The sequence below is a fragment of the Bactrocera tryoni genome, chromosome 1 (assembly GCF_016617805.1).
Source record: "Bactrocera tryoni isolate S06 chromosome 1, CSIRO_BtryS06_freeze2, whole genome shotgun sequence".
NCBI classification, from domain to species: Eukaryota; Metazoa; Arthropoda; class Insecta; order Diptera; family Tephritidae; genus Bactrocera; species Bactrocera tryoni.
In genome coordinates this window covers 28,831,638-28,953,533 of record NC_052499.1, presented here as the reverse complement: position 1 = coordinate 28,953,533, position 121,896 = coordinate 28,831,638, and the positions used below count along the sequence as shown (strand labels likewise).

Here is a 121,896-nt window from a genome sequence, read left to right as displayed (position 1 = left end):
CCCTATTTACTCTCTCCGATTTGCGTAGCAGCTCCTTTATGGTATGAAACCAACCGCTTTAGAGGGTTTCGTTCCCCCCATCCTGGAAGCAGTTGCAGAACGCACAAGCTCATCGGTAAGTTCATTCCCGGCACCCGCTTGTGACCTGGTATCCAGGTGAGGTGCATTTGATGGCTATTCATCCGTTCAATGCACTCCTGCCCAATAGCGATGTAATGTCGTAAGATGAAATTGCTTTAAGTACAACGATTGCTGAGTATGACAATAATCTCATTGTGATAGTTGAGTTAGAGATTAATCTAAAAAAACTGAGAACTGCAGGAAAATGCTCGAAATAAGTTCCAAAGGTATGGACATTTTGATCATCTGCCTTTCGATGTTTTCAAGTCGAGCACGAAAAAAGCTTGTCACATAGAAATACGCACAGCTTAGAAATTTCTAACGGTAAAATCAAAATTCAAATTTACACGCAACGTTTACTACATTATTTACATAACTGCATTATTTTTTTTACAAAAATATGGTTAGTATAAAATTTGTCAGCAATGAATATACACGTGTGCAAATCGGTTTTGCGCAAAAAGCTGGAAAATCCAGGCATGTCTCACAGCGACTTCGCCAAAAAATTAAAAATTGCAAAATTTTCGGAATCTTTCGTTCTTAAGAAATACAGTGACTCCTTATCATTGAATAGATAGGCCGGTAGTGGTAGAAAACAAGGGTTCGAATCTCCACTTATAGCAACCTATTTGAAACGAACTCCTGAACTTTCAGTACGAAATGTCGTCAAAAAAGTGCAAATATCACCTTCATATGTACAGAAAGTACGCAAACGAAATGGATTACGTTCCTTCAAAGTGATTGCAGCACCAAAGCGCAATGATAACCAACATGTTTTGGCAAAACGAAGTGCTCGACAATTGTATGAAAAGTGCATGCCTAAGTTTAACTGCGTTGTAATGGACGATGAATCCTATGTAGAAGCGGACTTTAAACAAATTCAAGGCCAACAATTTTACACAACAAACAAAAAGTGAAGTGTTTCTGATAAATTTAAAAATAAAAAGCTTGACAAATTCCCAAAAAAAATTTTAGTATGGCAGGCCATTTGCCAGTGTGGCCTTAAAAGTGCACCTTTTATAGGATATGGAACAATAAATCAAGAAGTTTATGTTAATGAGTGCTTACAAAGACGTCTTTTGTCTTTAATTAAGCTTCAGAAGGATCCAGTACTCTTTTGGCCTAATCTTGCGACATGTTATTACGGAAAAACCGCTTTAAAGTGGTACCAAGACAATAGAGTGGTTGTTGTTTCCAAAGAGGTGAACCCTCCAAATTGCCCAGAGTTTAGGCCGATTGAGACTTATTGGGCCCTTGTAAAAGACGCAACATACAGTGAAAAATGAGAGGCAATTTAGGAATAAGTGGCGAAACGTCACTAAGGACTTCAATAAGGATTGTGTGCAAGCGCTTATGAAGGATGTTTTGTATAAATTACGATTATCCGCTTATAAAAAATATCTTATCGCTTATATAAACTATAACTTGTATAGATATTTCTGAAATTGAATAATACAAATAAGTTTTATAACGTTATACATTCAACCAATTTTTTCGTGCACATACTTTAATAATGCTATCGCTTAGTAGAAGGTCAAGCATGGAGTTACTTCATTCGTCAGCCGTACTGCCGAGGGTAACTTTAAACTTCTTTGTGCAGTTTGCCCTTTCGGTATTGCTGCCGCTGGGAGAGAGCCGTTATTTCATCCCAGTATTTACTTGCCAAGCGACTATCATATCAAACTCTGCCGCCAAAAGTTAAAGTATTAAGTGCCCACAAAAACCTTCTTTTGGTAAACGTGAAAATAGTCGTTTACGGCGGGTTGATATTCACTCCAAACATACTCCAACATTCCTTTGCCCGAACTGATCCCCATGACAACGGATCCAATTATTGATTAGCAGCTTATGAAGCTCACCCACGACAGTGCTACATAATTAGAAGGCAATACTCCACTCTGCGGGCAACGTGTTGTCATTTCGAGACGAATCTTAGTATCCTCTATAATGATCTCAGTTATCCTAGTGCGCAGTACGGCTTCTAACCACTGGTTCTATAACATTTCTTTTCTGACGTGCTTTTGTTACACTTGCGTGAGACGCATTGTCAAAAGCATCTTCGATGTCTGAGATTTTGATTTCCTCGGTCGCGTGCAGATGCGCAAATAAGGGTTCGGTCTTCAGCGCTTTCGACCTTACATCATGTTCTATACTATTTTCCACGCGTTTTAGTAGAAAGAAAGTGAGACTAACTGGCTTAAACGATTCTGACAAGTAAATAGTCCTTATTTCCTACTTTAATTCTAAAGATTCACCAGGGTTCAGGGATATATGACATCGCTAGGCTATCTCTCATAAGCCGAACAAAGTGGGGCAGTTAGATTTACCTTCCCTGTTGCAGAAGTACAAATTTGGTCGTTACAAACTGTCTCCGGGAAGTGTGCAAGCAATAGTGCATTCCTTTTTCTTCTGGGCTGGTCGTATTGGACCCATCAGATCTTCTCATAGCTAATACTGTGTCAGTTTTATCTCTGACCAAAACCCTGTGCAGTCTGGCTACTTCCATGTTTGAGGAGACGTTTTTATATAAATCTCTATAACTGTGTTGTTTCGCAGGCCTAATCTCTTCATTGTAAAAACTTAAATTCCTCCCAGTTCCGATATTTTGCAAATTTTGTACTAAAACTAAGTGCTATTTAAAATTTACTTCTTTAGTGATACAAATATAAACAAAACATTGATACTTTTTACCGATAATATTTTGTCGATTTTTGTTGTTGTTAACTTTTCTAAAACTATTTCTTTATTCTCAAAAAAGAAATTTATACGTTTGAACTTTTATTTACCAATGTTTTGACTTTTAAACCAACAAAAAATGTTATTTTAAAATTTTCTTCCTTTGCTGAAAGAAATAATCGATATACAAACATACATTAAAATATTTTTAAATTATCTTCATCATTTTATCGATATTTTCATTCTTGTATTTTCTTTATTTCTTTCTTACAGTTTTCTTTTTTACATTTTATTATCCGTAACAATCGAGATACTTTAGCAATATCTTCAGAGTTTAATATTTGCGATTATAACTCATGTGTACCATAAATCATATTATTCGACGTTGATAAAAAATCCAGAAAACTTAAATTTTTTTAACAAAACTATATATTACATTCCCTAATTACTTTATTTAGTGAGTACCAATACTTTACAATTACAATTTTCGTTATCGATAAAAACCGATATTTGGTTTTAGAAAGCTTTTTTCCGAATTGATATTTCTAACTATAGAACAATGGAACTAGTATATATTTATGTGAGCCTTATTTAAATAGTTTTAACAGTCGAGTTGTGAAATATCTGTATGTATATGTGTATAATACTCCAACTTGTATCCTCCTACGTTTCCCAGTCTATAAAAAGCTTCATACAGAGTTATTTAAAAGTGCACGCATGTAAATGTTTGTACCAAACGATAGCAAAGTTTGTAGGCAAAATCGAAAATTTCCGCGCAGGTGCATACACGCACACCCACACACAATACTTATACAACTCATAGAAACGCCGTTACTTCCTTGCGAGTTGAAGCGCGTCGTGCAACCAATGAAATGTGAACTTTGCCAACTTTGATCAGAAGAGAAAAGAACAAAAGCCAAAAACAAAAAGTTAAAGGGATGTAGTAAAAAATAAATTTTTTTGTATTTTTCATATCGCATTTGTCTGTAAGTAAGTGCGTTTGGATGTAACTTGCTAACACAAGGCAATCAAACGGTTTCGTACTCGTAGAAATCGCATGAAATATTCATTATTCTATCTCTATGAGTGGAGTGTTGGCATTGCTGGCAGCTAGCGTGCTTGAGTCCAAGCTTTAGATCCTGTAGAAAGCGACTTTGTGTTGTTTTTTTAGCCAGTTTGGCTTAACTCAACGCTATGCAGCCAACAATCTGGCAAGTCTGCGAGCCTACAGTCCACATATGTAATTTCTATATTAAAACATGGACACATACGTACATACTCAAACATATGTAAATACACATATATGCATAAATATAACATATGTAGTGACGCAAATGTTAATGTGCTATGTAAATGAGTGAAGAGTTAGCTGGCTGGTTAGCAGCTTTAAAAAGTTGCCAGCGTCATTTCTATTTTGTTTTTGTTGGATTTTCGTATTATTTCAGCTGATGCTGCGGACACTTACACGGTTGCTAAAAGCCCTTTTGAGAGTGTTAGTGGGCATTAACTATTACTATTTTTATTTTGAGTAGACTAAATTATATTTATAACAAATAAGAAAGGCTAAGTTCGAGAGCAACCGAACATTTTATACTCCTGCAACTTGCAACAATCAAAGAAAGGAAATACCTTAAGGTCCAAAATGTCAACCAGATGATCAGAATCCAAGCAATTTAAATAAACATACTCTATATATAACTCATACACTAAAGAATGAAAATCGTTATATGTATTTTATGGGAGCAAAGTCAGCCGGATGTTCGAAAATCCTGGTAATAGATATATGGGGGCTAAGTCAAATTTATGCCCAATTGTATGTATTTCGCGCACAAAGATGTATTGTTTTGAGTAAAACATGTAATTTTCATTGCGATAACTCGCAAATTGGCCGATATATGCGGTACAAAGTCATCCTGAAGTTCGAAAATCTTTATATTAAGTATTAAGTATATGGTGGCGCAGAGATAATATTGATATGAAAGGATTCACTCTGAATCCAATTATATATCTCATACATTAATTTTACTCAAGTTATAGCTTGCACGGATGGACGGACGGACAGAGAGACAGTTACCTGAATTTCAACTTTTCTCATCATCCTGATCATTTAGATATACCGATAAAGTCAGTAAGTGTCAGTGAATTTTACCTGGTAATATATTTAAGAATTTGCGCGATGTATTATATCTATATTCTTAACATATAGTAGTTTAGTAAATTTGTAATTAAAAGGCGATGAACTCATTGGCCGACCAAAAGATTTCTGTTACAGATTAATATTTAAAACACTTCACATATTGATTTTGGATGACCTTAAAATGAAGTTAATCGCGGTAGCTAACACTGTAAAGATATGAAAAGATCGTGTTGGACCATTAATGAAATTCAAGGGAGTCCACAGTCTGCGAATCTGACTTTTAATGACTATTTTCTTGTTTTCAGACCCCGAGAAAATACTTGTTGAAAAGATATTAGGCAACAATGAAAAGGTATAAGACTCTTTGAAGCAAATAAATATGTTAACCTCCAAGTTTATTATTTTTCGTACTGGAATAAAAAGATGCTGAGGATATCTCATCAAATCGATGTTTTGAGTACTCAAAAATGTATTTGTTTCAGTCGATGTGTGAGATTTTTCAATGTCGCGGTGAAGAGTGATTTGTCTTTGGTTAGTTTATCTGATCTTTTGAAAGACTACTAGCAAAAAAATGATTGCGAACCACTCAGAATTTACTGTTCTACGCTGTTCCAGTGGTATGGTTGCGGCAAATCTAGTTTTTGCCAAAAAAACGCGTAAGCGTTTCCTTGGAAGTGCTTCGTGCGCGAACAATTTATGTTGGATTCGGCTTATCTGGAAACACCTATACAGTCGCTTGCTGTTTACTTTCGAGCTCATATGTATGTGTAAAATCACGATTTTGCCGCTGTCACGCTGTCATAGACGTGTTTCGAAGAACCGCTGTCGTATTTTTTAACATTTATCTCAATCTTTTTTGAGCGACCGACAAATTGTGTGTCATCCAACGGGAACAAATTTTTTTGCTGTAAAACGTTCATACTCACGATAAGTCACATGACGATCTTGCAATATTATTTTGCGAAAAACATCATCCACTAATTTTGGACAACCTTTACGAAATTTGATCTACAACCTCGATTGAATTCACGATATTATCGATAAACTCGGGTTCTTGATGGAGCTTCAACTACAAAATTAAATTAAGTTCATCGATGTACTGTTGCTGAATTGTGAAAAATAATCACGCTAAAATGCTTGCGATTTCATTCCATTTTTTGGCCGAGATGAATATTTTAAGTTACTGTGAACAGCACAAGAGATCAAACTTTACTAAAAAGTTATGAGTTGTCAGATTCCAACACTAAGGTTCCCGAAATATATAAGACAACCTACGTATACTTATAATACTTAATTATATAATTCAAGACTATACAGGAAAGTTTTGCTACGAAAAATTAAATATTTACCGCAATATCCCTTCACTGCTGGTGGGATTCCAGCCTTCCCCACTAATGAAACCTAAAACATCATTCCCTACTAGAAGACTTTGTCCATACTATTCTTAAAAAGAGAAATTTTGCTCAAAATTTTGGTCGTTTTTGGTCTGCCGAAATTTGATTTTTGTTGAGATCGAAAAACTGATAGGCCATTGTATGGAGAACTATGTATAGAAGCTGCAGGAAATTTAAAATATGGAAAAACGAAATATGAATATATTTTTTTAATTTCGCACTGGGTGTTTCCCTTAAAACCTAATACATAAACATATGTGTAGCATATGTATATGTATAGAAAAAGCTTAGAGTTAAGAACACTTATTCGAATATAAATATTATTTTTTTATTTTAAATCTCAAATATCTAATATCCCACAATACTATGTAGGCATTGAATGCTATCGCGCATGCTCATGGAAATTCATTCATAGTTTCAAAAGCACAAAGCAACAACTAAACATTGTCATTTAACAGTTTGAAATATGTAGTAACTCAGACTCCATCGGCAACTACCAATTCGTTGTAACTTTTACTTTTTTATTTGTATGTAATTTTCCTTTTCAACAGGTGCCAACAGCCACGTATGCACGCATACACACACTTTTGAGCATCGAATGTAAACGCTAGATACCTAGCATGCGAAAGTTGCTGACAATGTTGCATGGTTTTAGGCGTTAGTGGTTTGTTTAATGCAGGGTTTTATGCCACATGAAGCCAATTGTTGATGCTACAACAACAATACCAACAAATGGCCCCATAAAACAGCTGCACCGCAGTTAAAGAAGTCATTACAATGGCGCAGTATATTAAATATGGTGTTGTTGTAACTTCTGTACGTTATTCCATACGTACATATATATATATGTACACACATCGGCATATCTATCGTATCACTATTCGTACATCCGTCGTTGTCTCTTTAAACGCCGATTCATCGGTGTCCATTCGCGTTTGTGCGCGCCAACGCGACCGTCTAGCGGCGAACGCGCGCATACACAAACACAACAACAGCAACGCATTACCACCATTTGGCCACCACTCACAAGTCGCACAATCCACGCATTCAGTGCATTCGACGCGTCTTCGTTGCCAGCTCGGCTACCGCGGCCGCCATCGCTGTCGTTGGCGCTCTGTGTGGCTCGCTGATTTGCCTCATTCGCCGCAGATATTTAACATCCTGTTCCGTTTGATCTGGCATTCAGTTGTTGCATACTCGTCAGCGGGTTCATATTAGCGCTGCCAAAAAAGCGGGCGGATACAAAATTTTAAATAAAAGCTATTGTGGCAAAAGAACAAGCAGCACAGTTAAAAAGTCAGTCACACGGTTTTAAGAGTCGTGATTTTTGAATTTGAATTTTGCTTTAAAGTGCGATAATCAAATTACTGTAGTTTTGTGTATGTGCAAATTAGAAAGGTTAATAATTTGAGTAAAGTCAAAACTGTGAAGAATTCAAAACTGAACTTTTTAATATATTTTAAGTGCGCACAATAAAACTTTCAAAAAATTCTTGAAAACTGTCGCAATTTATTCTCAGGTACGTGCTCAAGAGTTTTTAGTTGATTTGGGCATTTCAAAATTTACAAGGTTTTATTTTATTTAATTTTAATAAATGTTTAATAAGGATTAATTTTGGTATTTTTTTTATATATTTCTAATCAAACTTCAACCAATTTTTTTATATGTATAATAAATTTTAATGAACCAAATATGTATCATTTTGGTAGATCCCTCTTGCCATTTTTGCGATGGAGACATTATTCCATCAGTGTAAAACTTTTCTGGTTTCTCAGCGAAAAACTGCGACAAGTAATTTTCACAGGCTTCTCTTAGAGCCAACTTTTCTCCATTAAGGGAGTTATGCATTGATCGAAACAAATGATAGTCCGACGGTGCAAGGTCAAAGCTATTTGGTAGATGCATCAAAACATCCCAGCCAAGCTCTCCCAGTTTTTGCCGAGCCATAAAGATGTGTGTGGTATAGTGTTGTCCTGATGGAAGTCGAAGCCCTTTATGTTGATCAGTTCTGGCCGTTTTTTTCGATTGTTTGCTTCAATCTCATCATTTGTTGACAGTAAAATGCAGAATCAATCGTTCAACCAGGCTGAAACAGCTCATAGTGGATGAAACATTTCGAGGCGTCGATCCTGGCTTTGCGACAATTTGTTGAAGCTCATGCCCACGCTTGGACCATGATCTTCTTCGCCCATTATTATCGTATTTGATTCACTTTTTATCTCCTGTTACTATACGCTTCAGAAATGGTTCGATTTCATTTTGTTTCAGCAATGAATCGCAGATGATAATTTAGTCAATTAAATTTTTCACAGACATTTCATGTGGTTCAAAACCGTTTGATGATGAATGTTAAGTTCCTTAGCAATGTCATGGCTGCTTATGTGACGGTCCTGGTCAATCTTTTCCATAATTTCATCGACTTTTTCAACGATAGGTCGACCAGAGCGAAGAGCATCTTTCACATCAAAATTTCCAGAGCGGAAGCGAGCGAACCATTGTTGTGCTGCACGAACTGATACAGCATCGTCGCCGTAAACTTCACAGATCTCACGGCTTGCGTGGTATTCTTCCCTTTTTTATGAAAAAATTTCAAAATATAGCGGATTTATTCATTATTTTTACCCATTTTTGAACAACTGTTACCAACTAGTGTGACACAATGTGATTGGTAGCAATTAAGATATACTCGTACGACTGAAACATCTATTGATAAAATACGAAAATACTTTTTCGACTACCAATTTTTTTATTCAAAACCAAAAAAAAAGACAGCCTATAAAGAAAAAATTTTACCTTTAAAACTTTTGAAACAATTTAAAATCGTATAAATAGAAAAATATAACAATTAACTCTGTGATTAGCTTCTTTATATTTTTTTAAACTATCTCGCTGAACTTAGTTTAAGGAAGAGGACTTCCGTCATTTTTGACGACAGAAAAAATTTAATTTTATTTTAAAGGACCAGTGTGATAAAAAAGTGAATAAAAAGTCAATTTTTGGGATTAAAAGAAACACTGCTTTGTTTTGAAATTTTCCGGGTATAAATACATTTTTTAAGAAATACCTTTTTGGAAAAAAAAAAATTTTTTTTGAGCTATATAGATCGTCAGCGCTAAAAACGGCGAAATCTAAAAAAATTTACTCGAAATTTTGGAGTTTTAGAATTACTATATACGGAGCAGGCAGAAAAAATTTCAGGATGATCGGCTCATTTGTCTTCAAGTTATCACTGCAACAAATTCGAAAAACCTTGTTTCGAGAAAACGTGTTCAAAGATAAACTGTTAGAGCTGATTGAACTGAGAGGCTATACTTTGGAAGGCTGTAACTTCAAAACGAATAAATTCGCATAAAGTTTTATTATGCTATTTTTATGGACTATCGGAATATGCAAAAATTAGGACTTTTTTCATACTTTCACACTAGCTTTGCCCCCTAATACCGATTTCTTGTCAGTGAAATAGTGAGAAACTTAAAAAAAACTATTTAAACAAATTGTTATACTCTTGCAACCTGTAATAGTTTGTTATAGTTTTGTTCACCTAACGGTTGTACGTATCACCCAAAACTAAGCCACATAGATATAGGGTTATCTATATATAAATGATAAGGATGACGAGAAAAGTTGAAATCCGGTTGGCTGTCTGACTGTCCGTCCGTCCGTCCGTGCAATTGTTACTTGAGTAAAAACTGATATATGGCGATGTGGGTTCCTTAGAACAAAGAAAAGTTCGAGTTCGTAGATGGGCGTAATCGGAACACTGCCTCGCCCACAAATCGCTATTAACCGAAAACATATAAAGTGCCACAACTAAGCAATAAATTAATAGAGAAAACTGTCATTTAGTACAAAGGATTGCAGTAACAAGGGACACCAGGAGCGTGGCCCCGTCCTCTAACAAGTTTACTATATATATCTCCTAAACGACTTAAGCTACAATAAAAAAATTTGCTGAGTACAAATCTTATAAGAACCTCTACCGACAGTGTGAAAAATGGATGAAATCGGAATATCCCGCTCACTCCCCATATAACGATACTGTTAAAAACTACTGAAAGCGCAATAAATCAATAACTAAATACGTCAGAGACATTAAATTTTACCTACGAGATGGTATGAGTAGGTATTATAGGAGTCCATATCTAGGGACCCGACCAACCGATTTCAACAAAATTTAGTATGTGGCATTTTTCTTACATTCTTATGTCACATTGTGAAAATGGACGAATGGACAACAACCACGGCTACTCCCCATGTAGCATAATTTTAAATACCAGTTGATTCGTTCAGTTTCCAATACATAAATCAAGAAGCAGTTAATATAACTGCATAAAACTTTGCATGAATATTGTCTTTATTGTGTGCCACCAATGCTTTCCTCAACCCCCATATACTTAATATAAATATTTTCCAACTTTCGACTTTGTACCGCATATATTGGTCAATATTTGAGTTATCACAATGAAAATAAAAGAGCGTGTTCTACTCATAACAGTGTATCTCTGTGCCAAAAATGGGTAAATTTGAGTGACAATGTGGGCTAGCCCCGTGTAACTAATAACAGGATTTTCGAACATCCGGTTGACTTTTCTTTATATGATTGGTTTTACACCTTAATGTATGTATTTCCCTGGCTTTGATTATTGCAAGTTGCACGAGTATAAAATGTTCGGTTGCACCCGATTTTGGACCTTCTTTACTTGTTTAATTTCTGTCTTTTTTTCGGTTCAACAGCAGTTTAATTAAAAACGATTGTGTTTTTAGGAAATGTTTAATAAAAAAGTAGGTCTAATATCGTTTCTCTTTGTTGTAAAATATTTATCATTATTCAATGAAACTGAAAATATGGTATTCGACTAAAAATATAGGAAAAATTTCACCTTAAAAACTTATAAAACAATAAAGAAGATTATATATTTTTTAAGCAATAAAAAGCAAAACTCCTGCAGTGATTACGGCCTTCTCCTTGGACGAAATCTATAAAAATATACCCCAAATTTTGGAGTTTTTGGCCTGCCAAAATTCGATTGCTGATCATATAAAAAACCGATATGTCATTGTATGTTGAGTTATACACAAAGCATGCAGTAAAAAATTGAAAGGTTGTAAAGTTTTGTTTCAAATATTCATATAAAATTGTAGTATGGTACTTTTATAGACTATCGAAATATGAAACAGTGAGAAACTTTCTTTTCAAAATTTTCCACCAGCTGTGCCCCTTATTATCATTTTTTGTTAATTATTTAAAATATATGATGCTTAAAAAATAGTAAAAATTAATTAAACAAAATGTTTAATTACAAAAATACTAAAAAATGCTGTAACTTTAGAATAATTTGAATTCCAAATATGAGAAAAAAATCCTTGACTAGAATTCCTGTTTAAGGGATCGTCTCAAGAAAACCCTCCGAAAAATCACTGGTTTTCGCGATTTTTTTAATGTTGAAATTAATTAACTAATTGTTCTGTTTTTTTATAAATAAGTACATTTCAAAATTGACAAAATGGCAGTGGTTTGAACAAAAAGTATCGCATTTAGCCCGTTTATCGTAGAAAAAATAGGAAGATTTCAAAAAACTAAAAGCTTCCATATTGCGATAGAAAATTATGTTAAAATGTTTTCTCCAAATTGGAAGCATATACTCTTCCTTTGAGAGTGGAAAATGTTTTGAAAAACACTATTCTGAGAAATATGCGTTTAAAGATTGTATCGTTCCGTTCCCTTTCTATAAAAAATGTTGTAGCGAATTAATAATTTCAATTTCGATTTCAAAAATTGAGAGAATGTTTATTACAGTATATCCAATAATGAGAAAAAAATCGAAAAAAAGAGAAATGTTTTCGCTTTTAAAATTATCGCTTAGTAATTTAAATTTATTTACTCTGCTTACGATTCTGTGGGTGGATGCCTTAAGCTAGGCTTTTGAAATAATATAAAAGGCATATAATTGAATGTTATCGATAAGAATTTAGGTTTATAAAAAAGAAAAAGGTTTGCAAATATGTTTTAAAAATGATTTCGGGCAAGTGAGCGCCGCGGCTGGCTCAAATAAATACCAAGCGCTATTCGCTTGATGGTCGTTCGGCTTCAATTCTTACACAAGCTGGATTTTGTACGTTCACTCCCAATATACTTCGTCAAAGCCTTTGATAAAGTGATGGGCACAGGTCCATTTGTTGCGCGCGATAGCTAATGGATTCACAAGGGTCTTCTTGAATACTCTATTTCAAAGCAGCAGTCAAAGATACTATCAGCGCGCACTGGACGGAGACTCTTAAGATGTGATCCATTGTAACTCGAATTACTGACTCTAATCGGCGACTATATCGACAGAACATTGGGCGATTATTATCGTAACAAATTTACACACACATAGTATAAATCAAGTAACAGCTTTCAAAAAAACAATTCTTTTTTTATTTGACAAGAAACATACACACATATGTTTACGAAACTAGACACAGATCATTTTTCAAAGCAAACCTATATAATCTGCGAACATATTGTTCACTCAGAACCACTAAAGCATAGTGTCCAATCACAATCAAGATAAAGATCTGCTTATTATGTGAAGAGTATTTTAGTTTCTGTGCAGCTCGGCTTAATAAAAGAACACTCCAAAAAAATGGTCAAAAATGCAATACTTTACAACCGAATGCGCTGAGCTTTTTCAATGGTAAGGAGATCACCCAGTAATTAGATTTCCAAAATTGCTTTACAACTGTACTTCCGAATTCTTATGATTCCGGCATAATAATGGTTTATTACATTCTAGTTCATAATTTTTAATAAGATACATGTCTATATTATGTGTGAGTACTTTTAATCATTTTAATGAACAACAAAACAAATAATTATGGTTACTGAAATAATCGCATGGTTTAAATAATCGACAGTTAAAAATATTAAAATAAATGGCAGCAGATAAACCAGAACTAATTAAATAGCAATTATATTTTGGAATATCACTGGAACGCCTGGCAAGTTTACAAATAAATAAAAACTCATTGTGGGTTGGCTTAATATCGCTTTCAAACCGCATTTTTAACCAGCAGCTATTAAATAATTCCAGCTGCACATTAGCGGTAAAACAGTTGTATTTAAATGCCCACCGATTACCAAGTAAACAAGCATATATTTGCATACATACATATCTAACTGCGAGCAAATATATTTTCTTCTTAAAATAAATCATGAGTTGTACCTTAGAATTGTTTTTCTTTGATATGCAACAAATATCTGCATGTATTGGTTTCTATGTATATTAACATTACTTTTAATTGAAACACAATTTAAAACAAGAAAAAACGTTAACTTCGGCTGCACTGAAGCTAATACACCCTTCACAGCTGCATTTCTTTTAGTAACTATGTGTTCAGTTTGTATGGAAGCTATATGCTATAGTTAACCGATCTGAACGATTCCTTCGGAGATTACATTGTTGCCTTAGAAAATAATCTATACCAATTTTGGTGAAGATACATTGTCAAAACTTAATATACCCTGTTCAGGGTATAAAGAACAATGGAATACATGAAAAATCGTTTGCTTACATATCACTTTAGTCGGATTATTGTAAATCAGCGGGTTTAATGTATATATCTCCTAGACCTCTATAGCTAGGACAATTCTTCTACTTAGGAACTCTTACCGACAGTGTGAAATTGGATGAAATCGGATGATAACCCCGCCCACTCCCAATATAACGGTATTGTTAAAAACTACTAAAAGCGCTATAAATCGATAACTAAATACGCCAGAGTAAAAATTTGACGTTGGGCGTGGCACCGCCAATTATAGGTAAATGCCAAAATGGACGAAATCGGACTGTAACCACACCTGCTTCCCATATAACATAATTTTAAATTCCATCTGAGCCTTTCCCTTCCAGTGTACAAATCAGGAAGCAATAAATATATCCGGATAAAACTTTGAAAAATGCCTTTAGCGTATGCCACCTTAGGACCATATATTGTATTAATCCAACAAAAAATGTTCATGCCACTAGGTATCGAAAATTTGGGGGTCAGAAGTTGACATTTTTCTGCAAATTTCGGTCAATGTGGGAGATATTTAATTGAAATTTAGGGTAGCCCTTTCCTGACAATGTTATGTTTGTACATCAAAAATGGGTTGAACCGGCTAAATACTTAGCTCCCATATACCTAATACACAGATTTTTGAATTCCATGTGAGTTATCTCAATGAAAATGAGAGAGCGTGTTTCACTAATAACAGTGTAGCTTCGTGCCTAAAATAGATAAAACCTAGCACCCATATAACTAATAGCAAATTTTCGAACATTCGGCTGACTTTACTCCATATGATTGGTAGTGCTATGTGAGTTACCTTATTAAATAGATAAAATCGGGTCGATACTACACCCAACTTCCATTTACCACTTAAAAAGTTGTTCATTATTCCAGCAAGTTTTATGGCGAATATGTCGGTTAGTGTATAAGTTATGTATATATACTATATATGTACATATATAATAGGTTGTCAAAAAAGTCTTGCGGTATTTTCGCTAGTCGGCGCTGAAAGCGCGTAGTTCTAGTTTTATTCGTCGCATCGGGTCATGCTGTACCTTTTTGGAAAGCCCATTTCACGCGCTAACACGTTACGTGTTTGATGGATTGTCGTTTCTTTTAAGTCGTTCGTGAGTTATAGCGTCGCAAACATGGAGCAAAATAAAGAGAAAATACGGCATATTTTACAGTACTACTACGATAAAGGCAAAAATACATCTCAAGCCGCCAATAAAATTTGTGCAGTTTATGGACCCGATACAGTTTCCATTTGGTCGAAGATACGCCACGCTCCGGAAGACCTGTCGTCGAAAATTGCGATAAAAACGCTGAATTGGTCGAAAGAGACCGGCATAGTAGCAGCCGTAGCATCGGTCAAGAGCTAGGCATGAGTCATCAAAAACTCATTTCAATTTCAATAAAAAAACAAAATCAATAAATATACCGCAAGACTTTTTTGACAACCCATTATATATAACTGCTTGGATTCTGATTCACTGGTTGACGTTTTGCACCTTAAGGTTTTTCCCTGGCAAGGTGAAGGGTAAAAAAAATTCGGTTGCACCCGAATTTAGCCCTTTTTCCTTGTTTTACTTAACTTTCCTAAAAATCGAAATTCATGAATAAAAAAAATAATAATTCACAATATTAACACTATGTTCATAAAGATCAATTAGCTGAGACAATTAAGTATGGATTTCAAGCTACTCCTAGATTAAGATAACATGCAAGGTCTAACACAAAATTAGCGACGATCATTATTAAGAAAACATTTTCAAGAAACTTTTTCATCTGTTCCATTCAACAGCGGCAAACTTTTAAATCATAATACATACTATATAAGACTTTGCTAAAATAACCGCCACTTGGTAATCAAACATAGAGTCTAGCCTCCAGTGTTGATGAAAGTTTCATCAGAAATTCAGATGTGCTTAAAAGTTTTTGTAAATTGGTGTGGTATACGAAAAGATCACGGTAAAAATTGAAGTCATACCGAACTTCTCCGATATTTGGTTCGGACATATGAGCAAGAGTATAGAATAGAGTATATTTTTTAGTCTGACATTTCTTTCTGCGTTTGACATTACCAGCACGAAAGCTCGAAAATTCCATAAAATTCATAAACTGAGTTTTCAACGCATAATCAAAGTATGAACTGGGTTATTGTATCAATTCATTATGATCTATCAATTACTTATTGAAAAATTAATATGTAAATTCATTGTGCCCTACTTTCTTTTATAATATTTTTACGTATATTTTTGTTGAATAAAAAATTTAACATAACTGTTAGATAATAATAATAATTCTTGTAAGGCGTTAAAGATGCTGACGTAAGCAAATTTACACTTATTAAATGCATTTAGAAGTGTAAGTGGTGTGTGTGGGAGCACTTGTGTGTGCTAAAGCATCATTACTTATGCGATTATATGAACTATGAGTACATTATTACAATTTCATTTGCTCTAAAAGCAAAGGCGAAGATGAAGTAACCGAAATGAATCTCCTGACACTGAATAAAAGTCAGGTGTGAATGCTTTTAACCTGCTAAGAGGGTTCAAGTCAACAAAGCACGTTCATTGAGGGTCTGTTGGTGCTCATTTTGAAATCATAAATGAGCCAATGGAGAAATTGTTAAGGATTATATGGTATATAGTCTTGAAGCACGTTTTAAATGTGTGAATATGGCTGTATGTGTCTATTTAAACTTCTATGTCTGAATTTATCTACAATGTTTATTCTACATATGTATATGTCGATAGCCTGCTGAAAAACCAAAATTTGGGAGTATTGCCGACTTTTCCGACAACATATAATCTCAATAGCACAATATATTTCAGTCAGAGAGGGCTCAACTTTAACGGCCGTTCTCCAGTTCTGCCTTGTCGTCGGTGGATGTGTGAGACGGTGAGTAACTGCAAGAGTATTTTTTCTTTCGCTGCATTGGGCCATTTTTCAAAATCCGCATCGAATCGGATCAATAATGGAGCTTAGTAGACTAGATTGTATCTCGTGAAGACCTTAGAACGGCCATAGTTTTTCCGGTTGATAGGAAAAATTTCACTTTCTTCGTTGCAGGTTCCCCGAGTGAAGCTTGCTTCTGCAAAGTTATATCACTGTTACGCTTGATGTCCGGAATGTCGATATTTGATATATTATAACATTCTCGTTGTCTTTTGAGACGATTATCCAGCTAGCTTGTGCACATGTAATTCGCGGTCCATACAAGATAGGGAACTTTCGACACGCAGTCTTCTTTTAGAGTTCCAGCATCACAAGCCTAATTCGTTAAACTAAATTTGCTCAAAATTCATGTAATAATCATGTGAGAATTTTAGTAATTCAAAAATAGAAAGAAATAAGTAAAAATTTGCATATCCATCCATACATGCTTATAATATGAGTTATACTGATTTTGCTCCTGAACTAGGCAGTTTTTTTTAGGACGAACCCATCAGATATATTTAATATCACAACAAAAAATGACATTGACATTTTCGTCGTCAAAGTATTGCGGATACTTTGCCAGATTATGGGCAAAGGACGCAAATGCATTCATAACAAACCAAACGCGAGATTTAGTATAAAAATTTAGCGGAATAATTGGAGTGTTGATATTAAGGTCTATTATAATTTGAGCTATATTGAAATATTTTCGAACCATTGCACAGAGCAATAAAATGTTTAAACGAAAACGATGGAGTATACTCGTATGCGTACAATTTCAAACTAATTCTTACTGAAAAATAATAATAATATAAAATAGAACTGCAACCAAATACACAGTACAATAAATTAAAAATTGCGTCGTAATCATTTCATGAATAATAACCAAGTGCATCTCAAAAACCTTGCCAGTCGAGTTTTTTGTCTTTCCACGCTTGAGAACCATTTCATAATATGCAGTCCACTAGGCTGAGTATCGATTGGAGTTGGTTGATTTCACTGGTGCACAGCCCAAATTCAACAGTATTTTCCCCCCAAAAACCAATGCTTTATTAACGCACGAAATTCTTTTTGATTCATTTTTTTGTAAACTAACACAAGTTGGTTCACCAACAATGCTATATCTTCTTAACTAATAGTCAGAATCTAAATAATGGAAATCATATAGATGGTACATATTAGTAGTACTAACTATGTATCACCAACAGTAAAACGTGGACGGGTCCTCTAGTTACTAATACACTAGAAAGAAAAATACTAAATAAAATTCATGTAATTTAAACATCAACAAAAATAAATCATAAAAGTAAAACATTTTAGATTTTTAATAAACACGAGAGAATTCCAGCAGTAAACGCAGCTCTGTTGGCTAAAGATGTCAAAACTAAGCCGCAAGCTGTGGCTCTGAACGCTTAATTGGTTTAAAAGTGAGCGGTCTAGATGATCTTAGACCAATGCTTAAGCGGCCTCACATACGTACATACATTTATAGATAAATTGAAGCACATGTGGCCACGTGTATTACTCACATACATACTTTGGTCAGTAACAGAATGCGACTGCGTACAACAGTATAGCCTAAGGAAAATTGCCTGTGTTTCCCACTTATTCATTAAACACCGTCACACATAACATACTCACTTACCTGTATATACCTACAAACATTCATACTTGGTTGCCGTTATATTTTTTTCGCCGACACGAATACTTCTTCCCACCTCTGCTTATTTCTGTCGCCTTCTACTCCTGCGTGCTACTTAAAAAATCCAAATCAAATCTTTTAACAAAGTAATTGTGCCGTTTCTTTTCTTGTGCGCTTCGTGCAACAGAAACTGTTATAAAATGCCCCCAGTCGGTGTGGCAATGTGTATTTAAAATTTCCTGTAAAGTCATTTAGCGGCTTATGCCTTTAAATAACGATTTACTGTCCTTTTACAAATATTTAAACTTAATAAAAAGAAAACATTTTTAAGCCACGGTTGTTCTGTTTTACCTTTAAGACATAATAAGTAACTGAAATATAGAGAGATTTTCTTCTCTGAGTGTTTTTGAGGGGGCCAATAGAAGGCACTTTTCGAAACATTAAATAATACAATCACGGATAAACGAAAATTACCAAAAACCTTTATTAAACTCTATTCGGAGTGTTTTTGAGGTTAGGGAGATCTAAAAGTCACCAAAAGAGTGAACTGATATTACGTTATGTTACAGTAAAAACTCTATTCTAGTTATCATTTAAACAAACTATTCATTCCAGAAATTGGAGTGTACAAACTAGGGTGGTATGTAGAACTGTGACTTTATATCTAAAATATTAGACATTGAGGTGCGGCGAACTGCTACGATTATTAATGACTATGATAATTAGTCAAAGCATTCGAGCTTTGCCCTCCAAATAGCTGTCTGTAAGCCTTATTACAAAGCTTTAGACAAAACCTTTTGTATTAGTAGCAATATCACCAAAGAAAAGTTGTTTAAAAGACAACCACTTTAGATAAAGATTCAACAAATGCAGTTTTGGAGAAATAACGCATACTAAGGAACTATGATTTATACGAACTTCATATATATTAAGTCCTTTGACTTGATAAAGACTCTCTAGCTAAATATATTGCGAAGTACCAGCTGTTGTCAATAAAAGAGAGAGGAGATAAAATAAAACAATTCTTCTTTTTCGCCAAATGAAAGTTATAAAAGTTGTAAGCAAGTTAACAAGTTAAGGTTTGTCATTACTACCGGAGGACAGATTGCTGATATAGAACTTGAGTTGTTGCACCACGGTGGAAACTATAATGTGATAAAGATTAATAAATTGGAGTTCCGCTTTCTGTGTTAAGATGAACTTGCTGGTAGCAGTGATAAGCAAAAATCACTTGTTTTTTGTGACATGAATAGAACAAAGTGTTTATTATGTAAAAATTGCCATAAATGCAGAAAATAGCTACAGATTTCTTCTATCGTCTATAGTTTTTTTGCTTTGATGGTTTTTGTTAAAAAAAAAACAGTGATAAATATATTACTATTATATACATATATAACAATATATGTACATATATATACATATATTAGGGTGTTTTTTTTAACTATCAATTTTTTTCAGTCCCATGATGAAGTTTCCTTGGTTACCCTGAAAATTTTAGCCCTTAATATTAACATTAAGGACTGGACCAAGGCATGTAAAAATTTTCCATTGAAAATACACGACAATCGTGATTTTTTATCTTTAAATTTCTATAGCTCAGAGGCATTTTATGGCATCGATTTGACTTTAGACACATATTCCTCAGAGTTGAACACTCTATAAAAGTGCCCCTTGCGACAAAGTCGAAACTCACACCGGCGAGATAGTAAGGGGCTCTAAACCTGATTTTTCCACGAAATTCGTATTTTTATACCCTGAACAGGGTATATTAAGTTTGTCACGAAGTTTGTAACACCCAGAAGGAAGCATCGGAGATCATATAAAGTATACCTATATATAAATGATCAGTATGTTGAGCTGAGTCGATTTAGCCATGTCCGTCTGTCCGTATATATACGAACTAGTCCCTCAGTTTTTAAGATATCCTTTTGAAATTTTACCTACGTCATTTTCTCTTCAAGAAGCTGCTCATTTGTCGGAACGGCCGATATCGGACCACTATAACATATAACTGCCATATAAAGTGAACGATCGGAATCAAGTTCTTGTATGGAAAACTTTCACATTTGACAATGTATCTTCACCAAATTTGGTATAGATTATTTTTTAAGCCAACAATGTAATCACCGAAGAAATTGGTCAGATCGGTTAACTATAGCATATAGCTGCCATACAAACTGAATGATCAAATGCTGGTATGGAAAACTTTTGCATTTGACAAGATATATTTACGAAATTTGGTATAATTTTTTTCTAAGGCACCAATGTAATCTGTGAAGGGTATATTAGCTTCAGTGCAGCCGAAGTTAACGATTTTTCTTGTTTTGTATATATCTCGTAAATGGCAAGAGCTATATAAAAAATGTACACGACAAATTTGTAGGAAATTTTATTTGTGACAAAATAGGTCCGAGGTCAAAATCGCTATCAATAATCCTTCTCGAGATATTCGTAGTTCAAAAAAAAACACCCTAATATACTCTTCATTATTCATAATAATTTTTATTCATTGAGTTATAAAATTCATAAGAAATAAAAAATTTTCCCAAAAATAATCAAATTTTAACTGTTAATATCTTTTAAACGGTTGGGTTTACGAAAAAATCGTGGAGAGCTTTTTTGTAGAGCATTCAATTTCCTACAAAATCTAAGGAACAAGATATTTTTTCAAGTAGTTGAAAGCGAGATATAAATTTTTCTATCTGATAATAATAAAAAATAGAAAACTGTTTGTAGGAGGACCTACCCGTTATAATTAAAAACTCATGTTTGGAGAGGCTTTCTTAGAGGCGTCTATGAACCTATTTTTCCGAGTACCAAACGAAAAAAAAATTTTTTTTTTGAATCACCTTAATATACATACATATGTATATACATATTAACCAAAGAGTACCTTAAAATGTTAATGTCGATGTTTTTCGGCGATATTTTGCTTTTGGAGTATCCCTTAACCATGCCCAGCAGTAATCGGCAAGCAAATTGGCACTCCGCTTACCTTAGTACCGTTTCTCCATAGCAGAAATGTTTTGGTGGAAGAATTTCTTCACTTACGGCCCTTAAATTTTCGGGGAAAAAATCCAGTTGGAAGTCCAGAAAGTGAATTTTAAGGGACATGTTGCAACCCATTTTTTTGTAGGCAGTAAGTAGGCCCGTATTTCAGTTTCATTGAGCACTTCCTCAAATGTTTTATTTTTCATTAGTTCTCTTATTTGCAGACCCACAAATATGCCCTCCTTAATTTTTGCTTCACTGACTCTTGGACATTTCTGTTTCAGATACAAGAACCCTCTTCCATTTCTGTCCATTGCCTTGACAAAACTCTTCATTAAGCCCAATTTAATATGTAAAGGTGGTAGTAATACCTTTTTGGGTTCACTGGTAAAGTTTTTTTGTCTCGGAGTGAGGGCCTGACGTACTAGCCACTGCTCGGAATAGTCATGTAAATGCTACGAATGCGATATTAGTTGAAAATGTGGCGAAATGATCACGATTAATCAATGCAGTATGAGATGGTGCATTATCACACTTCTTTGATCAATAAATTCAGACATAGTAAAAATCGAAGAAATCACTTTTAGAGCCTCATAAAGCGACGCGTATCTCAAATTCTAATGTCACTAACAGTACTACCAACTTACACAAAAAAAATTTACCCATTCGAAAAACAGGCGAAGTATAAATTAAAAATACACCTTTCAATTTGATCACAATAGTATTGTAAAATATAAACCGCAGGTTACAGAATATCTGTGGGTGATGGAAAATTTTCGTTTTCAGATTTGACTACAGGGTATCAAACTGCATTGGAAGCACCAAAGAATTTTCATGTCACAAATTATGTGTCTACCAGTGTAATGAGTATTTTTGCTTCCAATAGAGCACCATTTTTGCTTTAGTATTTCCACCCTTTAAAAATTGTATAATCGAATGTACTTTCTAAACGTATGAGAAGTCCACTATGAAACATAAGCTGAACCATAACCACATGGTTATTGTTATTTCATAGTGTCCTATATCATCTTGATTATCTCTAGCTGACAAACGGACAGCGGCTAAAGGCATCTTCTACAAGGCTCGGGTACCCAAGGTTTAGTACCAAAATAAAATCCTTTCCCGCTTTTTTTTAAAGTCCTTTATTGCCATCGATTAAAAGTAAAGTTATATAATCTACTAATATAGATAAAAAAATCACCACTTTACGTTCTGAGTAACTATTTAATGACCATCCAAATTTGGTGTGTCAGTGAAGGTTATCTCATTGGCTGGAGCTGTACGTTGATATTCGATGAGCACAATGCGATTGTCGCCGCTCTTAAGTACTTCCTGGGGCACGTAGAGAGTCACCTGTGGACCTGCCACCGGCCAATAGCGACCCAAGTTTTCGCCATTAATAAACACCAATCCTTTACCCCAACCTTTCGTATCTAAGTACGTATCGGCTACTTGCCCGTCAGGAATGGTTAACTGTCCATAGTAAATAGTTGGACCACTAGGTAAGATGTTACCGCCCTTTTCTTCGTGAAAGCGACGTATAACATTGACGTCGTCAGCATTTACCAAGGCTATCAGCGTTTCAATATCCTCAACCGATTCCAGTGGATACTTGGTCATGGTCCAGTTGGTCAATATGTCTTTGTCGAGCATAACATTACTGGTGATACCCTTAAAGTCCGTTACCGGCCCAAAATTAATGCGTCCCTGATTCTCCACCAATAATTGCAAACGCCTGCCGTAGGTTGGACTGATGGGAAGCTCATAGATGGGTGTCTCACGTGAAAGTATGCCCACCAATTGATCGTCGATAAACACATACGCGCGATCATGTACGCCACTAGCGCGTAAGATGGTAGGATCACGTTTGAACGTGGGTAGCACAGTTTCATAGAGCACAAAACCCGAATACTGATCGAGCGCTTCAAAAGTTTTCGGCTTTGTATCGACGACAACACCAGTCGAAAGTATTTCCCGCCCCTTCGCTGAAAGCATCGAACAGCAGGCATTCAAACGTATAGTACCGTAATTTTTCTTTGCGGTCGGCGGTGGTATCGGTATATTCGGTAGCGGTAAATAACGTCCGATAATTTCACGTAATTTATGATATTTTTCCGTGGCATCGCCTGCCTCGCTCATTGGCGCATCATAATCATATGAAGTGATATCGGGTTGATAACGACCGGGACCACCGTCATTAGCGCCTGCGGTAAAGCCAAAATTAGTTCCACCGAACATCATGTAAAAATTAACGCTGGCACCAACATCCAACATCTCACTACAGTCACGGGAAGAGAGATAAATGAATAACTTATCAAAATAGCCCATAAAAATACATTTATACAAACATGAATGATTTTGAAATCGCCTCAGTACGCACACGCGCCATTGGTTCTGACCAATGCGTGAGCCAACCTGGATAGAATTCCGCATTAACCAACGGTCCTTTTGGTTGTATCTGTCGCAATCGTGCCCAATAACTACTTATCTGATTTGTTGCACCAAAGTCCATGGTTGCTAACACACCTTCTATGTGACCGCAACTCAGTACGCTCGGACCGTCATTAGTAAAGAGCACGGCATTGTCCTGCACATGTACGAGTGTTTCATCACGCAACCAAGTGCGGTATTTTTTATCACAAGCATAATAGGAACCATACTCATTTTCCACTTGGACCATAATAATTGGACCACCATTTCCGTAGAGGTATGGCTTGAGTTTATTGAAGAGCGCATTGTACCAAGTACGCACCTCAAACAAGTAGTCTATAGAACGAACAATTGTTATTTCTTAATAATGTTAAAAGACCTTGGACCACTTACTGACATCAGATGTACGCAGTTTTATATTGGGATACTTAGTGAGCAGCCAATAAGGGAAGCCCCCCTGAAATGAAAAAGATTTAAAAACTTTAAGTTTGATTATTTCTTTGTCGCGATAATTTTTGGGCCAGAAAAACAACTACAAAGCTTTCCATCTATGGTATAACAAAGGGAGTATCTCTTATGGAATCTTGAATGTAAGAGAATATTGATATACGAGTGGTTAGATAAGCGACGGCCAGGAAGTCGCTAGAATCGGATGTATATTGTATTACATGTTTTCGGCTTTCCCTAACTTAGTTATACTAGGTGGAACACGGCCGGAAGAAATTCAGATAGGTGAGCCTCACTAGGCGAAAGTTAAAACTACTTATACTGATATATATTTGGCGGTTCCGCAAATTTTTCGGAGGAAACACTTCATACAAGTATGTTCTTAAGCTTTCGTATTAGGGTGGGACTAAATAATCTAAGTGAAGGTCCCAGCGCATAGTTTTTCATCTACGCAACTAATAGCCTTTTGCACTGGAGTTAATTGATCAATTAACCGGCCTTTGGTCGTTAAAACGCTGATTTAGATCGATTTACCAAACAAAATAAAACTTTTATTTTACTACGTTAATTCTTAGTCAAATTGAAATCAAGTTTAAATTGGGATGCAACTCTACGGGTTGTTGTCCACACTGTAAAATTGGCTGTGTTTAAGTCTGAATGTTTTTGTCTAGGCTATAAACTCGGCTGTGTGCATTGATAAAATAGCAATTAGCTGATTATCATTAGAAAAAATACAAAATGAAGAACACCAGCAAATATAACAGCTGATCGTTAATCAAGCCTATGGTTAATCGAGTAGCCGGCTTTGCGAAAGGCAAAAACTGGTTCTCAACTAAAATCTTAATGTTCTAAATTAATTTGGCTGTGGGAATAAGCTATAAGAGATGAATGAAACTAACCCACAAATGCTTTTATGATAAGTGCCAACATCACTTGATTGAAACGGGGCTTATTAGCATAAATAGTTAATTGGGAAGATGCTTCATCTGTTGGCGAACTGATGTCGGTCGAATCACTTTTTATCTATATAGTACCGTAGTAGGTAAACTAACTATCACATCTACGAAATTGTGACGACGATTTTGTTAGATGACCGTCACTCTCGCTTCAAGCCAACGAAAGCGGAGTCTAGCTTCCTAATGCTTATACGAGCAATACTGGAACATCATGAATTGTATATTTTTCTTTATTGGACGGACAAGAATTGACATGTCTTTAGCGGTTTCGGAGAGCCACTGGGCAATTACATTCCCTCTCCAATGTGAAAGAAGTGAAAATTTTGCGTTTGGCATCCTAAGACTTTCTAAAAATTTTAGACAACCTTAAAGGAAAAAACAACATTATTTCAACACTATAAATGTTAACCCCTTACTCATTGTGATGAAAACATCTTATTTTATATTTATAGTTGTAGCCTTTGTCCGAATTTGAAACCATAACCCTCGATGTGGTAGTCACTCTGAACTCACTTAGCTCAAGAATTTGAAGCCATGTGGAATATTCTCCACAGCCATAAATAAAATAACAACAAAAACTATTTTCTGAATACTTACAAAATCTCGTTCAGCGCAAATATAAGGGCCCGGACGTAATATCACAAGTAGGCCCAACTCATCGGCCACTTTGATGAATCTCTCCAAGTCGGCAATGCCATTCCAGACGTATGTGCCATCTTTCGGATTATGCAGTGACCATTCGACATAACTGTATAATTATATGGAAAATTTTGAAATTTTTCAACGGCATGCATAAATATGTAGCGCTCACGTGGTCACCGCATTCAAGCCGGAAGCGCGCAATGTCTGCAACTTGCGTTGCCAACTATCAGGATGTGCGCGAAAGTAATGAAACGAGCCGGCTATAAAGCGAAATGACTTGCCATCCTTCAGGAAACGATCATTATCCCAGTCAACGGTAAAGTTTCTAGATCCCGGTGCGCGGTGTGCATAGCATGCATGGACGCCCAGCAGCAGCAGACAACAAGTTAAGCCTAAGAGGTGCATTGTCTGAATGTAGGAATAGAAATAAAGAATTTGGTTATATACGTATAGAGTACATAGGTATATATATATACAGTATATACATATATAGTGGTTTGGAATGTATATACTATACATATATACATACATATATACATATATATATATGTATTACTTGTAAGTATATAGCCCAGCAAGTGCCTAAATAAATAGCAGACGCTAGAAACCAGCAATGTTGACTTGCTACTAAGCAACTATATATGTATATAGATGTATGTGTTTGTGTATAAGAGTATGTAAATATGCAGGAAGTAACTGCATCTGCACTTATAGGTGACCTCAAATAAATATGTTGCTATAAATGTCATATCCACAAGTGTTAATTAAATAATACTCCTGCATTGTTCGAGAGTGTCAAGATCCTCATACGCGTATGACGACATCACAAATTAGATTGAACTGGATTAGATTAGTGGCAGGCTAGTAGGTGCATGCCCCACATACAAATGTATGAATATGTATATGTGCGTGTGTATGTTTTGGTCTTGAACGTGCACGGAAGTCAAATTATAATTTCACTATCAATGCTACAGAACCTGCCTGTCTGTCTGTCCACCAATAGACGCAAACAATAGTCATAATAATTTCTTTACAGCGAATTTCGACAATTCGCCGCGAGGCCAAAATCAGACTTATTTGCATTTCTTAGCTCAGCTAGGGGGCAGTAAACAAATATATAGATGCATATCTAAATAATTGGGCATCGCGGTTAATTAACGCAATATGTACTTATATATAGTGCATACATGTTTGTATGTATGTATGAATATACATATAGTATGTCACTCTGGTGGTCACTGATAGTCGCTCCGTGTTCCACTCTGATAATTTCAGCATAAATTAATTTCGACAGCTCCGATATTTATGCACGGCGGCAGAGCAATGCGCAAAGGCCTGCAAAAATTCGGCAAAAAAAAACTGGAATTGCATTAAATTACACGCATATGCATATGTAGAAATGTTTGTGTGAGCCTGCACAGCTGGGCACTCGCTTTTCATTTTCATTCAAAAGTGAAATTAACAAAAGACTATGACAGATTTATTTAACTCGCATGTTGTAAATGCCACATCTGCTCGAGTTGCAGCAATAGCATTGCTTTCGTTTTTACTAAATGAAATAATTTGATCTCAATCAAAGCCGAATGCAACACTGTATTAATTGCAACAAAGGAAATATTAAATAGCATGGCGATTGGAGTAATTTGAAACAGATTATTAACCCCAACTGACAGTTGTCAATGGACTATTGTCAAATATTTACGAATCTACGACATTTTTGTTGGCAACTTAAAGTTAATTATGACGTAATTGAAAGAAATACTATTTTGGTTACTCAATCCACACAGACACCACCAAAAATGTATAATATTGTATTTATCAAAGGTCGTTTTACTTTTAAAATAGAATTAAAAAACTATCAGTGAGATCTATGATTATTTTGGCACAATTATAACACTGCTGGTCTTCACCAAAGATATAATACCCTTCACAAATGCATTTTTTTTTAGCATAAAAGGGTGTAAAAAGATATTTATTCTGTAATGATCTTTCAATTTGGATGACAGCTATAAGCTATAGTGGTCCGATCCGGAAAAATTCTGCGATGATTGTTAAAAGTAAAAGTTCCCGACCTGACACATACATAGATAAAACGCTACTTGCATTAATCCAATTTTTAGTTAGCCCTAACTGTGAAAAGGCGCCTGTGCAAATTTGACAGCTGACGGATCATTACTTTTTGAATTATATCATTGTTATTTTAATGTTAATAAAATATTGCTTTTTGAAGGGAAGAAATGCAGTTTAGCAAAAAACTAGGCTTGATGACGAATTTCTGGACACTGCCGCAGGAAAATCAACAATCAAGGATTGGTATGATAAGTTTAGACGTGGTGACATAAGTACCGAAGACAGTGAACGCAGTGGAAATAGATTTTTACTGAAGAAAACATTAAAAAGGTGGACAAAAAATGTTGGATGACCATAAAGTGAAGTTGTTCGAGATGGCAGCCACTCTAAAAATATCTACTGAACGTGTACGTCATATCACTCACGACTATTTAGGAATGAGAAACCTTTGTGCAAAGTGGGTGCCGCGCGGTTCACTTTTGATAATGAACAACGAGGAGTTGGTGATTTCGAGATTTGGAGATGGAGTATTTGGAGATGTTCAATCGTAATAAACCCTGGTTTTTGCGTCGATATATGGCAATGAACTAATTACATCATTTCACTCCGACGTCCAATCGACAGCCATCCAAATGAGCTGTACACGATGAACTCGCTCCAAAGCATGGAATATTTTTTATTGGCTACCTTGAAAAAAAGGACTATTAACAGCGACTATTACCGTCACAGACCAGTGAAAATTCATGAATTGAGCTTCGAATTGCTTCCTCATAAACTATCAGAGACCTTATAAAATATATATAGTATAATAAGTAAGGAAGGGCCAAGTTCGAACATTTTATACTCTTGCAACTTGCACTTGCACACTCTATATGTGCAAAACCAATCACATAGAGTAAAGTCACCAGATTATTTGCGAAAATATTATTAGTTATGTAGGGGCTATTTTTAGCTAAAATTTTTCTATTTTAGGCACAAAGGTATACTGTTATGAATAAAACACGCTCTCTTATTTTCATTGGAATAACTCACATATTGGCCGAAATATGCGATACAAAGTCACCCCGAAATTCAAAAATCTTTATGTTACGTATATGGGGGCTTAGGAAAGAATTGGTTCGATTCATCCCATTTTTTGCACAAAGACGTACCAATAAAAGATAAGGAATATCCCTTAATTTCAGTTATCACACATTTTCGATCAAAAGTATGGTACTTTACTATCCTGTACCAAATTGTAATTTTATATCTTAATTTATTGCTTAGTTATGGCACTTTATATGTTTTCGGTTAATGGCGATTTGTGGGCGCGGCAGTGGTCCGATTACCCCCATCTACGAACTCGAAATTTTTTTATACTAAGGAACCCACATACCAAGTCATCAAGATATCTCATTTTTTGGTTAAGTTACAGCTTGCACGGACGGATGGACAGACAGACGGTCAACCGTATCAACTTATCTCGTTTAGTTTTAGGTGATATGTACAACCGTTAGGTGAATTATACTTGTACTTATAATACTCTGTAGCAACTGGTTGCAAGAGTATAAAAATTATCAGCATTACATGCTTGGTCGATATAGCTAAGTTTGCGTGTTTGTATATTTGAGAACTAGTTTCTGAGCTATTGAAATATACATCTGTAATTTTGCACCCATCGTTTTCTCACCAAGAAGCTGCTCAATGGAACGGCCGATATCAGAAAGCTATAGAATATAGTTGGCATGTAAACTGAACGATCGAAGTAAAGTGCTTGTAAAGAAAATACTTCATTTGACGAGACATCTTCAAGAAAATTGACATGGATTATTGCCTAATACAATGGTGCAATCTTCGAAGAAACTGTTCAGATCGTATCAGTTATGTGATAACTGAAACATCAAAGCTCTTATCTTGTATATTTGTGAAAAGTATTCTAGCTTCGGAGCAACTGAAATTAACGTTTTTTCCTGTTTTCTAATAAATTTAATTAATAAATATGACTTTAATTTAATTAATTAATCCTTATTACTTTACTATCGAATCAATATTATGAGATTATTATTATTCCACATGTCAAGAGAATGGCCATGAAACTGCACAATTATTCACATATGTATATCTCATGGTTAGAGCCCGTCCATAGCATCATGGCATAAAAAAAAAACAAATTTCATTCAGTTATAGAAATTCTAAGCACCTTATGGTAATTCAGGGTGTAATTTACAAATAATTAAAACTTCTCAAAGCGTTTACTTATTAAAAATAGCTGTTCTGTGATAAGAATGATATAAGAGCTCAATTATACAATTCATTACAAAACCCAAGCTCTAGTTTGAAAACCTTATGAACTGGTTATTTATAATAGTAAATTGATGTTCAACCCCAGCTCAACTATGATCAGGTTCAATACTCTCTTGGCTGGCAATCTTGTATTATCTTGAGATAATATGAATAAAACATCATAGTTTGGTTTGGTTGCTAAACATATACATATGTATGTATGATTAGTCAGGCTTAGGTAATCAATTAAAGGCATTTTATTTGATTTTAACCAGCTTTTTCATTTACATATCTTTCACACATAGTACATATGTATGTAAATTATTACAGATTTTTTTTTTTGGTTTATACAAGTACTCGTAGAAAGGCCTTAGCATTGAACTTCAAGGCAAGTTCCAAAAAATATTTGCATATAAAATTAATGAAAAGGAATTGCCACGATACGGCAGAAGAATAAATTAGTTTTATTGTATTATTTTAATTGTTAAATACTTTATTTTTCCCTTTTTTTTCTTCTACGCTGCTTTCGTGAGTGTATTAATCATTTGACCCATATTAATTAAGAGCGCTTTGCATACAAAATTTTTAGGCTGATATGTCAAGCCACTTAATCGCGTTTCAAGTAAAAAAAAATTAGAAATAACATACATATGTAAATAAATATTTTGGTCTGTAAAAGTGGTTTTGAAAATTAATGATCTGAAGGGAATATTAAAGACTTGGATATCAAAGACGATAAATAATAATAATTATATAACATAAGAAAAGATCTTCAAATAAATTAAAAAAATGAAATGTAATCCAGAATTTATTCGTCAGAAATTATTCAGTGTTCTTTATGATCAATAGAATTACATTTTTGTGCTAAAGCAGACTTGTGAGATTAAGTACTTCAGGAAAAACTCGTAACAGTCTCTTCTAATCAATGTGCAACTGATAAAATATACCTTGTGTTTGATTATGGCAAATCTACAAACGTTTGTAAATTCGATGCCCGTTGTATATTTATAATATATTATACATAATTATTTAATTATAATAATAATAATTATACAATTATAAAAATATAAGTATGACTTGGTTTACTTCATTCCGTCCGCTCGGGTGACATCGGTAATTTTATGAACAATGCCCCGTTCGATCGTTTTGTAAATCGTATTTTTTGTTACAATATAATATTTGGCAATGCTTTTCTACAGCAAGAATTTTCACTTACTATCCCCCTCGAAGCGTATAAAGTAATAATATTAACAACAGTGTCATTTTCTATACAAAATACGCTTGTCATTAACATAGTTATCAGTTTTTTATTTAACATAATAAACAAAGAGGGGAGTTTCTGATTCGAAAATACTATTTGTGACTCCTAATGACAGCAGAAGACGCATTATAGAGATAACAGAAACAAATATTTGCACAGAATTTACTTAACTGAAATCCCGCAATTTTTATTTTTTAATAACAAAAAATCCCATTGGCTCACAACATTATGGCATTGCTTGTTGTAGATGATAACTCGTAAAGATAAATATTGCATTTTCTTAGGCGTTTATTGACGACCTCTCATCGTTGCTTTATAAGTAATTAATGAATCGGCAACCTATGTACTTGTAAAGATAATGTGGCGGTAAACACAAACAAGAGGTATCGTGAACTTACTTTATTCTCGTACGCCGAACGTTGAAATATTGGATTCATCAGGTCAATCTTTTAAGTTGTAAAATTCAAGTAAACCTTGTCAAGCTTTTATTTACTTAAATAATTTAAATACCAAACCTCTGCATAGTTTCTATAGTTATATAATCGTAACTAGAAATTTACAAAGTCGAGGAAATATATACTTCTCATCACAAAAATATTCTCCCCGAATTTCAATACTAGACCTCACAGATTATATGTAGTTATGTACATACATATATGCATAGCCCGATTTCCACAATTTTTGGACGTAAGATGAAATACCTTAAGGCATTATACTTATGTGCAAAATTTTACTCTAATAACATCATTGATGATTGATTTGTATACTGTAAAATTAAATAATCAAATGGAATTAACAACTTTTTATATGGGAAGTAGGCGTGGTTGCCATCCGATTTTCAAAGTATACCATATGATAGAAATATTTGGATAATCACACATACCAAATTTGGTTGAAGTTGGTCATGTAGTTCCTGAGATACAGGATCTCATCTAAAGGTGGGCGGTGGCCCGCACAATGAGAAATTTTTACAGTCGAACCTATAAAGCCCATCCCCACCATCTTGGCTGTGAAATGTAATGCTTCCGGCACATTTATTCATTGAGTTATCGCACTTGTAGCAGTTTTCAACATAACCGTTATATGAAGGGTTTTACAGTGTATGAAGAGGTGCTAAAAGGGGTTCTTCTCAACAAATTTTGGTTTCTTTGGCTTTCTTCTTCTTCTTAATTGGCGTAGAAACCGCTTACGCGATTATAGCTTTGGCTTTGAGGTTTGGAAAATTTGTACATCAAACCATGTAGGAGGCGTGGTCACCCCAATGTTAAACAATTTCTTATCTTAATTTAGTGCTAGTTAAAGGTTTTCGTCTAATGGCTAGTGGCGTGGCAGTGGTCAGGCAGTGCGATTACGCCTGCAATTTTTTTGGGTCCAAGGAACAAATATCGCAAGTTTCATGAGGATTTTTTAATTTTTACTCAAGTTATCGCTTTCACGGACAGGCAGACAGAGACCAAGATTTCAGACCGTATCGTTATCTTAATCCAATACATTGCCACATCTATCTCGATTAGTTTTAGGTGTTACAAACAACCGTTAGGTGAATAAAACTCTCATGCTTCGTGCAACATGTTGCAAGAGTATATAAAGCAATGCTAACTTTTAAACACATTTTCCTGACTTATTTTTTTGCTTTCTACTCGTAATATTCTATACAAATTTTAAATAACACAATTCCCAGCTATAATTGCCGGTGAAGATATGAACATTTCCCACATATTTCCAGAAACTATTAAACTTGTTTGTATGCAAATATGAGTGTAAATCAATTAAATACATATATTAATTAAAACGATCGTAATTCAATTCAATTAATTGTTACTGATAGCTGACACGATTGTTACTCAAAATATAGGAACAATTACTTACGACACTTTCAGCGAGTTCAAATGAAAACGAAACTGTTTTACGCCGCTTAAAATTTGAAAATCTCGAATAAATAAATAAACAAGTAGTATAAAATTTCCAATAGAAAATATACTTGAGCACTTGATGAACGAATTTGAAATGCGGGTATTTAAACAATCACTTATTTACTTAGGCAAGATCGCCGATCTTGTTGACTTCTGTTTTCGTCTTACGCTTCTTTGGCGTTCTTGTGCGGCTAGAACATTTCGCGTACTCGTATTTGCTTTTCCCGAACTGCGGCACCGTTGCCGTCACTCAACTAATAGTCAACTTGACTTATGCGCTTACAAAACGCAACTGAGCACTCGACTGGCGATCGCACTGGCAGGGAACCATAAATACACGCAAATCGGGAACACTGCGACCGGCTCGCCGTAGTTGAACGCGGCAGGCACGATGCCCACAATACTGTAAAAGTAAATATGTCACAAATGTGTGTCAAGAAACAATAGGGGGATTCTCTTGCTCTTGCAAGATTGCAGATTGACTCAAGTCAAAATATACAAGGGCACGAGAGCACCCATTGCAGAATCTAGTGATATATGAACCAGCCGTTCGGTCAATTTATTGTAAAGGACTATTGTGCATGGCTACTGTGAATTGGCGCACCTTCTGCTTTCATTCTAAACAGAAAAAACTGTAACAAATCTTTATAATTTAAATGGAAATTATAAAATCTATTTAAAATTTACATTTCCTCAACAATTTAACGTCAAAATTTGTATTTAAGTAAAATGACAGCTAGCACAGGGTTGCAATTATTTTTTTACGTGTCATTGGAAAAATCTGCAATTCGTGCACCGTGCAAGGGTTTTGCAAGAGCAAGAGAATACCCCTAATGTGTTGTTGTAAATTCTCAAACATGCTATACATATTTGTACGACTATCTCCACTCACCCGAACACATACATATGTATGACTTAATTTTTATTTGTTCTTTAGCAAAGTAATCGCGTGCGCCGCAAGCACGTTTTCAGCTTTGTCTTGCCCCCTTGCCGACATTCCGCGACTAGCATAACGCTGCTGCGTGAAAATGCATGCGATAGCGTCCGACAGGCATTGCCCCGCTTTAGGCGTTTGTTGACATGCAAAACGTCAGCTCAGCGACGTTTATACTGCCCGGTACACAATTATTTTCACTTTGATAACCTGTGCTCCCAATCCCCGAGCGCAATCGGGTGAGATGCAAATTTTTCTATGCTCAATTTTCGACTTCTCTTCAAGAGCAAGCTGTGGAGCAATGTTCTTTGAACAGTGAAATACTATTAGAGATCACCAATGTATTTTTAACTTTCATTAAATGCGGGCACCTTGGGTTACATTATTGGCGTTTTAGTAAGGATCTCTAACTTTTTTGAAAATATGATATAGCCTATGTTCAACGGAAAGAGTGTAGCTTCCCAAAAGTAAATAAATTTTCAAATCCGTAAAGTAGTTTCGCAGTCTATTCAGTTCAAACAAACAATCAAATATTCCTCTATAAAATAATTAGTATAGACGACAATTATATAAAATTATAGACTCTTAAGATAGTTTTAAGTACAGAGTATTGGCTACAGTTCCCAAAACATCCTGAGAATGCGCATCAGCATAAAAAGTTGCTTCTGAGGTTAAGTCCGCTAAGTGATGAATATAGATAATCTGTGACAAGCAATTATCTCCACAATTAACAGACTAAACATATCAACATTGCTTCAGGAGGATTTAACTCCGATGAGTTACTTCTTAAATATACCTGTTCCCTTTGCTCGACTGACAAGCTCTTAATTAATAATGCGTAAACTTGAGTCATCCTGAGGCCTCAAAACACTTTGCAAGTAATCTTAGCGTATTGAAATATCTACCAAGTTTTGGTAAATGTTACTGAGGATTAGCAGCTAATTGAAGAATAATCTAATCACATCTACAATGAGAATTTAAACTCAAAAAACTGTCGGCAGTTGATTTAGAGCCTCTTAAACATTTTCTATTAGTGCAGATCCTCATAATAGGAAATATCTTTGGCCTCGTGGATAAAGCATTACTGTGTTCTCATATTTATATATTATTTTTTCTGCTTCATTCATTTCTACTGTACTTAACCTAATATGTGATTAAAATGACATAAAAAACTAAGAAAAGGATACGAAATCAAATGATTACCATAGATCCAATAAATTTAACAGCAACCTCTGCTCGCAGCTCTTTTGGAACTGGAATTATTGAATGCTTCAAGCAAGAGTGCTCGGGGACGTCTAAACGAAGTATGCTTGATTTGTTTGTTCGATTCACTTCTCTTATATCTTAATATATGTATGTATATGTGAAATAAAATATACATATGTGACTTAATTATAGCTTTAGTGCTGTCAACTACAGAAATAATTGCTAATATATGTATGTACGTAAAATAAATTATAATTTTTATTAGAATGTACAAAAAAAAATAATGATAAAATCCTTGTTTTTGCCCGCGAAATGAAATTATGCTTTCCGAATATACAGGAGTTTCTGCAAATGTACCGTTGAATTGAATAGAAAACAACATTTCCTGTTATTACTTAAGTCAATTGATTCGTGGCAACTGCTGCAGCAAGTCTTCGTCACTTGTGAGCTGCACATATATACCTATAGATTTGTTGTTGGTATGTAAGAATTGCAATATTCGCGGCTAAGGCAGATATTTTTTGTTTCATTTCCACTTCAACGGATATTGCCACTGCGTTGGTTTTACATAGCAATCTGCATACAGTAACAGTAAATAGCAAACATTCCAAAAGCGCTTGCCGTCTTTGCTGCAGCCGGTGCATTGGTATGAAGCAGCAGAGTAAGTAAAAAGTAAGGAAGCGCTAAGTTCGGGTGTATCCGAACATTTTATACTCTTGCAACTCGCAAGAATCAAATTCCGTGAACGTTTTTAAAGAGCTGGCAAAATTTTGTGTTAAAATATTGCAGTTGTAGGTATCTAGTATCGACCGGATTTTATCTATTTTATATACTATTGCAATGCCACATACTAGTAAAATGCTCTCCTAATAAATGCTTTTATGCCGCGATGTCTGCATTTGGTATCCCCGCAAAACTAATACGGCTGTGTAAACTGACGTTGCGCAACACCAAAAGCTCCGTCAAGATCGGGAAGGACCTCTCCGAGCCGATCGATACCAAACGAGGTTTCAAAAAAGGCGAATCCCTATCGTGCGACTTCTTCAATCTGCTGCTGGAGAAAATAATTCGAGCTGAAGAACTTAATCGAGCGGTACAATCTTTTATAAGAGTGTACAGCTGCTGGCGTATGCCGATGATATCGATATCATCGGCCTCAACAGCCGCGCCGTTAGTTCTGCTTTCTCCAGACTGGACAAGGAAGCAAAGCAAATGCGTCTGGTAGTGAACGAGGGCAAGACGAAATATCTCCTGTCATCAAACAAACAGTCGTCGCACTCGCGACTTGGCTCTCACGTCACTGTTGACAGTCATAACTTTGAAATTCTAGATAGTTTCGTATATTTGGGAACCAGCATAAACACCACCAACAATGTCAGCCTCGAAATCTAACGAAGGATAACTCTTGCCAACAGGTGCTATTTCGGACTGAGTTGCGCATTGGCCACGGCGAATATCGCATTCGATGGAACGATGAGCCGTACGAGATATACGACGACATTAACATGGTTCAGCGAATTTAAAGACACCGGCTACGCTGGCTAGGTCATGTTGTCCGGACGGACGAAAACACTCCAGCTCTGAAAGTATTCGACGCAGTACCCGCAGAGGGAAGCAGAGGAAGAGGAAGACATCCACTCCGTTGGAAGGACCAGGTGGAGAAGGACCTGGCGCTGTTGTTAACTCGGTTGCTTCGATTTGGGCAATTTTTGGTTTTAATGTGGACGGTGCCACGCCCCCATTGTCCAATTTTGACCCAGCTCATTTAAAGCCGTATTTAGTTATTGATTTATCAAGCTTTTAGAAGTTTTCAAAAGTACCGTTATATGGGTTATAAGGATTATCATCCGATTTTATCCATTTTCACACTGTCGGTAGGAGTTCTTATAATATATGGTCCGATTACGCCCATCTACGAACTCCGCCTTACTTTTTTGGAACCAAGGAACACGTGCACCATCATCGAGATATCTTGATTTTTACTCAAGTTACAGTTTGCTCGGACGGAGAGACGGATAATTACCTGGAATTCAATTCACCTCGTATTCTGATCAAATATGTATATATATACTACCATATATCTATCTCGATTAGTTTCAGGTGATACATACAACCGTTAGATGAATAAAACTAGTAACAATGTAGCAATATGCTTCAAGAGTATAAAAATGTGAGACAAAATTAATACGGGAGAAAGCGAATCTCGGTAAACCGCAATTTATGGTTTCTAAAATATTACTTTCTAGCAAGTTATGATTTTTTACGCGAGTGATTGTGAACTGTCTTCGCATAAAGACGGTATAAGCTGTAAATAAACAAATAATTCTTTTACAAGGGCATTTTTCGTTTTCAAAAAGTTCTATTTTGAGTAGACTGCATCAAATTTTATCTTTACATTTAAATACATTTTTAACAAATTTTATAATGAATGTTTTTATGACACATTTTAGCACTCTACTATATCCTCAACATAATGATGTTAAGTTCTTATTTTTTTCGAATAGAAACACTGGGAATAGCTTCTATAAGCGAGAAGCGTATGAATTCTCTTTCCCATAAAATATCCCTGAAAATATGGCATGGAACTGGTAAAATTTCAATTGTCGAAAATATTCTAAATTTTTGTACGGTCACAAGGGAATATCTAGACCATTCGAAAAGTTCCATCCAACCAATGTTAGTTTTGGATATTCGTGTATCTATGTCTGTAATAACAAATCTTATATACTTTTTGCAACAAGTTGCAGTCGGGTATAAAATAGCAATAACGGGGAGAAGCAACAAATTCAATTGACATCAACGGCGACCACAAATGTTATCGCTCATTTGAAATTTCGCTTCGTTTTCATTTACATATATTTTTTTTTGTAAGCTGACACTACAATTTCATTGAATGTCTTCATGCCGTCCTCGAGTTGTTGCTCTAATTGTAGTTGCAATTGTTGTAATTATTGGTGTCAATCAATTCAATTGAATATAATCAACAGGTTGCTGCACGTACTTTATAATGCAGTGTGGCAGAACCAGCAGTCAAAGGTGCACACGCAAACACGAGTGCAACTGTATATGTGTGTTTGTAGTAACTTAAACCACACATACGCCTTTCTTGGAGTACACGCATCTGTGGCAGTAAGCAGCAAAGTGGCAATACTCGTACAAGTCAAAGTAAATATTGAAGACGACTTAGCTGCTCATTGACTGATTGCTCAAGCACTAAGTTCGCAACAAGAAGGCAATGCATGGACACGAAGTGACAGTTATATTTGTACATTTGCATGTTTACTTAAGAGTTAGTAAATTTTGTGCTCAATGAAGTTGCTTGGAGACATTTTTACTGTAGTAACACAGAGGAGAACGAATAGAAAGAAGCTCGAGGAGAAAGTCATAGAAATAAAGAGTTGAAAGAATTTGCGTCAGTTGAGGTTTCATTGGGTTAGTAGAAATACATATATGACACCAGGATAACGTTAAATGTATGTCCTTCAGGAATAGGCGGCAAGTTAGAGAACATGTTTTCCCCAAACGTTTTTGAACTCTGTACTTTTTGGGAACTGAAAAAGTCTACTGCAATCAAAAATTCGATCGATGTTACGTATCTAGCACATCTTTACTAGTTGTTAGACCTAGAGTTTCCTGTATTTATTTATATCCATTATTAAGTGTAGGGTCTTTCAACTGCTGCAGAATTTTTATGAGCGTTACCTCTATGTCTACATTTAACACCACACTTTTAACGATCCCGCTTCTAACCTGCCCATAAGCAATTTGGAATAATCCATGTGTGAAAGTTTTATTGTCTTCAAAGTCATTGAAGACTCAGGGATGCTGGGTGTATTAAAGAGTCCAAACATGGACATTCTGTTACTCTCTCCGTCTTCGACTGCATCCTAGAAAACTTGGATCATTGCGTCGCAGAGTGTACTTCTGGGCGCTTTTCCTCTGCTCACATACGAGGGATATGTGCAAAGCCGATGAGCTCACAAGAGAGCGCAGCCTTGTTCCAATTGCATGGAGCTGGGTTTCCATTGGCCTCTGGGCAATAGGCTCTTGGACTTAGTGTGAGCGTAGCAAGCGTTAGTCAAGTGTTAGCGCTGTGTGACTGAGAGATCCATCTGGTCTAGAGTTGAATGCGGGAGACCTCTTCGCAATGTTCAGATGTCTGCAAAAGTAGGAGCTTTACGGGACATTGTTCAACAGGCATATCTGCGGTAAGGCTAAAACGGAAGCAATTTGTATTGAGAAATGCACTTTCTACTCCATTGTTAAGCTTTTGCAAAAGTGAGGTTTAAACATCTCACAGCCCTACTTTGGATCCTAATGGGATTTCATAGGATCGACTTTTTAACGTAACCTAATTTCGTTCCACCACCTTGCATTAAATTTTCAGTTATCCAAATATTTAGTAACGTTTAATCCAACACGCTAAAATGAAATCTTCAGAGCGTAGGTTATGCACCATCAAATCAAATGCATTTGCGGATTTCTTTTTATACATTTTTCTTTAATTTATTTTCGTCTGTAACAGACTCTTTTAGATGTAATTGTTGTAATGGACCTACCATTGAAATATTTTTGTACTTACCAGCTTGATGTTTGTGTTAAAATATTCTGCTGCTTAGAAAGTAAAGCCTGTGAGAAAATTTCTGAATTTGAATATAATAATAAGTTGGCTGAATTTTGGAGTATTTACATATATGAAAAACACAAACACAAATATAATTTAAATAAACAAAATTGTGGCTTAATATTCCTCCTTTGCATATTAATATGTTTGCTTAGTTTAAATGAGTAGTCTTGGCCAAAATCTAATTATTTAAAACACACTATTTAAATCAAATTAATGAAGTGTTAAATGTCAAGGCAGCGAATATCACTTGATGCTCAGCTGTTGATTCAACAACCCAAATAGAATCTCAAATCAACCAGCATTGAGAGCGCAACCATTAAGAACAAAAGCCGCAAATAAGCTGCCAACACATTCACTAATTACACAACACAAACACACATACAAATTAGCAGACTCAACCACACACACACACACACATTTAAAAATACAGTCAACGAAGAGTCTTTAGCACAAACGCACCGAATCACACATACACACACTAGCGCATTGGGACACATTCGTGTTGTTGCAGAGGCAAATCAGTGATATTTAACGGTGAAATGATGCTGTTAATGCTAAAAGCTTAAAGCTGAAATCTACACGCCAGGGGAACATTGTGTGGCTGAAAATGTGCAGTTAATATCTGCAGCATCGTTGTTATTGTATAGATATGGAAACAATAATGTGGGTGTGTTAATAAGTAAGCAAAAGCATAAATACGTGGCCGAGCGCCTAAAAGCGCGCCACGGCTTTCAACAAGCCAAGTGACATTGCGAGAGATGAATTTAAAATAAATATGTTATGCAATAAAAATTCGCAGCGACACCGAAACGGAGGCATACTTTGCCACGCAAATAAACCCACAAGCAAAGGCGAGCAACAATTTTAAGTAAACAAAAGGACACTGTGTGGCTTTTAGCTGCTTCGTACTCGTGCCTTTAGTTGCTTTGTGGATATTTAAGTGAGTCTGCGAGTTTGCTTGTACATTTGTTAGTTCTTCAAAGCCGAAAAAGGGTGTGGAAAACTTTTTCCTGTGGCCTGCAGTCATGTGATTTTTCGCAGCCACCCACTCTTGTGCCTCTTTGATTGTTATTTGGGTGTTTGTGTGTGTGAACTTAGCGGTGATTGATCAAGTTGACTTGATTTGAATTCCGTTACTGCAGGCATGGTGACCTATTAATACACTTAACAAGCGAGAAGTTCATATGTAATACAAACACTTTTACAGACAGGGTGGTTCATTCAGTTGTTAGTTCCAAAAAATAGCTCACTTTTCCTTAAGCAAGCATTCACTCAGCAAGAACTGCCACCTTCACTATCTCCTAAGGGTGTTCGATTAGAAAGATGATTTTATGATGAGTCTAGGTTCCAAGACTGACTTTTAAATTTTGCACAATTTCTACAGAACGTTTTTTTATTTTATAGGATTTAAAGCCTCGAATTTAGGAATTTCATTGTGTATTGTACTTGTACTATATAAATAAATTATCACCCTTTAACCACAATCAGTTCGACGTTGAGTGGTAAACTAGAGTTGCCCATACAAACGCAAATAACCGCAGGCTGTATGCATTTTCGAGCATATTTATTCAGTCAATATGAACTACTTGTATGACGCCATTCATCAAATTAGAATTGTTGGTTAGTGATCGCTTGCGGACAATCATGAAGAATATTTTACTTTCAAATGACATGCCTCCGCATATTGAGAATACAAATGTTTGTATGTTTAGGAATTTCATTTCATCTTCCTCTAAGTTATGATATGATGTTTGAAGAAGACTTTTAAGTTGTTGCTATTGTTGTAATAACAACATAGTTAGACTCCCAGCTAACTAAACGGTTTTCAGTATTTACGTTTGCTAATAGATGAGTGACTAAGATTTCTGTAAGTTCTCCCACGAGCAATTCAACAGATGGTTCTGTTCGTATGGCCTTAGGTAGGTTGGATGTGAATTGCTGATTTTATGGTATCTGCCGCTGAAACTCTGCAACCTTATCTAATACGATATCTGGCGATTTCCTTTAGTAGTGCTTTGAGTCATCTATGTAGATACATATATGTAAACGGAAGCCATTCAGTGTGTCGTTGTTTCGTTACAGTATCAATTACAGCGAAAGAGCTGTCAAAGCTATTTTCCCGAAAATATCGCAAATATGTTGTGTGAATTCAGGGTTATCAAAAACGAGAAAAAGTGTATATTTTAATTGCACTAAGACTTTGTCGTGAGACCTCCTATACAATGGTTCTCTTATTAAGAAATAATACAAACACGTATTTTCGGAGTAAGAAAACAAGATTTTGAATAAATTGATCTTAATATAAGTTTTCAGTTTTATATTAATTTTTTGAAAACTGGTACTTTGTACGGGCTTTTCCTAGTATCATCGTCGCCTACTTTGCAAAATGATATTTTGAGCAAATCATTTTTCACAATTCCATCAATTGAATCATGGTTTAGAAATCTTCAAAGTGTATTTAAAGACAAAAAAAAATAGATTTTATTTTTAATTAATTATTAAATTGTTAATTAAATTTTTCAAAAATAAAATTAAAATTGTATTTTATGTTAAAGAGCTTTCATCATCTCGTAAACATGCAAGTTTATTGCGTTTGAGAAGAAATGTCTTCATTAGCATAATATTATTATTTCTGCGCTTAAAATGTACGTACACACTTTATGACAGAAAAACACTGTTGTTTTAAAACGCGGTCTACACGCTTTCCGTTACACTTCATTGTGTATGCACCCGAAACCAAATACCATTAATTCAACTTCGCTGCTAGACGGTAAGGAAGCATCAAGACCTCATTGTCCACATCCTTACATCGAGCTGTGGTTATCCATCAATGCATAAACAGGCATGTATGTATGTATATGTACGTACATACATATGTAAATATCTGTATTAAAGGTCAATATATTTTTTATGTAAACTCATTATTGGCCCAAGGCAAGGCATAAATATTCTATTAGACTCCAACGCAAAGAATGAGTGTACCAATACATTTTTAATATTTATTCACGTACACATACGTACAAATCATTATATAAGAAGGAAAATATGGTCATATTTCAGCGCTTGCCTAAAACTTTCCTTTAATAGATGATTTTAACAAAACTTTTGTAGAAACATGAATGAATTAACGGTTATAATTAATAGTACTAGTAATTTACATACATAATATGATATATAACATGGTATGATGTGAATTAAGGGCGGATTATCTTCCACTAGAAACTTCAGATTTACGCAAATATTTCTAATTTCAAAACATTTAATGTTCCAAACATGAGGGTAAAGTCTAAATCGTACGGAACAGAAAAATTTTTATATTTTATTTGAAAGAGATTAGGTAATCAGAGAGTGATTAAAAATGCTACTCGACCTACACGCTTATGTCGAAGAGCTGCAGAAGTTGGACATTAGTAAAACTCTATAACTTATCTTCAGATCTTCACTATATCTCTCACTAAGTTCTGAGCTAACTTGATAAAGTCTTCGGCGTGAAGCACTGAGAATAACCAAATGCCTAGATTTTAGGCATGAAATTTTAACAGTGCGCGGGGCATACCAAATATCCAAAGGTATCAAGTATTTTTAATCAAGTGCTTTGCGATATTTCAATTATTCATAAAATTCATACGGTTTACTTCGCATTCGACTAAAATGGGATCAATCATCCATTACTTAGAACAGTTTTAGACGACCTTAGGGAAATTTGCACTTGTTTATGAATGTTGCCTAAGGGATAGAATCCTCTTTTACTAGGTCTGAAAATGTTTCGCTGTATTCACATCGATAAATCAGCTGCAAAAACTATTATCTTGGCACGCATACTATCGATTTTGACTTAGGCTATGTGACATGGAGAGCCATCTTCTTCACACCAAACAAGTTCATGTTTCCAATTTTCAATCGAACACGCTTTTGGCCAAAATGAAGTTTCTAGACTCAAAATATCACCCATCGAGATAGAACTAGTTTCTTGACGACTCCCTATGTATGGTTTTATATTTAAATAGTCATCAATAAGAAAGACTGGTTCCGTATAAAGGATGATTTATTCATGTTCTAAGTTGTAAGTCTATGTTATTTCGAGTAATGTGAGAACTTGAGTTACTGAGCTCGCTGATGACTCAAGGTTCCCGGACTGATAATCAACTTTTCGAACTTATTGTAAACTTAATCTTTATTCGTCTAAAACCCTATTTTGAGGGATTTAAAGACTGAAAAATTGTTTCCAAAATAAGTATATACCGAGATTTCTTTAACTAACTTTATCGAATGTTGCTTTAATCGAAGTTTTCAAACAATTTCTTTAAATACAACGACAATCCTCAATAAGAATTTCTGATAAAAAAATACTTCTCATTAAATTTGAAGACTATTCCGAGTCCTAATGCATTTCAAACTCTGTTTTTTTATAATACCAGCTACAAAATAAAAAAAAAAAAACGAACTCGACGGGAAAGTGCCCACTTCACATGGTTGTAGCAACTTATCTCACAAAATATTCATGAAATATACATATATGTATAGTATATACAAACTTTACTTAGCTTCGGAAACTTAGCTTTAAGAAACGCCAACTATCCCCCGTCGTGTAACAGTTGCGACTTATCCGGACTAATTATAAGCTGGGTAACACCTGCCGGCAACAGCTCATTAGATGAGTAATAGCGCATTTGCTCACTGAAGTGGAAAGTTCAAGAAACGATAACTTTAGTAAGTTTATATTGCTAATAAATATTTAAATTATTTTTAATCAATTGGCTTGTCATTAACCATTCGTCACATTTCGTCAGAAGATGATTTTATGAAATTTAATTTCATTATGAAGACCGTTCAAAATGAAAAAAGTGAAATTTTAGCACTAATAAAGACAAATAGATGTCGAGCAACTTAATCGAAAAGTGTTTTGAGAGTTGTGTCTGTAAAGAATATTCTCCTTAATACCTTTGATGTACCAATTGAAGTAATATGTTCCTCCACTTTACCTTGATACCTAACAACCTTGCACGCATTTGTTCAGATTTTTCACGATTAGATTTGTTTTCCTTAGTTATATTTATTTTCAAAGAAGTGTTTTACTGATTTGTTTTTCTTTGTAGAGATTTAAATCAAAGTAGCTCAAGTTAAATTAATTTTTAATCTCTTGGTGGATTTTCTGAACGACTCACAAATCCTCTTTCACTCTTTTTTGGTCCAATACGTGAATTCTGTTGTGTAGCGTCTAATGGTGTTCACTAATATTATTTATATATCAGATTCGTTTTTTTTAATAAAAGTGACATCCTAACCGGTAATTTCAAGCCTCGGAATATATTTTTTGTTGTCAGAATGCTTTTGATAGGTATCATTAAAAGATCAGCGTTAGCGTAACGGTTGTAGGTTCCTCCATTTGTCAAGCAATAACAAGTCGCTCAATTAAATAGGAGAACAATCCTACCAACTTTAGACCTATAAGCCTCACAACCTTTATGCTGAAGGTCCTAGAAGGGTATGTAAGAAGAACGATGGCTGGTAAGTTATCGAAATCCCAACATGCGTACATAAAGGGCCGATCAACCGAAACTGCCCTTCACGATGTGATGAGTGGTTACGAAGGTTAAACCTATGGGCTAAGAACAATGTACTCGGTGTTAACCCTAATAAAACAGAATTGCTGCTATTCACAAGCATAACCAAAATCCCCCAGTTTCAACTTCCAGTACTAAACGGTACAACACTCTCTCTATCCCCCACAGCTAAATACTTGGTGGTAGAGTTGGAATCCTGGAAAATAAATATAGAAAAAAGAATAAACAAAACATATATGGCCTACTACACTTGCAAGAGAATCGTCAGCAAGAGTTGGGGCCTTAAACCTGGTATAATCAAGTGGATGTATGCGGCTGTCATAAGGCCTATACTTACATATGGAGCGTTGGTATGATGGTCAGCGCTAAAGAAACAATACAACATTAGGAAATTAAATGGAATTCAAAGAGCAGCATGGGCTGCGGAGTAGGCACGGGAGTGTTTTCCGATGATCTCGACATTTCTCTCTCTATCCGTTTACCGAACTCGGCTAGCATCTTCCAAGCGGAAGTACTGGGGATAGAAAAGGCCTGCGAAAACGAAACGAAAAACCAGTCGAGTTGGCAAAGGCAGGAGCTTTCCTTAACGAATCCGAGGCAGATCTAATATCAAGTCCACTAGGATCGATCAATAGACAATTTCAACAAGCTGCAAATAACAGATGGAAAAACATAACAAAATGCAATATAACCAAACAATTATGGCCAACATATGGCGAGAAAAGAACTAACGACTTATTAAATAGGTCAGGGAAAAGTATCTACAGAGTAACATCTACCACAACAGGGCATTGGACATTTGGAGAACATGCGTCCAAAATGGGTATGCCCCATAACAACATCTGCCGAGGCTGCGAAATAGTAGAGAGCAAGGAAACAACTTTCCACTTTCCCTGTGAATGCCCAGCCCTATCACAGATCCGACACAGAACACTTGGAATCCATTAAGCACCAAACCTTGAATGGATGTCTACAAAAAGCATATCGGACATATGTAAGTAGCTTCATCGAAATCTCAAAATGGTTTGAAAGAGAAGGTGAAACGTGATAGCAAATATAAAAGGTCTACGACTAGTGCATCAAAATAGCACAGTCAGTGCTAATTGAGCCCGAAAGACAACAGGGCTGCACTCCTACCTACCTACCTACCCACCAGGCAGGCATATGCATATATCCAATATGAATCAATAGACTTAATGCAATAGAATATGTAATATGTCGTTACTTGTCATAGTTTCGGGATTAAGTTAAATCTTTAAGTATTATAAAGATACCTAACTAGTTATTATTGTTGCATCTTGTTTCTAGGTATTAAATTTCAATTAGAAACTACGTTGAGCAATCATACGGGTTTTTTACTTCAGCACTACAGAATTCCAAAGCTTTCATCATTGATCTTTGTTTCAGGAACTGGCAAACTGTTTTGTTTCATTGTATTTGTTCGAAAATACTGATCTAATTATATAATAAAGTTCACATGCATATATATATGGTATATATTTTTATTTGCAGCTTTGTCCACTCTTCCCATCAAAATTTAGATCACACTCCACTTGTGTTACGTAAAACTTTAAATGGCCGTGCAAAAACTGAAATGTCTCACTGGGCGTTGTTGTAAGTTGTTGCTTTTGTTTCAACTTTGCAACGCCATTGCAGCAACAAATGGTACAGGAAGCGAGGCGTCGACGCATGAGGGTCATAATTACCCGACGGTAAGTTTACACAACAAACAAAAGACGAAATTCAAGAAGTTTTGCCCAAAATTTAACATAAAACAAAATCACGAACGAAAATAAAGTCAATTTGGCATTTGGCTAAAATGAGTATTTCGAAATGAAGAGGAATCCTGTTGAGACGCTATTCTGCTCTTGAAGCGTGTTTATGGAAAATATATATGAATAGATGTGTACGCTCGTTTATATATACGTATGCACATATATACAATGTATTTTCTCTGCATATACACATTCAGCTTTGTTGTTATCTAAATGGCACTCTCTTATTTGACATATGCCTCAAAATTTAAAAAAATCACTTCTACCCTTTCTTTGTATGTGGCTCATTTACTCAACCATTAAAAGGCCATAAGCGAGCGGACGAGACGTGATGTTTCAACGTCGGCCGACAGCACTACCACGCTCCAACCGTTAGCCTACAACGATGGTAACCTCAATGCGGCCGATAATAAGGACAAACATAATTTGCCATTTAATGTTGTTGGGTAAGTAACAAAAACAATAACGGAAATACTTGAGTGGCAAGCAAATGAGCGGTGAGACTGCGATGGAAGTTGGAGAATTACAAATTTGTTTACTTAATTGAGTTGAAATTGTTTGGAAAACTAATAAATAATATGATTGCGAATGAAATATATAATTAAGCAGCAATAGCGCTTGCCTATAATGTACACATATTTCAGTGGCGTAGCTAGGGGGGGCGATAGGGGCCGTCGCCCCTAGGCGCAACGTTTTTTTTTTTTTTTTTTTTTTAATATTCAGAAAAATACTTCAACAAATTCTAAAGGTAAAGAGTTGTACACTCACAATGTAATAATCTGAATAACAATGAAAAATATTAATTTTTACTCGAATATTCTTCAGTCTTTGAATTTGTCTTATATCTTTCTTAAAATAGGAGGCAAAATAGGCAAAAATTCCTGCAAATTTTGTCAAAATACCTTATGATGAAATCCTTATGAAACTTGTAGGTGGGTAGGTAAAGAGGGGCGGCAGAACATCCTTAGCCCCGGGCGCCCGAAGTTGTAGCTACGCCACTGACATATTTATACTCTATATTTTACATACCAAGGTGTGCCACAAAATCTTTTTAAAAGCTAAATGCGGGCGAAACCACACATTGAATATTTTACGATGTATGTACAGTATTAATAAGTCATCTTTTTCGGTGCATGAAACCCGATTTTAAGTATATTATGCTAAAGGTGAAATACTCGTAGAATGTTAAAGAGGTCATAACATATCTCTAGTACTGACTGAATATGGTATACACTGTAATCTATCAACATGTGGACAATTCTTATACTAATTACTAGCTGACCCCGCAGCCGTTATCCTGCGTGAAATTATGTATTTCGAAATGAAAAGAAAGTTGAACTTATAATTTTTTTTTTCAATGTAACGCAGCTTGATAAACACCATTTTTTGGTTTCTGTTCCGGTGTACAGAAAAGATGGTTTTCCAACTCGTGGGCACACCACGTATATCAGGCCGTGTGAAGAACATAGCGTTTCCAAATTTATGCCACACACTATGCGACTATCCTTGTGTTTTTTTGATTGTCATATCAAATGCAATTTTCACTGGAAACGAAATACGTTTGAACTGAAATGGCAAATCGTTAGAACTCAAAGGAATTTGTAGAATCAAGCATTCTGCCCCCTGTATACGATAGCTGCGTCACAATCAGTCGGACTCCATTACACAGTTTCGGCCCATGAAAATTGCGAAACATAATAACGACAGATCCAACTTTGAGACGTAAATGATGCGGTGGCATACCAAGCCTCTCCAAAGAATTTAGAACACTGGATAATTCACGGCGTCGTCTTCATTGTCAAGACGATCGATCGATTTGTATGAGTGCAAACCTCCCGGAATTTGACTTTGAATCTACCAGTTTAAGTCAACAACATGGGTAGTAGCTAACATTCCGCGTGCACTTAAGGAATCGTAACTACGGTAATTTGGCCAATGTCCAAACATTCATTATGAGTTCATCTTTCGTGAATTGATAAACGGCCGATGGAATTGATATCAAACCTCCGGAAGTATCAACCGGAATTGACCCACTTACAATTCTTAGCGAATACGATGTCAAATGTCTTCGGCAATGTCATTTTTGTTCGTATCCCATAATTGACGCGGATTTGAAGGCTGATATGTCGAAATGATCATCGCGAAAAGTGTACGAACTTCATTTGAATTCGAAGTAGGTATCGCATCGTCCATCGTTTGATTACGCTGATTAACATGTTCCAGCAATTGTAATTGCTGACTTGCTTCTCAAAAAGTTGCACTACGGTACGCATTCACAGTACACAATGACTCAAATGAAGTTGAACCGCGTACATTTATCAATAGCAACCGAAGGTAGAAGCAATCGTCGTTTTTCGGATGGATTGTGTAAATTCGTCCCAATGCATTAGTTGAGAATACACCTGGATGTCCATCTCATGGTTGGCCTTGCTTTCTGCGCAGCTATTTCTTCGACGATGCATTCCATGTATAATATCAAGGCAGTTCGGAATAGAGCAATGTTCCTGCAAACGGATCACTGACGAAAGTTGAGAAAAAACTCGTCAATGTTAATTTTGGTGCTGGTGGTGTTTCCACTGGCTGTACTATATTCTGTGGGTTGAAATACACTCTTTGGCCATTCTGCAAATTAACTGCAAGACGCACAACAGTCGGAAAACATTCATGAATTGCAAAAGTAAATATCCTACAAAGCGCTTTATTGCAGTTCACGTATCAGCCGTATCGTTGAAGACCAATAACCGCCATGTTGCTTCCTTTGGTGACGTACTTACAAACGTATTTTATCGATTTCACCAAACTGCAATACTCACATTGTGGTGACTATGTATAGTATGATCTATGTGTTGTCAACTTCGATAATCGCTAAATTGAATGCTGAATGTTGAATGAAAGCAATTGGATTGTATTTCGTGCATTTATTGTCAGACATACAAACCGAAAAGGGATTTTAGTGTCCACAAGGTCCATGAACCATATTGGTTTTCACCACTTCGTATAATACTGGATCTTTCTTGGATCTGAAATTTCCGCAGAAATGATTTCATCAATTTGATCTGGTGTAACCACCATCCACCATCCAAAGAAGAATGTGTGCGTATGGCAAACCTCTCTTTTTCCACTCAACAGAGTACATCTAGCATCTAACAGCACCATATATACATACATTGCTTCAAGATAAAGTCCATCAAATATCGTAACTGTTGTTTGAAAAGTCGTGCTATGACATCGTGACGATCGCTTGCTGATTGACCGCGATCCATAATTCCGCACGTATGTCATGGCATCCTGGGAGCACTCGGCCAGTGGATGTTGATGCCAAAAAGAACGCCGACCGATATCAGCGCGACCTCTTCGTGGCATCGTAACAAATTTCTATCTGTAATTAATCACTTTGTGTGAAACACACATAGCGTTTCCACTGAATAATTTTCAATAATTTTTTTTTGAACAGCCGGAATAAAGAAAGCAAACGACAAATTTGAACGTTTCAAATAATTGAAAAAAATTAAAAAAAAATGTGTATGAAAAAAGTTATTTTTTTTTGGAATTGTCCAATTTTACGACTTTTCATCACGAAAATCATACGGTGAGCGGCGAGCAACCTCTGAAAATTTCATCAAGATTGGTTTAGCCGTTCTCGAGCATTAGCGATACTATATGTATAACAAACAAACATCAATTCATTTGTATGTGAAAAAGAAAAGTCCGTTTTTAGGAGTTTTCTGGCAATTATTCGAAGTTTTCTCGACATAAAAACCATCTTTGAACCTCAACGAACATTTAAAAAAAGAATTGGTCAAATTGGTCCAGACGTTGTTGAGTTATGCGCTTAGCAACACATTTTGCGATTCATTTTTATACTCTCGCAACAAAGTTGCTAAGGAGAGTATAATAGTTTTGTTCACATAACGGTTGTTTGTATGTTCTAAAACTAAAAGAGTCAGATATAGGGTTATATATACCAAAGTGATCAGGGTGACGAGTAGAGTTGAAATCCGGAAGTCTGCCTGTCCGTCCGTGCAAGCTGTAACTTGAGTAAAAATTGAGATATCATGATGAAACTTGGTACACGTATTTCTTGGCTCTATAAGAAGGTTAAGTTCGAATATGGGAAAAATCGGCCTACTGCCACGCCCACAAAATGGCGAAAACCGTAAACCTATAAAGTGTCATAACTAAGCCACAAATAAAGATATTAAAGTGAAATTTGGCACAAAGGATCGCATTAGGGAGGGGCATATTTGGACGAAATTTTTTTGGAAAAGTGGGCGTGGCCCCGCCCCTACTAAGTTTTTTGTACATATCTCGGAAACTACTATAGCTATGTCAACCAAACTCTATAGAGTCGTTTCCTTCAGGCATTTCCATATACAGTTCAAAAATGGAGAAATCGGATAATAACCACTCCCACCTCCCATACAAAGGTTATGTTGAAAATCACTAAAAGTGCGTTAACCGACTAACGAAAAACGTCAGATACACTAAATTTCACGGAAGAAATGGCAGAAGGAAGCTGCACCCAGGCTTTTTTTAAAAATTGAAAATTGAAATGGGCCTACTTATGGACCAAAAACCATATCTCAGGAACTACTCGACGGATTTCAATGAAATTCTGTATATAATATTTTCTTAACACTCTGATGACATGTACGAAATATGGGTGAAATCGGTTAACAACCACGTCTTCTTCCAATATAACGCTATTTTGAATTCCATCTGATGCCTTCACTGTATAATACTTATATATGTATGTACATTAGGAACCAATGATGATAGCGGAATAAAACTTTACACAAATACGGTATTTGAAAAATATGTAAATGACGGATAATGAAATCTCGATTATCACTTTATCATGCGAGAGTATAAAATGTTCGGTGACACCCGAACTTAGCCCTTCCTTACTTGTTATATACATACATATGTACATACATATGTATAAGATTAAACGAAATGGCATGTAGAATTAGGCGAAACCACGCCCATTGCTGAATTTTCGAAATAAACCAGACGCTACTTCCTCGCCACTTTGGGTTCACCACTCCTCACTTTTTATCGTTGGGAAATTATAGCAAGGATATATAATTTTACTAAAGGTCGGGTAATGGGAAAGTAAGTGGTTATTATTTAATTTCATCCTAATAAAATGACAATTTCCTAATGGATATTACGGCTAGAATAAAATATCCGGTTTGAATATATTCGCTCCATGAGCTTATATTCGTACCGCACCTAATCACCTTAATCCCAGTGAGAGCAGTGAGTCAGTTAGGCTCATTTATAGAGATAACAATACCGATCTTCTAGTAGGAATTGACGGTCATGAACACCTCGGCAGACCAGGCAATTATTAGGATTTTAGATGTTTGTCCACATCTTGTTTGAAAACAGTTCAAAATATCACACAATAATAATTTAGAATTTCTCTTTTAATATCCTCTAACTACAGCAATCCACTGCGTACCTTAAACATTGTCAAGCGCACGCCAAGTGGCTTTATTGGGATGCGCGGTAAAAAGGAATACGAATACACCGATTACAGTAATGCCAACAATCTGGCAATGGATGACGATCGGACAGCCGATTGGGACATCGATCCCATACAACGAGTTGCCTACGAAAATGAGCTAAATGACGTCTACGGTCACTTGTTAGCCTTGGAATCACGCTTCAAGAAAGCACCCAGTACATTCTATGGCGTTCGGGGTAAAAAGTACAGTGACAACGATGTAAATCGTGTTAATTCGTTAATACGGCGTTTAGAAGAGGACCGTTTGCGTCAAGAGTTGACGCAGAATTTCCTCAGAGAATTAGTAAATCGGCAAACAACACCACAGAATGATGTCACAAAGCGTGCACCAACCGGTTTCACAGGAATGCGCGGTAAGCGACCATCGGTGATGGACTATTTGTATTACGACGAAGATGGCATGTTGACGGTGCCCTTCGTGGAGGAGAAGCGCGGTCCAGTCAATGCATTTATGGGTGTACGTGGCAAGAAGGATGCGGATCATCAGACGTTCAAGAGATCTCCATTAGAAGTAAGCTAAAAAATACGCGCTTTATATAATAGTTTATATTTCTTACTAACAAACTTTTGAATGCGTGAGCTACATATATCCTAGAAATCTCAAACGAAATATTAAACATTATTCATTGTGTAATTTGAAAACTGCGTTTTTAAAGATTTGAAAATGTAAAGTTATTTTTCAATAGAAACTCCAGTATTTTATACATTAAGTAGACTTGATCTCGACTAAACTGGTTGATAACTGCTTATTTCCCTGAAAACATTCTACTCTTCAACATTTTCAAATCCGGAAAGATATATCAATCATTTCTGTTTTGTAATTTTATGTTCAAACCTTTCTCCATACAAGATCTTTCCTTTCTTGCACCTCTGTCTTAGATTCTTTTCTTGCCTGGAGTTGTCCTGCCAACTCAAAAATTATCTTTTAAACATTTAGGATAACCTCAAAAGTCCTTGGATCCGAATTGAATTATTCTCTGAGTCTAAGTTAACTATTTTTTTTTTAATTTTCTTATAAACAAAAAAAGTTGCTTGGTTATTTTAATTTTATTTCTCCGAAAATTCTATATTTACTACGAATAAATAATTGAATAACTGCAGTTTTCTTATTTGGACATTTTCAATATTTTCTCTCAGTCTGGCAACCGGCGCAGCAAGTCCCAACGTTTTGTTGATTTCAACAACAAATTCGTGGCGGTGCGAGGCAAGAAAGACGATACCAACGATGACAGCAGCAACACTTTCACCGATGAGACACACCAGGGGTACAACGCCAACAATATGCCGCTACTGGCGCTGCACAGCATGCGCGGCAAACGAGCTGTAGGCACACCAGCGGAAACGGAACACGCGACATACAAATTAGGTATGTACGAACACTTGCAACACATGCTGTTGCAGGCAAAAGTAGTTACACTGAGCCTTTGTGAAGGACACTTCGTGTCGAAGTAAAGAAAAAAAAGTAAATGTCTTCCGGATTTATGCATATAATGAGCAAATACTACACTCTTCCTGCAACAATAAAGACAAGCTCAACGCTAGAAAGCTTAAAATAGTATACAGAGCAGTATTTGTGAGTCCTGCTGCAGATTTTTTTAGAAATGGGTAGGCAGTCTTTGGCGGCAATAAAAAAACAAAGATGTTTAGCTATGTACATGCATTTATGAATCTGCGCAAAGATGTCATGCGTTACGTGGCATGAAAACTGAATAAGAGTGGCAGTGCTGAAGTGTACCCACTTCAGCCGCGTCTTGAATGTGCGAGCCAGTCGTTGTTTCGAGTGGCGCTTAACCTTTTTCATGGATTCATTAGAGTGTCGCACTCGGTCGATTGTCACTAGCGACTTATTTTCTTGAACTGTAATGTTTGAATTATTGTCGCGAACTAGCCGGCAAGAATTTAAAAATATTTTTATAACTAAGATCAAGAGTATTCTAGATTTTTTTGGTTAACAGTTGTGTGCGAAAATGTATTTAGTTGAATAGTTCTTTGAAAAAAATACAAACAATATCCTCTGAAAAACTTAGACACGACACATGAGCGCACCTAGGTAGATGTTGCTAACTAAAATCCCGTTCTTTGAGCGAGTCCAGTTACCATACTATGAAGTTTTTTTCCATTCAAATTCCACAAGAGAGGTCATCTTATTAGCGCGAATAGGAATTATAGCCGGGTAAAACAACACCAACACATCTAGGATGCTATCTCTGAGAAACATTCAATCCAATCGCTTTAATTAACTCTCACTTACGGAATCCACTCCAGCTCTCAAAGTTTTCGATGCAGTACCCGCTGGGGGAAGCCGAGGTAGAGGAAGACTTTCACTCCATTGGAAAGAGCAGGTGAAGAAGGACCTGGCTACACTTGGAATCTCCAATTGGCGCCAAACAGCGAAAAAGAAGAACGAATGGCGGGATGTTGAAAACTCAGAAGATGAGAATAAAATTTTGTCATAGGTTGTCAGGGTCTGCTTTTTTATATAGAGGATTAAAGCATCGAACGAAGTTAAGCAATAAATCATTGTTAAGCTGTTCATAAACCGGTAACTTATTTCTGAAAGGCTATTAAGGCCAACCTTATCTTCGAAATAAATTCCCAACATAGGAATGGTCTAAAGCAAAATTTTCCCTCCAAACTTTTTCCTTCCAAGAATCTTAATTTATGTCAAATCTTTAGCAATTATTTAAAACAACATAGACTCAAAGGTGTAGAATTGATCTAAACATTAAGTCAATGACTCCAAAATATCGAGGCTTACATGACGAAAATACTCGATTTTTCCCGATTCTACATATTGTATATCATAAGCGACCTACTAGTAGATAGAGGAAAAAAAGTTACAGACCAGTCGCAAATCCATTCTACAGAATTGTTTCTAAAAATCAACCCTAAAACTGAAAGTGTACTTAACATTTCTCAGAGTCTTTCTATACGTCACTCCATAACCTGCTGCATAGAACGGTGGCTGGCGATCACTTTTTCACATGTCATTCCAAGGTTTATCTCATTATTCAGATACCATTGATTTAGCAAATGTTAATAGAGACGGGGGTAACAGTATTTGTGTTAGATTCGCTAATATCTGCAAAGTGACGAATAGAACAAACAGCTGATTTAAATAGAGCTAGACATGACATAGTAAAATATAAAAGTTATATCACCGTAAAGAGGTCGTGTACCCTATTGTGTAATGGTCAACTGGCAAACTTTCTGAGCTTTTGATCCAAAATTTCGCACGCATATTTTTCTTCCTGAGAAGCGCTAATTTATCGGATCACTATAGCGTAGCTGCCATACAAACTAGCCGATCAAAATCAAATTCTAGATGTGAACTTTTCGATTTGTGAAGGGTATTATAGCTTTGGTGCAACCAAAGTTACTCGTTTTTCTTGATTTCTACTCTGCTAATGTTCCTTTTGATTTATTTAAATAGTTTCTTTACCTCTTTTTAGCAGTCGACGACTTACACGCGCTCAAGAACTAAACTCGTATCTCCTGGCTTTGGAACGCACATCATACAGCGAGCTACATACTAACGGAAAGCAAGTTTTATTTTACAAAAGTTTTCATGCAAAAACAAAAACGATATAAATAAATTAAATAAAAGTTCCTCTCATCGTCAACATTCAAATTTGCAAACAACTCAAAAATACATACATACAAACACACTATTTACTAACACATATAAGAGGCTAAATTTTCAACTGCGAGTACCTTGCATACACACTAACTTTTGATTCTTAAGTTCAATGGGGTTATTCACTTGTGGCTCTTGGTGGGATTGTAGATAATTTACAAAAACAAAATAAATATTATTATAAGAAATATTGGTTTTTGTTTCTGACTGAAACGCCGTTATTTATTGTTTCTTAACAGTGTTTTTTCTTCTTCAATTATTAGCTTTTTAAGGGGAATGGCTTGAACAATCTTGGGCTGGAATTGTTCAAGCGCAAAAACCTCAAGCGCGCTATGATTGAAGCTTTTATATTGCTTTTCCCTACAAATAAATGCTTTGTCTCCAGCAAAAGACTAGAACTACCTAATAAAAGACCATTATTTAAAAAAGTTCAAAATAAATATAAAATCTCTGCAAATTAATTTAAGTAAGTAAATATGTAAATTATATATATTTTAATTAATAATAACATATAAATTATATGCAGTATAGTAGTAAATCAATAAATCATAATAATATGAAAAAATGGAACTTGAAAATTATATACAAAAAATATTTTGATTTATTGATTATTTCAAATAATTGATGTGTGTGCTTTCTTGTGATTCTTAAGTCAATTTTGCATAATTTAAGCATATAAGAAGAGAAAAATTAAATAAATTCCAAACATTCATTATATGTCCTTGTAAATACCACATACACATAATGAATTGTAACTGTACTTAAACATATACATACATACCTTATAAACGTACAATTATTGTAAATTTATTAATTATTTATTAACAAATTATGGAACGAATAAAGAAATAAATGCATAAATCTACAAAAAAATTTGTATTTATTTTATAAGAATACATAAAATACAATCAAAAGTAAAGCAGCGCTAATTTTGCTGAACCAACTCACATTGTAAGAAGCCTAAGATAACTTTCGAATTTTTATTAAAGCATCCTATAGCCTTTAGTCTGGTCCAGATAACGCGCGACAAACAAGCCTTCATTTATCTATCTCTCTTATGAAGGGTAATGGGGAATGTTTATTATTATTCGAAAGAACATTCTTTGGCATTTATTTTTTGAAGATTATCTTTTTCAAATATTGGTCGCGGCTACGTCCCAGACGGTCCATCCGTAGAGTCCATTTTTCGATGACTCGTTTGAGCATTTCGACTGTTAAATAGTGATGGACACGCGTGATACGTATATTTTGTTCCAAGACCTGAATCGAAGCGGAATTGTCCGCATAGACTTCAGACTTCACATATCCCCACGGGAAAAAGTCTAACGGTGTGATATCATACGTGAAATTATCTGCTCACTTCAATTTCAGGTGTCCAATAGTCGGTTATTATGGTGCAATAATGGTCGCCATTGACGGTGACGTTCTCACCATCCTCGGAAGATTCCATTCGTCCACAAACCACACCAAACCGTTGTTTTTCTGAATGAAATGCCAGTTCTTGAATCTCTTCACGCTTACATACTCATTGATCCAGATATGGGCCTCATCGTTGAAAAATTTGGCTCGAGAACGTCAGATCGTCTTGGAGCCCATTGAACGAAGCGATGCCGCTCGGGAAGGCTGAGCACAAGCAGTATTTTGTACACTTTAAATTTAAGATCTCGACGTAAAATGCGGCAAGTCGTTCCATTGGATCACCCGTTAGTATTAACTTTAACTATAATATTTTCAAAGAGTCATGACATTTCCTCCAATCGTTCTGAAGTTATTGATCTCAAAGTGACGCTGCTGCTACGATTTTTATTATAATGGAAACAATTAATTTCGTGCTGTGATAAAATATAATTTCCTGGTGGAAGAAAGAAATCAATGACAAGCTCTACAAAAACATTTGTTTTTTGCCCTGGATATAGTAAGTTTCCAGATGAAGACCTTGTTCATAAAAATATTAAATGTGCTCTCGCTTTTATTATAACTCTTCTTCTTCCTTTTTACCCCTAGTTAACAACAGCGCGTCAGTCGTTTCTTCTTTTCGCAATTTTTATGATAATTATATATCTAATAATTTGATAATTATAGGCTTGTTAGTAATAAAAATTTAGTTTTCCAGTCATGATTAGCGCATATAAAACAAACATCACGTGGTCATCATCATCGAACATGGAGTTATCTAGGATTACAATTGCATATACCAAATATCCTGTTTTACTCATTGAAAATCTCGTTTTCGTTTCAAAAGTAATTCGCATGATACACAGATATGAATACAGTTTACGAACGGATGTAAATAAGAGGGTGAAACATCTAAAGGAAAGATATTTTCTCAAATTGAACTCAGTGTTTTAATTTGTGATAAATTTAGGAATGACAACGCAATTTGTCAAAGCGTTGGACGTGGAAGGATATTGTTTTATCTTCTTCTTCTTCTTCTTCTTAATTGGCGTAGACACCGCTTACGCGATTATAGCCGAGTTAACAACAGCGCGACAGTCGTTTCTTCCTTTCGCTACGTGGCGGCAATTGGATATTCCAAGAGAAGCCAGGTCCTTCTCCACTTGGTCCTTGGTCCAACGGAGTGGAGGTCTTCCTCTTCCTCTGCTTCCCCCTCGGGTACTGCGTCGAATACTTTCAGAGCTGGAGTGTTTTCGTCCATGCGGACAACATGACCTAGCCAGCGTAGCCGCTGTCTTTTAATTCGCTGAACTATGTCAATGTAGTCGTATGTCTCGTACAGCTCATCGTTCCGTCGAATGCGATATTCGCCGTGGCCAATGCGCAAAGGACCATAAATATTCCGCAGAACCTTTCTCACGAAAACTAGTAACGTCGACACATCGGTTGCTGTCATCGTCCAAGCCTCTGCACCTTATAGCAGGACGGGAATTATGAGCGACTTATAGAGTTTGGCTTTTGTTCGTCGAGAGAGGACTTTACTTTTCAATTGCCTACTCAGTCCGAAGTAGCACCTGTTGGCAAGAGCAATCCTGCGTTGGATTTCCAGGCTGACATTGTTGGTGGTGTCAATTCTGGTTCCTAAATAGGCAAAATTATCTACAACTTCAAAGTTATGACTATCAACAGTCACGTGAGAGCCAAGTCGCGAGTGCGACGACTGTTTGTTTGATGACAGGAGATATTTCGTCTTGCCCTCGTTCACTGTCAGACCCATTTTCTGTGCTTCCTTGTCCCGCCTGGAGAAAGCAGAACTAACGGCGCGGGTGTTGAGGCCGATGATATCAATATCGTCGGCATACGCCAGCAGTTGTACACTCTTATAGAAGATGGTACCTTCTCTATTTAGTTCTGCAGCTCGAACTATTTTCTCCAGAAGCAGGTTGAAGAAGTCGCACGATAGGGAGTCACCTTGTCTGAAACCTCATTTGGTATCGAACGGCTCGGAGAGGTCCTTCCCGATCCTGACGGAGCTTTTGGTGTTACTCAACGTCAGTTTACACAACCGTATTAGTTTTGCGGGGATACCAAATTCAGACATCGCGGCATAAAGGCAGCTCCTTTCGTGCTGTCGAAAGCAGCTTTGAAATCGACGAAGAGGTGGTGTGTGATTCTTCTTTCACGGGTCTTTTCCAAGATTTGGCGCATGGTGAATATCTGGTCGGTTGTTGATTTTCCAGGTCTAAAGCCACACTGATAAGGTCCAATCAGTTTGTTGACGGTGGGCTTTAATCTTTCACACAATACGCTCGATAGAACCTTATATGCGATGTTGAGGAGGCTAATCCCACTGTAGTTGGCGCAGTTTGTGGAGTCTCCTTTTTTATGGATTGGGCATAGCACACTTAAATTCCAATCGTTGGGCATGCTTTCGTCCGGCCATATTTTACAAAGAAGCTGATGCATGCTCCTTATCAGTTCTTCGCCGCCGTGTTTGAATAGCTCGGCCGGCAATCCATCGCTATCCATCGCCGCTTTGTTGTTCTTCAGGCGGGTAATTGCTATTCGAACTTCTTCATGGTCGGGTAATGGAACGTCTGCTCCATCGTCATCGATTTGGGAATCGGGTTCGCCTTCTCCTGGCGTTGTGCGTTCTCTGCCATTCAGCAGGCTGGAGAAGTATTCCCTCCATAATTTAAGTATGCTCTGGGCATCGGTGACTAGATCACCTTTGGGGGTTCTACAAGAGTATGCTCCGGTCTTGAAACCTTCTGTAAGCCGCCCGACATCGACATTAATAAAAAATGGTCAAATTTAGTATGGCAAAGTTGAACGATGAAATATGGATGCTCCCCAAATACGGCAAGTAATGAACGATATAGATTGTATCGAGATACTTCCTCGAAAACCAAAGCTTGGAAAAGTTTTCCAATGAAGGGGTGAAAATGGACTCAAACCCTTATTTGGAAAAATTGTTAAAACAAAAGCATTGCTCTAGATAATAATTAAGTCGGAGAATAAGTTTCGTTCATTGTTAGGACCATTTTCCTTGTCTTATTTAGTCTCCATTTTTTGATTTGGAGACTTTTTGAACCACCAAAGGGATTTCAGAACACATTGCATTTACTCCATCAATCTTTCTCGTAGAGGAAGCTTAACCGTTGCTAAATTAGTGGCAACATTTTTAAAAATCTGGATGCAGAAGAGAAGACTCGACGTTACAGTCAATAACATGAAAACTCCGTCGAGTAGCAATTCGAATATTCTTGCTATTTATAATTATTTAATACACAATGAATATAGATAAAGGAACTATAAACCAGTTGGGTAGGAAGGACGTCGGTTCTGAAATGCGAACAGACTTTGATTTTCCGAATAAAATAAGAGAAGGGGGCAGACATTTTAATAGGGATATTGAAAGATGAACCCTAAATTTGAATGATGTGTTACGTTATGCTTAGAAAAGAGACAGTTATCTCTAGGCTATATTAGATATATGTACTTTCCTCTAATGTGTCCTCTCCTTTCTGAGATAACCATTCAACTGATGAACATAAGGAAATCTTAACCTTGAGCTTAGCCGAGCTGCATTTACGGGTATGTCTTTCCAATGGCTTTACTTCTTCTTCATGCAATCGCTGGACATTCACCGCAAGATTGTGGTACCTTTGGTTTTCCGCCGAGTAAAGTGAGGTCAGCTATCCTCCCAGAAAGATGCCTTCTTCTGAAGCGCTAGTTTATTGGGGAAAGATCTCTGCTGCGACAATTAGCTTAGGTCTTATTTGCTTAACGTCCACAATATATACATTCACATATACACCTATATAATGTATAATATAATATAAATATATTATATACATATACATATATATATGTATATATTTTTAAATCGAAAACGAATTGGAAATATAAGAAAAACAAATTTTCTGGCGCCTTTTCTGCATGGTAATTGATATTGTCCACTATTTAAAAGGCAATTTAGAGTGGGCGGCTCATTTTGGTCGCATGTGCGCAATCACTTCACCGATTAATTGAAATGAAATTAAACATTTGCACATTTCACTCTAAATTTAATTGCTGCTATTTGTGGAACTCGACTGGAGGTGCATGCAGAGGCGCATTCGTATACATATATGTATGTATGCATATGTATGCGTATGGTATTTTCTGACAAGCTTCTTTAAGTAGACGTAATTACCGATTACACCGCAGAATGAAGGAAATTATATTTCAGGCAACATATGGCACACATGTTACTTTATTTTAACAAAGGTATGGCAAAGTAACCTCTTCATCTTCACGAAAGCTTTTAATACAACTTTTCGGAGTTACAGATACCTTTCAGAAAAATCAACATGGTACTAAGGCATAAATTTGTGAAAAGTGTTCACTTGTCTGCAACAAACGAAACGAATTCATAACGGTTTAACAATGTGAAGATCCGATAGATATAAGGTTCATCGCCCGAGAGTCACTATTGCAAGAGAAATTAATTATCGTGGAGTAGTTATTCCTAAATAGTTTCAGCTCAGCCGAATCCGACCTGAAGTTCTGTTTTGACTACGTCTGCAAACAGACATGTTCGCAGATTGCAGAAAAATTGAAAAATACAATATCGATCGGTGATTTAATTTTTGATTTTGGAATCGAACGCGTAATGAAACATGTGAAAATCGATGGCGAACATCGAGATCGGTCAAACAAGTTTGAAAGTGGCCCTGAAAACGGCTAATACTGAAAATAAATTGACAAAAGCCCACGATCTCGTATTGATACTTTGTGAATATGCTGAGATAGTAGCCAACTCAAAAGACTGCGAGGGTCAAATCCGGCATAAAATATCGGGGATAAAGAGCTGTTCGAGTAACCATGAAACCACTCTATAGCAGTGTTTGATGCTGTCGAAGATTTCAAAAAAATTTTCTGCGTAATTTCGAGACCTTTTACGAAACAGGGCTCACTCGTACAGAGTCCAGGGAACATCGAAGCAACTGCGAAAAAGTCGAGGCTTCTGAAAAAAATCAAGTGCCTGAAGTAGTGTCGTGAACTAAAAAAATTTAAAGAACAAATAAGGTTGTGACACGCTCTCGCGTCTTTGTTATTGCTTTATTACAAAGATGCTGGTGGTCAGAAGGTCTACGTCATCGGAATATCTGAAAGACTATCTGGAATCCAAAAACTCCCAGCGCTGTAATATTTCCACGTTTTAAATATGGAAAATTATAATCGTTTCTGCTACAAACCTCCAACTATGTGAGTGTTTACCAAATCGAAAATAAGTCATTGCATAGAAAAAAAAAGCAAATTTTGATTTTTAGCACCTTTTTATTCTTAAAAGTTTTATTATAAACATACATTTCTTAAATGTACATATATGTGTAGTAAATCATTTATTTGTAATATATAAGCATAATATTTGTACTGATTTCAGATTTTTAAAACCACTGACTGGCACTTCATTAATAATCGTACAAAAATTATATTTATTAGACATGAACTACGCGGTCATGTTAATAGAAAGGAATTCAACGTACACAAACAAAAAATTTAATACAAATTATTGAGTAAGAAATAAAATAGGAATTGAAAAATATGTACTTTTAATTAGAATCGACTAAAATTTCGGCGGATTGTTTCAAGTAGTCTACTAATTCTTTCAGGTGCAATTTGCTACAACGCTTTGCAACATTATGATTTAATTGAAGCGGATCTTGTACAACGATTTGGGCATTCAGTTGTAAGCCCCACTCTTTTGTAGCTGTGTTGTCATTTGTAATATAATTGGTATAACTGTAAGATATATATATTTAACATCGATATTAACAAAAAAACCTTTCATAATTACCGTTCTGGCATTAAGTTTTCGAAATTTTTAATTTCTATATTTGGACGTCCAAAATAGGGGCAAACGACATGCAAATCGTACTTGAAATTTGCGTAATATTGACAAAATTCTTTAATGTGCTGCTTGCAACATGGTGGACTGACCCCAATCTCTTGCATTCCTAAAGTATTCAACGGTATGTTATTAAAGTTGCCGATCCACGCTGTAACATCGAAATTTTATAGTGTTTAAATGTATTAAAATTATATATAATATATTTATAGTATATAAAAACATATTGGAAAAGTTTGCTTACGTCCAACCAGAACATTGGCTAACATATTCTTCTGCAGCGTCTCAATTGAGGGCAAGCACTTTTTGACTTGTAGATAATAAATGACCATCAGAGCCATGCAATATGTGGTGATATGTTCGTTCAAACGCGTGCGCTCCAACCACTTTTTCATAAAAATACAAAGTCGACGAGCTAAATAAAAATGGAGATTAATGTTAATATAATTACATGCTGCATTTTGTTATATAAAACAACAAACCTAATGGCTGTTGTTGGAAAATATACTCCAGCAACTGCGTGTTGCAATAGCTAAGACTGTTTGAAAATCCAACATCGCATTCAATATTTGTCTTTCTATTAGTCATACGTATTATAGGTACACGTGCCGCACGAATAGCACGAATCTGATCCCAATCGATAGAACTTTTCTTAATGACTTCATAAATGCGATCGTAGTTATTAAGCGTTTCATCGCTGGCAGTTTGCTCGAAAACATTAAATTGTCCACCTAATTTGAATACCGTATAAATGCACATATATAAATTAGATACCCACAAGAGATATACTATAGTAATATTTCGTTTTTACCAATATCAACGTAGATATCCAAATCCGAATGGCGCGCTCCAATGCCAGTAATACGCGAACCAAATTTATATAATTTGATACTCTTGCTAGGGACCGCCTTTTTTAACGCTGTTAGCAATGCATTCTCTATGACTTCATATTCTGGAATTTGTTTAATTTTTTCTGCAACTTGCAATTGATCAGCAAAAAATTTCGCAAAATCGCCCATAACCAATGCTCTACCTTCTACATTACAAGCGCAAAATATAAACAAAGAAAATATTATAAATAAACAATTCAATCAACTTGTAATCTGAATACGTATTTGTTTTGCATATGTACGATTAGGGTGTCCTCTATTTAACAAGTTTATTTTTTTGGGTAAACGCATTTTAAGTTTCAATTTTTGTGGTAGAAAAGGTTCCAATAAATAATTTAACTTTTCCATACATTTTACACGCGAATTTTTGATCTTTTGACATATTTTTATCTCCTAAGCAAATTACCTAATAATGCCATGATATACATATGTACATATACATGGGTAAAAGATGTTGATTAAAATAATTTTGGCACAGTTTAAATTAAAAATAAAGAGCTAGTGTACGTGGGATACTTGTTTTTAGGGAAAAAATGTAAATTCCCGGGGCGCTTGCAAAACTACAATCAACTTGCGAAATAACGGACTCCCTAATGTAAATTTGTCATACTTTTCGGCAATTTGTTCAGCTTAGTTTCGGCCGCTTTCTTTTGAGCTTTTTTCTTTTCTCTGTTGATTGGATTGGCTTTAATTTCATGCTTCGCCACTAGATGTAGTGCAGCTTTGTCAGCCGTTTTGCCCAAATCCTTTTTGCAAATGTTGCAGTGGTAAATACTCTGTATTGCTGCTAAATCATTACGTTGAACTAACTTAGTTTTCTCCGTAGCCACAATGGGTTCGGGATTTTGATCCAAAAACTTTTGTATACCGAGCACAATATTGTTCAACATATCACATAAGTTTGTGTCAATTTGATTGTACTTTTGGCTGTAAGTCTCTAAAGAATTGAGGAATAGTTGAGACTCCAATGTTAACGGATGTAACTAAATGATGTTATTGCGGATTAATTTGTGTATAATAAATGGTAAATAAATGCTTACATAAGTCGATCCACCTTCCTGTTCCATTTTTAAAGTTAAACTTATTTTTGCAAAAGGTTTAGACACTTTTTACATATATGTATATTACAAGAGGAAATCAAATAAAAAACGTTAAAGCAAGCTAAAGCGAACGCTATTGTGGGAAGTACAATTCTTTGAATCAAAATATTTTTTTATCTGTTTCTAGCTAATCACAGCTGATTGCTGCATACATGTCAAACAGTTGGCCAATGTTGCATTAAAAATTTTCAGAAAATGTTTGGAATATATCTGCAAGCCACCAACGTGTTAAGTCACCCGTTAACTACCAAACAGCGCTAACAGAAAGTTATGTGGTAGTTTGGATGAGTTTCTTAAGGTAAAAAATGGTTAAAAAAAGTTCTTTACCGCAACAAAGATTCTTGGTTAAGTTAACCAGAACTTAACTAACAGCTAGTTGCGAAAACGGCCCTTAATACCCAATTGACAATTCTAACCGAAACTATTGTGTAAAAAGCTTTATAAGTTGTTATGTATGGGTTGGTTTCCACGCTAAATCTTTCATTGTGCTTGAGTTTCGGAAGCCCTGACTTCTGGGTTTTATCATATGATATATGTATGTTCTCTACTTCTTAGTATTCGCTCTTAATATTTACTTAACACATTTAGTTTGTAATACTTATTAATACTTCTTACAATATTTATAAATATTTTAAAAGAGTTTTCATAAATGCAACCCTATATGAGAACAAATCTTCCACGACTTTTTTTTAACTGATATCGATATGCAACGATTTTAAAGACACATCTTTATTTTTTTCTTGAAAAGTGTGTGAATACTTTGTCTAAGAGAAGTATTTTCTGAATTTAAGTAAGAAAAGGTTATTTATTATTCAAGTTTAGTGACTATGGACGCTGAAGTCGAAGGCAGCGTTGAAAATAATGTACAATCTGGCGACGAAGCGGCTTCACCATCTAAAGATGGTGCGCCTGGGCCTTCTCAGGAAAACAATTCAACCCCTAATATAAATGGAAATGCGGGACAAGCAACGCCAGATACAAGCGAAGGCGAATCTCAATGGTACGTAACAAAAAAAAATTATTGATAAGTTAATTTGTGTGAACATATTGGTCGTAAAAATTGCAGTTGTCTTGGGTTGAAGCGGCAAAAATCTGCCGAGTTGACAGTTCTGTCCCGTCCCGGTTAAGTAGACCCGACTGTTATAGAAATGTTGAAGTTAGACTTTACGAAGTATCTTCGTTTATGTTATAATATACATATAATTTAATGCCCACGTATCATTTGTTCGCATAAAACTTTTTTTTTTCATTTGTGACCTTAAAAAACCCTAGCCGGGAATTCAAAAATAAAAATGTATACAACTTTTCATATCCTTAACACACTACCAAAGCATAAGCTGTTAGACAAACTCCCCGATAAAAGTGTAATAGCTTCGGTGAAACTAAAGTTAACTTTTTTCTTTTTATTATTATAATTGTCACACACAAACCCACAAGTATTAGCATGCGTGCAAAATGCTTTTATGTTGCTTGGTAACCTATTTAATTTCAATATGTTATATTCAGGACTCCAAACAATCAAAGTGCTGTTGCTGCTAAACCTTTTAGTATGCCGCCATTTGGTGGACCACCCGGATCTTTCCGTGGTGGACGAGGAGGTATTCATATAATGCCTTTTGGTCGCGGTGGTGCTCGAGGGGGTGGCGGCAATTTTGGCGGACGCGGGCCGGGAAACTTTGATCCGAATTGGCAGGGACAAAATCAAAATGGCCCACCAAATATGACAAACGGGCCACCACTCGAACTGTGGGTGGAGACTAAGACAGATGATGGCAAATCTTATTTTTATCACGCCATGACACGTGAAACAACATGGACTAGACCAGAAGGTCAAAATATTAAAGTTATGACTCAAGCAGAAATTGAGGAAGTGAATAAAAAACAGCAACCACCTCAGCAGCAAACTCAACAGAATAACGCACAGCTTGCGGATGCAAATGTTAAAGGGCCAGAGCCGGGTGGTCACGCTCAAGGTGGCATGATAGATGCGCAAAAGGAGTTACCCCCCATGTCGGTTGCTCCACCCATGAAAGCACCAGATACATTGACGCAACATCCACCACCAAATATGATGTCACAACCACCACCCACACAACAGACCTTGACGCAGCCACCACCAAATGTAGTACCAAGCGGTGCGCCACCAATGACACAACAGCCTCCACCTGCAATGCACCAACAGCCACCTCCATTCTTTCCACCTGGTATGCATCCACCGAATTTCTCGCAAACTCCATTTGGAATGCCTCCTCCTGGTTATGGTGGTTTTCCTGGTGGACCAGCACCTTGGGGTATGCCCTGGAATCAGCACATGCATCCACCACACGGTCCGCCGGTGCAAGACAAACCGGCAAAAAATTTAATTATAAAACCTGGTGTAATTGATCCTGCTGTAATTGCACGCGCTGCTGAATGGTCCGAACATCGTGCACCTGACGGACGTCCCTATTACTATCATGCCGGTCGCGGCGAGAGCGTTTGGGAGAAACCACAAGCGTTACGCGACATGGAAGCAGCACGAATGGCTGCTCATTCGGGGACAACACCGCAACAGGCAGTGGCGCCCCAAGTCGCACCCACCATGCCACCACACATGATGCCCAATCCTGCACTTATGCACATGACGCCGGCAGCCGGCGGTTATGAACAGGCTATGGCATACAATGCTGCTGCTGCCGCAGCCGCAGCCGCCGCCGCTGCAGCAGCTGCTGCCAATCTTAAACCCATCGAACAAACCAAAGCGGCGCAAGCTGCGGCACTGGAAAAAGAATCCAGGAAGGTGGCAGAGGAAAAACGAAAGAAAGAGGAGGAGCAACAAAAGAAAGTTACGGCAACAGCAGCAAAACCAGTAGATAAATCACGTCCTATTTCAAGTACTCCCATTGCTGGTACACCATGGTGTGTCGTTTGGACAGGTGACGCGAGGGTTTTTTTCTATAATCCTTCCACACGCACATCTGTTTGGGAAAGACCCGACGATTTGATAGACCGTGCCGACGTAGACAAAGCAGTCAACAATCCGCCGGAGCAGTTAAAGGCTGCTGGTAGTGTCGCTGCGGAGAAACAGGTCGAAAAGATTGAGACAGAGAAGAAAAAAGAGGTTGAAATTCCCGAGGAAGAGGAAGAAGAAGAGCAAGAAGATGATGAAGTTATCAAAATACGCACTGAATCTGAATCCAGTGTGGAAGAAGTACCAACGAAGAAGTCCCGATTATGTAAGTAATTAATTAATAAATAAAGATATTTTATTTATTGACATTTATTTTTTAACAGCCGCAAAGCAAACCAGGAAGGCGGATGCCAACGAAGCAGCCGTAGAAGCCGAGGTACGCGCGGCTAAGGAGCGTGCTGTAGTGCCATTGGAGACACGTGTCAAACAGTTCAAAGAAATGTTGCGTGAAAAAGATGTAAGTGAATTAAACCTTTGTCTTTGAATGTGCATGCTTGGTGCTAATCATTCTCAATCGCTAGGTATCAGCATTCAGCACTTGGGAGAAGGAGCTACACAAAATTGTTTTCGATCCACGTTACTTGTTGCTAACCTCCAAAGAGCGCAAACAGGTGTTTGAAAAGTACGTTAAAGATCGCGCCGAAGAGGAACGCAAGGAGAAGCGCAATAAGATGCGTCAAAAGCGCGAAGATTTTCGCAAGCTTATGGAAGATGCAAAGCTGCATGGAAAGTTCGTAGCAAATCAGAATTTATAAGAAATAATTTTTACAAATATTTATTTCCTTGGACACATCGCTTAGGTCCTCATTCAGTGAGTTTTGTCAGCGTTATGGCAAAGATGACCGCTATAAAGCTATCGAAAAGGTGCGCGAACGTGAGAGCCTCTTTAACGAATATATTGTAGATGTGCGTCGTCAAGAAAAAGAGGAGAAAATACAAAAAAAGGAACAGGTATGTGCGTGTTCCCTTAAATGCATGCGGGCCGAGAATGCGTTTGTTAGCTTAGTTAATTTGGGTTTTGGGCCGCAGCAAACGTACTTCTTATTTAAATATTTAGTAATTCGTATTTTTAAATGATTAATTGAATTTTTCATACGTCTCTATTTGTATATACACTTATTATATTGTTAATGCTTCACAGCAAAGTTTATACTTTTTATTTTTTATAAAAATTTTCTTCACTCTAATCTTGAAATCTCAAAACAAATCAAACAAAAAAATCTACCACTACTACTTCAACGCTTATAAATATCGGCTAAACTACGCACGAACAACAAATTGTCAACCAACTACAAAAAAACATAGTCAATTGCAACCAATCATGTGATTATAGGTCAGCTGCTTGAAGTGTGTTTAAAGCGAATATTATTTTGCTTTGCCGTGTAAAAGTTGGTTGACGTAGAAAAAAAGCAAAATTGCTAAATATCGTTTTTAGGCAGCAGTATAAACGTAAGGAAAACGCAGCAAATAATATGTAGCAGCGTAACGTGTGACTGATTGATAATTCATGGTCATCCAGCTGCCAACGACCGCATCAAATTGCATTGATCCGCCAGGCAACCATGTCCATCCTACTACTACCACCCATCAACCCAGTGACTTGCCTGTTCGTTAGTACCTTCACGCCTGCTCGGCACGTTTTCCCCAAATTGTTTGTGTCTATCTAGCTCGAGCTCGTGGTGAGTTATTTATATGCAAATATGAAAGCATTAATACAATAAAAAAGTAAATAAATGCAAAAAACAAATCAGATCAACGTTGACTTCATTAAACAAACAGCAAACAAATGCAAATTATTGTATATCAACGATAAAACTTGGTGATTTACCCTTCTGCCACCAGGAACGTCGGCACGTCACATGTTACATATTGAAGCTATTTGGATGCGCACAGACAAATGGTGTATATTGATGGAGGGAAAACGCAATGGACACATAGAAGACGTAACGGCATTAGGCAGACGACAAGACATGCCAAACTCCCAACAGCTGGCAGTTTAGTTAATGTTGGCGCTCGAGTCTCCAGTCTCTGGTCTCTGAGTGTGGCAGAGCTTGAACTAGAGCGGGAGTGGGAGTTGAGCGAGAAGAGACAGAAACAGTATGAATAAAAACTCAATCTAAACTTCATACATTTAGAATTTTTGTTACAGCCGCAAGTGCAATAAGCATTTCAAAATTCGATATTTCACATTCGTGCCAGAAGTGCATATTTTGAATATATATATATAATAGATTTTTTTGCTAGTAAATCATAATCTATGGCACGTGACACTTATTACCATTTCAAAAATGTCAAACGAATGTGAAATATTGACTTTTACTGACGGGCTTTACTTGTAAGTTCATAAAGTAAAGCATTCAATACATTATCTATATGTATTCTTATTATATAACACACGTACATGTCATTGTTGTCCGTCCGTCCGTCCGTCGACAAAGTGCCCATACACATTGCTTCTCTAATTTATGACAATAATATTTTTAATTTTCAGCTCTACACTGTTGGATTCTCATAATTAAGTCATCAATAAATTTCTGTTTCAGCATTCGACGCCATTTAATTATACTACTAATCTTGAAACTTCTCTTGCAGCATAATTAATTATAATTATTATTTAAGTTATGATTGTCGACTATTAAGTTAGTTAGTAAGCGTCATCTATAAGCCCCTGTTATGTGCCTATAAAATTATGGTGTAAGCTAAAACGAAAGCCAATGCCTGAAATAGTCTAATTCTCCATATTTGTTTTCTCTCTTTGTATCTTCCTGACTGCACTTGCTACATTTATCCAAATGCACATCCCAAAACACAAACTACGTACCTCTAACAAATTTTAGATACGCAAAGATTTCATAGAAATGTTGCGCGAACGGTCGGATATGGACCGGCATACACGTTGGCATGACATCAAGAAGAAATTCGATGCCGATCCACGTTATCGTGCTGTGGAGAGTTCTACTTATCGCGAGGAATACTTCCAGGACTTTATGCGCATCATGAAAGAAGAGAAGCGTAAACAACGTGAGCTGAAGGATCGTGAGCGAGAGCGTGAGCGTGAGAAGGAACGCGAGCGGGAGCGTGAACGTGACAGGGAACGGGATCGTGAACGTAAGTCAGATCGCAAACGTGGGCGCAACGATCGCAGCCGTAGCCGCAGTCGAGAACGCGACCGTGATCGCAGTGACAAGGACAAAGGTAAAGAGCGTGAGAAGGATAGGGAGCGTGAGAAGGATAAAGAGCGGGAGAAAGACAAAGAAAGGGAGCGAGAAAAGGACAAAGATAAGGAGAAGAATGGCGAACAGAAGAAAAAGCACGATGAGTCGGTAAGTTTCTTACTATTACTTAAACAAAAAATAATAATAATGAATATATGAACGATTTGCCCTTGTCAATGAAGGATGAGGAAGGCGAGCAACATGACGATGAAGGGGGTCACACTAATAGCGAGGATGATGAAGCGGAGCGGCTACAAAAGGAACGTGAAAAGCAATTGCGTGCCGAACAAAGTATACGCGAACGTGAGAAGGAGGTTCAACGCACATTGGCCGGGCATTTGCGCGATCGCGATAAAGAGCGGGAGCACCACAAACGGGATGAAGCTATTGGTCATTTCAATGCGCTGCTGACGGACTTGGTACGTAATCCAGATCTGACATGGAAGGAGGTGAAACGGCAACTACGTAAGGATAGTCGGTGGGAACTAATTGAGACACTGGATCGAGATGATCGTGAGAAGTAAGTTTACTGCACTGAAATCTATACATTTAACTTGTCCTACTAATATGTAACATATTTTTAGGCTTTTCAACGAACACATCGACACACTGATGAAGAGAAAGCGTGAAAAATTCCGTGAAATGCTCGATGAATTGTCAGCGCTGGAGCTGACCAGTTCATGGAAGGATATCAAAAAATCTATCAAAGAAGATCCACGTTATCTGAAATATAACAATTCCGATAAATGTGAACGCGAATTTCGTGATTATATTAAAGACAAAACTCTCGCAGCCAAGACTGCATTGCGTGAGCTTTTACAGGAATGTAAACTAATAACACACAAAAGTAGCGAAGTTGTTAAAGACAACCCGAATCATCTGAAGGAAATACAGGATATACTGAAGAACGATAAACGGTACGCCGATTTAAAATCTGTTGCAATTGCTAATATTTTATATATATATATTAATTTTTTTGTTTTTCATTTCCAGCTATCTAATATTGAACCACATGGAAGAGGAGCGCACCACTATCATTGTGAATTACTTGGAAGAGTTGCACAAACGTGGTCCTCCACCGCCCCCCACGGCTTCTGAATCAACTAGACGCAATAAGTAATTTATCATCCAACATTTTAAGTAAAAACACCAATAACTTGTGGTAAAATAACATTTTTATGCGATGTTATGCTCACAAGAATGCATAATGAAAAAGTTGCATTATAACCTAATGATAAGCATTTTATTACACATACCACTTTAGTTGAAAATAACAAAATGAATTGCATTAATTAGAAGCTAATTTGTGTCAACTAACCGATTCAGTTTAACCTCATTCATTATGTATGTATTAGCCTTGTAGTTTCTGCAGTAAATTGTGAAATAAACAAGAATGCAATTAGTTTTCATAAAAGCATTACCAATAAAAATTGAAACAAGGAACCACTTCTTAAACAGGCGTGTTTTATTTGACCAGCAAATTAAGCTATTAGCTTGTGATGGTCAAATAAAACACGGCTAATTACATTATTTTTTCTATGCGATATTTATACCCTGAACGGGTTATATTAAGTTTGCCACTAAGTTTGCAACACCCAGAAGAAAGCATCGAAACGCCTATAAAATGTTCATATAAATTATTAGCGTGACAAGCTGAGTAGATTTATCCATGGACATGGTTGTTGTTGTAACGGTTGCCTAATCCCCGTTAGGATGGTAAGGATTAGATTAGTTGTTATCGACGTCATCCAACGGTAGGGCGAGGAAACGTGCTGTTTCGTAAGCGTCGGACTAAAGGGAGGAGGGTGTCAGGTGAGTAGGGTTAGCAGGGTATGCAAAGAGGTGGATATTGTTATGCGTAGACTCATTGCACGTTGGACATATGTTCGATATGTCGGGGGTTGTTCTGGATAAGTAGGTGTTTCACCTGCTCCAGCCCCAAGCTGCGCAAAAGTCACTCTCGTTTCTCGCGGCAACTCGAGATCTTCGTCTGCCTTGGGTGGTGCTTTGACTCCAAGCAAGCCATTCATTGCCCACAATAACTGGTTCTAGGTTACCGGAATTGATCCGAATTTTATCCGACCAAGTGCTGTTATTTCGGATATCTAACCCCGTTTAGATCGGTAAGTCTTAGTCCACCCATGTCCATCGGACTGACTGCATATTCGCAAACTACCCCCTCAGTTTTTCAGATATTTATTTGAAATTTTGTACGCATTATTTTCCTGCAGAAAGCTGCTCATATGTCGGAACCGTCAATATCGGGCCAGTAAATCATGTAACTGCCATATAAACTGTACAATCAAAATCAAGTTCTTGCATGTAAAAGTTCTTGTAAAAAACAAGCGAAAATAATGTTTATTATTCCAAATGCTTAACGAAAATCTAAGTTAATACCAGAGAAGGTGTAATACATGCAGAGAACTTTTAACATAGAGAAGGTTCACGTTTTAGATATCGTAACTTTCCGCAGGGTTACTCGGCAGAGATGAGAGAGTTTCACCTCAGACAAATTTTAAGAGTTTTGCAGCAGGGGACTCGAAAATAGCAGAATTGAGCATTTTCGATGTTAAATGAGAAATAAAATGCTAATTTCAATGTAAATAAATGTACGCCTACAGATTCGTTTATTTTCTATGCGCAACCGACTCGGCATATAATTTATACATAGATGATCGGTATGTATTTGGTATCAAAGCATATACTTAGTGTATTAGTATGTACATAAGTATGTATGTATGTACATATCGTCACCTGAAATGCAAAATAACGTATCATCAAAAAATTCGAAATTGAGTGTCTTATTGATTACGCTTCACTACTTCAAATTACATACATAATATTACATATGTTCAACATTTTCAGGTTCTGCGGTCAGATATAAACCCGTTTTAACCAGCGTTTGAAAAACTACGCTACTCTCATAGCATTTCATTTTACTCTTGCTACCGCTCTCACTTTGTCGGGAGCCACAGCATAGCCTTAGCATAACAATGTAAAGTATGTGCTCTACTCTGCTCCGAGTTTTGTTAGGTAAAAAACTATAGTTGGAGCGGGAGCAAAAAATTAAATTCTGCGCTATGCTCTGGCGTATGCAAATCATTTTGGCACTTGTTGCGTCACTGGTTTTAACCACATTTTACACTTTTAACAGTCTTTTTACCGAAGAAATCTTTATTTTAAAAATTATATTTTACACTCGTAATGAACATCATGTGTGTGCTAAAAATTACGACGAAATGGACCGCTGCCATGTGATAATAAGGAAATTCGCTGAAATGCCTTTTTCCCAAAAATATGTTCTTTATTTAATTTAATAAACAAATAAGTAATATTATATAATAATATTATATAATAGTATTATATATATTGTCACTTAATATACAAATTAACGTAAAAATAAATGGAAAGCGCTGACAGATATAATAACCAAAATTTAACCATTTTATAACGAAAACTCAAATTTTGTTTCAATATCAGTGCAAGATAACCAAAAAATATAACCACTTTATAACGAAACTCAATATATTTTTTTTATTTTAACGCAGAAAGGAGTACTATGCGAAAATACTTCAGTCACATAAATCACATATTACACATATACATATGTAGACAATTTTTTTATAGGTAATATAGAAAAAAGAATCACGCGAAAAAGCAAACAAAGAAAAATTGTTAAAAATCCTACATATTTGCTGTTTAAGATGTGGCAAGGCTTGTTTTCCTCATAATTGTAAACAATCTAACATTTTCAACGATGAGTGTGCTAAGTGATTTTTAAATTAATAAATTTAGGTAAAATATACCAAAATAAAAGTGAAATGTGAACGTATTTCAATGCTTAGAGTGTATATTTAAATATACAGAGTGAAAAACGTGAAAAAATTTAGTGAAACGTAGATAAATACCATGTGTTATTAGTGCAAATTTTTGAACTTTTAATCGTGAATATTTTAAAAAATAAAAGTTATTTTTATATTATTTTTGGATATATCTTCTCTGGAGAAGCTCCCCTATCCGCACATACCCCATTTATACGGAAATTCGGTTTTTTTACCCCTCCGCCAAAGTAATCGGAATCGTGCCAAATTTACCTACATATACATAAGTACGTATTTCATGATGATTCCATAAAATCATTAAAAATATATAATAGAGTAAATTTTGTATTATTTCCCAAATAATTAATATAAGTTTAAGGTAATGAGTTTTAAATTTAATTTAAAATTAAAAGTTTTGATATCATCTTAAAAGATCTAGCGGTCGCACATGTGCTCATATGTATGTATATAATTATGTGTGCATGTAAACCAGGGGTCGGCATGAGAGGATCTGTCACTGTGTTGGTGAGCACGAAAAAAAAGTAGCCCAGTGAGAAATTGGAATTAAAATTAAGCATCTAATCTAAATAATTAATAGTATAATGAAAATTAACAAAATGTTTTTTAAGGATATATTCCCTATTATCTTTAAAATACTTGGAACATAAAAGGCATTGCATGGCACCAAAGGCATTTAGAATCATAAAATATTTCTCGCAGGGCATATTTGGTTTTGCGCTATAGTCTCGCGTGATGTCAATTCGTTGCTGGCTCGACAATAGGGATAGGAAAGTCGACTCTGACTTTAGTCAAAAATCGATCTTTTAATAGATATAATCGACTTTTTAGGATCGATTCAAGCCTGTCTTGAATCGCAGTCTTATCGCAGTTTTCGTAGTTATTTATTTTTAAATTTTTTGTTTTTTAATTAAAAAAGCAATTTTATTATCCAATACCAATTTGTATGCAATCAAATCATAAAATACTTTAAATTTAAAAAAACTTAAAAAATATGATTATACGTTCATAATTTAATAAAATATTGATATATCTAACGAATTTCGTGTACGAGTTGCTTAATTTATAAAAAGTCGACTTAAGTCACAAAAGTCGATTATCGCGGTTGATTAATCGACTTCCAGAATCGAAAAACTAGAAGTCGATTCCAAAGTCAAAAATCGATTCCGCTCGCGCTCTTTCCATCCCTAGTCGACAACGACTGAACGATAGAGCGTAAGCGTACGTGTGAAGTTAGTTTGCACAATTGTGCTAAGAAATGCCGACCACTGTCGTAGATACTTTATACATATGTACGATGTACGAAATTATTTATACTTTGATACACAAAAATAGTGATTTAGGAAGATTATATAAGCATACGGTTAAGATACTTTGCATTTGAGTTATTTCTTGTTAATCTTGTTGTTATCAGTGATTTTTTTGGCACGATTTGCCGCCCTTCATATCTGGCCGCCCTAGGCCCGGGCCTACTGGGCCTTAGGGCAAATCCGCCACTGGCATGTAGACAAATTTACAAACATTATGCGTCGCGCTGCTGTGACCCCGCGCTCCGCGTAACGACATTCGCGACGCGACGTGTATGCACTGCTATATTATACCTATTAATATAAATATTTGTAATTATCTCACACACACGTAAAAACTTTGTGTTACATAGTTAAATATGGACGGAAAGAAAAGGGTAAGGTTAAGTGGGGCAGAGTATCGCAAGCGAGCTAAAGAAAAAGATGATAAACAAAAGGATACGATTAAAAAACGCGGAAATTAGACGATTTCTTTGGAAAACCGTCTACAGATATTCAAGATCCTATTATTGACCCAACACTCGACGTTCTAATTAGTAGAGGCGTTCCGTCAACTGATGGTTCTGCAGTGTCTAAAGTGTCTTCAAGTGAAAATACTTTTATCAATGTGGCAAGTATATCAAAAGAACAAGTCGAAGATATCCCACTCGTACCAGGAGTGGCAGGAGTAGGAGTGCAGCCCAATCCTCCGGCCCAGGAGCTCTACGAAATCAACGACGATTCAGCTAAATGGACAATCGACGAGTTCACGCGTGATCACATTTGTAAGAACGGAGCCAATCAAAACATCCAAAATGATTTTCCCAAGAGTGAGCGCATTTACAAAGATAAAGCGCGACTGTTGTCGAGACATTTATTCGAATGGTGAAAAAGTTCCGCGAAAGTGGATAATTTATTCCAAAAGTACTGGATGTGGTTTTTGTGGGGCTTGTTTGCTTTTTAATGGCGAGGAGAGTCAGTTCGACAAATAAGAAGGAGGTTTCAATGACTGGAAAAATTCATATAATCGAGTGTCAACTCATGAGAATTCGCCTACTCACAAATTATCTGTTCTGCATATGAAAGAACGAAGCAACGTGTTAGGCCGCATTGACCGCGCATTAACACTGCAATTAGATGAAGAAATAAATTACTGGAAAAACATTCTGAAAAGAGTGGTTTGCCTTTCAGAGGACACGACGAAAAATTTGGATCAATCCACAATGGAAATTATTTAATGTCCTTAGAGCTTATCGCCGAGTTCGATCCGTTCTTAGCTAAACACATTGCACGTTATGGAAATCCAGGCTCGGGATTTACGAGTTATCTTTCTTCAACAACATGCGAAGAGTTCATTGGACTTATGGGAAATAAAGTTTTGGAAACAATTGTAATGGAAATATTAACAGCAAAATATTTTTCTCTGATCATTGACTCGACACCGGATATATCTCACGTAGACCAGCTCACTTATGTAATCATATACGTCCTGCCTAATGGATCACCTGTAGAATGGTTTCTCAAGTTTATTCCAAACACAGGCCACAAATCACAATAAACGACAGATGCTGTTACTTCAACTTTAACTGAATTGGGAGTTGACTTTTCAAACTGCCGCTGGCAATCATATGACAACGCAGCTAACATGTCAGGCAATTATAACGGCCTGCAGGCTAAAATAAAGGAAATTTCACCCCTTGCTGACTATGTTCCCTGCTCAGCACACTCGCTGAATTTAGTAGGTGAATGTGCAGCTGAAAGCAGCCAAGAGGTTTGTTCGTTCTTTTCCCTACTCCAAGAGTTATACAATTTCTTTGCAGCGACAACTCAGCGTTGGGAACTCCTTCAAACCCATTTCACCGTCAAAAGTCTATCAACGACTCGTTGGTCAGCTCGTGCAGACGCATGCAAAAGTTTACGCGAATCCTGGAATAAAATCCATAAAGCGCTAGTCACCATCGGAAATGACACACAACAGAAGAGAACCGTTCTATGCGAAGCAAGAGGTATTCGTTTGAAACTGGAACGTTTTGAAACGGCCCTCATGGCTGTTTTTTGGGGATGTTTACTAGATCGCATTAACGCCACAAGTAAAAAACTTCAGAGTGTGGAAATTGACATTACCATTGTCATAGAACTGTACGAGGCTTTAATACATTTTGTTGGCGAAACAAGAGAGAATTTCGATGATTACGAAAAAAAGCGAAAAAACTGTCCTTCGTATAGGAATACCAAAAAGATTTTCGACGCAATCGAAAGCATAAGCTGCTTCCTGGCGAGACAAACACAGGTGAAGAGATGCAACAAAAAAATGGCCGTGAAAATTTTAGAATAAATACTTTTTTAGTAGCAATTGATACATTGTCAGAAGAACTGAAAAGACGTCGGGATGCTTATAAATTGCTGTACAATAAATTTTACTTTATTACCAACCTGACGAATCTAATCATCTCAGAAGTCGAAGATAAGGCCAAGGCATTGCAAATGATTTATTCTACTGACTTAGAAGACGATTTTACAGAAGAATGTCTACATTTTCGTTCTCACTGCAGCATAAAAAATGAGGAGCGAAAGAGTGCAGTCAGTTTGTTGAAATGGTTACGAACCGAAGGTCTTCAAACCATTTACCCAAACGTGGATATTGCTCTTCGTATGTGTGTGTGTACACCTGCCAGTAACTGTACTGGAGAAAGATCGTTTTCTTGTTTGCGGAGAGTGAAAAACTATTTACGCACAACAATGACGGAGCAGAGGTAAAACGATCTTGCTGTGCTTAACATACTAGAAGCTGATTTTTTAAGCAAATTGGATTGCGAAGATTTGATTAATGATTTTGCTGCGCTTAAGTGCAGACGAGTTTTGTAACACATTATACGAGTAAAACATTTATTTTATTAAAAACAAAACCTAAAACCCTTTTTAAATGTTTTATTTAAATGTCCAATCATCCCTGAAATCTCGGAAAATATTATAAACTAGCTTTATCCGCTAGCTTTTAGTTAAACTATTTTCTGAATCAATTAAAAGTGGGAATAAAGTAAATTCATGAATTATGTCTTTAGTCTATAATGATGGGTGCTGGGAAAGGGGCGGCACATGGCATGGGCCCTAGAGCGACTAGGACTGCAAATCTGCCACTGCTACATGCAACATATGCAAGTATGTAAATATGTACACTCAATGCTTCATTCGAAATTTCCGTTGACACGGACAACCAATGGCGAAGCTCACGTTTTGTCAAAGAGTCAAAGTGTCGACGGACCAACGTTACAGCAATACATATGTATATAGTTTTGAGCATAATTTTTATTCCACGCTCAGCTCTGTTCAAGCGAAAATGTTAAAATTTCTCCTGCCGAGCTGGCAGTGGTGAAACTCCTCCATCTCCCAATGCCCAAATTTGTAGAAAAACACACAACAACAACATTTTCATTCATGAATGCAAGAGCACTTTCAACAGACAAACTCGCATCATTCATAAAAACAAACACCATTACTCTACCCGAGCATGCCTTTGCCAACAAGCGTCTTTTTGCGATGATGGCAAAAGCTAAAAATCATAAATTGAACAATTTTTGATATTTTTATGAGAAAGAAAAAGTGACAACGCCGCAAATATAAGTATTCAAATATAATTAGAATAAAATTGACAACATAGTTTATTTGCCGATATTCAAGTCAAAGAAAATATTCAATATTCCTCTGATTTATGTGTACAGTGATACCCGGTTAAGTAGTACCCCGCTTATATGAAAGTCATCCTCTTAAGTGCCTATATCCTGCTGCATCTGCTGCATCTCACTGTTTGTTTTTTGAAATACATAGAAATTATTGTTTTAAGTACCACTCGCTTAAGTACCCGCACTCGCATATGTGCCATATTATATTTTTATTTTTAACAAACCACAAAAATCTGTATCTTTGATTATGGCACGTAACCGGGATTGACTGTATTTTTACGCGGCTTGCAAAAATCTGCGTCGATATGGATGCACGCTTATACATATATGTACATACATATTTACACAAGTTTGTTGGTAAAGCTGTTATGGAAGGCATATACGCACCAATTATTGTACCAATTTCATCGAATTGTACAACTGATTGTTACGTATATGGGGCAGTTGTATGAATTGTACCGACTGATCGGATGAAAATCAAAATTTTTTGATATTTTGTCAAGTTGGTTGTGTTAGTTGGATTGTGTTTGGGTTGGTCGTGCGATTTCAAACGATTTCGCCATTTTATTTCGGCTGTCGAAGAGAGCGCGAAATAAAATATTAAGTAAAGCAACAACTTCCGAACTCATGTTTAAGCAACGAGGGAATATTCAAAATGAAGTTGGCCTCAAAATTGTATTAAAAGTTGTGTCGTAAGTAGCGACAAGGTCAATTTCTAGCCAAACTCAATCAACTAACTAATTGTTGTGTGTATGCCTTCCATAAGAAATAAAATTTTTTATTTGTGTCTCCTTGTGTTTCAACTGCGCATTGAACGTACGCTAGCATAAAACAGCTGTTTTGTTGTTACTTTATACTAATTATTCCGGCACATTCTCATTACCTAACCCAAATAAAATAATATCCAGAAATTGAGATGTCCTGGATAACAAATAATATTCGCAAGGCATTAAACTGCACAACCAATCAGCCATTCCTCCAGAAATGGATAAATATTCCCGCAACAATTACCAGCACACCAACCAGTGCAGTGGGCTTGCGCCATCTTTCGTTCGAGGAAAAGCGTGCCAAAGGTCCCCTCATTCGCCGCTATGGTTATAAGGAGCGTCTACATCAACGTGGTCTGCTCCCTCACTGGGATAATGGACAGAAATTGCCAATGCCAGATTATCGACCGAAAAATGCGTGGTCTGAAAAGCGTGCGCTTTTTGGTCAAAATGATTATATCGACATACTAGGTTCTGATCGTCTACATCCCACGAGAGTATTATATTCAGTACCATCATGGTTGCGTGGTGTATCGGGCAATGAATATCAAGTGCTGCTGCGTAAACGTAAAATGCTATGCAAAACCAAGTATCCCATTGCACGACCAACAAAGTGGAAACAATTACAGAAGCGTATACTTTATTTGTATCGGTTCCTCAATCGCAAAACCAAGACCAGTTACTCCAAACAATAGTGTATAGCTTATAAAAATGATGTGGAATAAGGCAATATTATGGGATTTGAAAAATTTTATTAAAAGTTTAAAATATGTTTGAAATAAAATCGAATGATTCAATTAAAAATCGAAATGTAGTGTATGTATGTATTTGGCAAAATATTGTGGATATTGTTTAAGTTCCGGTGCTTGAACTGATTTCTGTAGACTCGAAGAAATCGTCTAAACTCCCATCGTCAAAGTCATTGATTGTCAATTAAAGTAGTCAAAGTTTTTGTTTTAAATAATTTTTATTTGTTGTTGTTTCTTGTTTCCGTTCATAATGTTTTCATTCATAATAATTATACTCATAATAACCATATAATAATAGCATAAATCTTAGAGGTTGTTCTTAAATACATTCGTTATACCATTATAAATTTTGTTTTTGAGTACAATAATTAATTTATAGCGTTCACCAAATCTTCACATAAAAAAGTTGATAACTATGTGTGTAAAAACGAACACCAAATGTTCAAATTAAAATCACTTGTAAAAACAAAAATTAATACAGAAAATATTACACATTTTGAGAACAGAAACGAATTAATAATTTAATTTTTATAAGCGAATCGTTTTTTTATTTTTATTTGACTAAATTTCTATTGTAGTGTGCCTATTATATCAGTTTTATTATAGCTATGCTTGTATGTATGTTAACAAATATGCTTTCTTCTTTTCATGTAAATTTGGAACAGAAAATGGTTTAATTTTCAAGGTTTTTCTCCAATTGAAATTATATAAACTTTTTCAACATAATTTTTATGGCGGGAACTAGGAACTCCATTATAAAATGAAACGATAAATCATTTATGTACATATATGTACGTGACTACTTGCCCTCGTCTGTCGGAAGCCAATTGATTTGTATCATAAAAAAAATATTTCAATTAACAGTTTTACAGTGCTTTTGCCTGCAAACCACTTCAGGAGTCTTTAGAATCTTGTTCCTATTACATTAAGTAGAATTTAATTGTAAAATCTTACCATCTCTGCTAATGATTCGCTTTAATCTGGAATTGAAATACTTTTTACCAATTATTTTAACGAAATTGAAGTTAAATTTTCCTTATTGGGATAAAAAAAATCATTGTTTTAAATATTTATTATATTGTTTGTTTGTTGTGGTCTATAGTTTTTTACTATATTGGTATATAGTGGTGTCGAGTATATTTGTTTTTTTTTGTGTAATTAAATTTTTTGCTTCATACAGTTTTTAGTTATTTTTTTATTCTTTTTTGTTTGTTTGTTTTTTTTTAGTAATTTACAGTTAGGCACAAAGTATGATTTCCATTATTATTTTATTTGCTCGCCAACATTCTTCAACCCATCACCGTTCATTTTTTAACTTTGCTCCAACTTTTTCATTTGCATATTTTTGTTGTATTTTTTTTTGGTTTTTTATTGATTTAATTAGCAGTATCTGTTTGTAATTATACGTTCTTCCAGTTCTGGCTACAAACGCACACACATACCTATAACATACAAGTCGCGCCAGTTGGCTCACTTGCAAATTGGAAAAATACTATTTATACATACAAGTCCTAATTTCGTTTAGGTTCTAAGTGCTACTATTATTAAATACAAATATGCAAACATACATATTCGGGTTTGTTTGTTGTCGGTATTTTTGTGTATTTAAGTACTATTTATTTTTTTATGGTAGTTCGATCTACGAAATTAATTATTACTTGGTAATCACTAAACGCTATTGTATTTGTTCTTATTATTGTTGGTGTTGTTTTATTTTACTTTGTGTTTAGTTTTCTACCGACGTTCATGTTCGTCTGTATGTTTGTGTTTTTCTCTAATGTAGTAATTTTGTATTTTGCAAATACAATCAAAGTATTCAGTAATGTGTGCTCACTTATTGATTGCGGTAAATAAAAAAATCTCAATATACTCTCATGTTATATACAAACCATAGCGTGTTCCCAACTTAAAATTATGTCAGATATATGTATATATGTATGTTACAATCGAAAAAAAACAAAAATTAAAAACTTCACTGAATTTACTAAATTAATTTTATTTTATAGAAATAGTGATTAATTCTGGTTTTTCAGCTCTTAAACGTTGATTTTTCAGACGATATTTAGTAATTAAAATTAAAAACAAGAAAAAAGTTAACTGCAGTTGTACCGAAGCTGAAATACTCTTCGCAAATAAAAGAAATTCATAAAATAACTTATTTTTGATTGGCTTGAACGATCTTGGGCAATAAGCCGTACCAACTTTCCTCAATATATCTTGTCAAATAAAAAGATGTTCCATACAAGGACTTGATTCGCATGCCAGCTATACGCTATAGTGGTCCGACAATTGGTAAAAAAAGAACTATTGAAATTAGTTCGATATCTAAAAAAGTGAGGGACTAGTTTGCATATATACGGAAAAGCATGGTTAAATTGAGTCAGCTCGTCTTGCTGATCATTTGTAAATATACTTTATAGGATTTCCGACGTTTTCTTTCAGGTGTTACAAACCACGTTAAGAGTTAGTGTTAAGGTACGTTAAGGTATAGTGTTATGTGCTTTGAAATCAAGCAAACCGAAAGTAGTCGATTTAAAAACTAGAAGAGTAACAGCAACAACCACTAAATGAAAAGTGTGGACAGGCAGCTATCAAACTGTAAACTTGTAATATATGGAGTCCCGATTGAATCAAGTAAAAAAACTCATACAATTTTGACAGCCCGAAATTATGCTACTTCACTACGAAATTATTTGATATAAAATTTTTGAAGTTCAAACTCAATAAACAATACTCAAGCGCTGCACCAGCAAATGCGTTCGGATCTTTGAGTTTCTTATGAACAGACTACACTAAAACCCATCACTTAGAACTCATAATAAAAAATGTATAACAGTATTCAACTCAGCCACTTTTTAGCAAAATAAAAATAAACCAAATTTGCTTTTAAGTTTTCTATAATTACAAATATATATTATATAAATAAAGGTGTCCGTAAGTAGTAGAGCGTTTTAAGGTGTTACTTCTGCTTGTTTGTTTGTTTACTTTACTTAACTTTCGTTAATTATAATTTATAATTATGTATAAAATGCTAATTATAATTAAATTGTATGTAATTAGAATGACATAGTCTTACAAAAATTGTCTCAGTTTCTCTGTTAAATGTATGTATGTAATCGTTCTCACGTTAAAGTACTAATAACAATAATTAATTTAAATACAAATCAAATGAAATGAAATAAAATATTACGCAAGGAGACATTTAAAATGCCAACCAGCTGATATAAAATGTTAAGCCTACAAAAATAAAACTTAATTTCTTCCAATGAATTTAAAATACATTTGAAAACACCCGCATAACGCAAGGTAATATGTGCGAGTAATGCATTATATGAATTTTTAATATATTTTAGTTTTCAACGAAACAATCAAATTTTTTTTCAATGATAATTTTCAAAATAATATGGCAGCAACACTTGTGTCGCGCCAATTTATAAATAATTACGGTAACATTTATTTTTAATACATTATATAGCAATATCAAATGCCAAACGAAAATTAATTACAATTTCGTATATTTGTATTTTGCAATCCTTTCAATCGTTACCACACGCTGATTTCTGTATGCTGTGCAACACCTTGGCCCATTTTCGAAACTCACGCGCAATTTATGGTACAAACTATATATGCTATATAGCTATAATAAAACGACTGCGTGCCTTGCTCTCATTTTGCGCTTAATAAAACGTTAATATATGATCTATATATATGTATATATATACATATGTATCTCTCAATTTAATACGTTTGTCTAAACTGCAGCTATGTAAGTGTATCTGTTCGTGTTGCCTTCGTGTCGTGGTGTTATGAATTACATAATTTTCGATCCTAGTTTTATTGTTATTGTTTAAATGTATGTATGTATATATATTTGTTTTTTGTTTTCTTTCAAGTGTTTTAAGTTCTAATTTCATCACTTTTATGTAAATTAAATTAATGCTTCTTCTTTAATCAGTTTCCTTTAGCGGCTTCTTTGGCGGCCATAATAAGAGGCGTTAAGCTAGCCAATGGACGTGCTAATTTCAGGAAAGGATGCTGTGTGCATAAGAAAGAAAATAGTTTAATTTTGATCAGAAAAATATATGGACGGTTTTCACTGAACTACCTTCAACAAATCGTGTGCACTCGCACGTCGTTCGACATCGACTTCCAAACACTGATCTAGAAAATCTTGAAATACTGTCGATAGTTTCTCCTTCTCCTTGATTTCTGGCTTGCCATTTGTGGCAATGAGGTACAGGGCTTTCAATGGATTCTCATTCAGATAGGGCGGCTCACCCTCAACCATCTCAATAGCCATAATACCGAGCGACCACAAGTCGACCTGCAAATTAAAATTCAACTTAGTTTTGAAAATGAACAATTGCAGTTCTTTATATAAATATATGCAAGTTGAAATTGTTTAGCTCTGCCGAAATAAATTCGTTTCGAAATTTCAACTTTTATCGCATACTAATTTACATTTAGTGTGTTTCTTGGTATATTAATACTCACCTTGGGTCCGTATTGTTTGCGCGTCACCACCTCCGGAGCCATCCAGTACGGTGTGCCCACCATTGTTGTGCGTTTCGACTGTTCTGGCGAGATTTGCGCACAGAAACCGAAATCCGTCAGCTTCACCGAGCCGTCCAGGCCCAACAGTATGTTATCACTCTTGATGTCACGATGTATCACCTGATTGGAGTGTAGGAACTCCAAGGCCTGCAACACTTCGCGACAAACTGCCGCTATTTGACCCTCATCCATGCACGTCTCCGTGACGACATCGGTGAGCGAACCACCTGGCAGATATTCCATCACCACCCACAATTCCTCGGACACCAAATAACTGTCCAAATAATTCACCACATTCGGATGCTTATTCTCTCGCATAACAAGTATTTCGTTGATGATTAGTTCCTTTTTCGGTTGTTGCGATAAGTTCATCTGCTTAATGGCCACTTCCATACCCGTAGACGACTCGATCGCTGTATATACCGTGCCCGATGCGCCCTGGCCGATCTTCTCCATCTTGGTGTACTTGCGATTCGGATCACCAACCGAAACGATAGTGCGTAATTTCTCCAATATTTCTTCATCGGACATTTTCTTCTTCTTGGCGGTGCCGGAGCGCGGCTGTGGAGCTGCGGAAGCCGCCGTGCTCGGTGCCACCGCTGATGGTGTCACCAATTGTGCCGGTGTCGTGTTCGCCTGTTGCGATTGTGGCACTGCTGCTGGTGAGCCCGTCAAACGTTTCGTATTTGGATCGGTAATATAGAGGTCTGCAGACGAGGTGTCGCCACCAACCGGTGTGGCGTATATTTGTACAGCGGCAGATGTTAGTTCACCACCGGAGATTGGTGTGGCCGGTGTTATTGTTGTGGTTGTAATGGTAGTAGGCGTCGGTAAGGGTGGTGGTGGTGGCGTTGACATCGCCACAGATTCGCAGATGGAGGAAGACACCGATGGACAATAGATGGGTGGCAGCAGTGACGCATCGTCATTAAATGATGGAAACGATGAAAAGGAGGAAGCAGAAGAATCGTGATTAGTCGTCGTTGCATTACAATCGATAAATTGCAAATGAGTGCTAGCAGTGGAGTTAGTAGCTGTTGTTGTTCTTGTTGTTGTAGTAGTAGTTGTGTCAACTGTTGCAATGTTAGTAGGACTAGCAGTAGCAGTAGCAGTAATGATAGAAGTAGAACAAGTACCAATGACACCAATAACACTCGTATTGCTATCAAGATTACTGGCAATGGTCGTCGACGTAGTCAACAACGTTGCGGTTATATTACAAATGGATGTCGATGCATGCGTAGCGACAGGCTCAACAGTTTGCTGTGGCAGAGGCGGCGCAGTCGCAACGCACTCGGACGTTGCTGTTGCTGACTTTGCTGCTGCTGCTGCAGGCGAAACAGAAACAAAAACACAAAACGAAAACAAACAAACGAACGAACGGAAGGCGAAACGGAAAAGCAGACGATACGCAACATACAAGTCAGTTATTTCTTATTTTTTTGGTTAATTTTTGTTATAAGATTGAAATTGGTTAGTACTAAAAGCGTTTGTGCACATAATTTCCTTACAGTGACCGCGAAAATTATGTTTTTACGCGCTACATACTCACACCTTCATACACACACACATATATGTATATTAACCGGCAGAAAAATCCACATTCAAACGTATGATACATTGTATGTATTGCTATGTAATGTATGTATGTATATGTGTTAGTAGTGTTAGCCATACGCAAGCGAGGATGTGCGTGATGTGTTTGCCAATTACACACGTGCCAACAACTGTATATCGTATAATGGAATTAAAAAAAAATACTTTTACACCATCAATGGCTAAGTTAATTTGCTGCCAAAATGTCGTGGTTTCACATTTTCAACTATGCACTTCAAAAACGCGCTGCAGTTTGCTGGAACGCGTGCAACTTGCGAAATGTATTGTTTACTACTAACTAAATTATTTACAACAAAGTGGCAAAACAAAAAACCAAAAGCATTTAATGGTAGACTGTAATTACTTTCGTTATTTTTGTTCTTATCCAACGTGGTTGTTGTTGTCGCACTTGTTGCTGCAGCTGCGGCGGCGACGCTTGCGGTTGCCGCAATTGCGTTGTTCGGCGTGCGGTATTGTTGCTGTTGCGGTTGCGCAACATTGTTCTGGTGTTGATGTTGGTGTTGCTGCAGCTGCTGCTGTTGTTGTTGTTGCAGTTGTTGTAGCGGCGTGGTTGGCGTGACCGCACGCAAATGTTCAATGCCCTCCGACACAGACACCGCCCCCTCAATGGGACGCGTATAGATCGATTTCGTGCGTTCGGGTCGCGATGCGATAGGCGGTGGCGCCGGTTGTGGCGCACCCAATATATCATCTTCATTGGCGGACGAATGTTGCGAAGATGAGGAGGCCGTATTCCCACCAAAATTATACGAATGTGATTGACTCAAAGCGCTACTATGTGTCTGATGGTGATTGCCATGTACCGTCGGCCCCACACCACCGATACCACCGCCAATGCTGCCGCCCAATTGACCGATCAAACCAACAGTGTTGGCATTCGCATTCGCATTTGTACCGCCAAGGCTTAGATTGCTGAGATTGACGCCAATCAAATTGCCGCCACTATTCGAAGCGTGTAACTCCGAGTCTGTTGGTGTGCTGCTGGGACTGCTGCTGCTAACGCGGCTTAGCGAGGAGCCTATAATGAGGGTCATACATGAGAGCATGTATTTTATAATATTTGTGTGCAATGAGTTTACCTGAATGCGTCGTAATGGCATTTGTCATGTATTTGGAACTTGGTCGCTGCTTTGTTGTATTGTCAAACCACTTGAGCACATCCAGCACCGCTTGTGGGTTGTTCTTCTGCTCTTGTTTGCTGATGTTTGAATTCATCAGTAGACGCGCCCACGCCTCCGGCATGCCCTGGAAACATAGGAAAACGGGGAAGATTAATAAAAAAAAGAATCGATTAAAAGGAAATGGTAAATTCAAATATTTAACCATAATCAATATTTGCTAAGTGGCTTGAAAATTAATTACATTTACAGAAAGATGTGTGTGCCTGCTAACTAGCCAAACTAAATTCGTGTGCTATGACTTGCTCGTGCGTACAACTTACAGCGCAGTAGCAAAAATAAAGCTTGCGAAGAAAGAAAGGTGGTAAATTCGTAAAAAATAAATAAAATAGATAAACGCAAGTGTCTGCGCCGGCAGCGTTTTTGCGTAAAAGCTTGTTTTTGTTTTTGTGCCAACGGCTGAATAACAATGAAAATAAATACGACCGGCCAATTCTTACGAAATTTATGAATAACTTTTGTTTAGGGCAATGTGAAAGGGATACGTACGTGATTGGTATATGTGGCCGATATATGATGACCGAAAAAACTCGAAAGAATATGAGGACATATCCAAAAATGCATTATTAAACGGATATAGATGTAAATATTATAATTTAAAGAAAAAATTATTTGAAGTTAAGTGATTTGTTTTCCTGTGATTCTCATTTCGTTCAGATATTTTTCAAAATCGCATGCGAAATTTTTGCACTAATTCTAAACAAAAAACATTGAAAATTGAATTTAACACCAGAAAATATTAAATATTTATTCCTTGAAATAAAATATTTGATTGTTATATACAAGGTGTGTTCCAAAATAAACAGGACTTTTTGAATCTGCTATCTTTATCGATTGTCCAGTGAAAATTTCATGACATTTCATCGATTGGAAGTTATTGCGTTTTAAGTGTCAGTATGTTTGTGTTATTGGTGCGAAAATGAGCTTCGAACAAAGAGCCAACATTAAATTTTGTTTTAAAATTGGTAAAACTTTTACCGAAACGTTGACGAAAAATTGATGAAACAAGTTTATTTCGATGATTCCCTATCCCGTAACAGAGTGCACGAGTGGTTTCAACGTTTCCAAAGTGGTCGTGAGGATCACTGGAAATTCCATCAAAACTGTGCGTGAATTCATCAAAAATCAGCCAAAATCATCGTTGAAATTCATGGAAGTGGAATTGAACATCTCCAAAGCATCGATTTATCGCATTTCGACCGAACATTTGGGCTTACGAAAGGTGTTCCGCACAAATTGACTGACGACCAAAAATTGCTCAGAATCCAACATTCGAAGGACGATTATTTGACCAAAAATCACATTTTAACCATCAACCACCCCGTATTCACCTGTTATGGCACCGTGCGACTTCTTCCTTGCAAAAGCTGTATTGAAGCAGAAAGAGACTATTTTGAATAAAATAAATTGAATTGAAAGTTCTTTTTACTTTGGAACACACGTTGTATAACAAGTTGCACCGAATATAATAGTATTATAATCTTAACGGTTAGACGGAGTCGGACCATTGCCATGTACACAAAATAATTTGTGTGAAAATATGTAATTTAAAGTAGGGTTCAATAGGAAAGCTCCACTAATAAAATTAATGGATTCCTTAAACTATTTGATTTTTATAACTAAATTAGGAGAAAATATTTCTTGTTCGATTTTTCAAATTTACTACTAAATTACTAAAAATTCCATAATTTTTAAAATAATAATGCCAGAAACGTAAATATATCAGCACAAAAACTTTCTTAACATTTTTTTAATGAAATTTTATATGCAACTCTCAAGCCATTTGACCGATTTCAATCAAATTGGACATATAACAGCCCCGTCTTTTTGGTAAAGTTGTAAAATCGGCTCACAACCATACCTCTCATGCCATGCCATTTAAACCCTGAGTTTGTTATATACTTGATATTAAAATAATGGATAACATTTTGCTAGTTCTCTCTAGCCACGTTGTTTGATAAAAAATTGTATTTTATGAAAATCTTTATGAATCTGAACAATATGATCGGAGATTGTAGCGCTGGAGAATGATCCTTAGACAAAAAAACTCATGCTAAATTTCGTGAAAATATCTTGTACAGAAATGTTTCTATATAACGACTTGAATTTTGGCAGTTACCATATATGCTATAGTAATTCGGCATTCGGCGGTTCCAATAAAAGAGCAGCTTCTTGGAGAGAAAAGAACTTGTCCAAAAACTGAATATAATATATACTTTGTAAGGTCTCCGACGTTTCATTCAGGGCATTACTTCGTGGTAAAATTAATATACTCTGTTCAGGGTTTAAATAAAAAACATGGAATCTAAGCTTAAGGGTTAGAATAATGACAACTTAACAAGAAAAACTGGTATTTTTCGATAAAAAATATGACCTTGAAATGTTGACTTTGAATATTTGAAAATTTGATATAGGCACCGATATAAAATTTATTAAGTTGGTTGAATGTTTTACTACAAACTAACACATTACACCAAACAAAACTTAATTTCACATTTAAAAACACATTTTTGTATATTTTCCAATACTTAAGTGTAAGTTTAATAGATAATGCAAAGTAATGCAAAAGTGACATAACTTTAGGCACTAGCACGTTTGTGTACTAACTTTAAGAGTATAAAAGCTGGCTAGAGTTTTTATAGCATTAAAAAATATAAATATTATATTACTGACATATGTACATACATACATACGTACATAGATATTACGTACACATGTTAAGCGATTATAGTAGATTTAATAAAAAAAAAACATTAACAGCCAGTAGAAAAAGGAGCAAAGCATTTGACGTTAGGTAATTCTGTGTTTATGTTTGTATACAAATGTACAGATGTTATAGTGACACTATTTTCTAGAGCTTAGTAGAAAAAATATAATTAAAACGAATAATGAAAAAGAAAATACTGTAATAAAAACTCTAACTAGCACAAATCTTCGCGCGTTTGGGGGTGTGAATGCGTTGGATGCGCTACAAGCAGATTTTGACGTTGGCTGCTAAATAAATCCTCATATGTAGGCATAGCGCTTATTGCTTGGAAGTTATTACACTATCCTTAACGCTTTTTGTCGTACATTTACACTTGCATAGCCGATACTTACTTTTATTGGCAGCTTGTATGTGCATAAGCAAACACGCACGCATATTTTCCAAAAAAAAAGATTGAATTGATAATAAATGTATACAGGAAGAAAGAAAGAAAAGAAGAAAAAGACAACAAATAAAATAATCACCGAAATTACAACTAAATACTGCCTCAAAACTTAATAATATTATAATTTGTTTGTTGTTGCTGTTATAATGTTTGAATAAAGAAATGTTTTTTGGTATACATATATATTTTTTGTTTGTTGCATTTGTATATCTTAATATTCGGTGTAGTTTGCAACTGAAAAGTAGCACAGACGAAGCAAAAAATGATTGAAAGCGGTACTAATTATATGTGAAAGTTGTTGTTGCTAAGGCAAATGTTAAAATATGCCAATTGAAAAGATATGTAAAGATTTCTTTTTCAAAATCTATTTTACTAATTTAAAAAATTGTTGCGTTTACACTTTTGTTTAAGGTCATCGAAATTAAAACTTAAGTAGACTGATTTTTTTTTTTTGCATTCGAAAATATTTAACTTTTGAAAAGAAAAGTATGTAAACATAGCCTTACTGATACTTAAAAATATGGCTCACAATTTGAAATTAAAGCTTTATTTACTAAGCGAATTGGGCTGTAAGGAAAATTTATGATTTTTCAAATGATTATGTATGTATATGTATATATTTTTTCCCAAATACCAGACGTATTTGGAAATTACATATAGTTATTTACTTTTAAATATACCACTTATCTAAATCATGGTTTCCCTTTCGTCAACTGAAATTTGGCTTGAAGATTTCTTAACGGAACTACTTATAACCAATTTGTTTAATTTTTTTCTACCATCATCTCGAACTCAGTTTACAATCAGCATAAACATATTTTTCCAATTAGCGACTCTACGGCAAGTAACAGAAAACTTCTGAATGCGGGCGACTTGAATATTTCGATGCCTCCTACATGTCGAATATTTTAATACACCTATCGGAAACAAGAGGGAAATCTCGACCAAACAACTAGCAATTACAGAATAAAACTAGAAAATCCGTTAACTTCGGTTGTACTGGTGATGTTATCCCCTTCACAAATACAAAAGTTTAGATACCAGAATTTGCTATATGCAATATGCAATAGCGGTCCGATCTGAATAATCTCATCGGGGATCGTACTGTTGCTTTGGAAAATGATCTATGCCAAATTTCGTAAAGATATCGAGAAATTACCAGCTTATTAGAGATAAAATTTTAGATCGATACATCACTGGTTCGTGCTTATACAGACAGACAGACCGACATGTTTATACATAAGTTTTATAGAGTCTTCGACGTTTCCTTCTTGGTGTTACAAACTTCGTGGCAAATTTAATTTACCCTTTTTCAGGGTACCAACAAATGCATCACCCACACAAAAAAGTTGTTTGGACACATTTTAGAACCACTTCAGGACTACAAACCGGCATCCGTTCCCGCGACAGTCGAGTTTATGTAACCGGAACGGACACAGATTTTTAACCGGCCAAGGATTGTCAAATCGGCGTCATTTCTCCAAATTACTTTAGGAATGTTTTCTGCCGCTAAAACTACTGCTATTACAAACAGGCATATAAAATTGATTGCACCTAAGATTCGGTCAAAAAGCTGCCTAGATAAAGTCCTATTTATCAGTACATATTCCTTCTACGACATACTATATACTTGTATTATATTTCCAAAAATTAATTAATTTCCTACAAATCTATTTACAAATCGAAATGGGTCATATATGGACTAAGTTGCTTTGTATTCTAGTTTCCAAATAGTTTTCTTCTTTTAATTATTAATGAAATCAACAAAGTAGAAATAAAGGTAAATATGTACATATATAATCAAGCATAAAATGTGCTTAACCAGTACACAGCATACCAAAAAATAATTATTCTAACATGTTAGTGTTTTTGCTTAGCAAATATTTGCATAGAACTTTGCATTTCGTTTAAGCGAAGATTCGCAGTGGGAAATTTGCTAAATGCATAAAGAAAAATTTGGTGACCGTAGCTGAAGGGCACGCGTGAGTTCTTCTTATACCGCGCGAATAAACCTCAAGCTCTTAATAAAAAAAGGGAAATATACGCAAATAATGGTGATGATCGGTTAGATAATATGAAGACTGCACGCACCAAACAAGTCTTGAAGCTCGGCCGAACACAGAAAAAAAATGTGAGGCGCCAAATACATATACATATATTGCCCATAGAAAAGTTCCACCAGTTACTTTAGACAAAATGCATTACATCTCACATGCACTTACAGCCGTTTTCTCCGTGTATGCCGTTGTGCGCATTCTGAAGGATGTCGGTGTTTCATAAGCACTTGCCACAATTTTTGTTTTGCCGATACAAAATAAAGACGACACTACCCGAATTCACGCATTATCACGATTTCACTATAACGGCCGAAGTAAACGCTTTTAGAAAGTATGAAGAAAACGACACTGATTCGAGTTTCTAAAACAAACACTGTTATCTGTGTGTTGTTTAACTGGCGACTTTATCAGCAAGAATGTTTGCACTGCTGCACTTGAAAGTGTGAGAGTCATGATTGTGGTGAGTCATTAAGGTGGCACCTATACAGGGAACAAAGCTTGTTTTTCATAGTGCGAAGATTTAGAAAACTAATATTTTTTTATATTTTACTTAATGATTGAATGGCTGTGTTAATTTGCAAAAACAACTATTTGAGTGAGAAAGGCAAAAGTTAAATTTTCAGTTTTCTTGAAGCATGAAACTATGCGCATAAATAAGCAGCAATTTGTACCATAAATATTTATGCATATCCAGCTTTTCAAAATGTGCATTAGCGGCGATTCGTATTGAATGAAATGGACAACTTACCGTAAATTCACCGGTGATTGCATCGAAGCCCACATGCACGGTATGCTCGAAATTCGTGGGATAAGATATATTCGGTTTAGAGTCTGTATGCGAGGGCTTCGAACCTTTTATCTTATTTTTTAGTGTCTTTTTCTTGCGATCGGGATCATCTGGCTCTGTGAGAACATAAAATTGAGAATTAGCTGAGAACAAACAAACTAAACACACGCACTTACCTTTGGGCAACGGGCGCATATCGACGGGTGGTCCATCACCAGCACTGCCTACACCAACCCCCGTGTTGATGGCACTACCGCCGACACGATCGCCACCGCGATTGCTGGTCAAACGCACAGGCGGCGCTGGTGGTTTGTCCTCTTCGCTGGACATTTTTTTCCGTTGCTGCAGCGGTTTGGGGAGATGATGATGTTGTTGTTGTTGATGTTTTTCGTTTTGTAGCTCTGCAAATGGATATTGGTATAGCGTATAGTTGCGATTGGTTGGACGAACGATAGCCAACTGAGGCGCGTCGATGACCGGCAAGCGTTCAACTGTGGGCGCTGCAAAACAAAAACGAAATAATGGATAAGAACGGTAATAAATATACATATTGTGTGTAAAAATAAAATAAAATAATATACATATGTACAAATATTTGATTTTGTTTTCTATTTATGTTGTGTGAGATTACTCAACATTTTCGGACTAAATAAGCTTTGCTTCACTCCATTGAAACTTTATTTTGCTTTTATACATACATATGTTCTGCACAGCAATAACCGTCAGTCGATTATTACAGACAGACGCTGATAGCAGGGAACGCGATCGCGTCATGTCATTGAAATTCGAACTTAAGAGCGTTTGTCACACTTTTTTGCAAACAAGGCTATAAAACGAGTGGAATAGAATGTAGCAAGAGAAGACCGTGAGGCAAAGGCGTATGCACTGGCTTTATGATGAGTGGAAACGAAGAAAGGTGACAAAAATACAAATTAAATAATAATAAAAATTATCAACTAAAATCAATCGCATTAGAACTTGAGCGCACAGCACATAAATAACAAAAACATATAGACAAATGTATGTACATATATTCATATGATATTATACAATAATATTTTTTGTTATCTGCTTTCACACGTTGTTTGTCAAGTTTGTTGCTTATTTTTCTTTATCCAACGCTTTTCTAAAACTTATTGTGTGCTGCGGGAAATTGGAACAACTTTGCATTGTCTATTGTTGGTATCAGCAATTGATAAGTAGCCAGACTGCAAATGGAAGAATGGGGCCGGCAGCAGAGCAATGAGAAATACTAGAAAAGCTGAAGGCTAGAGCAAGTAGGAACTGAACAAGTTAACACTATATACATATATATATATATGTTCGTCAAAATTTTACCATTATCGGCACCCCAACAACAGCAAAAACAAATGTAAATTGAACAGGAATGACAGCAGCGACGGCGGCAGCACAAAATGTCAATAACTTTGCTGTCGCAAGACATTCCTCGACGTTAGTCTTCCGGTTGGCTTTGAAAATCACGGGAAATTCACGACAGCGAAGTGGGCGATGGAATGAATAATATGTATGTACGATGTGTACAACCGACGGTGCATACGTATATCGATACATATAAACGCAAACGTACGCGTGCACAAATGCAACAAATAATCAAAGAAAACGAAAATAAATCTATAAACGCGCGCGCTCAACGCAATGTCAGACAAGCAGCGGGGTCTTGATATCGGCGGGTGGCATAGGATAGGCCAGATCAACAGTGGCAACCGCGTAGGTGACAAGAGCGAGTGTCACATAAATTCTTTGAGAAAACTATATTTACTAGAACAAATAATCTGTGCTGTGCGTGCCGAACGTTGGGATGTAGTAGACGTTGAGAGAGCGCGAGCGTAGAGCCAATGCTTTTGCAGTATATGTATGGTTGGTAATTCAGCCGATTTCGTAGGCAAGAAAATCCAAAAACCAAAACCCGCATCATCCGACATGGCTAAAAATACGCGCAAAAACGCAAAAAAATAGCATAATAAAGAAATAAATATAAATAAAAATACGTTAGAAATCAAAAAGTAATTGAAAACGGTGGTAGTGCTGGTAGTAGAGACGAAGGGAAATGGCAGTGGTTTTGGAGCGCGGAGGTGGTGAAGGTAATTGTGACAGTGACAGTAGCGTAGAAAAAGAAAACAAATAAAATACAATATGAAAAATAAAAATCACAGCAAAGTAGATGCTGCCTGCCAAATGATGTGCGGCAAAAAGTGCACACACGCACGCTAATATACATATGTATACATATGTGTGTATAGTGCGCCTATGCAAGTAGAGATTGACGTGGGCGTAGTAACATTTAATTGAATGGATAAAATAACATGCGAATAAAAGTAAAATTTCACATTATATAGATAAAACAATCCATTTAATTAGACTTGCTTATGCAATTACACTTATTTGTTCGAGCTAACTTGACTTATCTCTATTTATCAAATAAATAGAAATATACTTGGTGTTATAATGGAATAATGTTCTCAAGTTTGCTATTTTCTTTATACAGTAAATCTTATTAGAAAAAAGTCAATTCATTTAAAATTTATACATCGTGAGCATTTAAACTTGACAAAGCGGTCATTTATCATTTAAGAAACTGCCTGTATTATATAGACTAAAGTCAATCTTTGCTATGGGACAGAAGTTACGGTTCGGTTTTTTCATGCATAAGAACGTTTGAGATTGATTTTTAGAAACAATGACCTAAAATTAAAAAAATGCACTAATGTTTTTACTTAAAAATCCATAATGGAATTATTATAAAATTATTACCACAAACTTCTTCTATTCCGCTCAAATCGGAATATTATGTTATTGTGGACTCTGTGAGTCATCGATTTAGAGATATTTTAGATTCATGTACATTAGCAACTGTAACAATTTTGTAATTAGATAAGTATATATTCCGAGAATCTAAACTTAGTGGTCATAAGATAAAATAATTAATGATCAGCTTTTTTGTTCTGATACCTTTTATTGCTGTATTAGAGAAAATTAAAAACAAAAAGTAAACAAGTTAACATCTGCACAACAGCTATAATACCCTTCACAAATACAAAAAATTGCTTACAAGAATTTTATTTTTATTGCTCAGTTCTTTGCCTGATTTAGTAAAGATATGTATCTCGTCAAATGAAAAAGTTTTTCATACAATCACTTAATTCCGATGGTTCAGTTTGTATGGAAACAATACGCTATAGTGGTCCGATGTAGACGGTTCCGGGAAAGAACGTGTGCAAAACTTCAGATTGATATCTCAAAAACTGAGGGATTATAGTTCTCGTATATATAGACGAACAGGCGGACATAGCTAAATCGACTTATACTGACCGTTTAGATATACATATATTTTACAGGATCTCCGACGTTTAATTCTGAGTATTACACACATCATAGCAAACTTAATATGCCCTGTTCAGGGTATAAAAAATGGTGTGAAAAGAACAAGTAAGGAAAAGCCAAGTTCAGATGTAACTCATTTCATACTCTCGCAACTTGGAAGAATCAAAGCCAGAGGTATACCTTCATTGTTATAAGGTTTATTAGTTATATGGGGTCTAGGGCAAGTAATAAATTTTAGGCAAAAGATTAACTACTATTAGAAAAACATGCTCTCTCAATTTGGTTAATATAACACATATATATATATATGTATTTGCAGATATACACGGTATTAAAGCAAAAAAAAAATCGAAAATCTTTCTATCAGTCATAAGATGGCAGACCTCTATTCGAGGAAATTTTTTATCTCGATAAAGAAAGATGGAAAATTAAAGAATCAGACGGAAATAAAAATTGTGTTATTGTATGTAGGCGTGGTTTTTGTCTGAATATATACATTAAACCTATTAGGGGTAACACAGGTTCTCTCGTTTTTGCGATTCAATGTACCATTTTACATAAATGGCGTTTTGAAGGCGTTGTAGTGGTCCGATTACGCATATCCACGAACTTGTCCTCCCTCTTTGCCATGGATATTAATATGCATAAACTTGGGACTTAATAACAAGAGAAGTTGCATTAAATAAATCTATAAATTTAAGTATGCAACTCGCATATGTATACCCCAAAAAAGCAAAAAAATTTCCGAGACAACTGAAAACTCTCGATAAACGCATATCGGATTAACTGCACCCGCACTGCAGCTAAAAAAAAACTGTTGCTTTTGTGGCAACTATGCCTGTCACAGTCATTGATCGTCGCGAAAACAAGCGCTGTCTGTCTGTATGTATGCATGAATATATGAAGTGGCGTCTTGCATGGATTTTCAACAGCGCCACTGGCTGCATAACTCTCTACGCTGTCAACACAAACCAAAAAAAGGAAAAACGACTGAAAAAATAGCGGGAAAGGAAGAGAGTACCACAACTATGTCGACTGGTAGGCAAAAAATTAAAAATAAAGTAACTACATCAACGATGGGGAAATTGAGAAGTGTGCTGGCAAAATAATTCAATGGGATAAGAACAAAAAGCAACAGGAATGGCAGAGGCACAGAGCAATGGCATCAGTAGCAACGACTGCGAAAGGGCATGCACATATGGATGTACAATACATGCTTGTGCATTTGCATATCAAACGCAAGAGCGTGTGTGCCTCACATAGCCATATACCGTCGTCCATAATTTCAATTTCAATAAATTTGCCGCAACTTGATAAAAATAAAATCCACTAAATACTAAATTTAAAAGTGGAAGCCAAATCCACTGAAAATAAATGCTACTGCAATATAAAAGCGTTGGAGACAAATAATGTAATAACAAAAATAAAGCGAAAAAACTCCAAAGAATTAAAGAAAACCATTGCAGTCTGCCGCCAAAATGGGCAGTGCCGGCGGCAGGTTGTACAAGCAAAAAAAAAAACAGGCGTCGCACGCGCGATAAGCAAGAAGTCGCCACTACAGGCTAACAATATATGTATGTATGTGTATGTCTACCAATATGAATATGTAACAAATGAATACAACTGCTAACAGAAGCTGTCATTTTTGTAGGCAAAAAGAGGGCAATGTACCATAAATATAAAATCTATAATCAAATTGCTGAATCAAAATCTGTGGGGTAAAAAGGCTACTGGTGTGAAAAAAATTAAAAAGATTTAGTTAATATGTATACAAATTGTATAAAATTACAGAAAAAAATCAAAAACTACAAAATTGCACTACAATAAAGCGGAAAAAGAGTCATAAATACTTTCACAATCAAAGTATAAAAAGTTAAAATTTTGGACCGATACAAAACTATTGCATTAGCAGAAATGCGAGAGAAAGAAAGGGGGTATCAGAAACTGGCTGTTCTAAAAACAGAACTCAATATGGGTTCGATGGAACTTAGTAGTTTCAGTTTTATTATATCCCTTATTAGTTTACCTGACTCGAGAAAAAGTAGTTATAAATGTTATAATACATTTCTGAAATCAAATTCGTTAAATGCAACAGGTTTCACGCAACAGGCCATAAACAACTTGCTGCAAATATACATATTCACACATACACACTCTTATAACCTTCACCTGATTAAATCAACTACCTCGATATCAATGAAAATTCATTATTCAGATATAAGAACGTTTCAACACTGGGAATATAGAAATGCACATGCACATGCTAACATTTTTAACCATACATATGTATTTATGTAGGTAGGGGGTACTTGTTGCCCTCTATAACAACTAATGAATGGGGAAATGACTGAATTCTGCTACCGCTGCAATGGAAATTGTCGATTAAATAGTGACAAAAAGGCAGCACAGCGCAGCGGGTTGAAACATCACTAAAACAGCAGCTCTCTGGCATGGCGACGTTTGCAGCAGTTGCGGCAGCGAGTATGATTCATCTTTATCAGTTTGTCGGTCGACGAGACAATCAGCCCCAGCAACGGCAGCAGGCCTGGCGTCAACATTGTGAGTCCGTCCAGCACACAGCTGCTGACTCCGGCTTTGGTTGATACCGCCGGAGCAAGTGGTTGTGGTTGTGCCACGTTGTCAATGTTTGGTTGAAGTCAATAATAAGTATGAACGGATATATGTATGTAAATGTATGTGTAGGTATGTTTGCATGTAGTACAGAGGGAACTAGATGGAATATAGGCGGTAATTGAAGCTTTACTGCTGAAATGATATATGACAGCTGTGAATTTGAATTTTACGCCACTGCCATATGTAGCACCAACGTATTAACTGGAAGGTGTGAACATGTAATTACGCGAGAACAGTAAGCAAATAAGCAAAATCTGAGCGCAAATATATATTTTACAAACATGCATTAGTACATATAAGAATCGTAAAACCTACATTTACATACTTATATTAGGAAAAGAGAAAATTTAAATAAATTTTTTTTTACAGAACCAAAGCAATATCGGGAAAACAAAACTAATTTTTACAACAATAGATTACTTACAAACCTGAGGAATAAGTCTTGGAAAAACCGCTAATAAAATTTCGGAAATATGAATTTTTTAAGAAATTAAATAAAAAAATAATAAAATGAATGGTACATATTGTGAATAGGTCATATAACCGTCTCGTCCTTTGCAAACCCCATAATGATAGGCCAATTCCTTCTTTAGCCATTTTAACAACCTAACATGCATGAAAATATGCACACGTGCATGGAATTCGCAAGAGACAAAAAACCAAGAAGGAAATAGATAACATGCCAGCAAATAACAGTCAAGATGATCCAAGTAACAGGCGCAGTTACAAAACAAAAGAGGCAAGAGGCAAACACTTGCCGTATGAATATACAACAGTCCCAGCACCACTTGTGCATTACATACAGCCTACCAACCAACAACATACACGACACAATCATTGAAGAGCACACACTGAAGTAACACAGCATAGGTTGGAAGAAGTGCATACGGAACAAAGGTGAGCGCAAATAAGTAACCTAAGTATGACGTAGACCCAGGCAAAACAAAACGCTAAAGTATACAAGAAAATTAATACAATATGTGTGTAATGTATAAATATACATCTACATATGCAACTAATTCGCTGACTGGCTATATGAGTCGCTTGCTTGGCTTGTCTAGCTAACCGACTACCGGCATGCTTAACGCATTCAAGCGCAGTGGTATTACCGCATATGCAGATACTAATGCAGTTGCAACATAGGTGCAATATACCGTAGAGATAGGTTGTGGTTACTTCGCTAAGACCAGTACTAAGTAACACTATCAGCCCATTACTATGTGGTTGTTAGCCAAATTGGGACTACCGTTGCTGTTGTGGAAGCCCTCACTATTAGACTCACACTACTTCAAGTAGCGTCTTCAACAAGCAGCGCCCACTTGTATTTTTGGTTAGGTATGCCGCCGCGATTAAGATGCACCTATTTAGACTGTAAGTATATGTAGGAGAAGCGGAGAGTAGTTCTGAAAGTGGCATGGAAATTGTGGAATTAGCGGTTTGTGTAACTGCGCGTATGCCAACGTAAGCCGCGTTGATTTTAAAAATAACAAATATGAATTCATATTCTTATTTATATGTAAATATGTAGAGATGTCTATTCGTTTGTTGAGTGTTTCAGCAAAAGTACATTTGCACTGCATTGCATGTATGAAATACAAATAGTATATGTACATATGTACATAAGTCTGTGATTTCATACTCAAGCGTGCTTTGCGGGCTTTTTCTATTTTAGGTTTACTTACTTCACAAAAAAATGTTTCACTAAATACATATGACATAGTGTATAACATTGACAACAACAAAAATATATGTATATCTATTAACTTAAACAAGAAAAAACTGTTAAGTGCAGTGAAGTTGGAAAACCTTTCATATATGAAAAAGTACACGGTCAATTCGTAAAAAATTTTCCTTGCAAGGACTTGATTTTAATCATTCAGTTCGCATGTCAGCACCATATATGATATAGTGAACGGATCTGGATTTTTTTAGATTGCAGCATTGCTTTTGATACATTTTTTCCCCATTTCAAAAAGATATCTCGTCAAATAATATAGTTTTCCATATACGGTCTTATTTTTAATCGTTTAGTTTGGTAATCAGGCTGCTTGGCAATAAAAAGATATGTGCAAAATTTCTGAACGATATCTCAAAAATTAGGGGCTCCCTAGGCTATATACAATTACCGTGTTAAAACTTTAGGTAGCAAGTTAACCGGTGTCCACCACCTTCTTCCTCGTTTGCGTTTACTTTTAAGTCATATTCGGAGGCGGAAATACTACCATTATTAGTTGTTGCTTTAATAATTTTTTGTTTGCATATTTTCTCTTACAATTACACATAGCAATACGGGCATTTCATGCGTAAAAAAATGGAATGATGACGACAAAAGTGTTAGTGGGTTGCTGCCGAGTCGTGGTGTTGCGCTTCTTTAGGTGCCTCCGGAACCGTACGACGGAAATATGAAGACCACAAAAGGAAAACTAACAACTATAACTACTTCTAGTAGTTAAAATTTAACAATAGGCTACACAACCACTAGAATAGCTATAGCTAAAGCACATAAACGAGTGTGACACAAAGCCAACATTGCGCATCAAAGTGTTTTCAAGTGAGTGAACGGAAACATATGCATAAATACTTAAAAAGACTGTAACACATAAATGACTGGATATGTAATGGTTTAGAATGACCAAGTAGCTATGTGACTGACTAAGCGTCAAAAATTTTAAACTGTGCGTTAGGCACTATGTCTTTCAGCCAATAACTTATCAAAGCCTGAGTTAGTACGGTCGGCAGAGGTTTTGTCGGTTTATGCAAACCTGATATTAAATTAAAATTAAATATTATCGCTTATATGTGCCTGTATATTTATAATATATTTATATGCGTAATAATGTTTGATTCAATTTGGTGAGAAGGGCTTATTAACCATCTTATTTAGTAATTAATACTAGCCATTTAGCCACATATTGTGAAAAATAAAAAAAGGGTGGTTGTCAAAATCGTTTATTTCGAGTTTTATTTAAACTAAACGGATATTTCCAAATTTAAAAACAAAGGTTTACATAATTATCTTCTAAATCTGAAAATGTTCATATACGTAATCATCATCATTCGCAACTTAACATTTTCACATTTGATATTAGTAGTTATAAATAACTGAATAACTCGTCCTCTACCAAAAATCAAGTCACAATGCGCACACAATTAATTAAAATTTGATGTGCATGTATTAGAGCAAGAACAAATTAATACAAACTAATTCACATTAATAATGCATATAATAGTTTATGGTTGAAAAATCAATTTATCTGCTAGACATGCGTTAGAGCAGTTGTAAATTATTTGCTACTAATAAAGGTGTTATTCGAACAATAGAGTCTCTGTTGAAACACGTCGTGTGCAAGTTTTACGAATTTTATAGAATTTAAATAACTCACCCAATAATTTAAAATACGAGGTTCTTAGAAACACTACCACCTCTTTCCTTTCCCTACGTGCTGTTACCGAGGTTAAACTTCTACATTCCTTTTATGGTTGTCTCCAAAACTTGGAATGCAAGTGTCAGCGTAATTGGTGGACCGCAGCAGCTGGTGACAATTGCGATAAATGTAATTCAGCTTTTTCGTTGTGCTGGTTTAGCTTTTTCTATCTTTACAAGTAATTTTTTTAACAACTCGCAACACCTTTCACGTTTTTAATCAAATTCTTTTCAATTTTCAACCAGTATATCTTTTTTTCTTAACCAACTTTTTGTGGAGCAGGAAATGCGTCCACTTGCCTCTCGGTCGTTTGATTAGTCTTGCCGACTGTTCCTTCTCGCTTTTTCTTTCACTTTAGTTTCATTTCAATTTTCTTAACTCTGCACTTTTGAACATACAATCAAAAAAAATAATGGCCGAGTGCAAGATAAAAAAAAATTAATGAGCGGATGGAGTACCGAAAGGTAATGAAGGAGTGAAAAATCGCATTGACTGACGAAGAACGCGAAAAAATTAAGTATGACGATTCAAACAGTAATTTACGCGACGGTGTTGCAAGCTAATCATTGTAACAATATGAAATGAAAAGTTCACAGCGATTATACACTATAATTCAATAAATGGTTAAAAATAAATTTAAATTTTTAGTTCACTTTTATGGAATTGTCTGCAAGTTAAACTTGGCCATTTCTTGGACTTATTAGACAACACAAACACACCATGGAAAAAAGCTAACTGCACTCTATCGCTGCTATCGTTTCTTGTCTACTGTCACACTCGCCAAAGGTTGCATTCGCGTGGGCGCTTTATGTGGAATATTTTTTCAAAATTCTTTTAATAAATTTTGGCAATGTTTTCGAATTTATTATAAACCTGCGTATATTTTACCAGGAATAAATATTTTACAATAAAAGACTAAAATATGTCAAAAGACTAAAATAAACGGTAATCTGTATTGTAATACAAAGTGCTAATGCTAAAAACTTCACAAGGAAACACTGACATATGCAGTCTAATTGGCATTTCTCTTTGTTTGGAATATTCGCACCGACTGTCAAATAAGATATTTTCTTAATGTTATCCTTTTCTTACATGCTTAATATGATTACTTGCTAAAGAGAGATAGTTGTTCTGATTGGATTACTGCAAGGTTGCATTCCTTCACTGTTTATGTTCACAGCGCTTTGCAAACTGTTCGATAATGCATACTTGATGAAATATTTAATATTGCAATTAATACCTTATTTAATTACAAAAACATTTGTATCAAAAAAAAACTAACAGTAACCCCAGTTGTTCTTTTTAAATATGTTTATTTCAGTTTTAGTGTTCAAAATCTGTTTAGTTGCAATTATTATTACGTTAATCACTTATTAGCATCGATTGAACATACTGCATCAATTAAAATATCTTTGCATACCGCTTGGCGCTTTTGATAAATCACAGAAATTCGCTTAGTTCAAATTAATAGCGCGTTTCTGTAACCAGTCTCTAGTCTCTATTTGAGACATTTTGAGGTAAAGTCTCAATTTGTGACTAGTTACTATTCACTAACCAGTCCCTAACGTTAGTATCAAAATATTGCCTCCGATTTGAGACCTGATAGTTAGCAGGTCACAAAACTAAAAATAACTCTTTTCTGCCATTTTGAATATACTGAATACAGATCATCAAAGATGTTAATCGATTGTCGTTTTTTTATATTTTGTAAGCAACTCAAATGCAAAAAAGTTAAAAATAAATAAATTTTACATAAATTTCGGAAATATTATGAAACAAAGTCAACACATATTTTTATTTTTATTGATAACTAGAGGACCCGTCCACGCTTCACTGTGGCTGATACATAGATAATAATACTACTGCCATCTATATGATTTCTATTAGTTGGATTATAACTATTACTTAATGAGATATAGCATTTTTGTGAAGCAACTTGTGTTAGTTTACAAAAAAATGGATCATAAAGCATTTCGTGTGTTAATAAAGCAATACTGGTGAATTTGGGCTCAGGGAAATCCTCCGATAAAAACATATTTGCTTAGCTTAAAGAGGCGAAAGCTCTGTGCAAAGTGGGTGCCTCGCAAGTTCATAATGCAAGAAAAACAACGAATAACTGATTCTGAGAAGTGTTTGAGTGCTCTTTAGTCGTAATAAAACCGAATTTTTGCGTCGATGTGTGACAATAGAAACATATGTAGCTCCATCATTTCCCACTGAAGTCCAATCGACAGTCATTCTAGTGGACTGCACATGATGAACCGGTCCTCAGGCGTGGAAAGACGAAAAAGTCGGCTGGTAAGGTTATGACATCAGTCCTTTGGGATGCACGTGGCATAATACATTCTCAACGACTGATTACTGAGCCAGTTATAATCTATTTCACTGCGTACTTGGTTGCAGTTCTTTTTTACAATTCCAAATACTTAGCAATTGTATTATTTTTTAGGAAGAATCTGTTTAAAATTGTACGTATGTAGTACATATTCAAATGATTCCTACAAACATGTATTGTGAACAAATGCTTATTATTTGAAACATAATTTTTGTGGACTTGTGAGGTGGACTAAACTAGTCCTATATTTTGTTCGCTGTGCAATCATAGGCGATGGAAATGTCATTTTTTGCGAAGTGGTTTCTCATGTTGTAGCGGCAAACATCCCTGAAGTAATTTCGAAGAATGTTGCCGATTGACAATCCGAGTTCCTTCTGATTATTAGACCCGACTGTTCTGGGAACTGTAGCGAAGGAGTGACATTTTGTGGTGCATTGGAGATAGAAAGGCACCTTGCGGAATTTGGTTTCATATGTATGTTATTGTTGTAGGAGCATAAAATAAATCAAGATATTATTATGACATAACGCCGGGTTGACAGTTCCTTTGTGAGATAAAATTCCGCGAGGGTTGCTTGGAACTACCATTATTCAAATAAATGTCCTCTCCCACAGAATGTAGAGCTGTCAGTTTGTTCGGATTTCGTTACAGTGTCCGTCGCTTTAAAGGAACTTAGCAATAGATTGGTGTCATGTAAAAGTTGAGGTTCTCTAGTTCGATCTCTCCTAACATGAATTCAGGAACTCGACGCCGATGCGTTGTGCTGGTTTATGGTATTTTAGCCTTTCATTTGTGATTCTCTCTGCTGAATTATAACCTTTTATATTTACATGATACTCACATGATCATCCTTTTTTAGTTTGATTCCGGTTTAATAAATTATCTTTATATATAAGCAATAACATGATTTGAAAATAGTTGGTTAAGCAGGTAGACAGACTTAATTCTTTATTTCGTCATTGCATAGCTTTTCGAATTAATGAACTTGGACTAGACCTTTTCACGGCCCAGATACCAGATACAGGACCTACTTGTCTATGGCTGTATTGAAATTAATGAAAGCCTCCATACACCAAATAGAAATATTTTCAAGCTTCCGGTTGACTCTACCATATACCGCATCTACATATGTTAAAAATATTAATGAAATTCGAAAAAAATATCTTTAGATTAAAGTCATAGGCGATGGGCAATACCTCACCCAGTCCACATATACCTAATATATGGATTTTCAAACATCCACTTGACTTCATACCTTTTACATCGACCAATCTGTCAGGTTGCATACATAAGTATATCAATTTCAAATTTCCGGTGGGCTACGGTATATAGCTGCAGCTTCTTCTTAATTGGCGTAGACACCGCTTACGCTATTATAGCCGAGTTAACAACAGCGCGTCAGTCGTTTCTTCTTTTCGCTACGTGGCGCCAATTCGATATTCCAAGCGAAGCCAGGTCATTCTCCACTTGGTCCTTCCAACGGAGTGGAGGTCTTCCTCTTCCTCTGCTTCCCCCGGCGGGTACTGTGTCGAATACTTTCAGGCCTTGAGTGTTTTCGTTCATCCGGACAACATGACCTAGCCAGCGTAGCCGCTGTCTTTCAATTCGCTGAACTATGTCAATGTCGTCGTATATCTCGAACAGCTCATCGTTCCATCGAATGCGATATTCGCCTTGGCAAATGCGCAAAGGACCATAAATCTTTCGCAGAATTTTTCTCTCGAAAACTCGTAACGTCGACTCATCGGTTGCCGTCATCGCCCAAGCCTCTGCACCATATAGCAGGACGGGAATTATGAGCGACTTATAGAGTTTAGCTTTTGTTCGTCGAGAGAGGACTTTGCTTCTCAATTGCCTACTCAGTCCTAAGTAGCACCTGTTGGCAAGAGCAATCCTGCTTTTTATTTCCAGGCTGACATTGTTGGTGGGTTAATACTGGTTCCTAAATAGACGAAATTTTCTACAACTTCAAAGTTATGACTGTCAACAGTGACGTGAGAGCCAAGTCGCGAGTGCGACGACTGTTTGTTTGATGACAGGAGATATTTCGTCTTGTCCTCGTTCCTTTTCCAGCCTGGAGAAAGCAGAACTAACGGCGCGGGTGTTGAGGCTGATGATATCAATATCATCGGCATACGCCAGCAGCTGTACACTCTTATAGAAGATGGTATCTACCTTCTCTATTTAGTTCTGCGGCTCGAACTATTTTCTCCAAAAGCAGGTTGAAAAAGTCGCACGATAGGGAATCGCCTTGTCCGAAACCTCGTTTGGTATCGAACGGCTCGGAGAGGTCCTTCCCGATCCTGACGGAGCTTTTCGAGGCAGCTCCTTTTCGTGCTGTCAGAAGCAGCTTTGAAATCGACGAAGAGGTGGTGTGTGTCGATTCTTCTTTCACGGGTCTTTTCCAAGATTTGGCACATGGTGAATATCTGGTCGGTTATTGATTTTCCAGGTCTGAAGCCACACTGATAAGGTCTAATCAGTTTGTCGACGGTGGGCTTTAATCTTTCACACAATACTCTCGATAGAACCTTATATGCGATGTTGAGGAGGCTAATCCCACGGTAGTTGGCGCAGATTGTGAGGTCTCCTTTTTTATGGATTGGGCATAGCACACTTAAATTTCAATCGTTGGGCATGCTTTCGTCCGACCATATTTTACAAAGAAGCTGATGCATGCTCCTTATCAGTTCTTCGCCGCCGTGTTTGAATAGCTCGGCCGGCAATCCGTCGGCCCCTGCCGCTTTGTTGTTCTTCAGGCGGGCAATTGCTATTCGAACTTCTTCATAGTCGGGTAATGGAACGTCTGCTCCATCGTCATCGATTGGGAATCGGGTTCTCCTTCTCCTGGTGTTGTGCGTTCACTGCCATTCAGCAGGCTGGAGAAGTGTTCCCTCCATAATTTAAGTATGCTCTGGGCATCAGTGACTAGGTCACCTTTGGGGGTTCTACAAGAGTATGCTCCGGTCTTGAAACCTTCTGTAAGCTGCCGCATTTTTTCGAGCCTTACCCCTGTCGGGCAGCTTATCAAGCTCTTCGCACTCACGCATTTCGGACTTCGGACTCTTTCTTTTTCTGTCTACAAATGCGTCTCGCTTCCCACTTCAACTATCTGTATATATCCCATCCAGCACGTGTAGTGGTCGATCGTAACGTTGCGAGGTAAGCAGCCTGTTTTCTCTCCGCTGCGACACGGCACTCCTCGTCGTACCAGCTGTTCTTTTGCTCTTTCCGAAAACCAATGGTTTCGGTTGCAGCTGTACGTAAGGAGTTTGAAATGCCGTCCCACAGTTCCCTTATACCGAGTTGTTGACGAGTGCTCTCAGAGAGCAGGAGTGCAAGCCGAGTAGAAAATCGTTCGGCTGTCTGTTGTGATTGCAGCTTCTCGACGTCGAACCTTCCTTGTGTTTGGTGGCGTGCGTTTTTTGCTGCACAGAGGCGGGTGCGAATCTTAGCTGCAAAAAGATAGTGGTCCGAGTCGATGTTAGGACCTCGGAGCGCCCGCACATCTAAAACACTGGAGACGTGTCTTCCGTCTATCACAACATGAGCGATCTGGTTGGTAGTTTTTCGATCCATATTTCGGGCCCCGGCGAAGTCAATCAGCCTCAACCCATTTGGGGATGTTTCGTCGTAGAGGCTGAATTTACCGACCGTAGTGCCAAAGATACCTTCTTTGCCCACCCTGGCGTTAAAGTCGCCAAGCACGATTTTGACATCGTGGCGGGGCAGCGCTCATCGGTGTGCTCCAAGCACTCATAAAAGGCATCTTTGGTCACATCGTCCTCCTCTTCCGTCGGGGCGTGGGCGCAAATCAGCGATGTGTTGAAGAACCTCGCTTTGATGCGGATTGTGGCTAGACGTTCATTCACCGCAGTGAATGATAGTACTCAGCGACGGAGTCTCTCTCCCACCACGAATCCTACATCAAACTTGCGCTCCTTTATATGGCCACTGTAGTAAATGTCACAAGACCTACTCGCCTCTGTCCTTGTCCCGTCCATCTCATCTCTTGGCGGTGATGTCAGCCTTTGTTTTTACGAGTACATCAACCAGCTGAGCAGCGGCACCTTCCCAATTAAGGGACCGGACATTCCAGGTGCATGCCCTCAATTCGTAGTCCTTATTTCCAAGGCAAACGGGGGGTCCCTCATCCGAGGCTGGTTATACCTATTCACTGGGGGTGTTTTTTTACGTGGCGGGTCCCAAACCCAGCGCACAACCCTATGCAAGGGATGTTTCGCCTTCCCACTTTAGCTCGCCTTCAAACGGATGTTCTTAGGCTACCTAGAGGATACTTGGTCAAAGACCGGAAGTAGTGAGCTGCTTGAGCCATGTGTAAAAGAATCGTTTCTGGCCACTCCCAAGTGAATTCCTCACTTGCGTGAACTTCTACACATGACTCCATCCTCCAATACCGTACATACCGGTCAAATATTTTGGAAACACGTGAAGGTTCTTCCCCGGGCTTGATCCTTGCAAGTTGGAGAGTATAAAATGTTGGGCTACATCCGAACTTAGCCCTTTCTTACTTGTTTTTAATAAACCCGAAACTATGTGAGCTCAGCCTAAATTGGAAAGTTTATGAAAAACTCAACTCAAGGTATAGATTTATTTTTAACTACAAACATACATACTTTTATCTTTGCATCATCTCTTACTAAATATCTATTCTTGTACGCTTTTTTTGTTAATTTATATGTCATACTAGTTCCAAAATCATCGCTCTGAACTAAATTCCATGACATTTTCGTAATAAAATGTTGCAAATTAAAATTTTATCAATAACAAAAACAACAATAATAATATCGCCTACACATTTTAACGGTTCATTTGTAGCACGTTACCCTCATTTGTATAGTTTTTAATGCGCATTTTGCCAAATTCATGCACACAGACATACATACACACAGTGCCATTAAGGGGCCATAAAATGTCTCCAAAGAATCCAGAAGAGCTCATTTGATTGCCATTAAAAGCGTTGCGGCAGAGGCTTTTAATATATTTTGGCTTGTATTTGTGCTTATTGGCGTGTTATATTAAGTTGTTGTTGTCGTTGCTATTTGTTATAAATAAATTTATGCATTTATGGTAATTTTGAAATGGCATTTTTGAATTTATGTCTTGTGTGTCTTTCATATGTGTGTGTGTGCATTTAAGTTCTAATACGCGTTTGGGATTACGGCTGAACGCTGCTTGGAGCTACTAACACATATATGCATATATATATATATATTATATATTTTTAGAAAAAAGCTAGCAAAGCGGAATCAAACATCTAGGTTGAAATTAAAATTCAAAGTATTATAAAAAATAGAACAATAAAGCCGCTGTGTGTTGAGAGTATACATACATAAATACATATATATGAATATGCACATTCAAACATATCTACACATATACATTAACACATATGTATATATGTATACACATACATATTTGTACAACCATGACAGCAGCAGCATCCATATGCATACGTCCATATCATAAATGTGTGTGGAATATTTTACCATAAAATCTATAAAGTATTTACCCCGCCACCCCGCAGTCGGAGCTGCATTGCTTCCTCCACCAAGACGGAGTCGAAATGCGGCTGAAAGCAAAGCTACTGACGCTAAGTTGGCCAGGCGGCTTGAGTGGCAGCCACGAAGCCGCAACCCGTTTGTCTACTTACAGCTTACACACGCACATACTGCCACAAACGCAGCGCGCAGCAAGTCAAGACTGCGTCCCACTGAATCGCCGCAGCTTCAATGCGACGGCATTAGCATCGAAATTAACATCGTCTCTTTAACTTTGGTAAGCAAACTGCAAGCTCCAGCTTCTTGGTACTCCGCACAGCCGGTTCTGGCTACATTGCGCCATTGGCGGGTCTGTGACGACGTCTTTAGCCGCAACAGACACAATCAGCTACCAGCTAAATGCCGACAGCCAGCCGCACTAACAACGCGCTCGCTATTCACAGCATAAGTTGATTTGTCTGCTTTAGCGATTATATTTTTTCAAACTTTTCGTTTTTCCAACTTTTTTCTCACTCTCCTTATTGTTGTGTTTCGCGTTGACCTACTTTTGCACATTTCATTTCTTTTTCATTTCTTCGTTGGTCTTTCTTTTTACGTAGAGCAACAGTTGAACGTGTCTGTGTTAGCCATTCGGGTATAATTGAGTTTGCTTACGTGTATGCGTGCGTTCAAGTTGCCGGTTGTATTCAAGCCGACTCACTTATACTTGTATCTCGAGCAGCTTTTTGGCGCGGACAGTGGGGCGTTGCTGTTAAAAACTATTACTTAAATATTACTGAATTAATTAAAACTTGGTCGATATACCAGGTACCGACTTATACTACATAAAAGGTTTCCCCAATATCGGTCGTTCCCTTCTGACATTGGCTAACCTCCGAAGCTATTTTTTTACGCAAAAGGTTCTCATAAAATGTAAGATTATATATCTTGATTCTGGATCCGGAATCCAAAAAGGCTTTTCTAAAAGTGTTTATTCTCATTTTGCTGCGGCTAACCTCCGAAATCATATTTATCAAGAAAAAATTTCTTATTGGTAATTTGAATGCGGTTTGGAAAGCCAAATTATGTCGCCCTCCTTGATTTGAATATTTGGAGCCTGGATTTAGAGTACTTTTCAGGAGGAAGTACAGAGAATCGAATTTGTATTTTGTGGAAATTGTTAAAGTGAGTTTTTGCGAGGCTTGAGAGGTTGTTGCCGAACTTCTGGAAACATTTTCGTATTCCATAAAACAGATATTCTAATATTTATTTTTTTTAGTTAGGAATTTCATTGGATGCAAATTATTTCTTATTTAAACGATTCATTCTTCATAGTAATAAAAATTAACAGAAAAAACGCAATCTACGGGACACAACGGTCAAATTGTTTTTACAGTAAGTAGAGTTACCATATGATAGTTGTACTTTTTTCGATTGGTACAGCTGGGGCTAGCCCCTGCCCTAACTGTTTCTTGATATCTGCTGTATTGTTAAGGTTTCTTAGCTTCCACTGATCCTTGGGAATTCTTAACAGAACTATAGTTCCTCCCATGTTATACAAATACCACAAACATTTGTTCGAAACGTTGTTAATCATAACCGTACACTCCCGGTTGTGATCAACCGAGGCTCATATTTCAAAATAATCAGGTATACTGTGTGGCGAAGACTGCTTTAGACTTAGGAAATGAAATTCTGCAATACTTCAATTGCAATCCTTACAATGTAGTTCACTGCATCGCGGAACCTTTTCCTGATAGTCTCATTTTCGCTCACACGCCTGTGATGGATGTGTGGGTAGGGCGAGGCCGTTGGAGAAGAGGTGCAGTCATATTTTTACGGATGTATCAAAGTTAAGAGGGAGTACGGGAGCTGAGATCTTCTGTCGGGAGCTATCCATTAACTCTAGTTTTACGCTACCAGACCATTGTAATGTTTTTCAAGCGGAGGTGGCAACCATTTAGGTAGAAGTACATGAAGCTTTCTTCAGAGACGTGTGCATTCACTCCGACTGTGCGCTCAAAACTAGTGAAGGTGCATGAATTCGTTGGCAATAACATCAGCGGAGTCGCCGAAAACTGCAAAGCCGATGAGCTAGCTAAGGAGGATGAGCTCGGCAAGGGCTATTCAACAATGAGAGATCTTTCCTACTTGCTGTTAGCAAAGTCAATCTAGCCGCAATTTCAGGTGTTTTGACTGCACACTATCCAATAGGCTTCTGTATGGAAGAAGGCGTGGCAAAATAATGTTGTCACTTTCCTGAGACTGAAATATCTCGGTAGGCACACTGTTCGCAAACCTAGAGTCTGGGATTGATATTGACTGCCTTAAAAATTTTGTGGTAAGCTCAAAACGCTTCGTCCATCTATAAAAATCTAATGATCCACTTTTGAGAGTAGATGACTAACACCAAGGACGAACATCTGTCGAAGTGAGATCTAACAATTTAGGATCAACGACCTAAAGTAACTTGTTAACGCCACCGAAAAAAATAGATCTAAACGTAAGGACTAGAGACCTCCAGGTGTCAGATCCGCCAGGACAGACGTAACCTTAAGATTCAAAATATTTTTGGAGTGTTGCTAACTGTAAACTGTAACAGTAGAGTAGCCAGATGGATGAAATGAAATAAACAATATTAAGACATAGATCTCCTGCTCTTGAAAATAATTTGTAAGTGTGTTCAAAGGTTCCAAAACGCCATTTAGACCCACTGTATCCGCAAGTAAACGCTTTATGCTCAAGCAGAAAAAGTAAAACAAAAAAGCATCTTAAACTAAATTGCCAACAGGTTATGCATATAAAGCTTCAGTATATACCCACACACACATATGGTATACATGAGCATACAGTTATGGCGTAAATCACACATCTGTATGCAGCAACAATGCAATCGCAGATCAGAGAAACGATGTTATACGAACAACCAACTTGAATACGAAGTCTATTAAACGTGTATATTTAGTTATATATGGTACTTATATGTATGTATAATATATACAACAACAGCAATAATAGGTAAGCAAGCGAACTGCTCAAAGTCAATGCAGTGAAAAGGGCCATGACAGTGACACTTTAAGGCTAAAGTTGAAGTTTGAGGTTGTAACTATCAAGTTGAGGCATTGCTGCTGGTTGTTGTTATTATTGTGTTAGTATTGCTATTGATAATGCTTTTTCGTTTTTCTTTATTTTGAATGCATTGTTGAGCAGCATTTGTTTTTGTTTTAAATGATTGCATAGACGTAAATAATGTTAAGGTGTGCATAAAACTATTTAGTAAGTGTATGTGTGTGTGTATTTTTGTATGTGAGTTTGCTGGCGGCGACGTTGGCGTTTGTTTTCGTTGTTGATTGGTGAAGTATGCATTTAGTTGAATTGACACAGATAAATATATATACATGTACATATGTATGTATGTATATACATATGTATTCATGTATACATACATATGTATGTGTATATGTGGGTGTGTCGCTCGAAGCTAAAAGGCAGCATCAAAGGCAGCTAATTAAATGGACTTTCTGACATGCATACATACATATGCTTTACATATGCACATATTAATGTAAATGTCGACTTTTTCGCTTACAAGTGTTGTTGTATTAGCCTACAGTCTACTTGTAACAGTTTCGGCTAACATTTACGGCCTCTGCTTTTCATGCTTTTTGCCAAAATTTTGTACGCTTGTTATCTGTGGCTTCTATGTATGTAAGCACTGTTGTAGTGGTATGCAAGCGCTACCGTTGCATGCATTGTAAGCTCATTCCCTGCATACATATAGACATACAGATTCATATGTACATACTTACATTAATAGCTTATGCACATGATTCGACATTCAAAAGCAATGGTCATGACCATTGGCGATTAACAAGGTCACCACACCAATTCACCAATGTAATGGTAATTTTATGTTTGTTGGTGCTGTGTGTAAATGTTTTGTTGCTTTTTTCGTTAACCGATATTTAAAAATTTAATTGAGCGGAAAAATTAAGGTGATTGCTCGGAGAAAAGATATGTGGACACGTACACACACATACATACGAAGCCACGAAATGTGCACTATTAATGCATGAAGGAATGCTTGGCGAACAACTTGCCTTACAACCTATTTTAATAAGTGATTTTGTGGCTGATTTTAAGGAAAGCATTTAATTTGGGTAAAGCCCAGCTAGAAGGGCTAAGTTGTAATGGTGTCGTTACGAAAAGTACAAAAAGAATGTACGGCTGGTGGAGAGTGCGCAGGCGTCTGCGCTAAAAAGTAATTTACTTCTATTTATAACGGTATATTAGTAAAAAATGACAGCGTTTTGAGGTCTTCATTTGAAATTTGGAAGGGATGTTATTTATATGAGTAGTATTTGTATATTGAGGTTGCAACAGTACTTTTTGGAAAAGAAATTTCATGAATTAGTATTATTTGTTATGATCAAAATCAAAAATACTTAGTTGGTGAATATGAAGCTTTATTGGATGGTTTTCCTTAAAAATAATATTTTGAATATGTTAGCATCTACAATAAGTTCTAGACAATTAGGATTAAGTAAATTCATGTAACCAAAAAAAAACTAAAAGAGAAGAGAAAACGCACCGTAGGGCGGGGAAACGCACAGGGGCGTTTCTTACAACATAAAATGTTACACAAAATACAAGGATGATTTTGATCGTTTACTCTCAACTTTATTGTGAAGATTAGCATGAGATCAGAACGCTATTTGTGTTGTTTACAGTAACTTAAAACATTCATCTCGGCCAAAAATTTAAACCGCGAACATTTTTGCGCGATTATTTCTTGCAATATTATTTTCAATAAACCTGCATCAAGGATATTATGGTGAATCCTATCGAGGTGGCGAATTTTGTAAAGGTCATCTAATATCAGTTGTTGTTCTATTCTAACTATTGATGCTGTGCGCAAACTAATATTGGAGTTTGGGCCAATATAGCCATTCCTGTTGTTTCTGCGAAATGAACAGCATGCACATTTCGGTCACGGTCGTGTCGAGAGAAATGTTAAAAAAACGATAACGGTGCTTAAAACACGTTTATGACATCATGTCTGGTGATGAATCGTGGATTTATACGTATGAGCCAGAAAGTAAACAAAAACAACAGCAAATAGTTGTCTGATTTTTTTGGAAAAACTGAAAATGTCGCAACCATATCATTAGAACACAGCAGAGTGGCAAATTCTGAGTGGTGCATAACCAGTTTTTTACTAGTTATCTTTCAAGATATCAGGAAAGCCAACCACCGAAGACGGATCACACTTCGCCACGACAATCGACTGAAACAACTGCATTTTTGAGTACAAAACATCGATTTGTTGCGTAATCCACCGAAAGGTCTTGACTTGGCACCGCATGCCGTATTTTTATTCCCGTACAAAGAGCCTTGAAGGGTCTGAACGGAGTGGAGGTCTTCCTCTTCCCCCGGCGGATATTGCGTCGAATACTTTCAGAGCTGGAGTGTTTTCGTCCATTCGGACGATATGACCTAGGCAGCGTAGCGGCTGTCTTTTGATTCGCTGAACTATGTCAATGTCGTCGTATATCTCATACAGTTCATCATTCCATCGAATGCGACATTCGCCGTGGCCAACGTGCAAAGGATCTTTAATCTTCTGCAGAACCTTCTCGCGAAAACTCCTAACATCGACTCAGATGTTGTCATCGCCCAAGTCTCTGCACCATATAGAAGGACGGGAATAATGAGTGACTTATAGAGTTTTGGTTTTGTTGGTCGAGAGAGGACTGTACTTCTCAATTGCTTACTCAGTTCAAAGTAGCACCTGTTGGCAAGAGCAATCCTGCTTTGGATTTCCAGGCTGACATTGTTGTTGTTGTTAATGCTGGTTCCAAGATAGACGAAATTATCTACGATTTCGCAGTTATGACTGTCAACAGTGACGTTCCCTCTGCGGGTACGGGGGGACCCCCTCAGGGTTCGGGGGGGAAACCGAATATACCCGCGGTAAGGCATGCCTGTCGTAAGAGGCTAGTAAGATCCTGGCCACCAGTCCGGGGCTGTATGGAAGCTCAACTGGTCGTAGCTTCGGCTACAAGGTCATACCAAAGGCTTTAACCTGGTACCACGGGGAGCAGTAGCCCCTGGAGTTCGCTCCAGTCTGCTCATTGGGCTTGGCCCTTTGTGGAGATTCGTGGTGGCTGTGGTTAAAACCCAAATCGCGGGAAGAACTGACTTAGTCAGTCGAATGTGGAGTTGCATTGCAATCGGGTGCCGGACCCAAAGTACGGCACTGGTTTCAGATGGGCCTCGGGCCCTACCAAGGTGGTTAGTGTGTCCATGCCACACTGCCAATTGGTACTGAAAATGTTTACCCAGTTTTCAGGGCGCTGATCGACGCATTGTATTGATCCGTTGTGCTTTTGAGCACCGTGGAGTTAAGCTGTCAACAGCAGGATCCCACGTTAAACACAATCAGACGTTGTCAACAGTGACGTGGGAGCCTAGTCGCGAATGCGACGACTGTTTGTTTGATGGCAGGAGATATTTCGTCTTGTCCTCGTACAAATTCAAACATCGCGGCATATTGGCAGATCCTTTTCGTGTTGTCAAAAGCAGCTTAGCGATTGACAAAGTGGTGGTGCGTGTCGATTCTCTTTTCACGGGTCTTTTCCAAGATTTGGCGCATGGTGAATATCTGGTCAGTTGTTGATTTGTCAGACCTAAAGCCACACTGATAATGTCCAATCTGTTTGTTGACGGTGGGCTTTAGTACAGTGCTCGGCGACGGAGTCTCTCCTACCACGTATCCCACACCGAATTTGCTTCCTTTATATGGCCACTGTAGTAGATGCCACAAGAATCTACTCGCCTCAGTCCTTGTCCCGTCCATCGCATTTCTTGGACGGTGGTGATGTCAGCCTTCACTGTAACGAGGGCATCAACTAGCTGGGCAGCGGCACCTTGCACCTGCATTGCAATGTATAATACTGTAGTCAGTTCGATGTGGGCCAAGTTTTGAGAATCTTTCGAGAACTTCTTCTGCAGTGATCAATCTATCTTGAAGCACGTTCGTCCTCAGCCACGTTTTCATGCGGCGAAGTGTCGAAAAAGAACGTTCAGAGCTCGCATTCGTCGCGGAAGTGTGCAAAATATACGTAGAAAACTATGAATTACAGTATACATCGAAGTTCTTCAACGTTTCCAAATCAGTATTCGGTAACTTGATGTCTTTTGACTTTTGCTTCTGCCCCCAATGGCACTGCCAGTGATCAAGTCCACTTTTGAGCTTCAAACGTCTCACGATGTTGTCATTTTCCAAAGGCCTTTGAATCTATCTATCAAGCAGTCAACAAGATTTTCAATTTCTTTGGTTTTCAAAGCACATACTTTTTCTGGTTCGATAGAACATTATATGTTGAAGAGGCTTATCCCAGATGTAGTTAGCGCAGATTTTGGGGTTTCCCTTTTTGTGAGTGGGGCAGAGCAGACTTAAATTCCAATCGTCGGACATGCTAATGCATACTCTTTATCAGTTCTTCGCCGCCGTATTTGAATAGCTCGGCCCGCAAATGGTATATACATACATTATATCCAGGACACTAAACTTTAACTGGAACACAGCTGTCGATCGGCAAAAACTACATACAAATCTCGAACCTTCTAAAACGCAAAGATAAAATGACAGCATAACCAATTGCTGAAACTTGAACTTGAAGACTCCTCAAATGTGTGACTGACAGCCAAGTAAAGAAGGCTTTATGCTGCTGCCAGCCAACGAACGACGTGGGGCTGGATGGAATTTCAGCATAGAAGAATGAAATAGAAAATGTTGACGTTGTAAGGTAATTCTTTACATAGATATCTAACAATAATGTACCCAAAAACGGTTTGTGGCGAAAAATGTAAAGCACCGTCTATTGAGTGCTGTTGGCATTTGCTGATTCATGACCATCACGTTGGGGACCCAAATTAAAAGTGTCGGCGTGTTTATGAATTTTAATAATGCTACAACAGCAACAACACCATGCAACAAGTAGCTGCAGTACACAGTAGCATTTGAAGTGTACTAAATATTTACGAGTACGAGCACTAGTAGCCTTGTGGATTTGGCTAACAGAAAAGAGTGTGCTCAGCGCGCAAGCGAACATTTGAAGGGACAAATGAGAGGGGTAAAGCGATAAGAGGGGAAAACGAAAAGGCACAAACTACCATTTGCATGCCGAATAGTAGCCGGACAACAACAAGACAGAAAAATAAAACGAGAGAGTGTGCTAGAGAGAGAGAGAGAGAGAGTGTAGTAAAGAAAGACGTGGTCAGTGCCGCTGGGGGGCCACAATGAAGCGCGTGCAATAAAATAGAACAAATTATAAATGCTGTTGCAAGTAAATACGTGTGCTATTTGTGGTATTAAAAATAACTAGCGGCTAAATGGCAGCAGTAGCGCTAAGCTTATTTCGTATGTACGGCGCATGCGCAACTATTGCTGCGCGAAACGTGGTCGGTCTTCGCTTGGTCGTACGTGTGTTTCCACTAATTTTGGCTTTGGCTTTGACTTTGCCTGGCACTGATTGTTGTGCGCTCCTGTGTTGTTGCTGCTTTCGTTGTAGTCGACCGACAATGTCGTCGTTTCAGCGCGATAAAGGCCAAGCGCGCGCAAAAGAAAGTGCAATTGTGACAAAAATCCAGCAACAACACGGCGCTGCTAGACGGAAGGCACAAGAAGTGCGAGAAGGCAAGGAAAAGGGTGGAAGAAAGCGAAAATTTTGCTGACGTGCAGACCACAAAAGGAGAAGTTGAGGAAGAAATGTAAAAAAAAAGAATAAAAACGAAGAATTTTAATGGCAGAATAATGAGGAAGAAGCAGAGAAATAATACGCGCATATAT

At 36.6% G+C, this 121,896-nt stretch overlaps 6 protein-coding genes and 1 long non-coding RNA gene across 18 annotated transcripts; 4 read left to right on the top strand and 3 right to left on the bottom strand.

The window, feature by feature from the left end:
• Positions 1-7,410: 7,410 nt before the first annotated feature.
• On the top strand, positions 7,411-56,706 carry LOC120773628 (tachykinins). Of its 2 annotated transcripts, none has more exons than XM_040102645.1 (6): positions 7,411-7,846; positions 47,261-47,460; positions 47,830-47,969; positions 52,976-53,567; positions 54,194-54,422; positions 56,512-56,706. In XM_040102645.1, exons 2-6 carry the CDS (start codon positions 47,323-47,325, stop codon positions 56,538-56,540), a joined length of 1,128 nt encoding a protein of 375 aa, XP_039958579.1. In that variant the 5' UTR covers positions 7,411-7,846; positions 47,261-47,322; the 3' UTR covers positions 56,541-56,706. The 2 variants fall into 2 exon arrangements, with proteins under 2 accessions (XP_039958579.1, XP_039958571.1); XM_040102637.1 differs by having other exon boundaries at positions 7,413-7,846; positions 56,509-56,706.
• Positions 22,571-33,719, bottom strand: LOC120773615 (beta-galactosidase). 2 transcript variants are annotated; one of them, XM_040102617.1, is made up of 7 exons: positions 33,486-33,719; positions 33,374-33,418; positions 26,081-26,319; positions 25,867-26,017; positions 24,260-24,323; positions 23,785-24,202; positions 22,571-23,714 (listed from the first exon to the last, which is right to left on the bottom strand). In XM_040102617.1, exons 3-7 carry the CDS (start codon positions 26,314-26,316, stop codon positions 22,661-22,663), a joined length of 1,923 nt encoding a protein of 640 aa, XP_039958551.1. In that variant the 5' UTR covers positions 26,317-26,319; positions 33,374-33,418; positions 33,486-33,719; the 3' UTR covers positions 22,571-22,660. The 2 variants fall into 2 exon arrangements, with proteins under 2 accessions (XP_039958551.1, XP_039958559.1); XM_040102625.1 differs by lacking the exon at positions 33,374-33,418 and having other exon boundaries at positions 33,542-33,719.
• A 6,845-nt stretch (positions 56,707-63,551) lies between the features above and the next one.
• Positions 63,552-66,073, bottom strand: LOC120782827 (terminal uridylyltransferase Tailor). Its single transcript, XM_040115347.1, has 7 exons — positions 65,915-66,073; positions 65,485-65,857; positions 64,796-65,020; positions 64,467-64,715; positions 64,229-64,399; positions 63,934-64,135; positions 63,552-63,878 (listed from the first exon to the last, which is right to left on the bottom strand). The coding sequence occupies exons 1-7, from the start codon at positions 65,939-65,941 to the stop codon at positions 63,689-63,691; spliced, it is 1,437 nt and encodes a 478-aa protein (XP_039971281.1). The 5' UTR covers positions 65,942-66,073; the 3' UTR covers positions 63,552-63,688.
• A 634-nt stretch (positions 66,074-66,707) lies between these two features.
• LOC120768803 (transcription elongation regulator 1) lies at positions 66,708-73,594 on the top strand. 4 transcript variants are annotated; one of them, XM_040095558.1, is made up of 9 exons: positions 66,708-66,974; positions 67,481-69,189; positions 69,248-69,381; positions 69,446-69,654; positions 69,725-69,875; positions 71,762-72,247; positions 72,322-72,659; positions 72,724-73,056; positions 73,133-73,594. In XM_040095558.1, the coding sequence occupies exons 1-9, from the start codon at positions 66,802-66,804 to the stop codon at positions 73,257-73,259; spliced, it is 3,660 nt and encodes a 1,219-aa protein (XP_039951492.1). In that variant the 5' UTR covers positions 66,708-66,801; the 3' UTR covers positions 73,260-73,594. The 4 variants fall into 4 exon arrangements, 2 of the variants coding, with proteins under 2 accessions (XP_039951492.1, XP_039951505.1); XR_005704796.1 differs by lacking the exons at positions 72,322-72,659; positions 72,724-73,056; positions 73,133-73,594 and having other exon boundaries at positions 69,725-70,603; positions 70,767-71,784; XR_005704795.1 differs by lacking the exons at positions 72,322-72,659; positions 72,724-73,056; positions 73,133-73,594 and having other exon boundaries at positions 69,725-70,603; positions 70,676-71,784.
• Positions 73,595-81,780: 8,186 nt separating this feature from the next.
• LOC120767041 (39S ribosomal protein L51, mitochondrial) lies at positions 81,781-82,926 on the top strand. The gene has a single exon (XM_040092895.1). It carries the CDS (start codon positions 81,861-81,863, stop codon positions 82,404-82,406), a length of 546 nt encoding a protein of 181 aa, XP_039948829.1. The 5' UTR covers positions 81,781-81,860; the 3' UTR covers positions 82,407-82,926.
• A 54-nt stretch (positions 82,927-82,980) lies between these two features.
• LOC120767040 (serine/threonine-protein kinase PAK 2) lies at positions 82,981-106,051 on the bottom strand. Of its 7 annotated transcripts, none has more exons than XM_040092887.1 (9): positions 105,165-106,051; positions 95,982-96,305; positions 95,767-95,921; positions 92,909-92,920; positions 89,711-89,876; positions 88,975-89,649; positions 86,955-88,342; positions 86,566-86,784; positions 82,981-86,495 (listed from the first exon to the last, which is right to left on the bottom strand). In XM_040092887.1, the coding sequence occupies exons 2-9, from the start codon at positions 96,133-96,135 to the stop codon at positions 86,412-86,414; spliced, it is 2,853 nt and encodes a 950-aa protein (XP_039948821.1). In that variant the 5' UTR covers positions 96,136-96,305; positions 105,165-106,051; the 3' UTR covers positions 82,981-86,411. The 7 variants fall into 7 exon arrangements, with proteins under 7 accessions (XP_039948821.1, XP_039948822.1, XP_039948824.1 ...); XM_040092888.1 differs by having other exon boundaries at positions 86,955-88,339; XM_040092890.1 differs by having other exon boundaries at positions 86,955-87,721; positions 105,165-106,047.
• LOC120767042 lies at positions 97,377-104,638 on the top strand. Its single transcript, XR_005704638.1, has 3 exons — positions 97,377-97,907; positions 102,151-102,678; positions 104,066-104,638. It is a non-coding gene; the product is annotated as an uncharacterized LOC120767042 (long non-coding RNA).
• Positions 106,052-121,896: the final 15,845 nt, after the last annotated feature.

Coding starts and splice junctions, on each gene's coding strand:
- LOC120773615 (XM_040102617.1), bottom strand. CDS start 26,316: ATGCACCTCTTAGGCTTAACTTGTTGTCTGCTGCTGCTGGGCGTCCAT. Junction 26,018..26,080: donor GGCTTGAATGCGGTGACCAC/GTGAGCGCTACA, acceptor ATAATTATACAG/TTATGTCGAATGGTCACTGC. Junction 23,715..23,784: donor GCGATTTCAAAATCATTCAT/GTTTGTATAAAT, acceptor CCGTGACTGTAG/TGAGATGTTGGATGTTGGTG.
- LOC120773628 (XM_040102637.1), top strand. CDS start 47,323: ATGGCCGTGCAAAAACTGAAATGTCTCACTGGGCGTTGTTGTAAGTTG. Junction 47,461..47,829: donor AGGGTCATAATTACCCGACG/GTAAGTTTACAC, acceptor AACCATTAAAAG/GCCATAAGCGAGCGGACGAG. Junction 53,568..54,193: donor TCAAGAGATCTCCATTAGAA/GTAAGCTAAAAA, acceptor ATTTTCTCTCAG/TCTGGCAACCGGCGCAGCAA.
- LOC120782827 (XM_040115347.1), bottom strand. CDS start 65,941: ATGGAACAGGAAGGTGGATCGACTTAT. Junction 65,021..65,484: donor GCTGAACAAATTGCCGAAAA/GTATGACAAATT, acceptor CTTGTAATGTAG/AAGGTAGAGCATTGGTTATG. Junction 64,400..64,466: donor TTTCCAACAACAGCCATTAG/GTTTGTTGTTTT, acceptor ATTTTTATTTAG/CTCGTCGACTTTGTATTTTT.
- LOC120768803 (XM_040095558.1), top strand. CDS start 66,802: ATGGACGCTGAAGTCGAAGGCAGCGTTGAAAATAATGTACAATCTGGC. Junction 69,876..71,761: donor AAATACAAAAAAAGGAACAG/GTATGTGCGTGT, acceptor AACAAATTTTAG/ATACGCAAAGATTTCATAGA. Junction 73,057..73,132: donor ATACTGAAGAACGATAAACG/GTACGCCGATTT, acceptor TTTCATTTCCAG/CTATCTAATATTGAACCACA.
- LOC120767041 (XM_040092895.1), top strand. CDS start 81,861: ATGTCCTGGATAACAAATAATATTCGCAAGGCATTAAACTGCACAACC.
- LOC120767040 (XM_040092887.1), bottom strand. CDS start 96,135: ATGTCCAGCGAAGAGGACAAACCACCAGCGCCGCCTGTGCGTTTGACC. Junction 89,650..89,710: donor TGCCATTACGACGCATTCAG/GTAAACTCATTG, acceptor CCCTCATTATAG/GCTCCTCGCTAAGCCGCGTT. Junction 86,496..86,565: donor GTGCACACGATTTGTTGAAG/GTAGTTCAGTGA, acceptor TTATGCACACAG/CATCCTTTCCTGAAATTAGC.